Consider the following 100,940-nt stretch of genomic DNA (forward strand, 5'->3'; position numbering starts at 1 on the left):
AAGTATTTTATAATTACTTTATTATGAAATATTAAGTAAACAAAATAGTGAAAAATTATAAAATTCTTGTCTTGTCTGCACCTACGGCACACCAGGCAACATCTCGCGGCACACTAGTGTGCCGCGGAACAGCGGTTGAAAAACGCTGTCATAGTACAAGGTCGAATGACTGCCTAAGGGGGCAATTTGCATATTAGGCTGCCCTTCCATATTTTTTAAATGCCTGATACACACCACCAGCTGTTACATTCCCTTCCACCAGCAAACTATCCCTCTTCGCTGATAATGAAATATTTAACAACCAGACCACCAGATCTTTGTTGCCAGCTGTGTGGTAGGTAACCCAACTTCTAAACATTATTTTATTGTCTGATTTCTTGGACCACTTCTAGCACCAACTGCTGCAAGTTGGGTTCTCCAAGAAGTAGACTCTGAGATAGAGTTTAGTGTGCAGGATGCCTATCGGGAAGTGTCCCTGAGATTCACAACTGTGGAAGGGAATGGAAGTGGGGTAAATTGAACTGAAATGTATACCTATCAAATGACTGGGAATCAGACTGGCAGCCTTTTGGTGCATGGGATGGAGGACACCCGATTATCTGAGCCACATAGGCCAAGGCTTGCTGTGTGTGTGTATGTAGACATTTATTAAAGTGACATCACAAAAAGCTTGGCCTCAAAGCTGCAGATAGAAATATCCCCAAAAGAAGGATAGACAATTCATGTTGTTTAATGCAAAGTCCCTTTGAACACTGCCGACTCTTTCTAATTAGGTGACCCTCTTCACCTGCTAGTCTGTCTGGACTGCAAGGTGAGCTTCCCCATCAGGACGGACTGTCCCGGATAGATGGCCTGAATTCTCACATTAGGCCCATTTTTTGTTGTTGTTGTTGTAGATGAATAAATGTTCATTCTGGTTTATCATCTGTCCTCCTGTGAAGTTGTTTGGCAAGAAGTAATCTTCTGAGTAAACAGATAAAATCAAGTTCCTGCATCAGCAGAGAACTAACCCTGAATCTATAGTGATACCACCATGACCCAAAATTCCCACGAGGTCATTTCCTTTTCTAAAATAATGTATTTCCTTTGCCTGGATCATGCCCTGGTTGTCTTTAAACTCTGAAGAGACTCCATCAAGACATGAATAATTTGCCTTCTGCTTTACCTATTGCAGTATTTTTCCACTGACCTGTGTCACTCCAGCCCTTCTTAAAGGTTTTCATTAAATTTGTCCTTTGGCCTCTTGAGGCAGTAGCCACTCTGTGTGTAAATTTGTGCAGGTTACTGTAGAAGACGTATTTTTTTTAATTTAAAAAATATATTTTATTGATTTATTATAGTGAGGGAGGGAGAAGGATAGAGAGTTAGAAACATCGAACAGCTGCCTCCTGCACACCCCCTACTGGGGATGTGCCTGCAACCAAGGTACATGCTCTTGACTGGAATCAAACCTGGGACCTTTCAGTCTGCAGGCCAACTGTTTTATATACAAGCCTTTTCTCTTCAACAAGAGGGTAAAAACCGTGAAGATAGTGATTTTTGTCATATACGTTAAAATACGTCTTCTAGCCCTGACCGGTTTGGTTCAGTGGATGGAGCGTCGGCTTGGGGACTGAAGGGACCCGGGTTCGATTCCGGTCAAGGACATGTACCTTGGTTGCGGGCATATCCCCAGTAGGGGGTGTGCAAGAGGCAGCTAATCGATGACTCTCTCATCGATGTTTCTAGCTTTCTATCTCTCTCCCTTCCTCTCTGTACAAAATCAATAAAAAATATTTTAAAAAATCAATAAAATATATATATTTTTAAAAAGAATGTTAAGCACCGAAACTGGTTTGGCTTAGTGGATAGAGCGTCAGCCTGAGGGCTGAAAGGTCCCAGGTTCAATTCCGGTCAAGGGCATGCACCTTGGTTGTGGGCACATCCCCAATAGGGGGTGTGCAAGAGGCAGCTGATGGATGATTCTCTCTCATCGATGTTCCTAACTCTCTATCCTCTCTTCCCCTCTATAAAAAATCAATAACATATATATTTTAAATAAAGAATGTTAAGCAGAGAAAATATTAATTCCATTATGAGGAGTAATGAATATGGTTTAGGCAGATTCTAGCTTGGATGAGAAACTGAGGATAAGTATGAGCCTTATAGATGGAGTAGGATATTATGGAGAGTTTAGAATGCATGCAGTGGCACATCTGGAGGCCAAATGAATATGGTGTCTAGCTCTGGGTGCCACATTTAAATATGGAAATAGACAAACTGTTGTGTCCAGAGTAGGGCAGTCAGTAGACCGAATGTAAGTTGTATAAAAGCAGTAACTGCTGAAACCGGTTTGGCTCAGTGGATAGAGTATCGGCCTGCGGACTGAGGGGTCCCAGGTTCGATTCCGGTCAAGGGCATGTACATTGGTTGTGGGCACATCCCTGGTGGGGGGTGTGCAGGAGGCATCTGGTCGATGTATCTCTCTTATCAATGTTTCTAGCTCTCTATCCCTCTCCCTTCCTCTCTGTGAAAAATCAATAAGATATATATATTTTTTTTAAAAAGTAGTAACTAATCCAGGTTTCTCACTGAGTTTGGAAAGAAGGAGCCAAAGATCAAAGATAGTAAAGAGAGTTCAGGGTTGCTAAGAACAGGTCTTTTTTTTTTTTTTTTTTTTTTTTAACTTAGTCAATTTTATTTTTCTTAAACCATAAAATAGAGTCTTTGGTTGTACAAACAATACTAGTTATAGTCTTGCAAGAGGTCCTGGCTAGGGAGGGAGCAGTTAGTTGGTGGCCAGAACTCCTGAGGGGTCTCTAAAATGCTAACACCCAGGTTAAAAGACTTGGGGCAAGGGTGGTGTTGGTGCTGGCAGGGCCCCCACCCCAAGTCCAGGGAAGGGATCCAGCCCTCTAGGAGGGCACCGGGCCCAGGTCTCAGTGCCCCAAGAGGAGGTCTTAAGGAGAGAAGCCAAGGATGGCCAAATATTTCCAGTTTAGAAGAATGTGGGCATTTACAGAAATAGTGAAGATAGGAGGAGTAAATATGGATAATTCAATTTTATTTATTTTTAAAAATATTTTATTGATTTCAGAAAGGAAGGGAGAGGGAGAGATAGAAACACCAATAATGAGAGAGAAAATCATTGATTGGCTTCTTCCTGCATACCCTCTACTGGCGATGGAGCCCACAACCCAGGCATGTGCCCTGACTGGGAATTGAACTGTGATCTCCTGGTTCATAGGTCGATGCATAACCACTGAGCCATGCTAGCTGGGTTAATTCAATTTTAGACATACCAAATTTGAGATGCTAGTGGTGTATCCCATTGCTGGAACTGCTTTGTGTGAGGTTGAAAATGTTTACTGGAGTGTAGGGAAAGAGATGCTCACATTGTCTTTAGATAATTCATAGAAAAGAGGAGGGTGCAGTCTAGGCTTTGGAGACAACCCCATTTAAAGTTGTGAGAAGAGAAGAGTCAGTTAAGGAGGGAAGGATGGAGGAGGTAGGAGAACTAGGCAAGTGTTGAGACTAGAGAAGTCAAAGCAGAATTTCAAGAAGGAAGAGTTGGTGGCATGGAAACGAGTAATGGAGGAAACTTGGAAAAGGCAATTATATTTGGTGAGGTCTTTTCTGAAGCCTGGAGGGGAACGGTGTTGACTTCTAGGGGGTTACACTTCTTTCCCGTTTAAGCTGAGCCCTTAATTCCTGCTAGCACTATACTAGGTGCTGGAGACAGTTCTGGACCCAAGAAGTTCAGTGTGTTGGAGGAACTGAAAAGTAAAAGAACAAGGTACAATGTTCAAAGAAGTATGCACAAAATCTAAAAGCCTTGTGGAGTGGGCGACCCCTCGGGGCGGGATAGGGAAATGGCGGGTACAACGGTTTGCTGTCCAGGTGCTTGCTGGTTCTCCAAAGATTCCGCGGGGGCAGTTCCAGTAGAACCAGTTCCCCGAGGTCACAGCTCTGCGGCGCCGGGGGGTGGGGGGCGGCGGGGGGGGCGAAGGAACGTTAGCAACACCAGGGTCCTATTTGAAAGATGCGGATGGAGTTTGCAGCCTGAAGTGGGATGCAGGAAAAGACGAATAGTTTGTCTAAACTCTCTCCTTTTTCTCACAGAGGACAGAGAAGATCAGGAGTGGTGTAAACCGGGCTTTTTGGAAAGCGAATAGAGACCGAAAGCCTCAGGTCGACTGGCTTCGGGATCTTTGTTCCTAGTCCTAGGCCTCCGCATCGGGCCGGAACTCTAGTGTCAAAGCGCCTGGTTTGGCGCCGGGCTGTAAAAGCGGCTGGACCTGCACCGGAAGTGGAGTGTCCGGTCGAGAAAAGCTGGGGACCCGGGCAGAGGCCACCCTGGAACCCCGGTGGGGAGGGCAAGTGGCCTCTACTGGCCGTTCGTGTCCGGAGCGAGCGAGGGCGACACAGCCTGGCAGGTGAGGGGTGAGGGGACCACACCCCGACTCGCATTGGGAGCTGTAATGACCTCGGTAGTTTAATCTTGGAACCTCCGTGTTCTCATCTCTGTAATGGTGATAGTACCTCTCCCAGATTTGTTGTGAGGAGTCAATGGAAATATATTTAGAACAGTTTCTGGCACATGGTAGACCCTAGATATACAATCTTTATAAAGACTGCTCCATTTAGCTGCGTCAAAAGCCACGAACTTTCAGTCTGGGATCACCCGTTAACGGGTTTGACTTTATTGGTAAAAATACGAAACAGACATTTATCGTTAAAGTTGTATTAGAGCCGAAACCGGTTTGGCTCAGTGGATAGAGCGTCGGCCTGAGGACTGAAAGGTCCCAGGTTCGATTCCGGTCAAGGGCATGTACATTGGTTGTAGGCACATCCCCAATAGGGGGTGTGCAAGAGGCAGCTGGTTGATGATTCTCTTTCATTGTTGTTTCTAACTCTCTATCCCTCTCTCTTCCTCTCTGTAAAAAAAAAAAAAAAAAAAAAAAATCAATAAAATATATATTTAAAAAATAAAATAAAATAAAGTTGTATTAGAGACGTAACAACATTACCGAGGGTTTGGAAAATAGGATGAATATTACTCATAATCCCATCATCCTCTACTAGACTTTAAGACTTTTATTCCCTCCTCTCCCCCATCTAAATATAATTTTTTAAAAAAATATTTCTTGCCGAGGCCGGTTTGGCTCAGTGGATAGAGCGTCAGCCTGTGGACTGAAAGGTCCCAGGTTCGATTCCCGTTAAGGGCATGTACTTTGATTTCAGGCACATCCCTCGGTGGGGGGTGTGTAGGAGGCAGCTGATCGATGTTTCTCTCTCATTGATGTTTCTCTGTCTATCCTTCTCCCTTCCTCTCTGTAAACAATCAAAATATATTTAAAAATATTTATTTCTTTATTGATTTCAGAGAGGAAGGAAGAGGGAGAGAGAGAGAAACATCAATGATGAGAGAGAATCATCGATTGGCTGCCTCCTGCATGCCCCCTATTGGGTATCGAGCCCACAACCTGGGCATGTTCCCTTGGCAGAAATCGAACCTGGGACCCTTCAGTCTGCAGACCAATGCTCTATCCACTGAGTTAAACCAGCTAGGGCCCAAATATAATTTTAAAAAATATGTGGAGACAACCTACAGTGGGGTTGTCTCCAAAGCCCAGGACTTTTTATTTTGAGGATACGTTTATTAAAGTTGGGGACAGTGAGACAAGGAAGGGCTTAGGATAGAAGGAACAACAAGAGAGAGACTAGCTGAAACCGGTTTGGCTCAGTGGATGGAGCGTCAGACTGCAGACTGAAGGGTCCTGGGTTCGATTCCGGTCAAGGGCATGTACCTTGGTTGCAGGCACATCCCCAGTGGGGAGGGGGGTGTGCAGGAGGCAGCTGATCGGTGTTTTTAACTCTATATCTCTCCCTTTCTCCCTGTAAAAAAATCAATTAAAAAACAAAACAAAACTCAGAGAGAGACTAGAGGGGCCTACTTTTGCTCCCTAGAAAACTGTGGCCAAGAAGAGCCTAGGCAGGGCTGCTGCAGCTCACTGCAGAGTCAGCGGAAAGGGGGCCTTGGGGACAGGTTCAGGGGGCTAGCCCGCCATGTGAGGCCGCTGCCCATTGCTCCCCAGGTTGTGAGTCTTGTGGGGGGAGGGAGGGTGTCCCTTAGAGTTGGGAGATGCCTCCTGAGGGGAAGGGGAAGACACTGGTGTCCTCCTGGGAGGGAGAGCGCCTCTGTACATCTTCTACCGTAATGTTCGCATATATGATCTTGCATATTTTATTTCCTTTTAAGGGTAGCTGGAGCAGGTAGAAGAGGGGACCATTTGGTCTTTCTGGTTTTGCCAGCACTTAAGAAATGTTGTTGCTTAGAGCAAAGTTGTTATTTTACTAGAGCGATAGAGGTTCTATTGGTAATGCTGTACATATAGAGAGGCAGCGGCATCAAGTGGAAGGACTTCAGACCAGCGTACTAGTTCTAGATTCCATGCTGATTAGCACTCTGGACTTAGGCAGGCCGCTTCTTCTGCTGGTGTCTTGTTTCCCAGAGAAAGGAAATATCTACCTGCCTTGTCTTACAGAAGTCATATGTACATTAAATGTGATACGTCAGGGTGGCTTGAAAACATTCAGAATGGTAATTAAATGTGGTAGTATTAGTGTTACTGTTTACTTCTATCTTTGAGGACCTCAGATAGTGGTAGTGATAGTCAAAGCCTTGTCACTCAAAGTGTGAGCCTGGGACTAGGAGCTTGTTAGATATGAAGAATCTTGGAGATCCTGTTAGACTTACTGGATCAGAGACCCTTCTTATAGCCATCATTCCATCTGATCTTCAGAAAAATCCCTTAACGTAGGTAAGGGAACTTTTACCCCCGAGGAATTGGAGACCTCAGAAGATCAACCTGAGGGTAAACAGCGTTAGTAGATTTAGTCATATGAAATTGCCAATACTTACAATACGTACAACCTAATAGAAGGACAGGACTAGGAGTCAAGTCAAAGTTTACTTTTTTTTAAAAAACATCTTACCTGGAATTTTCCTTTTTTAAAGATGTTTTTATTGATTTCAAAGAGGAAGGGAGAGGGAGAGAGGAAATAGAAACATCAATAATGAGAGAGAATCATCGATTGGCTGCCTCCTGCACACCTCTTACTGGGGATCAAGCCCATAACCCAGGCATGTGCCCTGACCTGGAATCAAACCTCTGATCTCTTGGTTCATGGGTTGACGCTCAACCACTGAACCACACCACTGTGCAAGTCCCAAGTGTTGTGATTCCATATTCAATGCACACATCTAAATCTTTTTTTTTAAATCTTCAAACAAGGATATATTTTTTGTTACTGTTTTTTAAAAAATATATTTTTTTTATTGACTTCAGAGAGGAAGGGAGAGGGAGAGAAACATCAATGATGAGAGAGAATCATGCATCAGTTGCCTCCTGCATGCCCCCGACCAGGGGTTGAGCCCTCAGCCCGGGCATGGGTCCTCGTCTGGAATTAAATTCGGGACACTTCAGTCCCCAGGCCAATGCTATATCCACTGAACCAAACCGACTAGGGCATCATTGATTTTTAAAAATATATATTTTATTGATTTTTTACAGAGAGGAAGAGAGGGATAGAGAGTCAGAAACATCGGTGAGAGAGAATCATTGATCAGCTGCTTCCTGCACACCTCCTACTGGGGACGTGCCTGCAACCAAGGTACATGCCCCTAACTGGAATCGAACCTGAGACCTTTCAGTCCGCAGGTTGACTCTCTCTCCACTGAGCCAAACTGGTTTTGGCATCACTGATTTCTAAGAAAGAGAGAGAGAGAGAGAAAGAACATGGATTGGTTCCCTCCCCTAGGTGCCCCATCCAGGAATTGAACCTGCAACCTTTTGGTATACAGGATGATGCTCCAACCAACTGAGCCTTGTGCCCAGGCTGTAAGTCCCTCTTCTTATGAAGTGCTACTGAAAGGGTTAAAGATAGTAACATGTCAGTTAGCTTAGGTCCTACCTAGAGTGAATGAGTTGAGTACTTTATTCTAGAAACCAATTATTTCTTAAAAATCCAGTCCTGCCCTAGCCAGTTTGGCTCAGTGGATAGAGTGTCGGCCAGCATGTTCGATTCTGGTCAAGGGCACATGCCCAGGTTGTGGGCTCGATCCCCAATGGGGGACTTGCAGGAGGCAGCCTATCCATGATTCTTTCTCAGTATGGATGCTCCTCTCTCCCCCCCTCTCTCTTGCTCTCCCCCTCTCTCCCTTCATCTCTGAAATCAATAAAAAATATATTTTAAAAAATCCAGTCCTGGTGGAATTGCCAAAAAATAAAACAAAACCGGAAAACAAAACAAGCATAAAATTTTGTTTTAAAATGAACACAATCTTTTGAAACACATACTTGAATTATTTTGGGGTTGATATTTATTTTGGTATTTTTTTCCCCACAAGGCAGCTGGATGCATTATGTATAGTGCAAACGTATTCTCGTCATATGTCCTGGATAAATGTTTATAGGGTTAGAAAATAAATGCATGAATTTCACAATACATGATCTATGTTGAATTTGAAATTGTGATATATTTTTTGCTACACTTGTAACTCTTCAATGTCTCTTCTGTTATAGGTGGAATTGTGCTATTAGCTGAAGCTTTTTCCTCTGGTAGCCCAGGGAGAAATTTACATTCGACTTTTCCTCACCATGGCTCTGGTTCACAAATTGCTGAATGGCACTTACATTCTCAGTAAATGCCTGAAGCCAAGTGTGGCCTCGTGTCCATTCCTGAGCACCCGCTTTGCAAACTATTGCTCCAGCAGTCTGCCGAAACCAGTGGCTACTCCTGGCAAAGCTTCCGCTCAGAGGAACTCCGCAGGGGGTGTGCAAGGAGATCACCAGAGAGAAGTTGCTTTGGATGTAACTTCTCCTGAGGAGAAGCCCGAAGTTAGTTTTGATAAAGCGATTAGAGATGAAATCAAGGAACATTTTTGGCGTTTGAAGGATGAGATTGTGAACCATTGGATAGGGCCCGAAGGCCGCCCTTTGCAGGAGGTCATTATGGAACAAGCCAGAGTGGTCTGGCAGTTCCGCGGAAAAGAAGATTTGGATAAGTGGATAGTGACCTCGGATAAGACGATTGGAGGCAGAAGTGAAGTGTTCCTGAAAATGGGCAAGAACAACCAGAGTGCACTGCTGTACGGAACCCTGAGCTCCGCGGCGCCTCAGGATGGGGAGAACAGCCAGAGCGGATACTGCGCGATGATATCCAGGGTCCCCAGGGTAGGTTAGGCCCAGCAGCCTGAGTTTTCTGGTGAATCGGGTGAACATTGTAGCATGAACTGTAGCGGAGAGTTTCTGTAAATGAAAACACCTGGCATCTCATCTCGTCTGGGGCTGTATAGCTATGGGGCACAAGGACAAAGCTGAGCACAAGGGAGAAGCGGCCTCTGAGGAGGGACTGCTTGTTTTTGGGCATCACTTCGGTCCAGAGTGGAGCGTTCTTCTGTTTATCACGTTAACCGCCTGTTTTGTCTTCCTTCCGCTTCAGTCACCGGCGACTGACATGGCGCTTAACGTGTTAAGGAGCCCTGAGAGATTAGACAATTGAACAATGATCTGGGAGGTTTGCATCTCCTCTTAACATAGACCACAGACCCTGAAATGGCCAGGGTTCCTTAGGGTGGACGTAGGGTCAGTCTGTACCTTTTTATTTATTTTAATTAAAGTAAACTTAATTTTAAATATTTAAAAAAATATATATTTTATTGATCTTTTACAGAGAGGAAGAGAGAGGGATAGAGTTAGAAACATCGATGAGTGAGAATCATCAACCAGCTGCCTCTTGCACACCCCCTACAGGGGATGTGCCCGCAACCCAGGTACATGCCCTTGACCGGATTTGAACCTGGGACCTTTCAGTCCTCAGGCCTACGCTCTATCCACTGAGCCAAACCGGTTTCGGCTAAACTTAATTTTAGAGTAGTTTTGTGTTTTACAGAAAAATTGCAAAGTAGTACAGAGCGTCCCTCACCAAGCTTCTCCAGTTGTTACCATCTTACATTACTTTAGTACATTGTCACAACTAAGAAACCAACATTTGTGCATTACTATCAACTAGTTCCAGACTCTATTTGAATTACATTAGCTTTTCCACTAATATTCTATTTCTTTTTTCTTTTTTTAAAAATATATTTTATTGATTTTGTACAGAGAGGAAGGGAGAGAGACAGAGAGCTAGAAACATCGATGAGAGAGAGTCATCCATCAGCTGCCTCTTGCACACCCCCCACTGGGGATATGCCCGCAACCAAGATTCCCTTGACCGGTTTGATTCCCTTGACCGGAATCGAACCCGGGACCCTCCAGTCCGCAGGCCGACGCTCTATCCACTGAGCCAAACCGGTTTCGGCTGATATTCTATTTCTGTCCCAGGATCCCATCCAGGATTTTACATCTAGTAGTCATGTCTCCTTAGTCTCTTTGGTCTGTGACAGTTTCTTAGTCTTTTCTTATTTTTCATGAGGATTTGAAAAATACTGGTTAGGTATCCTCCTATATAATAAAGAGCTAATATGCTAATTAGGCTGAACAGCAGAATGACTGTCCAGACAACCTTCTGGGCAACCTTCCAGATGAAGGCGGGGCTGAGAGGGGCTGGGAGGGCTGAGCCCCTTGCATGAATTTCGTGCATCAGGCCTCTAGTTACATAATGACCCTCAATTTGGGATTTTCTGATTAGACTGGGGATCTGGTCTTTTTTCTCCTGGTTAGACTGGGGATCTGGGTTTTTAGGAAGAATGCCACACAGTTAAAGTACCCTTTTCATTACATCGTCTGAAAGATACATGCAGCGCCCTGGTCAGAGAGCTCGGTTGGAGCATTGTCCCAATATCCCAGAGTTTTGGTTTTGGTCCCTGTCACATAACAGGAGTCAGCCAATGACTGCGTACATAAGTGGAGCAACAAAAATCAATGTTTTGCTTTCTCTCAAGTCAATAAATAAAAAAAGATATAATTTCTTTAAAAGGAAAAGGTATGTGCCAGCAACATGACATCACTGATGTGTTAACTGATCACTTGGACAAGGCAGTGTTTGCCAGGTTACTCCATTGTTGAGTTACTTTTTTTTTTTAAGAATAGTTTATTGATTCTTAGAGAGAGAGGAAGGAGAAAAACATCGATGTGAGAGCAGCATCCATCTGCTGCCTTCTCTACCCAACCCAGGCATATCCCTGACCAGGAATCGAACTGTGACCTGGTTCATAGGTCGATGCTCTGCCACTGAGTTATGCCTGTCGAGCTTTTTTCTTCTTTCTGTACCATGTTCTTCAGAAGCAAGTCACTAAGTGTACCCTTCTTTCAAGATGGGAAGGTTGTAAGATTAAATTATTTCTCCTGAAAGGTGTACTATACACATAAATTACTTGGGATTCTTAAGAAAGAAAGATTTGTTTCTTCTACCACATTTATTTATTTGTTAGTATGGACTCACACTTTGGGTTGTAATCCAACAATATGTTATTTATTTTGTTGCTGAAATTGTTCTACCTTTGGCCACGGAGTTCTTTTAGGTTGGCTCCTGTCCCTTGATCTCCTCCGATCCTTTTGAAAAAAAATATTTTTATTGATTTTCAGAGAGGAAGGGTGAAGGAAAGATCCATGTGAGAACAAAACATCGATTGGCTCCTCCTGTGTGCCCTCTATTGGTGATAGAACTCGAAACATGGGCATGTGCTCTGACCGGAAATCGAACCGTTAACTGGTGCACAGGATGACACCCAGCCAACTGAGCCACACCGGCCAGGGCCCCATCCGTGTGTGTGTGTGTGTGTGTGTGTGTTTAGCACATTTGGCTCTATAAGATATTCTAGCTCATCTTGTATTTCCCTTGTCCCAACCCTAGAATAAGCCATTTCTCAAAAGAGCTCTGGTTTCTTTTTTTTATGGAGGATTAGAAACCAGGATCTGGCCAAAGCTGGTTTGGCTTGGTGGATAGAGCGTTGGTCTGCGGACTGAAGGGTCCCAGGTTCGATTCTGGTCAGGGGCGTGTACCTTGGTTGCGGGCACGTCCCCAATGGGGGGTGTGCAGGAGGCAGGTGATTAATGATTCTCTCTCATCAATGTTTCTGACTCTCTATCCCTCTCTCTTCTTCTCTGTAAAAAATCAATAAAATATATTAAAAAAAAAAAAAAGAAACCAGGATCTGGGCAATGAGTTTACTTGTTACTGGGATGACACTATATCTAGGAGATAAGTGGACATAGCTAGGAAGTATATGTATACATACCAACTTGTGTAAATACATGCCTATAATTTTATAATTTCTATATTCATATTAATTTTTTTAAATCCTCACCCAAGGATATTTTTTCCATTGATTTTTAGAGAGTGTAAGGGAGAGGGAGAGATGGAGAGAAACACCGATATGAGAGAGACACATTGATTGGTTGCTTCCAGTCTGCCCTGGACCAGGGCTAGGAGCCTGCAACTGAGGTGCATGCCCTTGACTGGAATCGAACTTTGGATCCTTCAGTCTGCAGGCTGATGCTCTATCCACTGAGTCAAATCAGCTACGGCCATATTAATCTAAATATGAGTTCATACTAATGCTCTCACTTTAATTCAGTACCGTGTGGTTCAGTCTGGCCTTCCCCCTCTTCTGTAACTTCATTCTGTAACAGTGAGAAACCCATCCCCTACCAGGTACTTACTAGTTTTACCCCAATATACATGTAAAGCAATTTCAGGATTTTTAAAAATTATAGTTTTGTTGATTTCAAAGCGGAAGGGGAGGGAGAAAGAGAGAGAAACATCAATGATGAGATAGAGTCACTGATTGGCTGCCTCCTACACACTTCCTACTGGGAATGGGGCCTGAAACCGGGCATGTGCCCTGACTGGGAATCAGACTTACGATCTCTTGGTTCATTGTTCAATGCTTAACCATTGAGCCACACCATCTGGGCAGTTTTAGGATTTTTAGCCCAGAACTCTGTGAGACAACTTAACCAAGTAGAATACAGTGTTTATGTATAGTTTCTTTTGTCTTTTGCCTTATAGTATCTAGTCAGAACACTATATTCCAAAGTTACTTAGTTCTTTTATCTCTCCACTGGCCTATGGCCTTTTGGAAATTTGCTGACCAGGTATTGTTTCAGGGCTGCTCTGGACAGATTCCCATGTCTGACCTTGGCCACAGCCTCTGAATGTTTGCTTGGATATTGTGCTTTAAGGAGAAACAAATGTTAGGAGTAGTATTAGGCTCCATCTCTCCAGATAATGATGGAAAGGAAAGGTAGGTATTCTTCCAGAGGCAACAAATTATACACACCAACTAGTGCACACCAAGATTTTTTTCAGGCCCTGAAAATCCTCAAAATGGAATTGATACTCCACAGCAGCAAATAATTCTATGGCTGAATATTTATTGTGGAGTAATAGAAAATGTTCATAACATTTAAAAATGTTTTTATTGATTTTTTTTTAGCGAGAGAGAAAGGAAGAGGGATAGAGAGAAGAACATCATTGATTGGCTGCCTTCTGCATGGCCCCCACCGGGGATCAAGCCCACAGCCTGGGCATGTGCCCTGATTGGGAATCGAACTGGCAACCTCTTGGATCCTGGGTAGACACTCAACTGCTGGGCATGATAACATTTATTAAGTGTTCCTGACATTCCTTGTAGATTAGTTCATATACACTGCCCCTTTTATTTCTCACAATAATATTGTAACGTATCATCATTCCAGTTTTTTAAAAATATATTTTATTGATTTTTTTAAAGAGAAGAAGAGAGAGGGATAGAGAGTTAGAAACATCGATGCGAGAAACATCGATCAGCTGCCTCCTGCACACCCCCTACATTACCTTAGAAACGTACTGTGTCAGTGTTGTTTTTTTAAAAAATATATATTTTATTGATTTTTTACAGAGAGGAAAGGAGAGAGAGAGCTAGAAATGTCGAAGAGAGAGAAACATCGACCAGCTGCCTCTTGCACACCCCCCACCAGGGATGTGCCGGCAACCAAAGTACATGCCCGTGACCGGAATCGAACCTGGGACCTTTCAGTCCGCAGACCGACGCTCTACCACTGAGCCAAACCGGTTTCGGCCTGTGTCAGTATTTTGTAGTAAAGCAGGAATCACTAGATTTATCTACTCCCTTGTGAGGGAATTGAATCTGAAAAAGAAAAATGATTAGTGGATCCCTTTGTTGTTATAAGAAGTGCTAACTCATATTTTGCTAATAATGTAAAATGAGGTGAAATTAACTTTACTTTCTGTACCTTAGGGTGCTTTTGATAGAAAGAAGTCTTATGATTGGTCTCAGTTCAATACCCTGTATCTCCGTGTCCGTGGAGATGGGCGGCCGTGGATGGTGAACATCAGGGAGGACACTGATTTCATTCAGAAGAGCAATCAGATGTACAGTTACTTCATGTTCACCCGTGGTGGGCCCTACTGGCAGGAGGTCAAGGTAACAGCCCAGGTCTTTATTGTACATCTTTTGAGATCATGGTTACATTGTAGTTTTTCTTATTAGTCCCTTTTGGAAAGTGTGGGAAGGGAAAGAAGGGAGAGGACCAGGGAACAAGATTTACGCAATTGACTTTTTCTTTGATTAATATATATGTTAGCCTACTAACCAGGAAATATTTTTGATATGGATATGGTCTGGTACATGCTAAGTCATGGGTACATCTCTGGTTTATGCCTAAGTAGATGTTTCTTTTAAAAAATATTTTACCTGAGACCGGTTTGGCTCAGTGGATGGAGCGTCGGGAAGCGTTGGCCTGCAGGCTGAAAGGTCCCTGCTCGATTCCGGTCAGGGTCGTGTGCCTTGATTGCGGGCACATCCCCACTGGGGTGGTACAAGAGGCAGCTGATCGATGATTCTCTCTTATTGATGTTCCTAGTTCTCTGTCCCTCTCTCCTCCTCTCTGTAAAAAATCAAATATATTAAAAAATATTTTAACCCTTTGCACTCCGCTGTTCCCTCTCAGGGGACATCGGAATTCTAGCATATCACTCGGATGTCCCCTCTCAGGGGACATTGCAGTTTATTAGTGATTACGAGGGTCTGTAAATGCACGTTTCCACCTCAAAGTAGCGTCGAGAGTAGCTGGTAGCCAGTGTCCAGAATGGTTCGGAGTGCAAAGGGTTAATATGTTTTTATTGATTTCAGAGAGAGGAAGAGAGAGGGACAGAGAGAAACATCAATGATGGGAGAGACTCGGCCAGCTGCCTCCTGCATGCCCTCTACTGGGGATTGATGGGCCCTGACTGGGAATGGAACAGTGACCTCCTTGTTCATGGTTCAACACTCAGCCACTGAGCTACACAGGCAGGGCAGATATTTCTTTTTAAGTTTCTGCTGTATCACCTCTTCAGGGCAGCTCTATTAGTATAGTGTCCCTAGCTTAGTAGAAGGCTTCCTTAAGAGGAATAAATACTTTTTTTTAAAAAATATATTTTATTGATTTTGTACAGAGAAGAAGGGAGAGAGATAGAGAGTTAGAAACATCGATGAGAGAGAGTCATCGATCAGCTGCCTCTTGCACACCCCCTACTGGGGGATATGCCTGCAACCAAGGTACATGCCCTTGACTGGAATCGAACCCGGGACCCTTCAGTCCCCAAGCTGACTCTCTATCCATTGAGCCAAACCGGTCTCGGCGTGGAGGAATAAATACTTCATCCTTTACAATCATCAAAATTTTTATTTCTTGGTAGTATAAGGCAGACTTATTTTGTAAATAAGAAGCTTTGAGAAAGTAAACAATGTTAGCCAGGAGGAAAATAAGTGGATATTCAGGAAGGACTAAATCAAGTGTCCATTCCTGTCTTCTAAATCATGAAGGTTTTTAATCCATAAACTCAAAAGAAAGTATCCATTTTGTTCATACTTAAACCTAATGCTTATCCTGGATTTCTTTCGCCCGCACCCTATATCCAGTCTATTAGTAAATCCTGTCATAGCGACTTCCAGAGCCTGCCGTTCCTGCCATCTCTCCCACTGTCCGGGCTTTGGGGTTACTTTGCAGCAGCTTCTTTATTGGTTTCCCCTTGTCCTCCTGCTCCCCTAAAATCCACTCTCCACACAGCCGCCGGAGTAATGAGCGTTCTAAAGCATAGCTCAGAATACATCTTTCACATGCTTAAAACCCGCCAGTGGTTTTTTCCTTACTATGGGAAGGAAGTCCAGACTCCTTAACATGGCCCTCTGGTATCAGACCCGTTTTCACTTTCTGTCTCCCCTCCTACTTCCACTCCTCCACACTGTTCCCTTTACTGTGTGTCAAATTCAGCAAGCTCATTTAAAAAAATATATATATATTGTATTGATTTTTTAGAGAGAGGAAGGGAGAGGGGGAGAGAGAGTTAGAAACATCGATGAGAGAGAAACATCAACCAGCTGCCTCCTGCACACTCCCTACTGGGGATGTGCCCACCACCAAGGTACATGCCCTTGACTGGAATCGAACCTGGGACCCTTAAGTCCATAGGCCGATGCTCTATCCACTGAGCCAAACCAGTTAGGGCAATAAGCTCATTTCTATCTGGGTCCCTTTGCACTTTGTGGTGTATCTCCTGGGATGCTCTTCCCCTCATACCTTCCCCAGCTTCTTTCCTATCATTCACCTCTCAGCTTGAAAATTGCCTCACAGAGGCCTTCCTGTCCCTTTAGCTAGAGTTGCACCCTCTAATCCAGTCACTTTTTTTTTTTTTTAATCCTCACCTGATGATATTTTCCATTGATTTTTAAAGAGAATGGGAGGGAGGGAGACAAACATCAATGTGTGATACATTGATCATTGATTGGTTGCTTCTCACACATGCCCTGATGGGCTGGGGATGGAACCTGCAGCTGAGTTAGGTGCCCTTGACTAGGAATTGAATCCGAGAGCCTTCCATCTGAGGGCCAATGCTCTAACCACTAAGCAACCAGCCAGGGCTAATTCTGTAATTTTTAAAATATATGTTTATTGATTTTAGAGAGGAAGGGAGAGGGAGAGATAGAAACATCAATGAGAATCATTGATTGGCTGCCTCCTGCAGGCCCCACACTGGAGATCGAGCCCACAACTCGGGCATGTGCCCTGACCGGAATTAAACCATGACCTCCTGGTTCATAAGTCCATTCTTAATCACTGAGCCACACCAGTCAGGCGCTTTGTAGTTTATGCAAATATAAGCAAATAGTAATATAATTTTCTCCTTTTTTTAAACTGAAAAAATAAAAATTGCATAATTTATGCATCTTCTGTTTATATTTTTAATATTTAGATCCTGAAGACCTTCCATATCACTACATGGAACATTTTAAATTCTTTTTGTGTGTGTTTTTTGTATTTTGTTATGTGGATATCCTATAGTTGACTGAATGAATACTGTACTGATAGTCACTTGGGTTGTTACCAATTGCTATAATGAATATTTTATCACAGTTCTTGAGATGTTTTAAAAATTAATTTAAAAAACCCTGTAGATTTGTCTATATCTTACTTTTTGACTAGTAATATATTGTGAAGGTCTTCTCTCTCTCTCTCTCTCTCTCTCTCTCTCTCTCTTTTTTTTTTTTTGCTATTAGAAAAAACTATATCTTTATGTATTTATCAGAATTTTTCTGAAATATAAATTCCTAAATGTGAAATTGGTCAGTTATGACATTTAAAATATTTTAGTGCTGTTGGTTTTCTATTGCTACATAAAAAAACTTCCATAAACTTAGCAGCTTCAAAAACACATTTATTACCTCCTAGTTTTGTAGGTCATAAGTTGAGACAGTAGATCTGGGTTCAGTCAATGCTCAGGGCCCTATAAGGTTGTACTCAAGGTGTTAGCTGAGCTGTATTCCTTTCTAGAGGCTCTGGGCAAGAATCTTCAAGCTCCTTCTGGTTGTTAGCCAATTCAGTTCCTGTGATTGCAGGGCTGCTGTCCTTCCTTTACTGGCTGTCAGAGAGGGGCCACTCGCAGCTCCTAGAAGCTGCCGCACTTCTTGCCAGGTAGCTGCCTCCATCTTCAAAGTCAGCAGTATAGAATCCCACCACCCCATCGAGTCCCTTCATGCCAGTCAGTCCCTTTTATGGGTTCAAGTGATTTAGTCAGGCCTAAAGAGAATAAGCTATAAAAGTCAACTGATTTAGGACCTCATTTCTGCAGAGTTCCTTCACAGCAACATTGAGATGAGTGTTCGAATACCTCAAAGAAGGTGTCTGTACACTAGAAGTTGGAAGTGTTGGGGGCCATCTTAGAATCCTGCCTACCACAGTCACCAGCTGCCCTCTAAGAGTTTTAATAATTTCCACTCCTACTAACAGTTTACAAGTGTGCCTTTCTCTTCACCCCCATATTTCCATTAGGTTATTTAATCATTTTCTTAGTTATATATCTGTGATCCAGATGACTTTCCACTTGTCATAACTGCATCTATGAAATAATTTTATAATTAAATTTAAGCTGTTACTTTTATCATTATAATTACATACAGATGCTTCAGTTACTTATATTTCAGTTATGAAGTAAATGATTTTCTTTTTTTCAGATTCCTTTCTCCAAATTTTTCTTCTCTAATCAAGGAAGAATCCGGGATGCCCAGTTTCAGCTTCTGCTTGACAAGGTAACATTTTCCTTTCATTCAGAACTACATTCTCTTTAGTGAATCAGAACTCCGGTGAGGATGAATTCAGTCCATTTTGGAAGGCTGGCAAATGAAAGATGGAAATTCCTACTCGTGTGTGTGTGTGTGTGTGTGTGTGTGTGTGTGTGTGTGTGTCTGTCTCCGTGTGTCCATAATACCCAGACAGATGTTTACACAGACCAATCCTTTGAGCCAAATCCCTATCCTGGTGAATTTCATCATGGTCTTCTCTTGAGATTGCCTACATTTTATTTTAGCTTTAAAATAAGAGAACAGTATTGAGTTCAGGAGAGCTTCAGGAACCTCCATTGTTGTCCTCACTAGTCTTGGTGGCACTACACTGAAGGAAGAGGAAAGGAAGTAGAGTGGAAAGAAACGTAGCCCTGTATTTCCTCTTATAATTTACTACAGCATAGGATACCATTGTAGGCCAAGTCAGTTCCTGGATTGCAGGGCTGCTGTCCTTACTATGGCATACTTGCTAAGGGCTGATAGTGCAGTATAAAGACTCAGCTGTAGTAATCGCCTCATGGAATTTTAACACTCCAGGATCATCAGTATTCGATTTTGATCAATTTCTCTATTTTAAATTTAGATCTCCTCTATTGGATTCACCCTGGCTGATAAAGTGGACGGTCCATTCTTCCTGGAAATAGATTTTATTGGAGTGTTTGCTGATCCAGCCCACACAGAAGAATTTGCCTATGAAAATTCTCCAGTGCTTAACCCAAGACTTTTTAAATAGAGGTCTTGTAGTAGTAGTGTAGTATCTATGCTGATACAGAGACAAAATAAAGTATTTCTTTAATGGCTTTCAATCAGTGGCTGGTATATATTCCCTGAGAAAGCTAAATGCTGCTCCTAAGAGGGACCATATAGAGGGAAACCAAGTTCTAAACTGTACCTTAACTCAGAGAATGCAGTTACTATACTGATTCAGCGATACTATATAAATAACTGTTTTTGGTTAGAACGATTTCTGATAGAGATGATTCCTGCATGGTTTCCAAGGCAAGGAGTCTTTGAGATGACAGTTGATGGCCTTCGACCACTATGTTCCTTATGGGTTTCTTCTGTTTTCTAATCCATTTGAGGAAGACTGCTGAAGAATCCTATATAATAAAAGCCTAAAAGCCTAGGTAGTGTCGCTGGACGCCCTCATGCGATGTCACAAGATGGCTGCCATAAGATGGCCACCACAAGATGGCCACCACAAGATGGCTGGCAGGGGAGGGCAGCTGGGGATGATAGGGCCAGCAGGGGAGCAGTTAGGGGCAATCAGGCAGGCAAGCAGTTAGGAGCCAGCAGTCCCAGATTGTGAGAGGGAAGTTCTAAACCAGCAATTGGAAATCCCCCAAGGGGTCCCAGATTGGAGAGGGTGCAAACTGGACATTGCCCTTCCCCTCACCCCCAACGCATGAATTTTGTGCATCAGGCCTGTAGTATTAAGATAAAGGTGCTATTGAAATCCCTGAGAAAAGACGTACCTAGACATGCTTCGTTGTTCGGGCGGCTATAACAAATCACTATAGACCAGGTGGCTGAAACAACATTTACTTCTCACAGATCTGAGGGCTGAGAAGTCCGAGACCGAAGTATTTGCATATCTGGTATCAGGTGAGTGTCCACTTCTTGGCTTATAGACAGCTGCCTTCTTGGCTGTATCCTCACATGGTCTCTTTCCGTTCTTTACAGACACTGATCCCAACACAAGGCCTCAGTCCTCAAGGCCTAATTGCCTCCCAAAGGTCCTACCTCCAATACCATCATGTTGGAAATTGGGGATTCAACATATGAATTTTGGGATGACACAAACGTAGTCCATAACATGTACGCAGAGAGCAGCTGGTCCTCTAAAGCTGCATGATCTTTATCAGTTCTTACTTTATAGTGACTTTTAATGGAACCACGAAACTAAATCAGGTAATAGACTGATGTTCCCAAAACTTCCCCATTTAAAGTATTACAGAAATTGCATATATATATCAATATATAGAACCTCATTAATAGTGTTTAAATTGATAAATTCTTGTCACCTTAGAGAAAGGAAGCTATAATACTATAGCCAGAGTACCCTAAGAAAGACAAGTTTAAATAAATAAGAGAATATATAAAGGCTAATAGCTTTTCCATCATCTTGGCCTACAATCTATTTTGTGTATTTTCATGTAATTATCTTTTTTTTTTAATTATCTTTTTTTCTTCTTTTTTTTTAAATATATATATTTTATTGATTTTTTTACAGAGAAGAAAGGAGGGGGATAGAGAGTTAGAAACATCGATGAGAGAGAGTCATCGATCAGCTGCCTCTTGCACACCCCCTACCGGGGATGTGCCCGCAACCAAGGTACATGCCCTTGACCGGAATCGAACCCGGGACCTTTCAGTCCACAGGCCGACGCGCTATCCACTGAGCCAAACCGGTTTCGGCTAAAATTATCTTTTTAATAGCTTTTATTGAGGTATAGTTTACATAACAAAGTTTGTTTATTTTTTAAAATATATTTTTATTGAATTCAGAGAGGAGAGAGGGAGAGATAGAAACATCAATAATGAGAATCATTGCCGAAACCAGTTTGGCTCAGCGGTAGAGCATCGGTCTGCGGACTGAAAGGTCCAGGTTCGATTCCGGTCAAGGGCATGTACATTGGTTGTGGGCACATCCCCGGTAGGGGGTGTGCAAGAGGCAGCTGGTCGATGTTTCTCTCTCATCGACGTTTCTAGCTCGCTCTCTCCCTTCCTCTCTGTAAAAAAATCAATAAAATATATTTTTTAAAAAAGCCAAAACTGGTGTGGCTCAATGGATAGAGCCTCAGCCTGTGGACTGGAAGGTCCCAGGTTCGATTCTGGTCAAGGGCATGTACCTTGGTTGCGGGCACATCCCCAGTAGGGGGTGTGCAGGAGGCAGCTGGTCGATGTTTCTCTCTCATCAATGTTTCTAACTCTCTATCCCTCTCTCTTCCTCTCTGTAAAAAATCAATAAAATATATATTTTAAAAAAATAAAAAAATAATGAGAATCATTGATTGGCTGCCTCTTGCATGCCCCCTACTGGGCATCGACCCACAACCCGGACATGTGCCCTTCACCGGAATTGAACCTGGGACCCTTTAGTCCACAGGCCGAGGTTCTAGCCACTAAGCCAAACCAGCTAGGGCTGTCTATTTTATCTATTTGTATATTTTGTTTTATATATACATTTAATTCTTTTATTTATACTTAAATACTAAAAAAATTTTCTTATTGATTTTGAGAGGAAAATCAACAATCTGTTGTTCTACTTATTTTTGCATTTATAGGTTAATCTTGTATGTGACCTGACCAGATATAGGCCCTATGACCTTGGCATATGAGGAAGACGCTGTAACCGAGCTACCTGGCCAGGGCCACAGAGTTTGCCTGTTTTATTTATTTTTTAAAATATATTTTATTGATTTTTTACAGAGAGGAAGAGAGAGGGACAGAGAGTTGGAATCATTATCAGCCGTCTCTTAGACCCCCCCTCCCCCACTGGGGATGTGCTGGCAACCAAGGTACATGCCCTTGACCGGAATCGAACCTGGGACCTTTCAGTCTACAGGCTGACGCTCTATCCACTGAGCCAAACCGGTTTTAGCTTTAGTAATTTCTTTAAAAATTTAAATGTATGTCTATCACATAACCCAGCAATTCTACAGCCAGGTATTTCAGGGGTCCTGGGTTCAATTCCGATCAAAGGCATGTATCTTGGTTGTGGGTGCGTCCCCAGTGGGGGGTGTGCAAGAGGCAGCTGATCGATGTTTCTAACTCTCTATCCTTCTCTCTTCCTCTCTGTGAAAATGAATAAAATATATATTTTTAAAAATTACTAAACTTTTTCAAGGTGGTTGTATAATTTTATTTTCTCAACAGCAGTGTATTTGACAGTTACCACAAAGTTTCTTGATTGATCTGATATCTGCCTCTTAATAGCAAAATCTAAGTTTATTAAGTTCCAAGGACTGTGTCCCGTTCTGTGGTTCGTATATGTGAAAATACAAAGAAGGACACGGGCGTTTCTTTTTGGGGTGGGAGTGGGCGGCCAGGAGAGGATGCTTGAGGAGTCGTCTTATTTGGTAACTAAATCTTGGAAGCCAATTATGTTTGCAAAGAATAATCAACCCCTGAGAGAAAAAACTTTATTTATGAAAATCTGAAGCAGTACAAAACTCAGAAATTCCACTTAGGTGCAACAAACATGGATACGATGCTAAGAAACTCTAGTCTTCCCATAAATTGAATAAAATTGAAGTTTAACAGCACAGTAATCCTTAAAGCAGCAATCCTGAAATTTCAACATGGCAGGGCATATTGTTAAATAAGCAAGGCTTTTGTTGTTAAGATATTGAGTGAGATGACAATTACATGAAATGAGTTGAACAAAAGATGCATAAGCTTGAAAAAAAACCACTTCACATGGGTAAAATTTTGATGTCATAACCAACCCATATGGCCCCTTGTTTTATTAAAGATGACTAGATTCTCTGGAGGATGAAAAGGGGACTTCCCCCAGCTTACCCTATCCTTACTTTATTACTGGTCAATTTCTACTAAAGCTTGTGCTATAATAAGCTACCTCTAGGTAAATGCTCTTGCCTAGAAGAGGATTGCAAATCTGTTAATATTAGAGCCAGGAGGGGTAAATTGACATTAAAAATCTAGGTCAAGAATAGGATGGGGGGAAAAAAGAATCTATAGGATGGGGAAAAAAGTATAGGATAGATCTCATTGAAATACTGAGTTGTAAAGGGACTTAGGAACAAAGTTAAGAGCAGAAAAAGACCTTTGGACAAAGTAGAAAGGACAGTATGAAAATATTTACAAAAAAAGGTTCGGAATAAAGTAATATTTACAGAACGTTAAACTATTAATCTGCAGCCATAGTAAGGCCCCTTCGAGTTCCCAAAACCTTTGCTTTCTTCTCCTTTCGTTCTTGCTCGTGTTTCTTCCGTTGCTCCTCCCTAAGAGGGACAGGTATATGTTAGGCTCTAGTGAAGCTCCACAACAGACCACTTGGAAGCACTTGTTAGGCTAATGTTCAAACTTAAAAAGGTATCTAGCAAACTTGTACAAAACATAGTTATAGGCACGCTGCAGTCTTACTGTGATGAAAATCATTGCTGTGTTAGGGCTATACATTCTAAAGTCAAGCACAGAACTGCAACCTGAAGGTACCCTGGTACCTGAACCCAATCCCTGTAGTTTTAATTGATAAATGTCTACTCTGGAAGTCAAAGGTCAAGCTCAAAATTACATAGTCCAGTGAAAATGCTGGGACTAGGAACCACTGGCTTAAAGCACTATATTTTTATGAAAGGGATGTGGGAGGGAATCCCAGGATCATGTTAATGATCTTAACAGCAAATATAGTTATTCACGATTTTGGTGGCAGGTGGATGTAGGCAAGACAAATGACAGGTAACTATCAGGAGGGTTTCATGCAGGGGGTCGACTCAACCAGGACCAGCTGCAGCCCAGGGCGAGCTCTGGCTTTAGCTTGGTTTTCATAGTGAAAGCCTCTAAGGACCATCCTGGGTTCCCCCTGTGTAGGGCCTTGAAGCCTAGTAAGCCTGGTTTCCCTGAAAGTAAGAAATTTACATCTATCTGCAGAGCTAGGTGCCCTGGGCGCTGGTATCTGGAGGGATGCCAGGCGCACAGTTTGGGCAGGCAGATCACATGAAAGCAGCGCTCTGAACGGTCCTCTTGTGACCGGTAGAGCCTTGGAAATAACGCAGATGCTTGGGCCCCACCTTGAACCCATTGAATTAGAATCCACAATTAGAACTTTTAGAAAACTCTATATGTGATTCCACTTCTAGCCTCTTAGACACCACTTACTGAGACTCTCTATCCCTCAGAGGTTCTGCTTTTATATACAGACTTTCAAAATTAAAAGACTTATAGAACTGGATAATTATGTGCTCACCTGGTCTGAAGAGGAGGTTGTTTGTAAGTTTTCTTGTGGAAGCTAACTCTGCTTACATGCTCATTCAGAGATTTATTTTCTTTAGATTGTCCCCATGGTTTCAGTTTTCCTAATTTATGACAGAGACAAAGATCAATGAAGACTTTTGTATTTATAGACTCACATTTAATCATCTGCGGCTATTTGCTTGCTATCAACATTTATACTTTGTTTTAATAGACATTTGCCAGTGTAAATCTTTTATTAATTTCAATTTCATATTCCATAGATATAAATTGCATTTTTTCTCTAAATAACATGTTCTATTTTAAAATAATATTTTTATTTATTTCCGAGAGGAAGGGAAAGAGAGAAATATAAATGATGAGAATCATTGATATGCTTCCTGCATGCCCCCTACTGGGGATCAAGCTCAAAACATGGGCATCTGCCCTGACCTGGACTCAAACTGCTCTCCTGGTTCATAGGTAAATGCTCAATTATGTGCCACACTGGCTGGGCATGTGTTCTATTTTTTAATCATTGGAAAGCCAAAGAGAAAACCTTAGTGTTTCTCTCTCATCAGTGATATTTTTTTTTTCTTTCTTCCTTCCTCTCTGAAATCAAAAAAAATATATTAATAAGAAAAGGAAAACCTTTAAAAAAAAAAAAAAAGAAAAGAAAAAGAAAACCTTGCCGGGACCGGTTTGGCTCAATGGATAGAGCGTCGGCTTGGGGACTGAAAGGTCCCGGGTTCGATTCCGGTCAAGGGCATGTACCTTGGTTGCGGGCAGATCCCCAGTGGGGGGTGTGCAAGAGGCAGTTGATCGATGACTCTCTCTCATCGATGTTTCTAACTCTCTATCTCTCTCCCTTTCTCTCTGTATAAAATCAATAAAATATATTTAAAAAAAAAAAAAAAAAAGAAAACCTTAACACTAAAAACAAAAAGCAACTCCCATTACATAGCACATTAAAAGGAACCATTGCAACCAAGCAGTTTATTTCAAGTTGCATAGGTATTATGTTTAGTGGCCTGGTGCACAACCATGCACATTGAAAGAAATTAAAATAAATATTTTAATATCGCTATTTGACCTTTCTCTCTAATAGAAGTGTCAACCAAATTCACGATTGACAATGCCAGATCGAAATACATGCGTGCGATTGGAGCCATGAGAGCTTTATATGTATCTCACATGAGCAAATCAACTTAGCCATGTGACTTTTAATTAGACCTGCTTTCTGATTTAGCTAAACTTTTTCCAGCCCAGTGAAGCACCCCAACTTCTTTCAGGTAACTGTGAGCAACACAGCAGTAAATATCAGCATGGAGCAGATTGTTATTGTAGATCACACAGGGAGAACAAATGGTAAAATATTTAACTGCAGCAGTGTTTGACTATATTCTTCACATTGAGAAAACCTGAAGTGATTTTTAAGGTCCACCATTTCTCACTTCTTTTCAGTGGGGTCAAGCTTTTAATCTTTCTAAATCTAGAAACTTTCCAGCTAATGAAAATAGGATTCTACTGTGTCTCCTATCTACCTACTCCAGGACTTCTGTGAGGATCAAATGAGATGAGGCATGGGAAAACACTTCACAGACATTTGGTTAAAGTGTGAAATGTTTGCACTTGGCTATATAGCAAGTTGGGTTCCTGGGCTGGAGAAAATCCAAGGGGGCTAGTTGTGGCTAGGGAGAGGAAGCTGGGCGTTGCTACGTGGGATGGTCAGACACTTAGCATATTAGCCTTATCTCTATCTACCTATCTATCTAATCTATCTATCTAAATATAATTAAATGGTAATTATGGGCGTGAACATCATTTTTATGAAATGGTAAACATGCAAATGATAATCACTGGTACTCAGACATAGGTCACAAACTAAAAATAAAACAATACCTAACCATCTGGAAGATAGATAGATATAGATATTAAAGTGGTATTTAAAAAAGTGGTACTTCACTTGTGCAGTTTGTTATTATCATTACCTCGTAAATTGTATTTGGAATAGAACAAGTGGGAATATTATGTTGGTTTTATTTTTAAAATATATTTTATTGATTTTTCACAGAGAGGAAGGGAGAGGGAGAGAGAAACATCAATGAGAGAGATCAGCTGTTTCCTGCACACCCCCTACTGGGGATGTGCCTGCAATTAAGGTACATGCCCTTGACCGGAATCAAACCTGGGACCTTTCAGTCCGCAGGCCAATGCTCTATCCACTGAGCCAAACCGGTTTCGGCTATTATGTTGGTTTTAGAACAAATTCCAGATGTTTAGGTATTGCTTTATTTTTACAGTTTGTGACCTATGTCTGAGTACCAGTGATTATCATTTGCATGTTTACTATTTCATAAACATGATGTTCACACCCATAATTACCATTTTATCAATAACTACTGAAGTAGTTCTTATTTTCCCTTCCATAAAGGAACTAACTGACTTGCCTAGGATAATCAACTTAGCCATATATATATAAAATAATAAGCACAGATGAAGCTTTAATCCAAGTTTTCTACTGCTAGCCAAGTTGGTGGTCATATTCATTCCCACAGCAGAAACTTCAGAGCGCGCCTTGCATGTGCCAGGAACTGTTGTAGGAGCTGGGGACGTAAGCAGTGAACCAAGCAGTCAAATTCCTTGCTTTCTTGGGCTTACATGCCAGTGGTAGAAGTAGATAACAGTAAAGTAACATAACATCAGGTGGTGACTCATGCTATGAAGAAATGTGCACCAGGCTGAGGAGTAAAGACTGGGAGGCAGGGAGTGAGGAAAGGCAGGAGTTGGAGATAGCTGAGTGGATTTCCCAGAAAAATGAGGGAGAAAGCTGTGCAAAGGCCTGTGGCAACAACATTCCAGGTGGGTCGGAGGGATACAGTGGAGGTGGGGATGAGCTGGGTGTGTCTGAGGAATTGAAACACCAATGTATTAGGTCTAGTAATAATTAATGTCGTTTTCTAATACTTTTTTAAATCGAATTTATTTAAACAATTCAACAAAATTTAATCAACAATATAGTTGCCGTTGTTTTCTACTACTTGTGCCCAACGCTCAGGAAGCATTTTAATCCCTCTGTTGTAAAATTCTTGTGATTTTGATGCAAAAAATTCGGTCAATGCATTTTTGAGGCATTCTTCATTATTAAATTTTTTTCCAAGAAGAAAGTTTTGCAAAGAACGAAACAAATGGTAATTGGAAGGGGCAATATCAGGAGAATATGCAGGTTGAGGGAGAACTTCCCATTCCAACTGGCGCAGTTTTTCAGCAGTGATTCTTGCAGTATGCGGTCGTGCGTTACCGTGGTGAAGAATTACGCCCTTCCGATTAATCAGCGCGGGTTCTTTTTCTCTTAAAGCTTGGGCTAACCTTTCCAATTGGGCACTATACACTGCACTTGTAATGGTTTGGGTAGATGGTAAAAGTTCATAATGAAGAATTCCTTTAAAATTCCACCAAACACACAACATCACTTTTTTCGCATGCAAGTCAGGTTTTGGCGTGGGCTGCGGAGCCTCATTTTTGTCCAACCATTGAGGCTGCCTTTTCAAATTAACATACAGCACCCATTCTTCATCTCCGGAAACAATTTGCTCTAAAAACGGCAAACGGTTTTGACGAGAGAGGAGCGAACTGCAAATTGTGACTCTTTGATTACGGTTGTTGTCGGTCAACTCATGAGGAACCCATTTTCCAAACTTTTGGACTTTGCCAAGTGCACACAATTGATTGGAAATTGTTTTTTGTGAACAATTTAAAGTTGTTGCAAGCTCTTGTTGGGTAATTTGAGGATTTTGCACCAAAAGAGCTTGAAGAGCTTCTTGATCAAAATTGGACACACAGCCTCGACCACTCTTGTCATCTAACGAAAAATTTCCCTCGAGAAATTTCTCAAACCAACGCTGGCATTTTTTGGCACCAACTGCATCTTGACCAAGAGCACTACAGATGTTTTTTGCAGCCTCACTTGCTTTTCTTCCTAATTGGAACTTGTAAAGCATGCAGTGCCAAATATGCTCTTCATCCGCCATCTTCTTAGCCCTAGTTTTGCAACAAAAACCAAACACAAACACAAACTTTTCCAAGCAAAACTTGTTAATTGTACTTCACACGTTCTGTAGATACCACGTGTTTGAAGGTTATGTCAATACAAGTCAACGCCAAGCAAGATTTTAAACGAATGTTAAAAAACGTCATTAATTACTACTAGACCCAATATTTGTCCCAAAGTCGGGGAAGGAGGCAGTGACTGAAGTTGGAAAGAGATGGGGAACCTCAGGAGATTCTGAGCAAGACAGTGTTTGTTTTTACGGTTGTAGTGGGGCAAAGAGGTCATTCTAGAAGCCCAGGTAAAGATGATGATGACCTGGACCAAAGGGAGTCACAATGGAGAGATGAAAGTGGTCTGATTAAAGATCTTTTTCAAAGGTAGAGGTGAAAGGACTAGCCGATGGGCTGGAGATGATGCCTAAGGGAAAGTGAGGAGCCAAAGAGGACTCCTAGGTTTCTGCCCTGATGACTCAGTAGATAACTCAACAGAAAGAGGTGCCATTGCCACAGATGGGAAAACTCGGGAAGAAAAAATGGGTGTGTAAGAGAAGTAGATGTATTTTTACCACAACTAAATAAGATTTAAGTTATGTTTCATTGACATTCGTAATTTAAAGATAAACATCCTAGCTGATCTGGCTCAGTGGACTGCAGATTGGAGGGTTCCTGGTTCGATTCCCAGTCAGGGCATGTGCCCAGGTTGCAGGCTTGATCCCCAGTAGGGGGCGTGCAGGAGGCAGCTGATCAATGAGTCTCTCATTATTGATGTTTTTATTTCTCTATACCTCTCCCTTCCTCTCTGAAATCAATAAAAGTATATTAAAAAATAAAAATGAAGATAAACATCCTATATAATAAAAGGCTAATATGCAAATCAACCAAAGGGCAGAAAGACTGGTAGCTATGACAAGTACTCACCACCAGAGGGCAGACACTCAATGCAGGAGCTGCCCCTGGAGGTGGAGGGGGTCAGTGTGCTCCCACAGGGGAAGCACCTCACAGCCGGAAACCGGGCTCATTAAAGATCTTTTTCAAGTGCAGCAGCAGTGGCGGGAGCCTCTCCTGCATCCGCAGCAGTGCTAAGGATGTCTGACTGCTGGCTTAGGGAGTGGGCCTAAACTGTCAGTCGGATATCCTCCGAGGGCTATATCCCGGAGAGAGCACAGCCGGGCTGAGGGAGACCCCTCCCCCACTCATGAATCTCATGCATTGGGCCTCTAGTTATTACATAAACATGATTATGGTTTTAAAAAGTAATTCCAAAAGCACAAAAGAGAGATCACATTAAGTGTTCATATTTTTTACAGGTGTAAGAATAATATATGCTCAATGACATCTGGCCAATGAACATCCCAGTTGTTGGACTGGTGGTTCCCAGAAGCCTGGGATCCTTTGAAAGCTGTAAAGAAAACATTCAGCCGAAACCGGTTTGGCTCAGGGGTAGAGCGTCGGTCTTCGGACTGAAAGGTCCCAGGTTCGATTCCGGTCAAGGGCATGTACATTGGTTGCGGGCACATCCCCGGTGGGGGGTGTGCAGGAGGCAGCTGGTTGATGTTTCTCTCTCATCGACATTTCTAGCTCTTTATCTCTCTCCCTTCCTCTCTGTAAAAAGTCAATAAAATATATTAAAAACAACAACAACAAACATTCATTAACCCACAGGCTCACTTCTAAGTTTCTTGATTTTGGCTGAAATTTTAATTCTTTGTAGTAACATTGATTAGAAATTATGTCTTTGATTAACAAAAATGTGAGTGAATCAGATATTTAATATTTGTTTAATGGACATTCTTTTTATGTATTTTATTGATTTTTCACAAAGAGGAAGGGAGAGGGATAGAGAGCTAGAAATATTGGTGAGAGAGAAACATCAATCAGCTGTCTCATGCATTCCTCTTGCTGGGGATGTGCCTGCAACCAAGGCACATGCCCTTGACCGGAATCGAACCCGGGACCCTTCAGTCCGCAGGCCGATGATCTATTTACCGAGCCAAACTGGTTTCGGCTGGACATTCTTTTTAAACATGAAGAGTGGGGGCAGAAATTCTAGGCAGTCAAGTAAGGTTTCCATCTAAGTCACAACCTCAGTGGAAAATGGGTTGATCTTAGGTCTTTGTGTGTCTGTACTGCAAAACATCCCACATACCTTTGTGTGGCTCATAGTTGAGGGGACGAGACAAACTTGCTTTGAGATCAAACACTGGTTTCTTGTTGGAGACTGGAGTCTGTGCTGCTTCAGCTGAAAACTTGAATGGGGTAATAACTAAAAAAGCCAACACAAAACCCAAGGGCTTGATTAGGGGGGGAGAGGGGGGAGACTGATTATAGTTTTTTATTAAAGTATTACTTCTCAATCTTAAAAATATAATCTATACGAAAAGTCCAAGACAAATGTAAGGTTAAAAGAGGAGAGAAGAATAACTGAAGAAAGTTAATCACTGAGATTTGTTTTCCCTATTAGCTTCTCCCCAAATAGTCTAAACATTATGAGATTTCCTATGATCAGCTGGGAGTTTAGAATCCTGTTTAAAGAATTTCCCTGATATTATTTACCCTTCTTAAAAATGATAAATTACTAATAGTAACATTTTCATTAAAAGACATAAGGCCTACAAGGAACCTAAATCACATAAGTGGCAAAGATTCATGGCTTTGTTTGTTATTAATACAGGGATATGTATCTACATAGCTTATTCTGGGTCACCTAGTCTACTAGTCAATAGTGTGGCACTGATTCCATGAACTCTGGGATCCTGTTTGTTTCAGAGCCTGCAGGCCACTGGAGGCTGTCATGTCCTCCTCAGCCCTGGGTCTGAGAAGAGGCTGAATGCTCTTCAGGGAGAGTCACGTCTTAGGACTCCTCTTCGATGGGATGGAGTCCTCAGGCAGACACTAGTTTTTTGTTTTTGATTCTAGCATTTCCCTCACCCATATACAATGAAAAATATGCTATGGTAAAATGTTTGCTTTTGGTTTTACAGATATGGAGAGGCTTAAGGAAACAGATAAACTTAATTTCAGAAAGTTACATGGCTTGAAAATGAACCAATATATTTTTTCACCTGTAGCAGAATCCCCCTTTGTGGTCTTTAACTTGTTTGTCCCAAGCACAGCCTGGCCTTTTGGAGTATTCCCAGTTATGGACACATGTGGAGACTTTCTGGCCGGAGTCTTAGTCAGTGAACGCTTATATTCATTATCTTTAGTAGCAGCTGAAAACCTAAATAGGACAGAGGAGTACAAGACATGAGTAGTATTAAGAGTAACTGTGTCAAGCTTATAAACAAAGCCACTTGTCCATCACCAAGCAGTGAAAGGGCCCCCATGCACCAACTTGACCCCCAGGAGGCAGCCGTTCATTTGTGTAAATACTGTCACACAAATGAACCTCCTTTGCAGAATAGAGATGCTCTTAAAACACTTATGCTAAAGCAAATCAGTAATCAACTTTTATTTATAAAACACTAGAGGCCCAGTGCATGAATTTGTGCACTGGTAGGATCCCTAGCAGCTGGCAATGGCCAGCTGAGGCCTCCCTTCCTTCCCCCAGTCACCTGCCGTCACCACTGGCTGGGGCCTCCCTCCCTTCCCCTAGCCAGCTTAGACCCTGGTCGAAATACCAGAACTCCCAATGAAGGGGACCATTTGCACACTAAGCTTTTACTATATAGGACTAGGGGCCCGGTGCATGAATTCGTGCACTGAGGGGGAGGGCCCCTCCACCCAGCTGCCCCCTCTCACAGACTGGGAGCCTTCAGGAGATGTCCTACTGATGGCTTAGGCCCGCTCCTCTGCAGGAAGTGACAGGGTTGATCAAGGGAAGGCACTAGCCCTATCACTCTGCTGCTGCAGCCACTGCCAGCCACTGCAGCTGCCAAAGTGTTTTCATCAACACGGATTCCAGTCCCTTCACTATGAAAAAATGACAACTTTCTTTAGGCATTATCAAGATGTCTCTTTCACAGGATATGACATTCCTTTATTTATTTATTTATTTTTTATCCTCACCTGAGGATATGTTTCCATTGATTTTTAGAGAGTGTGGAAGAGGGAGAAACAGAGAAACATCAGTGTGAGAATGTGAGAGGGACACTTTGATTGGTTGTCTCCTGCATGAGCCCTGAACCAAGCCCCGGCCAGGGAGAAGCCTGTAACCTAGGTATATGCCCTTGATCAGAATCGAACCCAGATCCTGCAGTCGGCAGGCTGAGGCTCTATCCACTGAGTCAAATCAGCTAGGGCAGGATATGACATTTCTAAGCCTCTCTAGCAGTGGACCTTTGTTTTGTCCTCCAGGAGTGTAATGGAAAAACTGTAGATCACCTTCTTGGATTCTTATTACCCAAGTTACAAAGAACACTGAATGGTGTACCAGGAGCTTAGCCAATGAGCAGTCAGAAAAGGTGTTTATACTTGAACTGGTTTGGCTCAGTGGATTGAGCGTCAGCCTGCAAACTGAAGAGTCCCAGTTTTGATTCCTGTTAAGGGCATGTACCTTGGTTGGGGGCACATCCCCAATGGGGTGGGGGTGGGGGGCCCGGAGGCATCTGATTGATGTTTCTCTCTCATCAATGTTTCTAACTATCTCTCCCTTCCTCCACATGACCCCACTCATTTGTGGATAATAAAGATCATTATAAACTGATGAACCAAAAGATAGATATAGAGACAGTAAAGCAACAAGCAGACTGTCAAATTACAGCGAGGAGGGGAGGAGGATCTGGGGGAGATAATAGATCAGCCGAAGGACTTGTATACATGCATATAAGTACAACCAATGGACATAAAAACTCAGGGGAGGGGGGAGGGGCAAAAAAAATCAATAAAATATGTAAAAATAAATAAATAAATAAATGATTAAAAAATATATGTATATATCTTTTAAAATAAAAAAATAAATTTGGCTCTCAAAAGAAATTTCAATCGTTGTACTGTTGATATTTGGCTCTGTTTACTAATGAGCTTGCCGACCACCAGTGTAGGGGGCAACACTCCAACGAATGAACCAACTGGCCAGTGTTAGTTCTTTCTCTATCAATGTGAAAATATTTCATGTAGTCCACCTGAAATGTATTAGAAGCTGTAAAGTTTTGAGACCTTGTCCTCCATCCCATTTTGGAGTTCTTTACCTGACATTCATTTTAGTTGCTGAGAGAGTGGAACGCTTGACCGACCCCTTCATATACAAGGTGCTCGGATCTGCAGCACCCGGGGCCCGGCCTTGTGAGCGCTGCTGGCTTGAGGGAGTACAAGCCATAGAGAATCTTCCTTGGCGACCCACTGGAGTTGCCACCACTTCCTTAGTTATGGACCGCTTCTGAGGAAGGAAAACATATCATTAAAGCTTTACCTCTTAGACAGTATTGTGTCCTTGGCAAAGTGCAAAAGAGCGCTCCCATTTATTTCCCGCCAATCCCCCTTTCATCTCTCGACCCCATCATCCCTTCTTTCTGCATTATTTCATCCTATCCTTCCTGCCTGGCAGGCTGGCCATTCCCTATACCTGTGTTGTGATGGTGATGGATTTAATAGTAACTTCTGGTTGTGTTGAGTAATGTGTTACAGAAAGCCCTTACCAAGTCCCAAATACCCAGGTATTTTTTAACTAGAGAAAGAATGTGGCTTAAACAGACCCTGTGGCCAGAAAGAAAGAATAAATAGGTTCTCTTGGGCATATAGTAACTTTGAGAGCATGATATGGAGTTTATTAAATAAAAACTCAGAGAATTTATTACATAATTAGTATATGGAATCTACAAATAGTTCCATCCCTACTTCTCCCACCCTCTATAATTTTTTTTTATATGTTTTTATTGATTTCTGAGAGAAGGGAGAAAGAGATTTAAAAAAAAATCAATGATGGAGAAACCAAGATGGCAGCATTGATAAACACTAAACTGCTGCCCCGCACAACAATTTCAAAACTACAACTAAAAGACAAAATGTCTATCACCCAGAACCAAGGGAAAGCTGGCTGAGTGGAAGTTCTACAACTAGAAGGAAAGAGAAAAGAGCATTGAGGTGTGCACAAGTTCTGAAAAGCTGAGGTACAGAGGCGCGTGAACCAGGCTGGCTGTGGGCATTGCTTTTTTCAACCTAAAGAGAGACAAGCTTCCAATTACTCTGAAATCCAGTTTCTGGGAACCCAAACTCCTACAGGGAGCAGCTGGACTATCTGCCATCAGGTCAGAAAGTGAGAGTGGCTTGCTTGCAGAGCTTCGTGCAGGAATCTTTTTTACTACACTGGGGTGCGAGACGCAGGGATGCGGAAATTCGGACACACTGAGATGGCTGACTGGCAGCCATCGCTGTTTGCCACACCCTAGCTTAGTGATTCCCTGAGACCCCACCCCCAGATCTACAAACCCACCCAAGTTCTGAGCAGCGGCTTTTGCATATGAATAGCCTCCCCTATTGCAGCTTAACCTAACAAACTGCAGCTCTGATCAGATAGCTCCAAAACCTCCAAACTCCAAGCAAGAAAACTAGTTCTCGCTGTAGCTCCTGCTGGTTGGCCTCAGACAGTAGCTGACCTGCATCCCATTGGAGATCCAGAAGCCAGTGTACCTAGTGGTCAGTGTGAGATGACATCAGATTTCAATTCCTCATATCGTTAAGTGACACAATCAAGAGGCAGACTCAGTGAGCACCAAAACCCCACTGAAGCAAGTCCTGCCCCATGAGCGTGTCTCCAGCACAGCAGTTCTTCCATAATAGACACAGTAGGTCCTCACAGCCAATTGGCCTGGAGGTCAATTCCTCCCAGTGTACCAACAGCAATCAAGGCTTAACTACACCAAAACTTTGCTCTTAGCCCACAAAAGGGTGCACCAAGAGCATCCACCTCAGTTGATTGGGGAGGCTGAGGTCACCTATCACACAAAGCCACTCAATCAACACAGGGAAGCAGCCAAAATGTGGAGACAAAGAAACATGTCATGAATGAAAAAAATGGAGGAAAGCAAACTACTTTACATAGAGTTCAAAACCACATTGATAAGGTTACTCAAGAATCTTCTAAAAACCACTGAGAAACTTGATTAGACCTACGAGAACTTAGTGAGACCTTCAAGGACCTTAATGAGAATGCCAAAAAAAATGGAAAAGGGCCAGTCAGAAATTAAGCATACACTGCCTGAAATAAAGAATATACAGAAATTCAACTGTAGATCAAAGGACCCCAAGAACCACGCAAAGATCTGAAATAAAAGAAAACAAAAAACACCCAACCAGGAAAAAAAAAGGAATCCAAAAATATGAAGATAGGGTTAGGAGCCTCTGGGACAACTTTAAGCATACCGACATCCAAATTATTGGGGTGCCAGAGAAGAGAGAGAGCAAGACACTGAAAATTTATTAGAAGAAGAAATGACAGAAAACTTTCCTGGTGAAAGAAATAGACTTATAAGTCCAGGACGTGCACAGAACCCCAAACAAGAGGAATCCAAAAAAGACTACACCAAGACACATCATAATTAAAATACCAAGAGCAAAAGACAAAGAGAGAATCTTGAAAGTAGCAAGAGAAAAACAGTTAGTTACCTACAAGGGAATACCCATATGACTGTCAACTGATTTGTCAACAGAAACAATGTAGGCTAGAAGGGAGTGGCAAGAAATATTCAAGGTGATGAGCAGCAAGAACCTACAACCAAGATTACTCTACCCAGCAAAGCTATCATTCAGAATTGAAGGTCAGATAAAGAGCTTCACAGACAAGAAAAAGCTAAAAGAGTTCATCACCACCAAACCAGGATTACATGAAATGCTAAAGGGTATTCTTTAAGAAGAGGAAGAAGAAGAAAAAGGTAAAAATAAAAATTATGAACAACAAAATGACAACAAATACATACTTACCAACAAGTGAATCTAAAAATCAAGTGAATACAAAATTTGATGAACAGAATGGACTGATGAATATAATAGAATCAGGGATATAGAAAGGGAGTGAACTCACAATTCTCAGAGGGAAGGAAGTATGAGGGGTGCAGGAAGAGACTGGACAAAAAAGTTACACCTATGGATGAAGACAGTGGCAGGGGAAAGGGCATGGGGTGGGGTGGGGAATCAGGTGAAAGGGAGTATGGGGTGGGGGGAGAGGAACACCTGTAATAATCTTAACAATAAAGATTTATTTAAAAAAAAACAACAAACCGCCGAAACCGGTTTGGCTCAGTGGTAGAGCGTCGGTCTGCGGACTGAAAGGTCCCAGGTTCGATTCTGGTCAAGGGCATGTACATTGGTTGCGGGCACATCCCCAGTAGGGGGTGTGCAAGAGGCAGCTGGTCGATGTTTCTCTCTCATCGACATTTCTAGTTCTCTATCTCTCTCCCTTCCTCTCTGTAAAAAATCAATAAAAATATATTTAAAAAACAAACAAAAAAACAAACCATCAATGATGAGAATCACTAATTGAGTGCCTCTTACATGTCTCCTACTGGAGATTGAGCCTACAACCTGGGCATGTGCCCTGACCAGGAGTCAAACCATGACCTCATGGTTCATGTGTTGATGCTCAACCACCAAGTCACACCAGCCAAGCAGCTATAAAAATCTTGTTTTAACAAAGCAAATAAGTCAATCATATAACACACAAAAATAAATACATGGGTTAAAGATTAAACATAGGGGAAAATAACAAAATAGTAAATATAAATATAAGAGCACATTTTTATGATCCTGGGATAGGTAGTGTATGAAAACAGCTGAGCCTTAAAATGAAAAGTTGGCTAGTTTTAACTAAAAACAAAACAAAAACACCTTCCACAAGATAAAAGACACTATTAATATAGTTAAAAGATAAACTGTGGGCAAATATTTATAACATACATGAAATCATGATGGGGGGTCCCTCAGCCCAGCCTGCATGCACCCTCTCACAATCCAAGACCACTGGCTGGCTCCTAACTGCTCACCTGCCTGCCTGCATGATCTCCCCTTACTGCCTCTGCCTCGGCCCCATTGTGGCGGCATCTAGAAGGACATCCAGAATGACACCTGGAAAGTCGTTCAGCTATCTGGTCTAATTAGCATATTACCATTTTATTATTATAGATAATATATATAATTGGCTTATAAATATGCAAAAAAAATAAATAAGCAAATTAAAAGAGCCAATTATAACATATTAGAGGCCCAGTACACAAAATTCCTGCACAGGGAAGAGGGGGGAGGGGTGACCCTCAGCCCAGCCCTGCCCATTCTCGCAATCTGGGACCTCAAGAGTAGGTTCCCTAGGCCTGGTCTATTGGGGCTTTTCTTTTCCTGGCTGCCAGCAGCTGGCCCCACTCCCGCTGCTGCTGATCCTGAATCAACACCCATGCTTGCAATCTGTGCGGCGCTGCCCCCCAAACCCCATCCCCACAAGTCGCCTCCCTCTGTGGGGTGATAGTTGGTCGGCCCTGCATATCCGCCACAGAATTGCGGGACAGTGGCCCGGGCTTCCCTCTGTGGGACAATCAATGAGGGGGTCCTCAGATAGATTGTCCTGCAGAGGGAGACCCTGCCAAACTGCCTTCCCCTGTAGGCCTGGTCACCCCTAACTGCCCTCCCTTGCTTGTCTAGTTGCCCCCAATTGCCCTCCTCTGCTGGCCTGGTCACTCATAACTGCCTGCCCCTGCCGGCCTGGTCACCCCCAACTGCCCCTCCCTCCCTGAGCTGGCAGGGTCGCCCCTAACTGCCTCAGTTCCCGCCACTGTGGCTTTGTCCAGAAGAACATCCAGATGTATGTCTGGAAGATGTCTGGTCTAATTAGCATATTACCCTTTTATTAGTATAGAAGGTATACAACATAAACGAATGATCAGAGAGATTCAATTGAGATTTTTTTCATAGTATCAAAATTTTTTTAATTTTATCATTACCACTGTTAATAAAGTAAACAGGTATCTCAGCACAAGTTTTCTGATCTTTGCAGAGGGCCATTTGGCAACCAAATCCAATAGGTATCCCTTTTCTAATCATGAAAGTCAGGGAAAGATTGGTCACACTAGGATGATTCTCTCTAGGATCATTGCTCATTTATTACTGTTACTACCTAGATGACCAATCTCCAAACTTCATGTCAGCGATGTCAAAGTCATGTAATTTTTTTTTTCTCTGGTCTCCAAATTGGTCATACTAAAAAACCCAACTGATAGGTCAATTCCTTAAATCATGGGGGTGGGGAAAGATTTTAGAAATAAACTCACTCAGATAGGGCTAGCACTAAAAAATAAGATACTCATTTATATTCAACTGTGATTGTAGTGATAGCCCTTGGTAATATTTATGAAAATATTTCGGACATACTAAATATCTCCTCTTTGGATTTTCTACCCACATTGTTTTATTTTTGTTTTTATTTTTTATTATTATTATTATTTTTTAAATATATTTTATTGATTTTTTATAGAGAGGAAGGGAGAGAGATAGAGAGCTAGAAACGTTGATGAGAGAGAAACATTGACCAGCTGCCTCCTGCACACCCCCCTTGGGGGATATGCCCACAACCAAGGCATATGCCCCTGACCGGAATCGAACCCGGGGCCTTTCAGTCCGCAGACCGACGCTTTACCACTGAGCCAAACCGGTTTCGGCTGTTTTTATTTTTAAAAAAATATATTTTATTGATTTTTTTACAGAGAGGAAGGGAGAGAGAGAGAGAGTTAAGAACATCGATGAGAGAGAGTCATCAATCAACTGCCTCTTGCACGTCCCCTACTGGGGATGTGCCCGCAACCAAGGTACATGCCCTTAACCGGATTGAACCTGGAACCCTTCAGTCTGCAGGCTGACACTCTATCCACTGAGCCAAATCGGTTTTGGCTACTCACATTGTTGATCGGTATAAAGGAATGGAGATGTTTAATGCCATGACTTGGCTTTGTCACTGTTTGAAGACTGATAAACAGTGTCTTTGACTGTATAACAGTGGTTTTATGAATCTTGTTCAAATGAATGTTATTACCCAAGATTAAGCGTCTCAGGAAGAAGTTTATGGAGTTTCTGTGTGTGTATATATTAGTGTGTGTGTGTTTTACTATTTAGAATTTATCACCCAGTACATTTCCCTGTTGGCAGAAAACTAAAAACTCAACCAAGTTTCTGATATAATAGACAAAGTATCTGCTAACAGTGCTCATTTTCTGCCTTATTTATTTATTTAATATATATATTTTATTTCAAAAAGGAAGGGAGAGAGCGATAGAAACATCAATGATGAAAGAGAATCACTGACTGGCTGTCTCCTACACACCCTTTACTGGGGATCGAGCCCGATACCCGGGCAATGTGCCCTTGACCAGAATGGAACCCAGGACTCTTTAGTCCATAAGCCAATGCTCTATCCACTGAGCCAAACTGGCTAGGGCTTCTGCCCTTTTTCAATCAACTTTACACTGTTTTGTGTTGTAATACCACAAAATGCCTCAAATACTTTGGGAGAAATAAGGCAGGTGGTTAAGTTTTATTAAAAATTCTAAAATAGCCGAAACCAGTTTAGCTCAGTGGATAGAGTGCAGACTGAAAGGTCCCAAGTTCGATTCAGGTTGCAGGCACATCCCTAGTAGGGGGTGTGCAAGAGGCAGCTGATGGATGACTCTATCGATGTTTCTAACTCTCTATCCTGCTCCCTTTCTCTCTGTAAAAAATCAATAAAATATATTTAAAAAAAAAATTCTAAAATAGCCTTAGCCTGTTTGATCAGTGGATGGAGCATCAGCCTGCGGACTCAAGGGTCCCAGGTTTGGTTCCGGTCAAGGACATGTACCTTGGTTGTAGGCTCACACCCAGTGGTGAGTGAGCAGAAGGCAGCTGACTGATGTTTCTCTCTCACCAATGTTTCTAACTCTGTATTCCTCTCCCTTCCTCTCTGTAAAAAAATCAATAAAATATATATTTTAAAAATTCTAAAATAAATGTTTCCCTAGCCTCCTTTGAACACCTGATACCACATATGATAGTAGCATCAACTTTTGAGGATGTCATCGACTCCCTACTCCAGTAACAACCTCGGGGCTTGACTTTATCACCTTTTCTTCCTTGAAGGGGCCCTGAGACCAGCAGGACCTGGACTGAAGGCCCACTGGGAGCTCAGTAATCACTGAGAGCCTTTAAGTAGCCTCTGCTAGCCACCTTTCTCCTTTAGGTGAGAGACAGGGGAAGAAGATGGCTTCGGCTATAATTATAGAGTCCATCCTCAACAAAAGGGACAGGCACAATGTCTGAATGTGGAAAACAGGATAACTTATTTCCACTTTGGAATTTATTCTGTATAGTGAAGACTCAATTCATTCATAAAAAAAAGAAAAAAAAAGTTTATTTGAAGGGTTTTGAAAATTCTCATGGTAGGGGAAAGCAATTTAAGATAATAAAGATGCATTAAACTCAAACAAATCCATTCCACAAATCCATCAAAAGCTGGCTGTATTAACCATGGTGTATATATGGTACCAAGATTAAAATAAAATATTTAGTCCCATTAAGAACATAATTACCTTCAGTTCGTTAAGTGAATTGTGTTGTTCAAAATTTTTCTTTTTTCTCTTAATATATTGATCAATGGACTCCATTTCCTTAAAATGGGCCTCATGAAGCTTCTTAAAGTCTAGAACATTCCACAAAACATGAAAATTAATAACAAACAAAATCCATTTATTTACCTTCCCTTTGTTTTCCTATAAACACTTATTCTCTCATCTGTATTCCTAACATTCAGTTTCAATATCATCTTTGCCAAAACTTTAATTTCAAAACATTTAGAACATTTAGTTTTTGGAAACTCAGGGGCAAAGCATATCTATCTTAAAAATAATTCAATATTCACCATCTCTCCACTGTGCCACTGCTAAGCTTGGTTTTGTAGGGATCAGAAAAGAATAACATATTTGTCCTCTCTCCTCAGCAATTAATCAAATGGCCTTATTTTAATCATAAATTTGATGTTTTAAAATGCTTAAAAAGCTCTATGCCAAGCACTGGTACACTTTTTCTGGAAAGGGCGGACAGTAAATAGGCTTTGTGACAATGAATATTTACCTTTTTTTTTTTTTTCTCATAGAACCCTTTGTAAATGTAAAAACCATTCTTAGTTCAAGGGCTAGAAGATAGGCCAAGGTGAGCAGTAGTCTGCTGACCTCTCCACTGTATTATTCTAAGTAAGTATATATTCTAAATATATATATTCTGAATAAGAAAGAGAGAAGAAGAATTACATGTCCCAAAACGGAGCCCCTTAGACCAGCGGTCACCAGCCGGTGGTCCGTGAGGTCCGAGAGGCTGGCGCGCACTGGTTTAAGGAATCGTCCGGAACAGCAGTCGCCAGCCTGTGGTCTGAAGACCACTCGTGGCCTGTGAGGTCCAAAAGGTTGGTGACCACTGCCTTAGACTTTTTTTTAGGCTTTTTTTTTTCTTTCTCATTTTTTTTTAACTAAGGTATTATATGTGTACATACCTTACCAATTCTCACACTCCCCCTGCCTTAGACTTTTTTTTAAAAAGTAATTTATTACAAAGTGGATACTATGCCAAGTACTTTACAGACATGCATTCTCTGATATTTAGGGAATACCTGCTACATGTTAGTTACTGTGGTAGGTAATCAGAGGTTAAAAAAAAAATAGGCTCAATTAATCTATATATCAACCTGATGAAATAGGCAATACAACCATTCCAATGTTCAACTGAAGAAGTGGTTTACTGAGGATAAGTAAGCTGCCCAAAGTCTTCCAGCTAGAAAATAGAAGGCAGATACCAGCCCCAGTTCCGGCATCCCAGCTTTTAGCTGTGACAGTCAGTACACTGACACTCCAACATCAGCCAGCAAAACTTACTTGGAGTAGTGATTGCAATTCTTTTATTTTTTCCAGATTTGGAAAACCCATCTGTGTAGCCAGACTTCTTTCTTTCTGAAGGCACCTTTGAATCTTCATTACCTGAATACAAAGATACAGAACCAATGAAAAGATTTCAACAAATATTGCCTTTTAGAATTGTCATGAGCCAAAACTGGTTTGGCTCAGTGGATAGAGCGTCGGCCTGCGAACTCAAGGGTCCCAGGTTCGATTCCAGTCAAGGGCATGTACCTTGGTTGTGGCCACATCCCCAGTAGGGGGTGTGCAAGAGGCAGCTGATCAATGTTTCTCTCTCATCGATGTTTCTAACTCTCTATCCCTCTCTCTTCCTCTCTGTAAAAAATATTAAAAAAAAAAAAAGAAATGTCATGAGCATACTCATGTGACATGCTCTGCCAAGGTGGTGGGAGAAATGGCACACAAGGAGCACAAGGACTTACAGCATCACTAAAATTTAGCTCATAAGCAGAAATTTTGCTTCCTATATAAAAGTTATATAAAAAATTTAAAAACACTTTTTCATAACTTTTGCTATAAGCATGTTGTTATAACTAGAATAATAAAAAGCACACAACCCCACCAGCCTAAGACATATCATTAGCATTCTGGCATGTTTCCTCAGGTCCTTTGCTTCTGTACAGGAACATCTCAGAGATATTGAGGGTTCTGTTCCAGACCACTGCAATAAAATAAGAAGTAATTTTTTGCCTTGAGTTTGTAAAAAAAAAAAAAAGCGACATCTGTAGAGGCAATAAAGCAAGCACAATAAGGAAAGATATGCCTATACTTGTTTCATTTTTGTTCTTTAAATCCAGTTGAAATCATGGTGTATACAAGGTCTACTATTCCCGCCCCCCCCCTTATAATCATTTTCCACTTTCTGATATCTTTTAAAACTCAAGGTAATCTACTAAAAATATGTAAGTGGATTTTCAAGTAATATAACATATAAAGTCAACATCTTTAAGGTTCCCTAAGGTATCCATTAAACAAGGCAGAGAATATTCCATAGTGTGGTTGGGGCTCCAGGTGCTTCTGCTTGGACCCTGACTCTAAAACCAGAGAGAGAGCTAGCCAGAGTGGCTCAGTTGGTTAGTATCATCCCGTACACCAAAAAGTTGTGGTCAGGAAACACACCTGGTTGCAGGTTCAATCCTGCAAGGAAGGGAGAGAGAGAAAAACATCAATTGGTTGGGGAACATATGGAAGGCAACCAATTGATGTTTTTCTCTCTCTCCCTTCCTTTCTTTAAGCATGTCCTTGGATGAGGATTAAAAACAAAACAAAACACAAGAGACAAAAATTCTGTGAAAAACAGGAGATTTAGAGTCACTGTCACTCCTCACAGGGTATTTATTAATAACAAATGGAAAAATAGTAACTTTACAGAGAAGCAACGTAGCAGATACCAGCATAACCAGATGATGGAATTTAGCATGACTAATTACAGGAAAAACCAACATGTGTGCTTTCTGGGGTGCTGAGAAGGACACATCCCTCAGCCAAAAGTGCATGATCTGAATCTAATCATCAGCACATTGGATAAACCAAGTCAGAGGACCCCCCCAAAAAAAACTTGCCTATATTAAAATATGTCAACATCCTGAAAGACAAAGGAAGACTGAGAAAGTATTCCAGATTAAAGTAGGCTAAATAAACATGACAATGAAATGCAAAGGATGAGCTGAGATTTTCCTGTTTTTAGAGACATAATTGATGGAATTATTGAAATAAGTAGATGAAATTATTGAAAAAATAAGTTTCTAACATAAAAATAATGAGTGGCTTTAAAAAAATTATTTAATGTTTGACTTACAAAAGGCAGCTGGATTCTCTTATGGTTTGGTTGATAAAAACACTGAGTGGCCAGATTATTATGATCTCTGAATGCATAATAATCTGGCCACTCAGTGTATATCCTATATCACATGTGTCAAACAAAAGGCCCGCGGGCCAAATCCAGCCCGCCAGGCCTTGCAATGTGGCCCGCACCGCGCTGTCATCACTGCACTCCGCTGTCAGTTTATGACATTGTCAGTTTATGACTGTTCAGTAAACCATTTGGCCCGCGATTTAGGCTGGATTTTAGATTTTGGCCCCTTCTCTGATTGAGTTCGACACCCCTATCCTATATAATAAAAGGTTAATATGCAAATTTCCCCCTCGACCAGGAATTCAACCAGCAGGCAGGCCAGTCAACCACCCATGTCCCCTCCCCCTGGCCAGGCTGGGAAGAACCCCACCCATGCATGAATTCATGCACCGGGCCTCTAATACACACACACACACACACACACACACACACACACACACACACACAGAGTGGCCAGATTATTATGCGTTCAGAGATAATAATAATCTGGCCGCTCAGTGTATATATAAAAACAAATCTTGCCAAACACAGATATGTGATTGAAAGGGAAGAGTATTTTAATAATATTTTCAGATAACTGTGATATTCTTTGTTGATACTATACCATAACTTGAAAAGTAGTGGCGTCCTAAATATTAGTTGCAACATGGAATATAAAGCCAAGTCAATGAGCCTTTTGTACTCTGTACATTTACGAGAGAAAGTCTCTGTTTTAAGAAACACACACTGAAGTATTTATATTTAGGGAAGTGGTTCCCAAGCTTTTTTTGGCCGTGTCCCACCTAAGCATCTCTAAAATACTGATGCCCACCTTCCCATGACATATAATTCTTATTATTCAAAAAGTGAACTCCTATTCACATGAAGGAAACCTAAAAGGCCATTAACTTGGTCTAAACAGCTTCCAAAGAACATGGCATTCATGAAAGAACGAAAGGACAGTTGAAGTACTGAGGAAGAAGTCACTAAGAAATTGTTTTAAAAAAATAATATAAAGTTACCGAAACTGGTTTGACTCAGTGGATAGAGCGTAGGCCTGCGGACTGAAAGGTCCCGGGTTTGATTCTGGTCAAGGACATGTACCTTGGTTGCGGGCATATCCCCAGTAGGGGGTGTGCAAGAGGCAGCTGATCGATGACTCTCTCTCATCGATGTTTCTAACTCTCTATCCCTCTCTCTTCCTCTTTGTAAAAAATTAATTAAAAAAAATATAAAAAAATAATATGAATATGAAAAAAGTAGCAAATAAAGTTTCAAAACTTATAATAGAGAATTGAAATGCATAAATATGTCATAATATATATTTATACTAGTGGCCTAATGTACGAAATTCATGCACATTAAAAGTGAATTAGAGATAATAGATCAACCGAAGGACTTGTGTACATGCATATAAGTACAACCAATGGACATAAAACTCTGGGGAGGGAAGGTATGTATAAAAAAAAAAAAAAAAAAAAAAAAGTGAATTAGAGAAAATATTTTAATATTGCTATTTGACCTTTCTCTATAATAGAAGTGTCCAGCCGGCCCCACCCCCATCAAGCCCCACCAGATGGGGGAAGCAGCTTCATGTCCTGGCGCTGAAGCTGGAAATCGGGCCAGAGGTCCCTGGGCTCCGGTACTGAGGCAGAGGGCATGGTCTCGGGGACGCAGCATCAGGTACCCCAGCACCAGTGCCAGGGCGAAGGGTGCGGTCTCAGGTCCCAGTCCAGGCACCACACAGCCTCAGGTCCCTGCTGATTAGTCGTTATGGCATCACAGCATGACGACTATTTGCATATCAGCTCTGAATTATATAGAACACTGTATATGAGGCCTTTAGAACCATAAGAAATGCAAAAATTTCATTAATAACTCATTCTTGAATTGCCTCCCCTTAAAATCTTAAAAATCAAATTGTCCCCCTGTGGGGTGTGTGCCCCACTTTGGGAACCACTGATTTAGGGTCAAGGAGCACATATCTGCAACTTATTCTCAAACAATTCAGGAAAAAATGTATATCACACATATATGTATACATAAATATAAATAGAGGAAATAATGTAATAAAATGTTAACATTTGGGAAATCTAGGTGAAAAAGACATAGGAATTCGTGGTATTATTCTTACAACTTTAAGTCTGAAATTATGTAAAAAATAAAAATTTAAAAAATAAATTCTCGCCGAACTGGTTTGGCTCAGTGGATAGAGCATCGGCCTGTAGACTGAAAGGTCCCAGGTTCGATTCCGGTCAAGGGCATGTACCTTGGTTTCGGGCACATCCCCAGTAGGGGTTGTGCAAGAGGCAGCTTATCAATGATTCTCTCTCATCGAAGATTCTAACTCTCTATCCCTCTCTCTTCCTCTCTGTAAACAATCAATAAAATATATTTAATAAATAAATAAATTCTCACCTAACCGGTTTGGCTCAGTGGATAGAGCGTTGGTCTGCAGACTGAAGGGTCCCAGGTTCAATTCCGGTCAAGGGCATGTACCTTGGTGTGGGCACATCCCCAGTGGGGGCTGTGCAGGAGGCAGTTGATCAATGTTTCTCTCTCATCGATGTTTCTGACTCTCTGTCCCTCTCTCTTCCTCTCTCTCTCTCTCTCAATCTCTCAAAAATCAATTAAAATTTATTTAAAAATAAAACAAAAAATAAATTCTCTCACCAGAAACTAACTACATGATCAAAATTTTCTCCTTCAAACAGCTTGTGTTTCATTAGTCAAACCTGACTTAATGGGTCCACACTGTTTTCCTATGGCATTGAAACTTAGTCCTAAAGCTACATCTCTGGATAAAATAATTGGTGGGATAGCAGGCATTTGTAATTCTACCCCCAGTTCTGGCTCTTTGTCATACTTTCCAACAACTTTTTCTAAATCATGGTTTTAAAATGGGTATGTGAGGTATATGCATAAAAAGACAAAGGAGCTCTAGTGGATTTTGCTCAGTGGTCAGAGCCTCAGCCCACCTTTTAAAGGGTTGAGGGTTTGATTCCAGCCAAGGGCACATACCTCAATTACAGACTGGATTCCTGGCCCCTGGCAGGGGTGTGTGTGGGAAGCAACCAATTGATGTGCCTCCCTCACATTCATGTTTCGCTCTCTATCTCACCCTGCCTTTCATTTTCTTTCTCTAAAAAAAAAAGGAAAAAATATCCTCAGATCAGGATTATTTAAAAAAACACACAGGGAAGTGTCAAACCTGGGATGCTTATTGAAAACTACAGACACCCAGACTATCTTAGACCTACTGAATCAGAACCTCGACCTCCTGGAACTATATTTAGTAAGAAATGCAAAATTATGGGGGAAATGGGAAGGCTCAGCATTAGAAATTCTGCATTTAACTGCTTGTTGGACATTGGACCAGGCAGATTGGCTGGAGTGAAACATAGACTCTGTTGCAATTGGCAGGCTTGAAGAAGGAAATCAAAAAGCAGAAGTCCTGTTAGGTTTACAGGAATTGAAGTTTTCTGATCTTATTGAAACAAACTTTTAGCCGAGACCGGTTTGGCTCAATGGATAGAGCATTGGCTTGGGGACTGAAGGGTCCCGGGTTCGATTCCGGTCAAGGGCATGTACCTTGGTTGCGGGCAAATCCCCAGTAGGGGGTGTGCAGGAGGCAGCTGATCGATGACTCTCTCTCATCGATGTTTCTAACTCTCTATCTCTCTCCCTTCCTCTCTGTACAAAATCAATAAAATATATTTTAAAAAAAAAAGAGAAAAAAAAAGAAACAAACTTTTAGTTAAGAAGTTTAGGGAAGAGATATACAAACACTAGGGGCCCAGTGCACGAATTCATGCACTTTGAAAGGAACTGTGGGCTGTGAGGCTGTGGTAGACACAGGGGCGGTTCTCTGCCCATCCTCCATGCCCCCATCCGATTCCTCCTGCCATGGTCCCAGTCTCATCTGCAGGCAGCCCCACTCCCGCACACAGATGGCCCCAGCCCCACTTGCACCCACTGAAGGCACAGAGCGATTGGGGCTGGCATGAGCTGCAGGTACAAGCGGCAGCTGCTGTCCCGATTGCCCCTCAGGAGCAGGGCGAGGTGGAGAAGCCCTCAGGGGTGATTGGGGCCGGTAACCACTGCTCACACCTGCTGACGGCACCGAGTGATCCGGCCAGCACTGGGACGCTGGCAGCAGGTGCGAGTGGCAGCTCTGGTGTTAGCAGCAGTTGTGATTGCGGCGGAGCTGGCAGCAGGTGGGAGCACCAGGCAGGACCACAGCACATGGGAGCAAAGAATTTTCCGTAACCAACAGAGGCTCATCCCGATGATAGCAACCGGTGCCACGCTTGGTTTGGTGCCCCCGTTCACCTGCTCTACCATCCTGCCATGGCTGGTGCCCACCATGTTCTGCTGCCTGCTCCGACGCCCGCCATGTTCCATGTGAGCCTCTGTCAGTACACATCATAGCAACCAATTGTTCAGTTGTACCACTGCTCAGTCTATTTGCATATTATGGTTTTATATATATAGATCATCGTTAACCTGTTAACCGAGCGGGACTTATAAATACGTCAAACATAAACAATATCGGGAACGGGTAGGACATATGAATACATCCTTAAAATATATGTTGCGCCCCGAGAGGGATGGTATATATTTTTTGTAATCTTTTTTATTTTTAAATATTTTATTGATTTTTTACAGAGAGGAAGGAAAGGGGAGGGATAGATTGTTAGAAATATCGATGAGATGAGAGAGAAACATCGATCAGCTGCCTCTTGCACACCCCCCACTGGGGATGTGCCGGCAACCAAGGTACATGCCCTTGACCGGAATCGAACCCGGACCTTTAGGTCCGAAGGCCGATGCTCTATCCACTGAGCCAAACCGGTTTTGGCTATTTTTTGTAATCTTTATCATTGTTTGTAAAATTTATAATTTTTTAAATTCCACGTGTCCATTTTTTTTTTGTCGGTATTTTTTTATATTTTTTTTTGTAATTTTGTATTTTCCTTTGTGCTTTATATATATAAATAAACAAAAAAATATATATATTTCATTTATTTTCATTAAGTATAAATAAAAAAAATAATATGAAATTACGTCCTCCGGGCGTGACGTACTGACACGTCCTAGTGAAAGAGTATGCGCCCGTTACAGGTTGCGTCATTAAAAAGGGAACTACCCGGTTAACAGGTTAAAAAAAGGCCACACCACTGGGAAGGTAGACTTTACAGCTCCCTTTTAATTATCCTGATTGAATAAGCAAAAAGGTCCTTGCACCACTCTTGGGAGTAAGCCAGAAGGAACTAATGGACAAAATGCAGGCTCTCCTCATCACTAAGTAGCGATCAATTCCCTAAACTTTGAAGCTACCACTGTTACTCTGTTTTCTCAAATTAATAAAGATGATCTGATGGCCTACTAGATTTGGTTCAAACTTTTACTTTAATTGTCAAACCCATATAAATACTATAAAATGATGTTATGGGTTGAACTGTATCCCCTAAAAAAAAAGTTATGCTAGAGTCTTAACCTCCAGTAACTGTGATATAAACTTATTTGTAAACTAGAGGCCCAATGCACAATATTTGTGCAAGAGTAGGCCTTCCTTCCTCTGGCTGCCAGCTCTGGCTTCATCTGGAAGGTCATCAGGAAGGATGTCTGATCTAATTAACATATTAGGCTTTTATTATTATAGATTCTTGGTTGATGTCATCAAATCAAGATGGAAGTCATTAGGGTGAAAACTCTAATCCAATAGGACTATTGTCCTTTTTTAAATCCTCACCTGAGAATATTTCCCCATTGATTTTTAGAGTGGAAGGGAGGGAGAGAGACACAGAGAGAGAAACATCAATATCACAGACACACATTGATTGGTTGCCTCCCCCACATGCCCCAACCAGAGCTGGGGATTCAGCTTGCAACAGAGGTATGTGCCCTTGACCAGAATCGACTACGGGACCCTCCCAGTCTGCGGGCTGATGCTCTATCCACTGAGCCAAAGTGGCTAGGGCAAGACTAATGTCCTTTTAAGACAGAGTGGATGCCATAAAACAGACTAATGCAGCTACAAGCCAAGAAACACAGGATCAATTGCCACCACTAAAAGTTAGACTAGGCCAGGCCAGATTCTATCCAGGGTCTAAACTCTAGAAGGAGAATGGCCCTACTGACCATTCAAGACTTCCAGCCTCCAGAATTGTAAGAGAATAAATGTGTTATTTTAAGCCACCCAATTTGTAGCACTTCATTACAGCAATCATAGAAATCTAAGGCATATGCTGCCCTAGCAGTTTGGATTTTTTTAGTTACTTGGCATACCGTTTATTTCACTATTTTCCGAGGACACTGCATTCTCCTTTCCTTGTCTCCCATCTGGTGGAGATGGAACTTCTGCAACAGGTCTGAGAGCCTGGTTTTCCTGTTTTTCTTGATTCTGGAACTCAGTGGGATCACTTGTTTTTATCTCTGGATGATCCTGCTACAAATTGAAAAAGGAAATAAATGATTTAAATAATAAGAAGTCATCACATTTGAATGTTGCTAAGAAGGTACATGTATCTTAAAAAATATTTTTGTAAATATATATGGTGATGGATAGGAACTAGAATTAGGATGTTCATTTCCCAACATATATAAGAAACAATCGAATCATTCAATTGTACACCTAAAACTAATCGTATGTGCCAATGATATCTCAATTTAAAGATATGCCATTAAAAAAATTAAAAGTATTGCTTATAGTCAGATATTTTAAAAAAGGAGTAATCACTACCTTCAAAAGACGAGTACCAAGCCCTAGCCGGTTTGGCTCAGTGGATAAGAGTGTTGGCCTGTGGACTGAAGAGTCTCAGGTTCAATTACTGTTAAGGGCATGGTTGCAGACTCCTCCTCAGCCTAGGCCCTGGTCAGGGCACGTGCAGGGAGCAACCAATCCATGTGTTTCTCTCTGTCTTTCCCCCTCTCTCCCACTATCTCTAAAAATCAATAAAAAAAATAAATGAATACTTAAAAAAAAAAAAAAAAAAAAAAGATGAGTACCAAGCTGAGGGGGGGAAGGTGTTCAAAAAAAAAAAAAAAAAAGTAGAATAAGATTTCGAGTGGCAGGTTTGGTTCTCTACCCCATCAAGGGCCACTAGAGTGTGAATCTGGGACTAGGAGATACTAGGGACCATTGGAAAGCATACATGGCAAGATTAACTTTTTCAGGGATAAGAAACTAACACTAAGAGACCCCGATAGGCTAACAAATAAGGGACTGTACAAAGCTAGCAAATAAATACTAGTACTAAGCCTTGTAAAAATTATGTTTGAATGAAAGGATAATATAATCAGAGTCCTCTCAAAGCAAGTGAGGGAAGCCCCTGCAAACACCTGACCTTGCTGCTATAAGACTAAGAATAGCCGAAACCAGTTTGGCTCAGTGGATAAAGCGTCGGTCTGCGGACTGAAAGGTCCCAGGTTCGATTCCGGTCAAGGGCATGTACGTTGGTTGCGGGCACATCCCCAGTGGGGGGTGTGCAGGAGGCAGCTGGTCGATGTTTCTCTCTCATCGACATTTCTAACTCTCTATCTCTCTCCCTTCCTCTCTGTAAAAAATCAATAAAATATATTAAAAAAAAAAAAAAAAGAAATGCTTAATGAAGGTTTGTATTTCTTCAACAAATATTTATTCCCTGCTTAGCCTTAACAAGTGCTTCCTGAGTGCAGTGCCCGGGCAAGGTGACAGCAGCCTAGGCTTGGGGCTGTGTATTCACGGAGCTTACAACACAGTGTTTACCACCACCAAAAGCATAAGAGAATTAACAAAAAATTCCCTTAGAATATGCCAATTTTGGCACAGGAGGTGGCTTATTTTTAGTTTGCACACCTCCATTTACCTGGGAGTCTGGACTGCTGCGGACAGTCCTGCGCCTTCTCCTTTTCTTGGTGACATGGCCAGCTGGTTCCCACTCAGCTTGTTTCTGACTGCTGATCTGCATCTCGGTCTCATCACAAGAGGATGCAGAAGTTTGACTTTCATCCTGAAAAGAGAGATATTAATCTACCATGTCCTATATATAGAGGCATACCACTCAGAAAGAATGAGCATTTAAACTGAATGAAAAACATATTACATCCAACCAGCATGGCTCAGCGGTTGAGCGTCGACCTGGGAACCAGGAGGTCACAGGGCACATCCCCGGGTTGTGGGCCCGATCCCCAGTAGGAGGCATGCAGGAGGCAGCCAATCAATGATTCTCTCTCATCACTGATGTTTCTCTCTCCCTCCCTTATTCTCTGAAATCAATAAAAATACATTATAAAAAATATGAATAATGGATGTCTGGCATTCGGTTAAAAAAAAAAAAAAAAGGTGCATGAATTTATTGAATATATGCTATGTGCCAGGCAGTACCCTATAACTAATAATAATTACAGCTAATATCACAACTTTATTGGACTGTTTACCTAGATTATCTCATTTATTTCTCAAAGCTTATGAGATAGGTAGTAATATTATCCACAATTGTCAGATGGAGAAACGAGAGCCCAAAGCAGCTTGTAAAAGGTGAAAATAGGGAGTAAAGTAAGAACAGCACTTCACTACCATAAACTAAAAGTAAAGAGCTACATTGTCAAAACGGTACAGTACAGGCTACCAGGACACCTCAAACCGACCTGTTTATATACTAAATCATTGTGTGATAATGGTTACACTTCATATTTGTCGGGGGGGGGGGGGGGTTGGATTCATTATTCAACACGTGATGCTGAGAAAATTGTTTTTAATATTTTTTTGGGGGGAGGGACAATGAACTGCGATCATTCTCTCACACCAAAATGAAATCTGAATGTATTAAAGATTTAAATGTAAAAGATTAAAAGATAAAAGCACTAGAAAATAATCACGTGAGGGGAGACTTTTTTACCTGTAGACTATAAAGGAAAGGTTTGATTTGTTTTTGGTGCTTTTCTCATTTTTTAATTCATAAGTTCTAATTTTTTTAAGATAAACTAATTAAAAACATGTACATATGGCTAAAAAAAATACTAAAGAGATTATAATGAAAAGCAGTTGGTTCTCTGCCTACCTTTCCTATTTCTCAAGCTTAATTTCAGGTAGCTACTTATATATCACCAGTGACTTGCTGATGAGATATTCACTTATATTTTCTTTTCACTTACATTTTTAATAGCTATATTTAGTGCCTACCATGTGCTACAATTTATGTCACTTGTATCACCTCCCATGTGCTTCCTAACAGAATCATACCACTTTAATCACTCAGTTATATAGCTTTGCATCTTTAATATACTAAAGACCTTAAATCTTGTTCCACAAGTATATACATCTAGCTTGTAAACTGCAGATATTAGCATTCTTACACTTCACTTCTCAATTTCTGTCATCTATTCTCTTTAAGCATCCAAGTTGATAATATTTACAGCCTATTATGTAATCTTAACAATCATCTGTGCCTTTTCTGTGAAGCTTGATTCTGAAAGTTATTGATAAATAAGTTATTGTAAGGTTTTTTAAAACAAAAAAATTTTGTTTTCTGTGTCATCTTTGTTTTGTTTTGGGTAATTTTATTTATTTTATATATTTTATTAATTTTTTACAGAGAGGAAGGGAGAAGGATAGAGAGCTAGAAACGTTGATGAGAGAGAAACATCGATCAGATGCCTCCTGCACACCCCTCACTGGGAATGTGCCCACAACCAAGGTATATGCTCTTGACCGAAATCGAACCTGGAACCTTTTAGTCCGCAGGCCGATGCTCTATCCACTGAGCCAATCCGGTTTCGGGTAGGGTAATTTTTTAAATTGATTTGAGAGAGAGAAACATCGGTTTGTTGTTCCATTTATTGATTCATTGGTTCATTTTTTTAAGTGTTTTTTTTTTTTTTTTTTTTTAATTTCAGACAGGAAGGGAGAGGGGGAGAGAGATAGAAACATCAATGATGAGAGAGAATCACTAATTGGCTGCCTCCTACATGCCCCCTAATGAGTAGGGATCGAACTGGAAACACAGGCATGTGCCCTGACCGGAAATCAACCTGTGACCTTCTGGTTCATAGATTGATGTGCAACCACTGAGCAACCCCAGCTGGGCTATTGGTTGATTCTTGTATGAGCCCTGACTAGGGAATGAAGCCTACAACCTTGGTGTTTGGGGATGATGCTCTAACCATTGGTTACAGAGCTACCCAGCCAGAGCCTAGGGTCATTTTTTCTTTTCCTTAAACTCTGACGACAGGCTTTCCTTAAATGTCTCCGATTGTTGGTCTTTTATTCATATTTCAGAGCAAAAACCTCATTAGGAGTTTGAATGTGCGTGCCTGTTATCTGGTGGAATCTGATCTAATAGGTTCCTTAGGAGGAGGCTATCATGCTGGGGATCCTTGATTGCCAGAAGCCCTTTGCTTGATAACCATCTACTTTCCTTACACAGAAACCTTCTAATATTTTAGCCGGTAGCGGACACCTGATACTCTGCACATGGAAGTAGGGGATTGACTGCTCTGTAGCCTGACTTTTCAGGCCATTTCACTATAATGCCTGGACCCCACCCTCTGAGAATGATTTAGTTGGCCTGGGTTTTGGTGAGGCCTATATACCAGTATTCTTAAAAATAATTCTCCCCAAATGATTTCCCCACACAATCTGAATTGAGAACCACAGTATAAAGTACATTGGGCTCTAGCTGGTTTGGCTCAGTGGATAGAGTGTCCCAAGTTTGATTCCGGTCAAGGGCACATGCCTGGGTTGCGGGCTCAATCCCCAGTGGGGGGTGTGCAGGAGGCATCTGACCAATGATTCCTGGTCATCATTGATGTTCTATCTCTCTTTCCCTCTCCTTTCCTCTCCGAGATCAATAACAAATATATAAATAAATAAAGTAAATGTGTTGGGAGTGAAAGAATAAGGAGGCTTAGAGAATGGAAGGTTTTAGTCAGAGGTGAAATATTACCAAGGGATATAAAGTCCAGATATGCTCAATGAAATGGGTGGCTGATGAATAGCAGAAACGAAAGTCATAGGAGTTAAGGAACCATGAGACAAGCGTATTGAGAGACATCCAGATGAACCTTTGAATTCACTCAAAATAAGGTCAGAACATGAGGAAAACAAGAAGACAGTGAACATCAGAAAGCCACAGGAAGGCCAACAGACAAGAAATGAGAATGGGTGAGTACAATGTCAAAGGAACAGGGATACTTACATGAGAGTAGAAAGATATTGTACTATCTGGATATGACTTCCCAAGTCCCCGAATAGCCGTGGGGAGGAGTGAAAAGAAAAAGAAGAAACGTTCCACTATAAAAGTGGTACCTTCGGGTTACACCGTATATTACTGGAATACACAGACACTTTTAAAGTGGTTATTCACCCCACCCCCTACCCAGCCCCCATAGTAGCACCTCGCAGTAAAGGTGCTATAGCTGATTTTAGAAGCCGGTTAGCACAACTCTCAGAGATGTCTTGCTTTAACCCCACACACCTTAACCATGGTATGTTAGATGGGAGGCCAACAGTGATAGCGAACTTGTGTTCATTCCTGAATGTACTGTGCTTAACTATAAGAGACTTGTCTAAATCCAAGGCCCGGCAGGCGTGGCTCAGTGGTTGAGCATATACCTATGAACCAGGAGGTTATGGTTCAATTCCTGGTCAGGGCACATGCCTGGGTTGTGGGCTTGATCCCCAATAGGGGCCATGCAGGAGGCAGCCAATCAATGATTCTCTCTCATCATTGATGTTTCTCTCTTCTTCTCCGTTCCTCTCTGAAATTAAAAAAAAAAAAAAGACCCAAGAGACACACAGCCAAACTAACCTACATCTGTGCTGCTCCAATTCATAGATAAGGCTGACCTCTAGTGGGAGAATAAGGCTTCCAGAAGGTCTGATGGCACACCCACTCAGGTATGATTCACACGTGGCCATTCCCCAGGTAATGATTTGGGTGTCTGGAAGCTTAATCAATTGTCTATCTATATGGGACATTAATGATCTCTTTGCCATGCATTTGGATTATGCTGACTCCTGTAGTCTTATCAGGGGTCCTCAAACTTTTTAAAGTGGGGGCCAGATCACGGTCCCTCAGAGAGCTGGAGGGCCGGACTATATGAACTACTAATTCCTACTGTAACACCTCGGCTGCGCTCACTGCCCAAAAAACCTGGCGGGCCGGATCAGACTCCTCTGCGGGCCGCATGTGGCCCGCGGGCCGTAGTTTGAAGACCCCTGTCTTAGATAAATAAACTTTTTGTCCATCAGGTTTTTCCACCAATCCAAGGTCACGATTGATAGATTCACCACTTAGGAATTCTCCATCTGACTGAATATTGACTAGCATGCTGCTCTTGTGAAACGTTTTCAAAAAGAATGGCTCCTTCCCTGACCCATTTGGCTCAGTGGATAGAGTGTGGGCCTTTGGACTCAAGGGTCCCAGGCTCGATTCCGGTCAAGGGCATGTACCTTGGTTACAGGCACATGGGGGGAGAGGGAGGAGGTATGGAGGAGGCAGCTGATTGATTTTTCTCTCTCATCAATGTTTCTAACTCTCTCTCCCTCTCCTTTCCTCTCCGTAAAAAAATCAATAAAATATTTATTTTTTAAAGAATGGCTCCTGAGATGTTGAATTTAAAATATGATAGATTTTATTTTATTTATTTAAAAAAAAAATATTTTTATTGATTTTTTACAGAGAGGATGGGAGAGAGATAGAGAGCTAGAAACGTCGATGAGAGAGAAACATTGACCAGCTGCCTCCTGCACACTCCCCACTGGGGATGTGCCCGCAACCAACACACATGCCCCTGACCGGAATCGAACCTGGGACCTTTCAGTCTGCAGACCGACCCTCTACCACTGAGCCAAACCAGTTTCAGCATGATAGATTATTTTAAATTTAATTTACCAATTACTAATCAAACCAGGTTCAGATAGAACTATAATCATGTATCCTTAATCATTTAAAAATACACACACACAAATAAAATTATTTAATTGATGTAAAAACTATTAATTTTGTTGTCTATTTTTAGTTAATTAAAACCTGGAATCAAAGGAATTTTAAATGTTTATAACTTGGAACACAGTTAGAGAGACTATACAGTCAGAGAAGAGGAAGTTAGATTTTCAGTTCATGTTTATATTTATATATCTTCATTTCCAGATATATAACAGACGTTCTCCAAGGCCCAGTTCAGTAAGGCCTTCCAACACTTTCCCTATTTCAAGTTAAGCCACCTGGCTCTAATGAAGCCTTCATTGATCCTGTTAGGCCGCATGCCCTCTCAGAAACCTGTGGTGTAGATTTAAAGCAGCCGTGACAACCTCTGCCATCAGCAGTGCTTTACAATTTGCTACAAGTCTCTTTAGCTCAGAACAGGAAACTAAAAATCAAGGACTTTGAGTTTTCTCAGGTAATACACAAGAAAATGACAAAGCTGCTACTTAAACTGGGTTTTTCCAACTTTGAATCTAGTTCCTTCCCTACTCATAACAAGTTATCTCTTATAACTTTTGGCAACTGAGTAAACTTTTGCAATTGTACAGGAACATCTTATTCAACAGATTACTTGCTGCAAGACACTCACCATTTATAACCAATAGTTTTTTTTTGTTTAAATATTTTATTGATTTTTCACAGAGAACAAGAGAGAGGGACAGAGAGTTAGAAACATCAATGAGAAACACTGATCAGCTGCCTCCTGCACACCCCCCACCGGGGATGTGCCCGCAACCAAGGTACATGCCCTTGCCCGGAATCAAACCGGGGACTCTTCAGTCCGCAGGCCAAGGCTCTATCCACTGAGCCAAACTGGTTTCGGCTATAACCAATAGTTTTTATAAAAGGACTCACCATAACCAATCATGATCTTTTTTATAATAAACAGTATGTCTTAAACGACATCATTAATTTGTTTATCATTCATCATCTAAACATGATTGTTTTGCTAAACAGGTGCTGAAAAACCTTACTTACCTGATTTCCATTTTCTTTTCTTGCTTCCCCTTTCAGGTGGGCTTTCAAGGCTTTTAGCAGCTTGTCTGCCTGCAGGAAAGTTAAAGATCTTAACAGGAGAGCCAAAAACCAAATAAGCAAGACAGATACATTGAACATTTCTTTCTGTTCTTGTATTCACCAAATGCTCTTTGAGCAGCGGGCTCTGGGAATAAAATGAAGACTGAAACAGAACTGCTCCCTGCCCTCACAGATTTCACAGCAGGGTGAAGTCAGACAAGGAAAGGCAATGAAAACGCAGCTGAGGAAGCTCAGGATGTGAGAGAACACAGCTGGGCTTCCCCTTTAGGTAGAGACTTCAGCAGGTAACTGAATGTTATCAAACTGGTGTAACTGTTACGTTTTTTAAAATAACTAAATCTTGATAATTTTTTGGAGCAATTTATTCATTTTTGCTATGTACTTGGAATTTAAAAAGGCAATTGATTTAAGGAGCTCCTGGGCTGTACCAACTATAAATAATTTAGAATACTTTTATTATGGAAAATTTCAAATACATACAAAAGTAGAGACTAGTTTCAACACCAAAGTATTTTATAGCAAATCCAAGCCATCATAACATTTCACCTGTAAATACTTGGTATTACCAAGAGATAAGGACTTACTAGTAAAAAAAATAACAAGAGAAACACAGCCACACTACCATTATGATACTGAATAAAATTAACAATATCTAGAATGTAATACCTAGTCTAAATTTAACTTTATCCATGTCAAAGGTGTCTTTTTATAATTGGCTATAATAAAGCCTTGTATGATCAAATTTGCCTGAGAACTGTACCTCTCAACAAATATCTGACACCTTCTACGTGCCAGATATTGTGTGCTAGGCAGGCTATGGGGTCTATAGTAACAAATACTGTATTACTCCATCTCTATGAAAACAGATGATTAATTACTACCTCAGATCAGGTGCCTCAAGAGACAATGATCAGTGGGACTTTCAGAAAAAGATCTAAACTTGCAATAGCTCTTTAGAGATCCAGTGGCTGTGGGGCCTGTCAGTCAGAGCACTGAGCTCAGGTAGAAACCTCTTCGGTAAATCTCTTGCTATCCTGTGGTGCACTGCCAAAAAGTAGGCGTAAATAACGGTCTGAATAAATACTCAGCATCTCCTACATAAAATGTACTGACTTAGGAGTACTATGAAGGCTTCCAAGGTGGAAGGATGAAAAGATCCCAGTTCAAGAAACTTAACTTTTAGTAGAGAAGATAACACAGAGTACAAGGTGGAAGCCTGCAAGCGCTCAAAGTCAGCACTTAAAAATAAACTGTTTAAAAGCACAGAGGGCTCCTGGGGCTCCTGGGTGGTGGACCTGTGGCTAAGGAAATGAAGAGGGGGATGGGGCATCATGTCAGCGATGACAGTTCAGTGGGACTGTGATAGAGAGGAGGGGAGTTGCAGGGCTGGGTGGAAAAGGTGAAGGGATTAAGCAAAAACTCAGACAGACAACATTATGGTGATTACCAGAGGGAAAAGGAGGGATGGGGGAGGTAGAAGAGGGTATGGGGAGGTAAGTGGTGATGAAAGGAGACTTAATTTGGGGTGGTGAACACACAATATACAGATGACGTATTACAGAATGGTACACCTGAAGACTATTTCATTTTATTAACCAAGGTCACCCCAATACATTAAATAAAAAGAGGAAAAGAATAAATGGAAATGATTCATGCAGATAAAGAAGACAAAAGGAGGTGATCTGAGGCCGAAGGTTCAAAATTAGCAAAGGCAATATTATGGACAAAGGCACCAAGTTGCGATATAGTCGTGGATAAAAGATTCTAGCCACATTGCAAAAAGCCTAAGGAATTTAAGCTGAGGTATTCGGCTTTGTTTATGAAGTATTAGGGAACCATTAAACATCATAGCTCAGAAATATCTCCAAAGACCCTCCTTTATTATTCTGCCACAACAGATACCCGAGCACTGATTATTTTGTTTAAACCATTTAAAAGCCATAAGAACAAATCTTCAGAGTATACATTAGCATTATATAAGAAAATGCCACTAGAATCTAATAAAGAAACCCCATCCCAAAGTGAATCTCCACATTTCCCTCCAACATTTTGCAGCCTCAGAATCAAAGACCTTACTGGTTTGGAATCACTACCACAATAGTGATCAATACATGAACGATCATTCCAGATCAAGGCTGAGTTACAAAAATGTGTCCACAGGGACGGTCCCTTAAAAACCATTCTTACTTCCAGGCCCCCCAACAAAGTATTAAGAGATTCTGGGTGCTAGTACAAATTATACAAGTGCTACTATGTTGAATGTTCCAAAAGCCAAGGCAGTATTTCCGCGACTGCCTATCAATTAATGGGCATTAGGGAGCTCCTTGAGCTTTCTGGGCCTGCATTTCGTAACCGATGCCCTGGGAAGTGTCACAGAGTACTTCCAATAAAACCAACCCAAACAAATCCTTCTGAAGCCGAGGCCTATGGGAGCCCCTATAGGGAGCCCCCGGAAAAGTCAGCCTCAAAATCAGGTGAAGAATGCGGTTCCCTTCCCGCCCAACTTCTGCAGTGGAAGGGATACTCGAGAACCATGCCTGCTGCCTCCCCTCCAGGGCCCCGCCAGGCCGCTCAGCCCACCCCGCCCGCCACCGTTCATACCGCCGCTCCTTACCCTCAGGTTAGCCCGGAGGCCCAGGCTCTTGGCCAAGTTCTGCAGGTCACTGTACTTGAGGGAGTCCAGCTCCTCGAGGGAGGGGACGGTCATCCTGACCAGCAATGCAGGCAACCAGGAGAAGCAGCACCCTCCAACCTCCGGCGCGCGGTTCAAAACTCGGGCGCCCCGTAGTCGTTGACCCAGTCAAGCTTTATACACAGTTTAAATGAAGAATGCTGCCCTTCCATTGGCTAAAAATGTATGGAAGGCGGGGTTTCCCGGAGTTGACCAATAGAAAGGCTGGTCCCCTCACGTTCTGTCACGCCCCCCTCACCAAAGAGATTGGGCGCCTAAGGGCGTGTCCAGGCAGGGCCTGCGATTCAGGGCCGGCTCGCAGTGTCCAATGAGGACGCAGGGCCCGTGCTTGGGGCGGGGCCTGGCGCGCGCGCGTTTGAAATCCCGGCGGGGCGACGGCAGCGGGAAGATGGCTGCCCGGCCGCGGCGGCATCGCTCTCGGTACGCGAAGCTGCGGGAGGCTGACGTTTGGGATGGCACTAAGACAGTTGACAGATCCTCTTTTGCGACGTCCATGGAGTGGGACACGCAGGTGGTGAAGGGGTCCTCGCCGCTCGGCTCCGCAGAGCTGTGGACGGAGGAGCCGCCGTCCGGCCCGCGGCTGCCGGCCTGGCTGCGGCCCGAGCGGTGCGCGGTGTTCCAGTGCGCGCGCTGCCACGCCGTGCTCGGCGACTCGGTGCACCTCGCCTGGGACCTCTCGCGGTCCCTCGGGGCCGTGGTTTTCTCCAGTGAGTGCGGGCGGCGGCGGGGGGAGGCGCAGGAGGCGTTCCCGCCCTCTCCCCGGGTGGCCGAGAGCCGGTTGGGGAAGAAAACGGAATTCATATCTGGAAATGGGGGGAAGCTTTTCTTGATTATTATGTTCACGATGAGCCTGTCTGGAGGAGTAGGATTTCCCTTCAAGGCCGCACAGGTGCTGGTTTTAATCACTTTTTTTTTTTTTTTAAATTCTTCCTAGGGGTCACAAATAACGTTGTTCTGGAAGCTCCCTTCCTTGTTGGCATCGAAGGTTTACTCAAGGGCAGGTACGTGCTGGGATTCCTGGTCGGCCTCCAGTCCCTGACTTGATGATACTGAGGAGCGATCTTACGCTGGAAGGAAAGTTTATTCCATCCATACAGTGTATTGGAAGTTTGTTCCTTTTACCTGTTTCAGTCTTCTACGAACTTGATGCAATAATCGGTGGAAAAGTTGTATTTGTGGATAGATTTTAAGATCTCTTTGAGGGCCACGTATCCCTAGTGGCTTGTGCAAGTTAAGTGAGGCTAAGAAGGTACTGTCTAGCCGAAACCGGTTTGGCTCAATGGATAGAGCGTCGGCTTGGGGACTGAAGGGTCCCGGGTTCGATTCCGGTCAAGGGCATGTACCTTGGTTGCGGGCACATCTCCAGTAGGGGGTGTGCAAGAGGCAGCTGATCGAAGACTCTCTCTGGTCGATGTTTCTAACTCGCTATCTCTCCCCCTTCCTCTCTGTACAAAATCAATAAAATATATTTAAAAAAAAAGAAAAAAAAAAGAAGGTACTATGTCTAGTAGAGGAAAAAGGAGAAAATTGTATTGTTTGTTTGTGTTAATCCTCTCCCGAGGATATTTTTCCATTGATTTTTAATATATTTTATTTTTTACAGAGAGGAAGGGAGAGGGATAGAAAATTAGAAACATAGATTAGAGAGAAACATAGATCAGCTTCCTCCTGCACACGCCCCCCTGGGGATGTGCCTGCAACCAAGGTACATGCCCTTGACTGGAATTGAACCTGGGACCCTGAGTCCGTAGGCTCTATCCACTGAGCCAAACCAGTCAGGGCTTTCCATTGGTCTTTAGAGAGAGTGTAAGGGAGAGGGAAAGACAGAGAGAAACATCCATGTGAGAGAGACATCAGATTTTCTTTCTCACCCATATTGTGTTTTTTTCCCCCCTCCAGCACTTACAACCTTTTATTCTGTAGTTCCTGTGAGATTCCCATTGGTTTCCATCTGTATTCTACCCATGCTGCCCTGGGTGCATTGAAAGGTCACTTCTGCCTTTCCAGTGACAAAATGGAATGGTGAGTAGACTTAGTCTTTTTTTGAAATTGATTTTTAGAGAGAAACATTGATGTGAGAGGAAAACATCAATACGCTGCTTCCTGCATGCCCCCTACCAGGAATGGAGCCTGCAACCCAGGCATGTGTCTTGATCAGGAATCGAACTGGCAACCCTTCCGTGCACAGGAGGACTCCTAACAAACTGAGCCACACCAACCAGAGCGACAAAGATATTCTTTATTGAATAAATTTTATAAGATCTTCTAGAAAAGGCAAAATGTTCCCACCAAAGAAGATGTTCAAGCCAGGCACTGTCTCTTATAAAAAAGATTTTAGCTCTCTTTCCCTCCCTTCTTCTCTATGATCAATTAAAAACAAAAAACAACAACCCTGGCTTATGTGGCTCAGTCAGTTGGAGTGTTGTCTCGTATACCAAAAGGTATATAGGCTTCTATTCCTGGTCAGGGCACATACCCAGGTTTCGGGCTTGTCTCTCTTTCTCTCTCTTTCTCCCTTCCTCTCTGAAATCAATAAAAATCTATTAAAAACAAACAAACATAGGGGAGGAAGATCTGGGGGAGATAATAGATCAACCGAAGAACTTGTGTACATGCATATAAGTACAACCAATGGACATAAAACTCTGGGGAGGGAGGGTATGTATGGGAGGGAGGGAGGGGGGCAAAAAAAAAATCAATAAAATATATTAAATAAATAAATAAATAAATAAAAACAAAGAATCAATCAGTGGATATATAAATAGGTGGAACAACAAATTGATGTTTCTCTCAAAATTAATAGGTTAAAGTCTTTTTTTAATCATTAAAAACAAAAGAACAAAAATTGCCATTGATAACCTAATTTTGCCAGGCATTATGCTTATCTCACTAAGTTCATAAAATAAGAAAACTGAGTCTCAGAGAGATAGAGGAGCTGAGATTTGAATCCGTGTCTTAACTCTAAAGCTCATTTTCCTTTCATAAAGGAAACAAAGTTTCCCTTTTCTCTTTAATATGCTTAGCTAGGTATCTCTAGCTGAGTTATGGATGACTAAGCAATAAAACTCTTAAGTAAAGCCCATCCTTTACCATGAGGTTGTTCAGTGTGCACTAGATATACCATTTGTTCTTCAATGCAAATTTTCAAAAGGAAATATACACTTGAGATGTACTTCAATTTCGAGTTTCTTCTTAAATAATTTCTATTTAGAATTAAGTTTAAAGAGGGGGATAACTAAATGTGTGCTATTAGTAACCTCAAATATATATATATTTAAATATATTTTAGTTCTTTTTTTGTTAATCGTTACTTGAGGATATTTTTTTAATATATATTTTATTGATTTTTTACAGAGAGGAAGAGAGAGGGACAGAGAGTTAGAAACATTGATGAGAGAGGAACATCGATCAGCTGCCTCTTGCACACCCCTCTTTCGGGATGTGCCCGCAACCAAGGTACATGCCCTTGACCGGAATCGAACCCGGGACCTTACAGTCCGCTAGCCGACGCTGTATCCACTGAGCCAAACGGGTTTCGGCTCAAATATTTTTTATAAGTTATTGTTTCAGCAGAGCTGTAATTGAATTTTGTTTAGGGTAAATAAACTTTTAGTAACAAAAAAAATTTTTAAGTATATTTTATTGATTTTTGTACAGAGAGGAAGGGAGAGAGATAGAAACACTGATGAAAGAGTCATTGATCAGCTGCCTCTTGCACACCCCCTACTGGGGATGTGTCCACAACCAAGGTACATGCCCTTGACCGGAATCGAACCCGGGACCCTTTAGTCCCCAAGCCGACGCTTTATCCATTGAGCCAAACTGGTTTCTGCTAATAACAAAAAAATTTAATATAAATTTTAAAATCACTATGGGATTCTATCTCATTTCTTTTTTTTTTTTTTTAATATATATTTTATTGATTTTGTACAGAGAGGAAGGGAGAGAGATAGAGAGTTAGAAACATCAATGAGAGCGAGTCATTGATCAGCTGCCTCTTGCACACCCCCTACTGGGGATATGCCCGCAACCAAGGTACATGCCCTTGACCGGAATCGAACTCGGGACCTTTCAGTCCCCAAGCCGACGCTCTATCCATTGAGCCAAACCGGTTTCGGCTCTATCTCATTTCTTAATCTGTAAAATGAGTTGCACTCAAAGGTCCGTATATTCTTTTTTATTAACTAGAAATTAGGAAAATATCAGTAGCATGAGTCTGGAAAGATAATAAATCTGTATCTGTTTGTATCAGGATGAATTTGGTTGCCAGTCACAGAAAACCTGACTATAGTGGCTTTCACAAGTAAGGGGTGGGGGCAGTTGGCCACTCCAGGGGTTTCCCAGTGGCTCAGCCCCGGCAGAGGTCAGCATCTCTGGTTCTCTTGGCCCTTTCTTCTTCGATGCAAGATGGCTGCTGCAATTATAAGCATTACATTCATGGACAGTATCCTCTCCACCTGGCTGGAAAAGGATATGGGAAGAATGGGAATGTCTTTTATTAGCACTATGTCACATGATCACTTAAGCTAGGACAGCAGGTTATGTGACAGTAGGGAATAAGATTGCCTACGGGCTTAGAATAGTGTGGTTCATCTCCTAGGACCGGGCACACTGCTGCCCTAAACAAAATTTTGTTAACACCAAAGAACTGAGGAGTAGCTTCTGGGTAGCCAAGTAGTTATTTTTCATAATGTGATTCTTTTTCTTCTAACCTGTTTCCCCGAAAATAAGACAGTGTCTTATATTAATTTTTTCTCCCAAAGTTGCGCTAGGTCTTATTTTCAGGGGATGTCTGATTTTCCATGCGCTAGGTCTTATTTTCGGAGGATGTCTTATTTTCGGGGAAACACGGTAGCTGTGCTCAATGATCTAATGGTGGGGTGTGAAGCTTATACTCATCAGGATTATTCCTATGACCCTGATTTTTTTTCTAGTTTCTCCTGGGTTAATTTTATCTCACGTATTCCTGACTGGTAAGGGGACAGTGTCTCTCTGATGATTTGTTAATTGATAATTTGTTTTTTCTACAAAATACATTGTGAATCTTGAAATGGAAATCAGTAAGAAGGCTGTCTTTGCTTGACACATACTGCTTTAGAGAGCAAGTTTGCTTCACTGATTATCTTAACTGTGGTGTAATACTAATATTTTCTATTTTCTATCTAGCTATCTCTTAAAAACAAAAGCCATAGTAAATGCATCTGAGATGGATATTCACAACATGCCTCTACCAGAAAAGATTGCAGAGGTAACATTTCATTATTGTTGTGTATCCTTAAATCTAGACAATTCCTGGTAATTTGTACTAATGATCTTGGGAATGATGAAACGAGATGATACTCCATCAATTTTTTTAATGGATTTTTTTTTCTGAAGAGGAAGAAGGATATGGATATGCAAGAGATACATCAGTTGACTGCCTCCCACATGCCCTGAGTGGGGATCTAATCCTCAACCAAGGTTCTAAATGCCCTGACCGGGAATCGAACCTGGGACCTTCTGGTGCACAGAATGGCAATCCAACAAACCGAGCCACACGGACCAGGGCAATTAAAAGTTCTTCCTTTTTTTAAAAAAATATATTTTATTGATTTTTTACAGAGAGGAAGGGAGAGAGATAGAGAGCTAGAAACATCGATGAGCAAGATCGACCAGCTTCCTCTTGCACACCCCCCTGCCGGGGATGTGCCCGCAATCAACGTACATGCCCCTGACCGGAATTGAACCTGGAACCTTCCCGTCCACAGGCTGACGCTCTATCCACTGAGCCAAACCGGTCTCGGCAGCCATCTGTTTTTTGATTGGAGCAGTTAACCATTTACATTTAAAGTAATTATTGATATGTAGTTTTTGCCATTTTATTATTGATCCCCTTTACCCCTCAAAGAAGTCCCTTTAATATTTCTTATAATACTGGTTTGGTGATGAATTCCTTCATCTTTTTTTTTTTTGCCTGAAAGAGCTGGCTATTTGAAACTGTGTGGGGATGTTCAACTCTAAGGGTACTGCCCAAAACAATGGAGATTTTTGCTTAAAAGGAAGCTGGTAGTTCAATAAGAGCAAGAAGCTAGACCAGTTTATGAGAGAATCAGGGAAATAACTAAGAGCAGGCCTTCTGGAGTTGGAACTGGCTTTAATAAAGGTTATCCCTATTAAGTGTCTAAATGTAATTGGATTAGACCAGTGTTTCCCAAACTTCTCTCATGATGAGAATCACCTGGTGGAGTTGTTAAAACACAGATTCCTGAATCCCAACTAAGAAGTGCTAAACTAGAATTTTTGGGAACATATAAGTAAAATTGTGTACTTAACTAGTGCTCTAAGACAGATGTTATATACAGAGCACTAAGTTAGGTATGCAATTTTACCTATATGTTCCCAAAAATTCTAGTTTAGCACTTCTTAGTTGGGATTCAGGAATCTGTGTTTTAACAACTCCACCAGGTGATTCTCATCATGAGAGAAGGTTGGGAAACACTGGATTAGACCACATGTGTCAAACACAAGGCCCCCCAGGCCAAATCCAGCCCGCCAGGCCTTGCAATGTGGCCCGCACCGCGCTGTCATCACTGCACTCCGCTGTCAGTTTATGACATTGTCAGTTTATGACTGTTCAGTAAACCATTCGGCCCGCGATTTAGGCTGGATTTTAGATTTTGGCCCTTTCTCTGATTGAGTTCGACACCCCTATTAGACTATGGAGCAATTTACATCCCAGGACATTGTTGAAAACAATAGATCAATCAGCCAGCAGTTAGTGGAGGTTAATAGCTGGGTGTGGTGCTAATGGAGGCAGACAGCCTACAAAGAAATCAAGGAAAGAGACAGAGAGCCTTGCTAAAACCAGTCATCCCAAGGCTATGTTCTCTGAGGAGCTACAGGCAGCACACTGAGGGAAACAGGCATCAATAAAATAGTCTAGCCGAAACCAGTTTGGCTCAGTGGATGGAACTGAAAGGTCCCAGGTTCGATTCCGGGCATGTAGTTTGGTTGCGGGCACATCCCCAGTGTGGAGTGTGCAGGAGGCAGCTGGTCGATATTTCTCTCTCATCTATGTTTCTGGCTCTCTATCTCTCTTCCTTCCTCTCTAAAAAATCAATAAAATATATTTTAAAAAATAAATAAATAAAATAGTATAGCCAACTTTCTAAACAGTTGAGCAAACCACCACTATAGGAAGGAATGTGTGTCCTATTTAGTATCCAGAGTTGCTACAATATATTATCTAAACTGTCCATTAAAGTAAGTAAATAAATAAATTGTCCATTTTCAATAAAAAATTAGACACACAAAGAAAAGTATGATCCATACACTGGATAAAAAGCAGACATCAGAGCCCTAGCCAGTTTGGCTCAGTGAATAGAGCATCACCCTGTGGACAGGTCCTAGGTTCGATTCTGCTCAAAGGCTTGTGCCTTAGTTGCAGGCTCGATCGCTAGCTCTGGTTGGAGTTGTGTGGAAAGCAATCAATCAATATGTCTCTCTCACATCGATGTTTCTGTCTCTCCCTTCCACTCTCTAAAAATCAATGGAAAAATATCCTTGGGTAATAATTAACAACAAAAAAGTAGACAACAGACACTGCCTTTTATTTTATTTATTTATTTTAAATATATTTTATTGATATTTCACGGAGAGGAGGAAGTGAGGAGATAGCTAGAAACGTCGATGAGAGAGAAACACCAATCAGCTGCCTCTTGCACACCTCCTACCGGGATGTGCCCACAACCAAGGTACATGCCCTTGACTGGAATCGAACCTGGGACCCTTCAGTCCGCAGACAGATGCTCTACCACTGAGCCAAACTGGCTTCGGCACAAACACTGCCTTTTAAAGGACCCAAATATTAGAACACAAAGCTTTCAAAGCCGCTAATATAAATATGTCCAAAACCTAAAGAAAAACATGCTTAAAGAAGGAAAGGCATGATGACAGTGTCTCTTCAAATAGAGGCTATCCCTTAAAGAGAGAAATTAATCTTACCTAATAATAGACAAACATGTAAATTGACCTTACCGTCACTATGCCCATAGCCAATCAGTGACTATGCAAATTAATAAAAAAAACATGGTGGTTAATTTGCATACAGAGGCTCCCAGCGCCTGTGCCCTGGAACATCCTGGCACCCAGATCACTGTGGTGTAAGGCCTGGGCAGGAGCGCACCCCCGGCGATCGGTCAGGGAGCTGGGGATCCACTCCTGCCTTAGAGGCGTTTGGCCTGGGCAGGGCCCAGCCGCAATTGGTGTGAACTACAGAGGAAACACCTTTTCTGACTGCACATTGGCTAAGCTCCCTGTATGCCACTGGTAATATTCTTAGTATCAATAACTTTGATAATAAGAATCCAAAAAGGTGATCTAAGGTTTTTCCACCACTTTTCTGGAGGAAAAAAAACGAAGATCTGCTGCTGGAGGGCTAAGAAATGTCAAATCCTGCCCTAGCTGGTTTGGCTCAGTGGATAATGCCTCAGCCTGCAGACAGCAGGGTCTGGGTTTGATTCTGATCAAGGGCATGTACCTGGGTTGCAGGCTCCTCCCTGGCTGGGGCCCAGATCAGGGCTCATGCAGGAGGCAACCAATCAAAGTGTTCCTCTCACTTTGATGTTGCTCTCGTCTTTCCCTTTCTCTTCCACGTTCTCTAAAAGTCAATGGAAACATATCCTCAGGTGAGGATAAAATAAAGAAAGAAATGCATATCCTATGAAAGACACATCTTGAAAATGCCTAAAGAAAGTTGTCATTTTTTTCATGGTGAAGGGATTGGAGTCTGTGTTGATAAAAACACCTTGGTGGCTGCAGTGACTGGCAGTGGCTGCAGCAGCAGGGGGATGGGGCTGTTGCCTTCCCTGATCAGCTCAGTTGCCTCCCACAGAGGGAGGCCAGACTGCAGCTTGGGTCCACAGGGAGCAGGCCTAACCTGAGGGCTCCTAGTATGTCAGAGGGGGCAGGTTGGGTGAGAGATCCCCCTACCCCCAGTGCACACATTTCGTGCACTAGGCCCCTAGTAATTAAATAAAAATCCTGTGAGTTGAAAAGTATAAAAACTGCCGAGACCGGTTTGGCTCAATGGATAGAGCGTCGGCTTGGGGACTGAAAGGTCCCGGGTTCGATTCCGGTCAAGGGCATGTACCTTGGTTGCGGGCATATCCCCCGTAGGGGGTATGCAAGAGGCAGATGATTGATGACTCTCTCATCGATGTTTCTCACTCTCTATCTCTCTCCCTTCCTCTCTGTACAAAATCAATAAAATATACTTATAAAAAAAAAAGTATAAAAACTAAAATGAAAGATTCACTAGAGGGGTGCAACGGATTTGAACTGGCCAAAGAAAGAAGCAGCAAACTTAGAGATATGGATTGATAACCTTATGCAATCTGAAGAAGAGAGAATAAAGAAAGAAAAATGAAATGAGCCTAAGAGATTTACATCAAACACACCTAAATATGCTTTAGTGATGGGAGTACAAAAAAGGAGAGAGCCCTGGCCTGTTTGGCTCAGTGGATAGAGCGTTGGCCTGTGGACTGAATGGTCCCGGGTTCGATTCTGGTCAAGGGCATGTGCTTTAGTTGTGGGCACATCCCCCGCAAGAGATATGCATGAGGCAGCTGATCGATGTTACTCTCTTCTCAATGTTTTTTTATTTTTTTTATTTTTTATTTTATTTTATTGATTTTGTACAGAGAGGAAGGGAGAGATAGAGAGATAGAAACATTGATGAGAGAGAGTCATCGATCAGCTGCCTCTTGCACACCCCCTACTGGGGATATGTCCGCAACCAAGGTACATGCCCTTGACCGGAATCGAACCCGGGACCCTTCAGTCCCCAAGCCGATGCTCTATCCATTGAGCCAAACCAGTCTCGGCTCTTCTCAATGTTTCTTACTCTATCCCTCTCCCTCTCTATAAAAAAATCAATTAAAAAAAATATTTTAAAAAAAATGTTCAAGGAGATATGGTTAAAAAATTTCAAGTTTGATTGAAAGCATTAATCTATACATATTTGAAACTTCAACAGGTCAGGAAGGATAAATGCAGAGAGATCTATACACCTCAGCATGTCATAGTAAAAATATTGGAATATAGATAAAGAGAGAAATCTCTCTTTTTTTGTGTGTATTATTTTATTTTGCTTTTTCCAGTCTGAAGCTGCTATCATGGGCATTTAGTTATACAAATGACACTTACAAAAAAATAAAACATCATGACACCCAGAGTGATATGCATGGCGGACAGGGGGGTTGAGGGCTGGTAGGGGTGAGAGAAATTTCTTGAAAGCAAAAGAAAAATGATTATGTCCAGGGGCACCCCACTAAGAATTACCTGTTTAAGCAAAATTTTCTGATAAATTTTGTATATGCTTATATCTTGAATCATAAAAAATAGATTTAGTGTACTGTGCAAATTGTGGAAATAAAGATTTTTTTGTTGTTACCCATGACTTCAACAGAAAACTATTAATCCATTTTTCCTTATTCCATGATATTTATTTTTATTTATAAGTCTAAGTACATATTGTATGCTGAATCTATTTTTCCTTATTCCATGATATTTATTTTTATTTATAAGTCTAAGTACATATTGTATGCTGAAGAACACTAAATTTGGTTCTTAATACAACTATTCTATGGTAAAAGAACTATTGAAAATTATCAGATTGCAATAAATATCTCTCCTAAACCTGACAATTAGAGCTACTGCTAAAGACCATTAGAATATTAAAGAAAGGTATTTTGTCTTCTTTCCCAATTTTTGGAGTTAAACCTGGTGATAGAAGTAAGAAGGAGGAAGATAGAAGTAACAATGACTAATCTCTTTTCATGTGAAATCTTATATCTGAGGATCTTATACTTTATGTAACATAACTTCTTTTAGAAAGAGAGAACAAATGTATTAATGAAACGTGTTGAGACATTGCCAACTCCCAATCACTAGCATGAATTTGAAGTGACTTCTAGAATCAGCAAATTGAGAGGTAGATGCCCTGATATGTATATATTTCTCTTCCCAGCTAAAAGAGAAGATAATACTAACGCATAATCACTTAAGTTCATTGATGAAGATGCTGGAGGAAGTGACTCCTGACCAGTCCAACACAGAAAACTGATCTAGAACCAGAGCTTGATTATTAGGGTCAGGCCTTACTGCCATCTTCAAAGACAGGTGCTGTTCAATCATTTCTTGAGAAAGTTCAGCTTCAAGAATGGACAGGAAATGTGGTTTATTATGTGTACATCTAGGCTGATTTTCCAAATGATTTGTGAAGCTGTTTATAGAAGATGAGAAATTAAGGAGCTCTGGCCAAGATTCATATCTACTTGACTTCTGAAATTATTTTAGCTCAGTTTCATAGTCATTTCTGAAAACACCTTTAACTGCATATTTAGGGATTAAGGGGCAATGTGCCATGAATGATCTTAAGAAATATACGGTAATAAAGTTGTACTTAATGTTGACTACTGTGATTCCTACCTGGAGCAGTTATATGAATAGTTGTAACCAAGAATTAACATTTCAGTTCAGCAATAAAGGTTTTATATTCTGCATTTTCTCAAGGTTATAGTCAGCCCTGTGTTTATTAAAATGTGTAAAGATGCCGAAACCGGTTTGGCTCAGTGGATAGAGTGTCGCCCTGTGGCCTGAGGGGTCCTGGGTTCGATTTCGGGCAAGGGCACCTGCTCAGGTTTCGGGCTCAATCCCAGTGTGGGGAGTGCAGGATTCTCATCATTGATGTTTCTATCTCTCTTTCCCTCTTCCTTCCTCTCTGAAATCAATAAAAGTAAATTTTTTTTTAAAAAAGTGTAAATAAATTCCGTGTTTTCACTTCTTACTGAGCTTTCAATTACAGCTTAGAGCAGCCTGTTTCAGGGGAGTGGGCTCTCGCTCCCTCTCTCTCTCTCTCTCTCTCTCTCTCTCTCTCTCTCTCTCTCTCTCTTTCTCTCTTTCTCTCTCTCTCTCTGCCAACCATGAGCTATAAGTCCACAGATTGCTATTTGAAGACAGAGAGCCTCTGAACAAGGGGAGGAAGGTTGAGAAGGAGCTCTGCAACTACCCCTGGCCACCTCCCACCTTTTCCTTGCCCCCTCTTCCCTTTCTCAAGAGAAGCGGCAAGTTCCTACCCCCCTTCAGTTCCCTCCCTTTACTCCTGGGAGAGTGAGCACATCCACAGCTCCTCCGCCTGATCTCTTGGTTGTGCTTTCTCTCTCCTTATAAAAAAGCCTCTACCTGCATTGAGATTTTAAAAATATATATATTTTTATTGATTTCAGAGAGAAAGGGGGGGGGGGGCGCGGAGAGAGAAACATCCATGATGAGAGAGAACCATTGACTGGCTGCCTCCTGCACGCCCCTTATTGGGGATTGAGCCTGCAACCTGGGCATGTGCCCTTGACCAAATCGAACTTGGGACCCTTCAGTCCACAGGTTGACACTCCATTGAGCCAAACCGGGTTGTGACAAATTTTCTTTTTCAAAACCTCATTATGGTTGTCCTTTGGAGGATAATCTACCACTAAAGAGGAGCTAACACTAGCACAATCGAGATGATATAGCCAAGTGGTGGTGCATAGGGAAGCTAACTTGGTTCAGGTGTAGCTAGATTTTTTAAAAATCCGTACCTGAGGATATGCTTAAAAATATATTTCTTACTGATTTCTTACAGAATGGAAGGGAGAGGGAGTTAGAAACATCGATGAAAAACACCCTTCAGTCCACAGGCTGATGCTCTATCACTGAGCCAAACCAGTTTCAGCAAAGATATGCTTATTGGCTTGAGATGAGGAGGAAGATAGGGAAACATGGATGTGAGAGAGAACATTGGTTGTCTTCTGTAAGTGTCCTGACCTGAAACCTAGATATGTGTCCTGATTGGAGTCAAACCAGCAACCTTGCATTACTCAAGGTGATGCTCCTCATGCGACATCATCACAAAATGGCTGCCACAAGGTGGCTGGCAGGGGAGGGCAGTTGTGGGTGATCTGGCCGGCAGGGGAGGGCAGTTCATAGGTTGATCCTCAACCACTAAGCCATGCCAGATGGGCCATCTTATTTTAAGCCCAGTATCTATAATAGCATAGTACTTGGGAGTGGAGTATTTCAGTAAGTGTATCCTATCTAATAAAGAGAATATGCTAATTGACCATCACTCCACAAAGATGGCTGCACCAACAGCTGAAGCCAAGTTCCCATAAGGAGCCTTAACAAGCAATCAGCAGGGACCTGAGTCTATTCCCTCTCCACCCCCATAGGGAACCTCAGGCCACATCCCCCAACTGGCAAGGCTTGACAGGGGACCTGAGGTGAGCTTCCTGTCCTGGGGCTGGGCTAGGGGACCTCAGGCTGCTCCCCCTGCCCCAGCGCCTGGCCGGAGGACCTCAGGCAGCACCCCTCACCCCAGCACTGGGCCAGGGGACCTGAGACTATGCCCCCCTGCCTGGTGGGGCTTAACAGGGGACCTCATGCCATGCTCTCCACCCAGCGGGGCTTGATAGGGGATCTCAAGGTGCACCCCCAGTGCTGGGTTGGGGGAACTCAGGCCACCACCATCCCCCCCCCCCCCCCCCCCAGCTAGTGGGGCTTGACGTGAGACCTGAGGCTGCATCCTCCCTTCCCCACCTGGCAAGGCTTAATGGGGGACCTCAGGCCATGTCCCTCACCTGACAGGGCTTGACGGGGGACCTCAAGGCATGTCCCCTGCCCATCTGGGCTGGGGGACTTCAGGCCATGCCCCATGCCTGCTGGGCTTGACAAGGGTGGGACTGGTTGGTTCTGGATCTAGGCCAATGGGGGCGGGGACCGACTAGGTCTGGGTCTCCCATGATTTTGAGGCACATTTGGGTGTGCGGGGACTTGACTCTGGGTCCCATGGTGTGCCCCAAACTGACAGGATGAAGGTTTTCATATACATTTTACTAATTTTCTTCCATAGGGCAAATAGCAATATTAAATTATTTACTCTAATTAATCCCCTTTTAATGTGCACTAATTTCGTGAACCCACTGGTGTTAAATAAAATCTCTTGATTTATTGCATTAGTCACACCATAAAACCACAGCTGTTGTTCCTCTGCATTTACAATATTCAATCACGCCGGGACCGGTTTGGCTCAATGGGTAGAGCGTCGGCTTGGGGACTGAAGGGTCCCGGGTTCGATTCCGGTCAAGGGCATGTACCTTGGTTGCGCGCATATCCCCAGTGGGGGGGGGTGTAAGAGGCAGCTGATCAATGACTCTCTCTCATCGATGTTTCTAACTCTCTATCTCTCTCCCTTCCTCTCTGTATAAAAATCAATAAAATATATTTTTAAAAAAATACAATATTCAATCACAAGGAAGTCTATTAAAGCCTAATTTTTTACTTAAAAAAACTCCTTTTATCTTAAGGGGGAAGCATCTGTTCTTTATTGTAGCATTAAAATCTATCTAACTTAGCCAACATTTAATTAAATTTAAGGGGGTGCCTCTTGGCGGGCTCTCATTCTCAGGAGCATGCCCATGTTTTCCCCTTCCTCTTCTTCCCCCCGAGCACGTTACCTTCGTCTTTCTTCTGAATTCCAAGGGCCCTTCTACTGCCTTTGGAATGCTTCCTGAGCCTACACAGCTCAGCTGGCTCACTTGTACTACCTCTATAACTTTCTAAATAAAGGTTCTCTTTCAATTTGAAAATAAATACAATGTCTCTTTCTTCAAATGGCTGCCTGTTCACTTGGACAACAAAACGATACCTCAGGTATCTGGAGTCTCCCTTAGCACAGTCTGTGCATAGGTTCCTTTCCCCATCCTCCTCATTTACTGCATTGTTTATTAGCAATTACCCATTCCAAGGAACAACAAAGTGAAATTTCAGTACATTCTCAGCCCATGCTGCTTTATTGCCAAAAATATATATATATACACACACAGGTGCAGAGTTTCCAATTCTTAACGCAGTTCCTTTTTACATAAAATCTTTAGAAAACAAATCTTTTCTAAATTCTCAAAGATGCATAGATTAAAAAGCAAGCTGCTTTTGTAATACTTTAAACATTCAATGAAATTCTTTTAACATTATCGCCTATATTACTGATGCAATGAAGATACAGAATAATAAGTAAAAACAATGAGCAACACTATACTTAAAAGGACAGGTAGCACATAAAACCCCATGTAAAGAATACTCTAATGCAGTGTTTCCCAAACTTCTGACATATGTGTACCCCTTCTATAATTTTCGTAACGCTGAGTACCCCTCGTATTCATGAGAAAGTAGAATTAGGCGCAGCTAAGCACGGTGCAGTGCATATCCCCACCAAACTCTGGTGCAACTCGTACCCCCACCAAACTCTTCCCGAACCTTTGGGGGTACACATACCACACTTTGGGAAACACTGCATGTAATTCTTAGTGATGGTGATTTTAAGGTAAGTGCCAAGATGATTACTATTGTTTAAGGACTGATGATAATGTATTGCCAGAATCTTTTTTGTTCCTGGGAGAAAAATATATTTGAATTGATGGCATGGCAGACCATCACCACAAGACAAAATCTTTTGGAAATAGTAACCCTAAAGTATCTATTCTGACTTAAAAGGGAGGCTTAGGAGTATGGGTTCCTGGAGAAATCTATATTTGTTTTCCTAGTAACTTTTAATATGCCTTCATGGAATAATGGGAATAGAATTTAGAGAAACTAGTCCATAAATCTTAATTGGTTGATAGGCATGTTAATAATAAGTGGCAGAGAGAAAATGTACATATGGGAATGACATCTTACTTCCTATATTTGAGTGGAAACCAAACACTTATGACCATACTCTAATTCCGTCGTAAATTACTGAAAAGTTACCATTACATTTAAACATATCCAATAATCAATTGGACTTATAAGGATTATTCCAAAGTTAGGAATTGTCTAAAAAATTTAAGCTACTACAATAAACATAAAAGTAAAAACTTGCTCCTGTTTACTTGGCATCAAAAGCTTCAAATTATGCAGTCTGACCAAAACATCAAGAATAAAACAACTCTGGCTACTAAAAAAAAAAAAAAAATAACAAAATAATGTTAATATAATACAATAATGAAAGAGAAACCAAACCATAGATGTGTTAATATTTTCAGGACTATTTCCACAAGTTTCTTTTGCTTTTGGGGTCCTTTATGACCAATCAATACCAGTACAACCCAGAAGAGTTGCCTAGTTATCTGAAAATCCTGAAACATTTAAAATATGTGCCATTTCCTCTATTCACTGCCAGATACTAGTAAATGAGATGTAGATTTAAGCCACATAAACTTTACGAGACAAACCCTGTATCTACTTGTTCTTAACTCCACACTATTCCCTATCCTTTGAAACTCTGCACCTTTTCTGATTATAACCATAGCAGCTTATTTATTTATTCCACATGCTTAGTTTGTGCCTTTTGTATTGTTTTTAAACATGCTTGGGGACTAATGGAATCAGGCAAGAGGTTAGAGGGTGATGAGCACTGTTATGCTCCATTCCTGACAGTTTCTTATGGTTGCCCCTGTTTATTGTCTAGCTTCCATTTTCAATGGAAGTAAGATCATCTTTAGTTAGAAAATGTAAACTGATAATCCAAATAATTCAAGCTATTGGTTTAAGTCTCTATTGCTTCATTAATAAATGCATATATATATAATTACTACTAACCACTTAATACTAGACATTTTCAATCATGCAATAAATATTAGTACTCTAAAATCAGAGTTATGGGTCTGCCACTATTGCTTGCACTTTCATCCAGATTCAGTTTTAATAAACATGCAGAGTAAACCCCTGGATTTAGAAGAATTAGAATAGCAAAAATACATGCAAAGTTTCAACCAAAAATGGGGATAAAGTGATTGCTTAGAAATGCAGGCAGATGCTCCACATCTATCACAATGCTACTTCAGAATTCAGGTACAAAAGTCACACACTCAAGTTAAAATTAGAACTACTATTCAGTTATAAAGGCTTAATTGCAAATCCTGCTCCTTCTGGGTAGAATGATGCAAAGCCTCTGGGAAAAGAGATATACAGTCTTCTGGAACACTTTGCTTGGTTATTTGTTGACTGCTATAGAATAGAGCATAGTGGTTTAGGGATGGTGAAAATGCTCTTAGAATCTTTTCTTCTTCTTTCTGATTCACATTAAGCCCATTACCTGCACAGCTCCCAGGGGGAAAGGAGTTTAATAATAGCAGAGCTAATAAAATGTAAACTCAAAATCAATGCCCTGAAATTTAGCATAGCCCTCTGCTTTTGAAAACTGTTGATCAAGGGATCCTTCCAAATATGGTATGACTAAATAGCCAAGCAATGTTCTGAATAAACTAGAAGTAATTTGCTTGTACCAGCAGCACCATGATAATGTAAACTCCTGGAGACCAAGGGTTTCTTCATATTTTGTATATCACAGGTACACTAAAAATAAACATGAGATCACAACACTGAAAACTGCATACTCTGAAACTACAAAAATTTTTAGCACATTTTAGCATTTGGAACTATTAACGTGGCTGTTAAGGTTAATCTTTAATTCTAAATAACTAAACTGTTGACATCACAGTAATATACCTAGTGTCTCATGATCATGCAGATGTCTGAATATTGCTTGGTTATTCCAATGTCTTTTACACCAAATGATGGTCTAGGACATTTAAAAAGGAGCTATCATAAATTTAGTATAGCCTCCCTATCCTTTGGAGTTGCCATGTAATTATTAAATATTCAAGAGGCACTGTATTTGTTGATCTTCTTCACATATCTTTTAGTTATTTTTTCCTTTGGAAAACAAGGAAACATAGACCACATCTTTTCAGGGATCTTCAAAGTGCTAAATGGCCAAGATGACATGAGGTAAAAGGGAGCAAGAAGTCACCTTTATTCTATTCTTCTATCCTGAAGTGAGCTGCATGATTCCTCATCAAGAAACTAGTTTGCTGGGTTCTTGTTAAAGTAGTCACAGACTATTGGCCTAGCATATCTACTTTAGACAATGTTAAAAAACAAAACAAAAAAACCCAACGTACTGTCTCTGGCTATTTCCTTTAATCCTTTTGCTTTTTATCTTTAAATCTTAACTTCCTAAACTAACCATAGGCATGAGGTTACCAGCTATCCAATTTCTTATTAACCCTAAATACATATACACAACAAACTTTTCCTTTTTAAAAATGCACCCAGGAAACTAATGGAGAAGGTGACAAAGCAAAAAGTATGCTATTAGTGTGATGCTAAAAAAACATCCTAAGCCTTCCTGGCCTGCGGTCTATCCTAGACCAACAGGGAGGGCCCCAGCGCTGGGAGTGGAGACGGATGTGAAGGTTCAGGAGGTCCGTGACTATCCCGGGACACAGCTGATGCACAGCCTTGGAAGGAGGCCACGAGCAGAGTTCCATGCCCCATTGGAGGATCAGGCTAAGAAAAACCATTACTTTGGGGGCAAAGAAACACATGAGGCTGAGGAACTTCCCCCAGGAGACAGCCCAGTCGTTGGTAACGAGGGTGGAAACAGTCCTCCTTCAAACCTCCATGACAGAGCAGTGGGGGAGGCAACAGCGAAAATGCCGGACAAATATAAAGGTGGCACGGAAAGGCCTCTTCTTACGGAGAGAAGAAAACTCATCATGGAAGCCACTGCTCACCTGGAAACCATTTCCCAGAAGCAGGGAGACAGCTACAGGAAGTGGCAGGAGCCAATGGAGACGCTTTATAATAAATATGAAGAGCAATTAGAGACTTTGTTTCAAAACTAGAGAGAGAGCTCTGCAGAACATCAAGTTAGAAGAGCAAAAACTGAAGAAGTCGTTTCTCAAGCCACGAAAGTGTTCCCACCATGGCTGGTTTGGCTCACTGGATAGAGCGTCTCTCTGGGGATTGAGGGGGTACCGGGTTCAATTCCGGTCAAGGGCATGTGCCTTGGTTGCAGGCACATCCCCAGTGGGGAATGTGCAGGGGGCAGCTGATTGATGCTTCTCTCTCATTGATGTTCCTAGCTCTCTCCCCCCCTTCCTCTCTGTAAAAAAAAAAATCAATAAAATATATTTTTAAAAAAGTGTTTCCCAAAAGCTAGAAATATCCTAAACCAGAGCCGGCAAACTATCAAAGGTGTCCAACTCATGCAGGATATGGCGTGCTTAAAGATAAAGAACAGCATGTTGCCAATGAAACAAAACATTTTAAAGATGAATTGGCCCAATTGCACAAAAGGCTCGTGAATGATGCTCAACTGCAAGACCTGGCCATTGTTCACTACGCTGTTAATCCGCCAGCTGAGGGCTCAGGAGAAAGAACTGGAGCTTAAGTTACATGATACAAGTATAGCATTAGCTATGTTACTGTGGTTTAACATTTTCTAGTTGAAATCAGTACATCGTGTTTACCACCAGCTTGTTTGTGAAGTGCAAGAATCCTCATCTGTTAAGCACTGAATGAATCCTACAGTGACGTGGGTAGCAGCAGTTCCACACATGTCTGAAGCTTGCAACCCTTTGGTAGCAATGGAGGTTTTTTTGTCCCTAACACTGTCAATTAGCCATCAGCAATAAGTCGACATATAATGTTAGGTTTTGGCCTCAGCAAATCTGTATCAATCCCCAAAGGTAGAAAGAGGGAATATGGAATGTTGCATTGTTCTTATTTAAGCAAAAATAAAGCATACAACAACAACAAAAACACATCATAAGCAAGATCCCCACATGATAGCTTAAATGGGATTTCTTCATCAGTAAGAGTAGATCTGTTTCCACATTAAGCAGTAGAAACAGTTCCTTCAATGGCTCGACCCACTGTTATAGAAAACAAATGGGATCTTTAACCTTTAATTTACATAAAAGTTGCTATTTCTCACTGATATATTCATATACACTCAGTTTTTAAAAGTACCTTTTGTATGCTCTTTACCTAGCATCTTTTTCCTTTTGACTAGAGCCTCACAAACTCTAGTAATACTTACTCTACTGTACAACCTTGCTAATCTAACTTACTATACATGCTAAAATTGTTATTGCTAAAATTCTACCTCTTGAAATTATTAGTTCGTTTTATGGCTTTTTGTGGTTTTTTTTTGCAATAGGAAACATACTTTCCTATTACTGTGCTATTTTGCATTCATTACCTTTTCAGAGGTATTAAAAAGTATTTACTTTTCAGAAATGGATTCTCGCAGGCACTAAACTACTTGAGCCGAGAGTACAACTACTTAAAGTACACTATGCGCATCTAAACCTGGGTTCCTGGAGATCTGCTGCAGGAGTCTATTTGTCTAAGCTTGCTTCTGCATTGGACACCACATTAAACTAGTTTTGCATTTCCTATCATGCTAACTGTAGAACCTGTGAATAAATCCTGGGCTCTTCTAAGAGATTTAAAAATCACCTCAGAAAACTGCCATTTCCAAGTTCTCAAGGCAGCTTTTAGAGGTAGGAATTTCTTTTCTACAAGACGCTATCTTATGCTCTCAGAACAAAATAACTTTTATGTCTACAAGGATAGTAGAAAAGTGAAAGCTGTCTGAAGCGGCTTACTATAACCAAGCAAAAGTTAGTTATTACATGGCAACTTAGGTAGGCTCTATTGGCTACATTTCTAATTCCATGAAAAAGTCTAGAATCTCAACAATACACAATTCAGCAAACTTGGAAATAGGAAAAGCCCATGACAAATTATTCTAGGACACTCTAAACTACTGACACATGGCATGCTGCAGACAGGAAGTGTAAGTAGGTTGCAGATTAGAAAGGCACTCAAGCAACAAACATAGCATCTCAGTAAGATGTGCAAAATAATTTCTGATGAAAAAGAAATGGGAAAATTATAAACCTAAAAAACATAAAATGTGAAAAAAGCATAAGAACAATCTCACCTAAAACCGAGCAAAGCAGAATCATGAAATGGGGCCACATTTAGATTTGAGGTTTCATAAAACACAAAGGCAACTGTTTTCCAGCTACCTCATGGAAAGCTTAAATATCCTCAAACACAGTATTTCACATTGTGACCCCACATTACTATTCATAAATGAGTCTTTTTGGCCTAATCTCCTCTCCCCAGGGAGAATATCATGGATACAGAAACTTATGAAAGAAAAGTCCTAAATGTTTCACTTTTTACACTATTGGTTATTATAATAATTCATCTTGAAGTTTAAATTGTTACTAGGCTCATGCACTAACCCCTAACATGGCACTACAAATATGCTACCAAGCACTAATGCTTACAAAACTATACACATCTCAAAATGGAAGACATTGGTGATTTTGTTGTTCTGAAACAACTTGTAACATTTGTCCACAAGTATTAAAATATACATATATATATATATTTCTATTGCACATATCCCGGTTTCAAATAAAAAAGCAAACAAAAAAAGAAAAGAAAAAACAACTGCCAGCTAAAATGGATGCACAAAGGAAAGGAAGCAGGCACAGCTATCGCCTGAGGCATAGTCCTGCAGAAAATGAAAACTTGTCATCAAGAAGGGGACCAAACCAGGAAAAAAACAATGTAGATGTATTAAATAAACACTGGGCAAATACAACTGGAATATAGCCTTTTGTTAAATGCTATCTGCTGACAAGATGCAGAAACAACTTGAAACATTAAACAGTAGTTTCCTTAGCTATGAAATGAAAAAGAAAAAAAAAAAACATAAAGCAACTAAGTTGAGACTGATACATATTTTAAACAAGTGGGCCAGAGATGTTTTCACTGGTTCTGATAGTACAGGGTTCCTTATTTTTAGCCAAATAATTCCACCTAAAAAGTTGCCAAAAGGACACCAGGGAGATGGGTAATAACAACTGAAGATACAAATTCTCCGTTTGATATTCTCAATATACAAACAGGACCCAAATATGTAAATTCCATTCTGCCATTAATAATTCCAAAATATTAGGAATCGGGAAGTGGCTGGGAAGTTACATAGAGAAAAATTTAAACTACCTCAAAAGTTACTCCTATGCTTCACCACTCAGTAATTGCCCTCAATTACGGAAAATTACATTTTATATAATTATTTTTACTTAAAAAGTTTTCTTATGCCAATTAAACCAATTATCTAGGGTACTCAACATTTCCATTCTGGGCCTGTCCTAACACTCTCGCCTGTTTTCAGCATAACAACATGAATGGCCCTGGGGCAAGCAGTCCCTAAATCACAGGCATGATCTAGGATGATTTGTTCCTAAGAGGCTTTAAATTCTTTCTCAAATAACAAAGACCCATAAATGGTTTCATTCTTCTCATGTCAAGACCTGAGAATTCACACACTGGTCCTCTGCTAATTTTGAAGCAAGAACAGCTTTATACTGGTCTATTCATCATATAGCGTAAGCTTTAAGGAAAAGGAAGATCCATATTTCTTATTGGAGCTATTTTTCTTGTTTGAGGTTTTTTTCAGACCTGAATTTCTTCTAAATTTATACTGATCCAAACACATGTTTGGGAACATTGCTTCTGAGGCCCATTCTCTGATGAAAATGGGGAAAGTTACCTGAGTCCCAGCATTTTCAGCCTAACATTACAGCTATCATCTAGAAAAAGCAATAGAGGAAAGTTATTTATACTTCTACAAAAAATAGAGCTATAGAATGTAAAACGCCATAAAGCCAGGTGAATGTATAGGCTTTTTTTGCTTCATTTTCTTAGGAGAAGGGAGTTCTATGAAAATTTTCTCATCTCCTTCCCCCTGATTCCTCCATGTCCAAAGTTGAAGGCAGGTCATACTGTAGGGTTCATCACATCTTCTGAACAGAAAATCTATTTAAGTCACTTTTCTTCCAGCCTTAGCAATAGGGAAAAAGTCCCAAGTGTTACATAAAACTCCACAAAAAAGAATGAAATAATTTGTAATATAGCAGCCTTTTATCCCAGGGAGGTGAAAAGGGTTCCAAAACTGGACTCAAAGCTTTTCTTTCCTTTACCAACCTTCACTAAACTCAAACAAGCATTCATTGGGTTAGCACAATATGGTCCTTCCTTAGAAGAAAAAAATAAATTTTTTAAAAATACCAAATGTCCAAATACTTCTGAGAAAGAACAGGCTCCTTCTCTTGGAGAAAAATCCCTTCTCATTAAAAAAAAAAAAAAAGAAAAAAAGAAAAAAGGTGGACTTATATGTTAAAATATATATTTATACAGAAACTATGATGGCTTATTCATATATAAAATTAACTTTATGGGTATTGTTTTTATGCTTTTTAATGGATATATGTTTTTTTCACATCAAATATTTCACTGCAAAGCTGGACCTTTGTTCTTATCCAGTTCATCTATGTCACGGATGAGCCAGGATATATATATATTAGCATCTCTTTCATTTCAAATTACAACACACCTGAAATTTACTGCTGCAGTTGACTGTTTTTGATAGTGGCTAAAATGGGAAGACATTAAAAAAACCAAACAAACCCTGATGTCACACCTACACTGGCTATTTATATAGTCTTCTTCCTGGGAATAAAAGGTAAAGAATTCACAAATTCCACCATCTAAGCACCAGTTTCAAATTAAATATCACCCTTCAGCTTGCAAAATAATTTCTTCACAAGTAAGCAATTGGCAGAAGAAACATGTCAGTTGCTTCTTTCTTCATGGAAAAGTTGGCAGATTGACTGCATCCTAGGAGTTTCGCCAAGTTAAATTTGAGGGGTGGGAAAAAAGAAAAGCAGTCTTTTGCATCGAAATTATGGAGGTCAAGTGTAGAGGAGGGATATCCACATTTCAAGATTATGGAAGTGGTTGGATAGAAGAAGCAGGACTCCCCACTCCAGAAGACAATACAGAAATACCTAGAAATACAAAATAAAAACAGAAAGATTAAGACAGGTACTTCTGTATAAGGTTACTTTTAAAAATAGTACTTAACACAGAAAGAGAAAACAATATTTTGAATTATACTCTGTGTAAAAGAAAATGTCCAACCATAACACCAAATTCAGTATCATCACCAGAAAAGCAGAAGCAGTAGCCAGAAAAAAAATGTAACTATGATACAAAAAGCAAGATTTATAGAAAAACTTATATAAAATGAGATAAACATATTAATTTCCTCTTATGCAAGTAGAGTAATATACTCCCAGTTTTTACAGCCAAAAAATGATTTTATATAAAACGTGTTTAGCCAAAACCGGTTTAGCTCAATGGATAGAGCGTCGGCTTGGGGACTGAAGGGACCCGGGTTCGATTCCGGTCAAGGGCATGTACCTTGGTTGCGGGCATATCCCCAGTAGGGGGTGTGCAAGAGGCAACTGATGGATGACTCTCTCTCATCGATGTTTCTAACTCTCTATCTCTCTCCCTTCCTCTCTGTACAAAATCAATAAAATATTTAAAAAAAAAACAAAAAAAAAAACGTGTTTAAAAGCAGTATTGTACTTCAAATTTGATGTCTAAATACTCAATTCTCAAAATCATATGAATCAACTTATTTTGTATTATCTTGAACAATATAAGAACAACCTGAACAATAAAAATTTTATAAAATATAACTACATAAAATAATGTACTGTATGTATCATGATCGCCAAATGCAAACATGTAAAAACATTAGCAGTTCATTGCTGCTAAACATAACACTCATTAAATTGCAAATGTCAGACAAAAAAAGAACAAATATTTGTATAATCCCACTTACATGAGGTACCTAGAATATGCAAATATAGACAGAGTGAAATAGATTACTAGGGGCTGGGAGATGTGGAATGGGGAATTACTGATTAATAGGTACTGATGTTTGGGATACTGAGTTAAGTTCTAGAAATAGATGGTAGTAATGGCTGCACAACAGTGTGAATGCACTTATATGGCACTGAATTGTACATTTAAAAACGATTAAAATGAGCCCTAACCCGTTTTGCTCAGTGGATAGAGCGTCAGCCTGCGGACTGAAGGGTCCCAGGTTCAATTCTGGTCAAGGGCATGTACCATGGTTGTGGGCACATCCCCAGTAGGAGGTGTGCAGGAGGCAGCTGCTCGATGTTTCTATCCCTCTCCCTTCCTCTCTGTAAAAAAATCAATAAAATAATTGAAAAAATAAAATAGAAATAATAAAAAATAAAAATGATTAAAAAAATAAAATGTATTTTATGTATACTTTATAATAAAAATGTTAGCCCAGGCCAGTGTGGTTTGGACTACTAGAGTGTGGTTCGTATATCAAAAAGCTGCAGGCTCAATTCCCAGTCAGGGTAGACAGAATGCAATCAATTAATGTTCTCTTTCACATCAATGTTTGTTTCTCTACTCCCCATATTTTCCTCTTAAAAAAAATTACTTTTATTAATTTTTTACAGAGAGGAAGGGAGCGGGATAGATAACTAGAAACATTGATGAGAGAGAAACATCGAGCAGCTGCCTCCTGCACACCTCCTACTGGGGATGTGCCCTCATCCAAGGTACATGCCCTTGACCGGAATCGAACCTGGGACCCTTCAGTCCACAGGCCAACACTCCATCCACTGACTAAATCAATCAGGGCACTTTCCCTCTTTTTAACCAATGAGTATATCATCAAGATAGGATTAAAATATATACATAAATAAGTCAGATACATATCAAGAGCTTAAAAGTACTTTGGCTTACAAAAATGGCCAATAGCAATGAGTCTTCTTAGCCCTCTATTTAAAAATATTTATTAGCTATCCTGATAGGACTGGCCCTCCATTTGTAGTATGTCATATACAAGATCTCCCCCAAAAAATGTATGCACACTTTGAATAATTATAAAGGCAGTTTATTAAAATACATTTCATTTTCTAAATGTAATAGAATTTACAGATATTTTGTGTATACATTTTTTTGGGAATAGCCTGTATATATAACACCTCAACTCTAAACTGAATTTGAATAACCTCTTTTGGTTAAAGACAGTTCTGATTCAAAACCTATGTCAGGCAAATGTAAATTAATTCAGAATCACATTTGAAGAGAACTGCAGAATTTGCATTTGTTGCCAAAGTAACAGAAGGAAAAGATATAGCAGATACACAGGCAGGCCTTTAGAACCCTACTGGCAACAGGGCACATATATATAATAAAGCCTATGTAATAAAAGGGTAATATGCAAATCAATTGAACTGTGGAACCATCAGTGGGTATGAAGTGCACTGACCACCAGGAGGCAGATGCACAATGCAGGAGCTGCCTCCCACAAGGGGAGTGCTGCTGAACCAGAAGCCGGGCTCACAGCTGGCAAGTACAGCGGTGGTGGTGGGAGCCTTTCCCACGACCACAGCTATACTAAGATGTCCGACCGACAGATTAGGCCTGCTCCCCATGGGGAACGGGCCTAAGCCAGCAATTGGACATCCCCCAAGGGCTCCTGGACTGCAAGAGGGTGCAGGCCAGGCTGAGGGACCCCACCTTACCGTGCACAAATTTCATGCACTGGGCCTCTAGTCTATATATAAAAAAACCTAATATGCAAATTAACTGAACAGTGGAACAACCAATCACTATGATGTGCGCTGACCACCAGGGGGTGCATGGGACATGCGGGCATCAGTAGCAGGCAGCAGAGCATGGAACATGGCAGGCATTGGCCGTAGCAGGATGGTGGTGAGCAGGGGTTCCAGACCAAGGCAGGGTGCCTGTCGCTGTCATGGAGATGAGCCTCTGGTGGTTACTGAAAATTCTTTGCTCCCACACGCCAGGGCTTCACCCACCTGCCCCAATCACCCCCAAGGTCTTCTCTACCTCCCCCTAATCCTGAAGGGTGATTGGGGCAGCAGCCACCGCTCACACCCACTGATGGCTCCAGCCCCAATTGCTCTGCACCATCAGCACATAGGAGTGGCAGCGGTGGGAGCAGGGCTGCTGATAGACAAGACTGGGGGCGGGGTAGGAGCATGGAGTATGAGCCAAGACCAGCCCCTGTACCCACCCCAGCCTAGCGGCCCACATTCCCTTTCAAGGTGCATGACTTTGTACACTGGGGACCCTAGTTTCCTTATATAAGCTACTCAGAGTGATTCAAAGCTTGTACCAGCCACTAGAGTTAGGCAGTTTAATTCTGATGGCAAGATAACTGGCAGTAATGTTGAGGGGGAAAGAAGATATAAGCTAGTTCTTTCCAAATATATAAACCAAACAAGCCTTCAAAAAGAGTACCTTTTCTTAATTAGAAACCTGTCTAGATTCTTTAAAAAAAATTTCTGCTTTACATCTTTTGTATCAGCTATTGCTTTGTAAGAAGACTCTTTCCCCAGTATCTGCTATAATGTCCTACCTGCGCTCCAATACTATTTTCCCAATTAGGTCTATTTTGAGTTTCTATTTAGGATTACATTGTTCCCCCATCCTATCCACAGATAAACTCCCACCACTTCCCTTTTCCTTTTATTTTTTAAAATTTATTTTTTAATATATTTTGATTTTTTTTTTATAGAGAGGAAGGGAGAGAGAGATAAAGAGTTGGAAACATTGATGAAACAGAAACATCAATCGGCTGCCTCCTACACAACCCCTACTAGGGATGTTCCAGCAACCAAGGTACATGCCCTTGACCCTTCAGTCTGCAGGCTGACGCTCTATCCACTGAGCCAAACCAGTTTTGGCTCTCCTTTTCCTTTTATCCATAGCACGAAACACTAGCAAATCTGTTATATTAGGTACTTACTGTTTCTCATTTACCATGTTGTCTAAAATGCAAGCTCCAAAAGAAAGACTATTGTTTTGTTCACTGAAGAATCCTAAGTATAGGGTGTGACCTATGGTGAGCACTAAATAAAAAGTTGTTGAATGAGTGAGAATAGCAGGGCTCTTAAATACACTGACCCAACATGGGTTAAAATTTAAATAGACATAGGTTGCCCTGGCTGGATAGCTCAGTTGGTTAGTGTTGTTCCCATATGCCAAGGTTGCAGGTTCAATCCATGGTCAGGGCACATACAAGAATCAACCAATGAATGCATAAATAAGTGTAACAACCCTAGCTGGTTTGCCTCAGTGGACAGAGCTTCAGCCCAAGGACTGAAAAGTCCCAGGTTCGATTCTGGTCAAGAGCATGTACCTCGATCCCTGACCCTGGATGGGGCGTGCGCTGAAGGGAACCAATCAACATGTCCCTTACATTGATGTTTCTCTCTCTCTCTCTCTCTCTCTCTCTCTCTCTCTCATCCCCCTTCCACTCTAAAAATTAATGGGGGGAGGAGGGGGAAGGTCTCAAAATAACAACCTAACTTTATACCTTAAGTAACTAGAAAAAGAATAAACTAAATGGAAAGCTAGCAAGAAGGGGGGTGGGGGGGGGGGGGTAGGATGGATGGATATGAGCAGAGTTAAATAAAATAGAAAAAAAATAAAGAGAAATTCAACAAAACCAAAAGTTGGTTTTGACAGGGTCATGGGAACCCCAAAATCTTCAGAGATGAATAGAAATTCAGATGGCCTGAGAATCCTCCAAGGTGTAACTGGCACTTAAAAGGAGGACAGTGGTGAAAACCGGTTTGGCTCAGTGGACAGAGCGTCAGTATGCGGACTGAAAGGTCCCAGGTTCGATTCGTCAAGGGCATGTACCTTGGCTGCGAGCACTTCCCCGGTAGGGGGTGTGCAGGAGGCAGCTAGTCGATGTTTCTCTCTCATCGATGTTTCTAGTTCTCTCTCTCTCCCCCTTTCTGTGAAAAATCAATAAAATATATTAAAAAAAAAAAAAAGGAGGACAGTGCCCGCCGATGTGACTCAGTGGCTGAGTGTCAACATATGAACCAGGAGGTAATGGTTCAATTCCTGGTAAAGGTCATAGATGGAGAAGCCAAATGTTGTATTACGATGGCACTCAAGCAACCCTGGAGGAGGCTGACACTGGAAAGAACTGAGGTTTTCCATTACCAATATGAATTTGCCAGATATGTGAAAGAGCCACCATGGATTTTGATCTGATGACTGCCACCCCAGCCACTGTCTAGACTGCAACCTTGTAAGACACCCTAAGACAGAAACCCCCAACTAAGCTGCTCCCTAATTTTTGACCCACATAAATTTGTGATAATAAATGTATAATGTTTTAATCCACTAAATTTCGGGCGATGTGTTATGCATTAATAATTAATACACTTGATTCCTCTAAGGACACGGAACTCAAGTACTCCTTTAATACCGTGTTTCCCCGAAAATAAGACATCCTCCGAAAATAAGACCTACTTATAGGTTTCCTTCTGAGTGAAATATAAGGCATCCCCCCGAAAAGAAGCTCCCCCAGGCTAAACATGAGAGATTTGGTCCACCGATTCTGAAATAAATGGAGTCACAAGAAATTCACCAGGAAATTCAGGAATTGGATTGTTATGATGATGTTCCAGACGATGATGACATGATTATCATTGAATAAATGAGTAAATTCTTTTAAAAAATATATATATATATTACTGATTTTTTATAGAGAGGAAGGGAGAGAGAGAGCTAGAAACGTCGATGAGAGAGAATCATCGACCAGCTGCCTCTTGCACACCCCCTACCGGGGATGAACTCGCAACCAATGTACATGCCCCTGGCCGGAATCGAACCTGGGACCTTTCAGTCCTCAGACCTACGCTCTACCGCTGAGCCAAACCGTTTTTCGACAATGAGTAAATTCTTGATACTGTAGGATTCACAGTTTGTCTGGTTTGTGTTGACAACTACTGTACTACCGTACCGTATACAGGTAATAAATTTCCTTTATTTTCATTTAACAATAAATGTGTACTGGCCGAGACCGGTTTGGCTCAATGGATAGAGGGACCAAAGGGTCCCAGGTTCGATTCCTGTCAAGGGCATGTACCTTGGTTGCGGGCATATCCCCACTAGTGGGTGTGCAAGAGGCAGCTGATCGATGACTCTCTCTCATCGATGTTTCTAACTCTCTATCTCTCTCCCTTCCTCTCTGTAAAAAATCAATAAAATATATTTTAAAAAAAATGTGTACCGTATTCTTCTTCATGGAAAAATAAGACATCCCCTGAAAATAAGACCTAGCGCATCTTTGGAAGCAAAAATTAATATAAGATACTCTTATTTTTGAAGAAACAGGGTACTTTTCTATGTAAATAGTAAATTTAGAACATCTCATCTCACAAAACACAGTAGATCATTGTCATTTAAATTCCATTTTTAAGTCTTATTAAAAAAAAAAGTATTGGGCTTGTTGGACAGTTTCTGTTTCCTGATATGGATAGACTCTACTAATGTAAAATAACTGCCTAAGGCAAAAACTTCTCAGTCATTTATCAAATATTTATAGCGTGCTTCTTTCTTTGGATATTTTTAATTATTTCCTTAAAAGATGACAAATGCACATGACAGGAAAAAGGTGAAATAGGGTATACAGCTGTTAGTTTGTTTTATATGCCCCAAGCATGAAAAAGCTGGATGTCTAATTTCTAAAACGATGAGACAATAAATTTCTGTTGTTTCTATTGGCCACCAACACAGGCATCAAGTTAGGATGAACTAAGGACTATATATCTTCTTTGCCCTTGACATATGTAAGAGCAACACTACCAACCAGGTGTCTCTTTACCCACTGCCAGGGGGTGATATATAGTATTTCTTGCATACTATTCTTTTAGAGATATTCTATGATTACATAACATCTGTATAAGTAAATTTATTTCTTCCCCACAAATGAGAGCACAATATACACTTGGTTCTGCATCTTTGTTTTTCCCCTTTAATGTATTCGAGATCATTCTGTATCCAGAATCAAAGCTTCCTTGTGAATACAGAAGCATCTACATTTATTTACATCAGTTTCCTTAGGTGGGTATGTAAATCAGTATTGTGCGATAACCAATATCAAGTTGCTATTTCTGTCGACCTGGACTTAAGGTTCTAAATCCAAGCAATAAAGCCTCCCCTCTAAAGGCATATGATAAAGATATCACCTAAAGGGCATTTTGCCCCATCAATTTTTATTCCTCTTCTTTTTTTAAAAAAAAATATATATTTTATTGATTTTTTTACAGGGAGTAAGGGAGAGGGATAGAGAGTTAGAAACATCGACGAGAAACATCGATCAGCTGCCTCCTGCACACTCCCCACTGGGTATGTGCCCGCAACCAAGGTACATGTCCTTGACCAGAATCAAACCTGGGAACCTTCAGTCCACAGGTAGACGCTCTAGCCACTGAGCCAAACCAGTTATGGCTATTCCTTTTCTTAATACTGAAACATACAGTTGGAAATTTTTTACTTACCTTTTTTTTCAATACTTTAAAATTTTATGTAACATAAAATTTATCATCTTAACCTGTTTTAAGAGTTCAGTGTTAAGTAAATTCATGTTTTGTGAAGCCATCCCATCACCATTCATCTCCAGAACTCTTTTCATCTCACAAAACTGAAACTCCGTTATACATTAAATAGCTCCTTATTTCCCTCCATGCATCCCCTGGCAACCACCATTCTACTTTCTGACTCTATGATTTTGACTACTCTAAGTACCTTATGAAAGTGGTTTACAAAATTTTAATCCTTAAAGCAGTCGAACATTGAATGATTTCACACAAGACAATCAAGGCATATGACTAACTAGATGCTATGAGCTAAACTGTTCTCCCCAAATTCATGTTGAAATCTTAGGCCCTAGAACCTCAAATGTGATCTTATTTAAAAATAACATTGCACATGTAATTAGTTAAGATGAGGTCCTTATAAAAAAGAGAATTTAGGACACAGACACACTCACAGCAAGAATATTATGTGAACACTAGAATTATAGCCCTGGCCAGGTGCTCAATTGTTAGAGCATTGAGGCTAGACCGGAAGGGTCCACAAGTTTGATTCCTGGTCAAGGGCATGTTTCTCAGTTGCAGGCTCAATCCCTGGCCCAATCCCCGGCCCTAATTAAGGCGTGTATGTCTGTCTCTCACATCGTTTCCTTCCTCTCCCTCCCTTCAACTCTCTAACAAAACACACACACACACACACACACACACACACACACAAATTGGAAAAAATATTCTTGGGTGAGGATAAAAAACAAACAAAAAAAACCCCCCCACACTTGTGGAGTTATGCCACAAACCAAGCAACTACCAAAAGCTAGAAGGCCCTTCCTAGTGTTTGATTTTCAAAACTGTGAGATAATAAATTTCCGTTGTTCTAAGTCACTGTTTGTGGTATTTTGTTATGGCAGCACTAGGAAACTAATACAGTAGGTAAGAACCCTATTTTACAAATAAGGTATTGTCAACTGAGAGTACATATTGCCTCTTGCGCTTTGAGCAACAAATCTACTTCTGCAGTAAATTCAGAAGATATCAATACTTGGCACAGAATAGACTCACACTAGGGAAATAAAGAAGTACTGAAAAGCTTTAGAAATTAATTACAGTATCAATACTTATCTATAATTAAAACTTAAGTGAATATATTCTAAAATTTGCCTAATAACATTTAGATTTTATCAGCTGAACTCTTTCAATATAATTAAATCATTTTTTACCCAGTAAAATGATTGGTTTGGGCAAATGATTAAGTCTCTTTTATTTATTTATTTTTTTTACTTAATACAGCACCATTACTGAAAATAAAAGGCTAATCTTGAATATCAATTATTTATGGTCACTTTTTACATTCAACTTCTGTTGGAGCTAATGGTTTCTTGTTCCACTTCTATCTAGCTATCAAGTACTTAAACAGTATTGGAAGCATTAGAGTACTGGAAGCATTAGCCACTATTACTCACTTGCCAAATCCTGAGTTCAGATTTTTTTCTTTTCAAGATGAATATAAAAGCACCTAAAAGACAAGGAAAATGTTCTTCCTGTGATAAGAAAAAAATAAAAAGAAAATTACAGTAAGGATACAGCCCTCACTTGTGCATTCTTATGCAAAATTACTCAAATGAATCAAGCTTTTCTAAAAAACATAAAACATCATCGCTATCAAAAACTATTCAGAAGGAATCATCAGAAAGAAGTTACTACTGTCTCCCTGCACTGGCATTAATTTGATAAATATGCAAAACTCTTGGAGCAGTGGTTCTCAAGTTATTAGGGAACAATGTTCCTTTAAAGACGATGCTAGACTCTCTTCTCCCTACAAAAGGCTTTTGCTTTAGTAATGACCACTCCCCTCTGAAAGGTAGAGAGCAAGAATGTTCTTCTTTTCCTCTGCTCTCTTCTTCTACATGACATGAAAAAACCTACTGCGGACAAAAGCAAAAGAAGGATCTTATTGAAAAGTCCTGTACCTGATACCTTCAGCTCTGCTAAAGCCAGGGCCAGCAAAGACCATACAGAAACATTCACTTTGGTATTGTGACATGTCATTTGAACTGGACCCAACTAACATGCCACTTTTAAACGAGCTTCATCAACTCATAAACCTACTAACAGGAACTCTTCCAACAATTTAACTCAAAGACTGGCTGAAGGGTTATAACAATCCAAATGACAATAAAGAGATACCCCATAATGTTAAACAGGAATCGAATACAAAGGCCTGATAGTATTATACTTTGCAACCCTACCACATTACACAAATTACACTAATAATTCCCCAAACTCGTTCTCTAAAAAAAAAGGTAAAAATTGTACACTGAAATCAACGAGAATTCCACTGAGATGTAGAGTCGGCCGAGATGAATGCGCCACTAGGGAATCCTCAGGTCACACAAGGACAAAGCTGTTTCCCGGTTCTTTAAAGCCTGCGGGGGCGGCGGGAAGGAGCGGAGTGAGGGTGCCAGGGGACATGCGCCGCGCACTCCGGTTAAACCCCAGGGGCATTGTCAGACCCAATCTCAAGGTCAACGGGCCAGACACACAAAACACTCAGAGCCGCAACAGGCCCGGATGCACCCCGGGGCCTCAGGCAAACAGCGACTACGAAGCCGTGAGGGGGAGACTATAAATAAGTAAAAAAAGACATATTCTTCGACAGACATATTCTGCCACATGCTGGGCAGCCAAAGGCATGGCACTGAGGTGGACGGCGGCGGGTAGAGGCCCGAGTGGTGATGCGACACAGCTGGAAGGCGGGTGCGGTCGCCCAGGGCAGCTCTGGAGGAAACCCCCGCCTGGCCGACGCCCGTGCCGGCTCCGTGCGCTCCTGTACCCACGCCACTTCCTGCTTGTCCCCCATCGCTGGTCTTCTCGGCTTACCTCGCATGAACCAGCAGAAGCACCGGACCGGCCCAGCCGGCCCAAAGGCCAGCCCGCCGCCGGACGCCTCAGGCCGCCATCTTTGCTCCTTCAGAAGTCCGCCAACCCCGCGGAGCCCCGCCACTCGGTGCTGATTGGATAACGAGTTGCGCGTGCGCGCTACCCTTCCGTTGTAGGTTGGTTGTAACGTATGTCAATCAATATACGATGCCGTGAGGGAGGGAGGTACTAAACATAAATTTAAAAAAGACATATTCTTCGGTGCTCGCTTCGGCAGCACATATACTAAAAAAAGATATATTCTTCTAAAGTTAAGTCCATCCAGCTCCTTCCCTCACGCCTTTGGGGGCTTCTGGGGTGAAAGGACAGCAAAGCGACCCTAACTACACCTCCATCGACTTCTCTGCTGGCCCTCTGGAAAGTTCCAAGGACATATGGTAGCTCGGGATCACTCAAGAGAAGGCAATAAATAGTGTCTCAGCTCCACCTGCCCCAAACCAGGCCACCCTCCTAAAACGCTGGAGTAGCGTGCCAGCCATGAGCGCAGCAGGCACCCAGGGGAGGGGGGGAGGGCCTGCCTGCCATACACTGGGGTAAACTACCGCGTTTGGAAGTCACTTTTGGAGATTCCTTCCAGAGGGCCTGGGAGGAGGGCATTGCAGTTCCTCCTGCCAAGGTGGCGCCACCTTGTGGCAATAGCACAGGCAGCTCCCAAATCACAGCCTGGAAATTCTGTGCTTTTCACCAATTCCCAACTCTGAAGAACACAAATTAATTCCGTTTTTATGTTTCCAGTGAGAACTCAGTCAGGTGTTTTACTCATTCATGTTTTATTACCACACTCTTTCAGAATTTCATTTTCCACTCCATGAATAAACCAGCCTCCCTTCAAAAAAATAAAGTTAAGTCCATGGCCAACGCAGCAGCTGCCAGACATACATCTGTGGAAGCGCAACCATGCCGGGCAGCCAAAGGCATGGCACCGAGGTGGACGGTGGCGGGTCGAGGACCGAATGGTGATGCGACACAGCTGGAAGGCGGGTGCGGTAGCCCAGGGCAGCTCAGGAGGAAACCCACGCCTGGCCGGCTGCGGGCAGGCTCCGTGCGCTCCTGTACCCACGTCACTTCCTGCTTGTCCCCCATCGCCTGTCTTCCTCTCCTGTCTCCGCTGGGGCTGCTGATCAGCCCTGTCTCCCTGATCAGGCCCGTTGATAGGCCCAGAGACTCTGGTGTAGAAACTGACCAATCAGAACCAAATCAGAGTGAAGTGTGAGGAGCTAATGGCTGCCTAGGAGGCGGAACTTTTGACACTGGCATAGAAACTGACCTTCAGAACCAAATCTGGGTGAACTATGAAGGCTGAACCAAGGGGTCCCCAATTGGAGAGGGTGCAGGCTGGGCTGAAGGACACCCCCCTCCTCATGCACAAATTTCGTTCACCAGGCCACTAGTAAAAATATATTGTTAAACTTGCTATTAAAAAAGTTGATTTTAGAGGGAGGGAGGGAGGAAGGAAGGGAGAGAAAGAAATGTCAATTTGTTGTTCCATTTAGTTGAGCATTAATTGTTTGCTTCTTGAATGTGCCCTGACCAGAGATTGAACTCAAAACATTGGTGTTTTAGGATAACACTATAACCAACCGAACTACCCAGCCCAGGATCTTTATAAAAAGAAATTTGTTTATTGGATATATTAGGTGACATTGGTTAATAGCATTACATAGGTTTTAGGTATACAATCTTATATAATAAAAGGCTAATATGCAAATTGAACAAATTGCAGAACAACTGGTTACTATGATGTGCACTGACCACCAGGAGGCAGATGCTCAATGCAGGAGCTGTCCCCTGGTGGTCAGTGCACTCCCACAGGGGGAGCTCTGCTTAGCCAGAGGGCTGGCTCATGCGATGGCAGGTGGCAGGAGCCTGTCCCACCTTTGCAGCAATCGGATATCCCCTGAGGGCTCTTGGACTGTGAAAGGGCAGAGGGTGGGCTGAGGGACCCCCACTCTAGTTCTATAATAATATGTCATCATTTTGTGTGTTCACCATTGACCTATTATTTTAAAGTTATATTGAGATAAAATTTACATACCATACAATTCACACATCTGAAATGTACAATTCAGTGACTTTTAGTATATTCAAAAAATTGTGCGTTCATCAACACAAGTAATTTTAGAACATTTTCATTATTACAAAACCAACTGCATACCCCTGAACTGTCACCATTCTCCCAGCCCTTCAGGCTCTGGAATCATATAGTATTTGATAATCAAATACCACAGTATTTGTCCTTTTGTGCTTGGCTTATTTTACTTAGCATGATGTCTTTAAGGTTCATTTATATTGTTGCATGTTTTCCATTCATGTGTCCATGGACATTTGTTTCCACCTTTGGCTACTGTGAATAGTGTTTCTTTGAACATGGGTGTAAATATCTAAAAAAAAAAAAAAAAAAAAAAGACCCTGCTTTAAGTTCTTCTGGGTAGCCTTATCTGGTTTGGCTCATTGGATAGTGTTGCCTATGGATTGAAGCAGTGGTCAGCAAACCGCAGCTTGAGAGCCACATGTGGCTCTTTGGCCCCTCGAGTGTGGCCCCTTTACAAAATACCACGTGTGGGCGCACACGTACAGTGCAATTGAAACTTCATGGCCAATGTGCAGAAATTGGTTTTCAGCTCTCAAAAGAAATTTCAATCGTTGTACTGTTGATATTTGGCTGTGTTGACTAATGAGTTTGCCGGCCACTGGACTGAAGAATCCCTGGTTTGATTCCGGTTAAGGGCACATGCCTGGGTTGTGGGCTTGATCCCCAGTAGGGAGGCAGCCAATCAGTGATTATCTCCCATCATTGATGTTTCTCTCTCTCTCCTTCTCCCTTCCTCTCTGAAATCAATAAAAGATATATTAAAGTAAATAAATTCTTCTGGATATATACCCAGAAGTGGGATTACTGGATTATATGTCAATTCTATTTTTAATTTTTTGAAGAATTCTATTTTTAATTTTTAAAGAACTGCCATACTGTTTTCCATCTCACATTTCCACCAATAGTGCAGAAGGGTTCCATAAATGAGTTGAATTCTTATTTTATTTTTTTTAAATGTTTTCACTTTTTAGAGAAGAAGGGAGAGGGCAAGAGAGAAACATGGATGAGAGAGCACACCTAGTGGGAATAAATCCCACAACCTGGAAACAAACTGGCAATATCTTGGTGCATGGGATGAAGCCCAACCAACTGAGCCACACCAGCAGGGCTGTCTTTCTATTATTGAACTGGAGGCCCAGTGCATGAAATTCATGCATGGGAGGGGAGCCCCTCAGCCCAGCCTGCACCCTCTCCAATCCAGGACCCCTTGGGCGATCGGGTCTAAACCAGCAGTCACGACATCCCTCTCACAGTCTGGGACTGCTGGCTTTTAACTGCTCACCTGCCTGATGGCCCCTAACTGCCTCTGCCTGCTGGCCTGGTCACCCTCAAGTGCTCCCTCCCCCTGCCGGCCTACTCACCCTTAACTGCCCCCCTCACCAGCCTCGATGCCTCCAGCTGCCCGCTTCTCAGGCCTGGCTGCCCCATGCAGCCTGCTGTTCGGTCATTACTGTGATGCATCCTGGGCAATTTGCATATTCCTCTATTAGTATAGATTATAATTTATATATTTACATAAGTCTCTTATTAGATATATATTTGCAAATTTTTTCTTCCATTCTGTAGGTTGTCTTTTCACTGTCTTCTTTTTTGTTAATCCTCACTTGAGGATATTTTTTTCATTTGTTTTTAGAGAGTAGAAGAGACACACAGAAACATCAATGATGAGAATCATTAATCGACTGCCTCCTGCTCGCCCCCTAAGGGGGATCAAGCCTGCAATCCAGGTATGTGCCCTTGACCGGAATTGAACCCAGGACCCCTCAGTCCTCAGGCTGATGCTCTATCCACTGAACCAGACTGGCTAGGGCTGGTGTGAGGCAGGGGTCCAACTTCAATCTTTTGCATGAGGATATATATGGTCCTAGTTATACCAAAAGACTACTGTTTCCCCTACTGGATTGTTCTGGCAGCCTTGTCAAATACCAGTTGATTATAAATGTGAGGATTTATTTCTGGACTCACAATTCTAGTCCACTGCTTTATAGTCTATTTTTATGCCAATATTGCAATATCTTTATTGGGATGTGTAAATCTTCCAATTTTGTTCCTCTTTTTCAAGACTATTGACATTGATCTTTTAGATTCTTGTTATATGGTTATTCAACTGCCATATTCGAATGTCAGCTATAAGCAATCCAATTTTTTTTCATATTAACTATATAAATATGAGACACAGGCATGTGCTTTCCAGAACAACACTGCGTCTGTCTCACTGATGTGACATATAAATTTAATCAAGCTTTGAAATAAGTGAAGGGAGAGAAACTCAGCATAAGTATTTGCCAAACACATCAGTATCCTGGTGATCATCACATTCTTTTCCATGGCTTCACACACCATGTAATGTCCTATTCTAATATGCTGCTGAGGAATAACGTCAAACAGTTGAGTGGGTCATTTCTGAAATCTGCCTTTTTCCCCTTCTGCAAGCTTTGCTAATAAATGCCTCTTTTTTCTAACCATCTCCCAAAATCTATGTCTCCATGATTATGAAGCTACCAAAATTGCCCCTGATCTCATGGGCACACAGGGAGGAGTTTCCAGAATGCAGCTATCTGCTAGAAACACAGAATGTTACTATTTTAGATTTTTTTATTCTGGCTCTATAATACCAGAAGAGGCAGCAGGCAGCAACAATACACATTTAAAATTTAGCACATGCATTCTGCTAAAATTGAGTGTTTTTACTAAGTCCTGAGAAATGTTTTATAAAATAATGAAAGTCTCCATGGCAGCTTTTTCCCAACTGACATTCTGTGGAAGGATTTTTCTCTTTTTCTTTTGTGCAGAAGTTATTTTAATAGCAGCTAGAAATTTGTTATCCTGCTGGCAAAGAAGACAAATTCCTACTCTCAAGAAATTTTGCATTATGGACAATATAATACTTTTTGTCCCCATTGTCCAAAAGGGTATTTGCAAATATAAGCTTCTAATTCATGTCACATTTGATGTCATCAACCATTTCATTTTCCAAAGTGATAAGGAAAAAGATGTGACATCTGTAGAAAACCAGACAAGGAATCACTGGACTTAAATCAGCACATGTAGTATTAACTTACATAGATCCACGTACAACTTGAATTACATGCAATTAATTATGAATTTTATGAGTTACACTAGAGGCCCATTGCATGAAATTTATGCACAGGAGGGGGTGTCCTCAGCCCACCCTGCACCCTCTTCAATCTGGGACATCCCTCTCACAATCCAGGACTACTGGTTCCCAACCGCTCGCCTGCCTGCCTGCCTGCCTGATCGCCCCTAACAGCCCAATTGCCCCTAACTGCCATCCCCTGCTGGGCCAGTCACCCCTAACTTCCCTCCCCTGAAGGCCTGGGTGCCCCCAACTGCCATCCCCTGCTGGCACAATCACCCCTAACTTCTCTCCCTTGCCAGCTTGGTCACCCCTAACTGCCCTCCCCTGCTGGCATGGTCAACCCCAACTGCCCTCCCCTACAGGCCTGGTTGCCCCCAACAGCCCTCCCCTGGATGTCTGGTCGCTCCCAACTGTCCTCTCCTGCTGGCCTGATCGTGCCCATCTACCTTCCCCTGCAGGCCATCTTGTGTCCACATGGGGTGGCCATCTTGTGTGCTGGAGTGATGGTCAATTTGCATATTATCTCTTTATTATTAGGATAGGATTAAAATAACAGCAGGTTTGGCTCAGAGTATAGAGCATTGGCCTGCGGACTCAAAGGTCCCAGGTTCGATTCCAGTCAAGGGCATGTAACTTGGTTGCGGGCACATTCCCAGTAGGGGTGTGCAGGAGGCAGCT

At 41.5% G+C, this 100,940-nt stretch overlaps 3 protein-coding genes and 1 long non-coding RNA gene across 5 annotated transcripts; 2 read left to right on the top strand and 2 right to left on the bottom strand.

The window, feature by feature from the left end:
- The first annotated feature begins 4,258 nt into the window (after positions 1–4,258).
- NDUFAF1 (NADH:ubiquinone oxidoreductase complex assembly factor 1) lies at positions 4,259–19,398 on the top strand. The gene is made up of 5 exons (XM_084904919.1): positions 4,259–4,415; positions 8,568–9,218; positions 14,231–14,416; positions 18,485–18,559; positions 19,176–19,398. The coding sequence occupies exons 2-5, from the start codon at positions 8,643–8,645 to the stop codon at positions 19,323–19,325; spliced, it is 987 nt and encodes a 328-aa protein (XP_084761045.1). The 5' UTR covers positions 4,259–4,415; positions 8,568–8,642; the 3' UTR covers positions 19,326–19,398.
- Positions 19,399–22,720: 3,322 nt separating this feature from the next.
- On the bottom strand, positions 22,721–61,058 carry NUSAP1 (nucleolar and spindle associated protein 1). The gene is made up of 11 exons (XM_084904830.1): positions 60,866–61,058; positions 58,192–58,260; positions 52,093–52,236; positions 50,534–50,693; positions 42,370–42,471; positions 41,035–41,144; positions 33,688–33,875; positions 31,621–31,778; positions 30,705–30,821; positions 24,525–24,633; positions 22,721–23,559 (listed from the first exon to the last, which is right to left on the bottom strand). Exons 1-11 carry the CDS (start codon positions 60,956–60,958, stop codon positions 23,466–23,468), a joined length of 1,344 nt encoding a protein of 447 aa, XP_084760956.1. The 5' UTR covers positions 60,959–61,058; the 3' UTR covers positions 22,721–23,465.
- Positions 61,059–61,282: 224 nt separating this feature from the next.
- Positions 61,283–72,495, top strand: OIP5 (Opa interacting protein 5). 2 transcript variants are annotated; one of them, XM_084904941.1, is made up of 5 exons: positions 61,283–61,650; positions 61,878–61,944; positions 62,867–62,965; positions 66,110–66,191; positions 71,952–72,495. In XM_084904941.1, exons 1-5 carry the CDS (start codon positions 61,332–61,334, stop codon positions 72,045–72,047), a joined length of 663 nt encoding a protein of 220 aa, XP_084761067.1. In that variant the 5' UTR covers positions 61,283–61,331; the 3' UTR covers positions 72,048–72,495. The 2 variants fall into 2 exon arrangements, with proteins under 2 accessions (XP_084761067.1, XP_084761066.1); XM_084904940.1 differs by having other exon boundaries at positions 61,284–61,650; positions 62,843–62,965.
- A 3,283-nt stretch (positions 72,496–75,778) lies between these two features.
- On the bottom strand, positions 75,779–95,254 carry LOC311632996. Its single transcript, XR_014796876.1, has 3 exons — positions 95,011–95,254; positions 93,594–93,671; positions 75,779–84,717 (listed from the first exon to the last, which is right to left on the bottom strand). It is a non-coding gene; the product is annotated as an uncharacterized lncRNA (long non-coding RNA).
- Between the last annotated feature and the right edge of the window lie 5,686 nt (positions 95,255–100,940).

This window comes from Pipistrellus hanaki (assembly GCF_964339955.1).
Source record: "Pipistrellus hanaki genome assembly, chromosome: 1".
Classification (NCBI taxonomy): Eukaryota; Metazoa; Chordata; class Mammalia; order Chiroptera; family Vespertilionidae; genus Pipistrellus; species Pipistrellus hanaki.

Coding starts and splice junctions, on each gene's coding strand:
- NDUFAF1 (XM_084904919.1), top strand. CDS start 8,643: ATGGCTCTGGTTCACAAATTGCTGAATGGCACTTACATTCTCAGTAAA. Junction 14,417..18,484: donor CCTACTGGCAGGAGGTCAAG/GTAACAGCCCAG, acceptor TCTTTTTTTCAG/ATTCCTTTCTCCAAATTTTT. Junction 18,560..19,175: donor TTCAGCTTCTGCTTGACAAG/GTAACATTTTCC, acceptor TTTTAAATTTAG/ATCTCCTCTATTGGATTCAC.
- NUSAP1 (XM_084904830.1), bottom strand. CDS start 60,958: ATGACCGTCCCCTCCCTCGAGGAGCTGGACTCCCTCAAGTACAGTGAC. Junction 30,822..31,620: donor AAAGGGGGATTCTGCTACAG/GTGAAAAAATAT, acceptor TGGCTTTTTTAG/TTATTACCCCATTCAAGTTT. Junction 24,634..30,704: donor CAACTATGAGCCACACAAAG/GTATGTGGGATG, acceptor GTCATAAATTAG/GAAAACTGAAACCATGGGGA.
- OIP5 (XM_084904940.1), top strand. CDS start 61,332: ATGGCTGCCCGGCCGCGGCGGCATCGCTCTCGGTACGCGAAGCTGCGG. Junction 61,945..62,842: donor GAAGGTTTACTCAAGGGCAG/GTACGTGCTGGG, acceptor TCCCCCCTCCAG/CACTTACAACCTTTTATTCT. Junction 62,966..66,109: donor TCCAGTGACAAAATGGAATG/GTGAGTAGACTT, acceptor TTTTCTATCTAG/CTATCTCTTAAAAACAAAAG.